Source organism: Mytilus trossulus, chromosome 1, assembly GCF_036588685.1.
Source record: "Mytilus trossulus isolate FHL-02 chromosome 1, PNRI_Mtr1.1.1.hap1, whole genome shotgun sequence".
NCBI classification, from domain to species: Eukaryota; Metazoa; Mollusca; class Bivalvia; order Mytilida; family Mytilidae; genus Mytilus; species Mytilus trossulus.
This window is the reverse complement of record NC_086373.1, coordinates 107,503,439-107,612,636: the sequence shown is the minus strand read 5'-3', so window position 1 is coordinate 107,612,636 and position 109,198 is coordinate 107,503,439. Positions and strand designations below refer to the sequence as shown.

Below are 109,198 nucleotides of genomic sequence, written 5' to 3'. Positions count from 1 at the left end.
ATAATCACGTTTTCATAAATTGAAGAATTGCGCAAGTGTAATCATTTTACAATGCACGTACTATTATTTGAAAATAAAGAAAATAGGAATATGTAAAAATCCAAATGATTATGCATTGTATTTGGTATAAATTTATTTTGTGGGCAGTACAATTACATATTACGACTAACAGAAATTTTACGTCGATACCAGAAACATGAACAAACCAAGAGGCCCACCTGCATCTTTAACACAGGGTTATAACGCTCTACAGAGTTAACTGACAATTTGTAGATCTCGTCTTACTGGTACTTTTTCTAAATTAAGTTACTTATAGATTATCGTTGATTATCTCAACGAAATTGATTTTCTCGTTTGAGCTGGTACAGCGAAAGTGAGAAAAGCAATCGAGTTGAGATGACCAATGATAATCTGTTTATCGCTATTTTACCTATGACGACGTTGTCAATGTCAATGTCAATTTCGTTGGCATCGCCACGTGGCCTCCTTAGTTTCTAGCGATAATTTTTCCATATCAAGCGAGAAGCATGATATGAAAATTATCACAAAAAAAGATTAAAGAAAAAATGCACAAAATAGCGATAATACAGTATATAGATATAAGAAGATGTGGTGTGAGTGCCAATGAGACAATTCTCCATCCAAGTCATAATTTGTAAAAGTTAACCATTATTGGTCAACGTACATGTAGTATATGTTTATTAAAGTGTTCATAATAATAAGCAAAAATGGAAACAAATAGAGCAATAATTTAAGTAAAGACTCGACTGATGATTTATTTGTAGATTTTGGACTTATTTGTCTTAAAAGTTTCTATATAACTATTATGAGGGCAGTCAATGGGAAATCCACAAAAAAGTCGAAAGATATAGACGTTATGCAACTTATGGTATTGAAAAATAAAAACTAAGTGTTGTAGTAAATACGATCTTATACCATAGCAATTTCCAATAAATTACAAGTTATGTCAGATATAAATACAACGGTAAACAACATGATAAAAAAAATTGCGTTTGAAATACCAAAGCCAGAAAGCCGAAAGTCGCATGCAAAATGCCGGAAATTTACACGTTTGAAAAAATATATATATTAGATGGATGGCCTGAAAAGAAAAAAACGTATTTGAATTGCATATATTGCAGAAGCTTTGGAATGCCAAATTATATATTTCAGATGAATTCGGGTTTTTTGTTTGATTTTTGTTTTTGAAAATTGTACCCGTTATTAATTAGTATAGTAAAATTGACGATTTAATACTCGGAACTATTGACGTCGCCGAACAAAAGTATAGGGATTTGCATTTTATAAAATTTAAATACTAGTACCCAGAAAAACCATGAAAAAATAGAATAACTTTTTTTTAAAGGAATTAAAATTACGAAAATATTCAGGCTACTTGTGACCAAAACAGGGTGTAGTATAAATTTTTATGGGAGGAAACCTAACTACATTCAAATGTATAGACATTTTACTAGACTTGAATAAGCTATGCATGCTACAAAAATATATTTTAGACGGACGGAAAAGGAACATTATTACCTTCTGCAGTTCGTTACTTGGGGTATAACTATAAGATTATATTGATGCATAGAAGTAATCGAGGCAGGTTTGTTAACGGTTATTGTCAAAGTCTTATTGCTTTTTGATTTTAAACAAATAGAGTCGTGATTTCCTGACACATTACTCTTCAATACATTATAGAAGTGCACTTGCTCATTTAATGTAATACTTTAGGCCGATAAATGGTTTGTCTCTAAACAGAAAAATGCTTAACCAGGTTTTTTACGTCGGTGTTAGATTAAACAGCAGTAAAGTGATGGAGCTAGAGTAATGTCACAAACAGTCGTCCACTTCAGCTACAACAAATCAATACGAAGAAAAGAATAATTATGAAATGTATCAACAATGAAACTGTGGTCCTCATGCTTATAATGGACGTGTTTAGTAGAATAATCTGTATAAAATAAAGACATGCATTCATACAAACATTAAACGTCTAAATTACAAGCAATCACATGCACACATGCAACACAACACATAAATACTATACCTGGGTATCTCTCTTTGATGCATTAATCAATGACTGACAATTTGTGTCTGTATTGATCCCACAAGAACGACAACTCTTGTACGTTAACAACTCGTATTATATTTTGTTTTATATTTTACAGCAAATCAGGGAGGGTTCATAAACGCATTCCGATTCTGCACTAAGTTTAACATAATAACATAGACATAATTGAAATTATTGAATTTTAACTGAATCGTTTTAACCTTGGTCTGTTTTTTGTTCTCTATAAAAATTCAGATAAATAAGATCTCGAGTTCATTTCTTCTATTCAATGATTTCATTCTGATATTTGCTTTTTATATGAATGAACAGCGGCGTTTCATCGGAAGTCCCGTAGCAATATACCATATATGATTAACGCAATGATCAAACTGGATCATTTTGGTCCTTTTGCCAATTAATTTGAATTTTACACATATATCTCTTCATTTCGTTCGGATTAAGTAGCTATCTTATATAAAATGTGAAATTTTGTCTTACGAATCAAGTTCAAATTGTTTGCTTCAAGATTATTGCCAAAAAAAGATTAGTCAGCATCTTCAAAATATCTATTCAATGTGAATGAATATTATATAAGTTAGACATTTTGTCATTTGGTAATAAAAGTAAAATAACTACAATAATGAAACGTTCTTTGCAGACGAAGCTAATTAAAAGAGAAATGTATATCTAAGAAGACGTTTCTAAGAGAGCTGAACTCTATACTTTGCAACAGTGTCTTAGAAAAAGCATAACGAAACCATGAAAATGTTTGTAAATTTAAGAAACAAATAGAACATTATGGTAATGAAAGTTGTACTGAAATGCGTCGTCTGAGTTACTCATTTATGAAAGATTTGTTTTCAAATTCAACATTTGTATAATCTGTCGTGAAATGAAGACCAACAGTTAAAATGTATTTAAAAGTAAATGGCCTTCCAAATACCGTTTCTATTCCTAATATCACTAAAGAGACAATAGTTGTGCAAATCCGGATATGGTGTACACTTTTTTTTGCACCTCATGTTTGCGGAATACCATCTTTTCCGAAAGTTTATTGTTTCCTCTAGGCATTAAATAAATAATTAAGATCCCATTTGTTAAATCTGGTGTCTGTTTGATTGGCAATCACCATGGCAGTCAGCAAGGCTGCTAGTCAAATGCGTTTTGTAAAAATATATTTTCCCCATTTTCGGTCTTTTGAAAAATATTGATTGTGCATGCACGCGTATAAAAAAATGTGTTTTTTATCCAACAAAATAATAGGTTTTAACGTTGTTTTCAATTTAAACTTATTCAAAAACTTATATATAAAAGTGTTATTTTTCTTTTTATTTGTACTATATTCCTGTCACGTAATGTTGTTATTTTATCGGTATTTTCAACGTTGCCATATAAGTGGGAGATTTGGCTAGCAATTAAAATATAGGTTCAACCCACCTGTTTTTTACCTTTAAAATTCCTGTACCAAGTCATGTAAGTTATTATCATTTGCCTGAACTATTGTTGGTAAGTATACGTGGGAGACAAACTGATTGTTAGTTAACAATATAATCACGGCGTAAATAGGTATTGTGTATCGGAATGCGCTTTATTTTGGAGATAAACACCATTGTATATTGAATAGTTTAAGGGAACAAAAACTTCCTACCAATGATTAGTTTAATCACAGATTACGAATCCATTGAAGCGAATTCGTAAAGCAATGAAATGTTTTCACCTGCATATAAAATATACATTTCCCAATTCATTAAGTATTCAAAACAAATTCATCATAGATACTAGGACTAAATTTAGTATATACGCCAGACGCGCGTTTCGTCTACAAATGATCCATAATTGACGCTCGAGTCAGAGCTTGCAGCTGCTTCTCAGACTTAATGAAATATAACCGATGTCTGAGCCAAAATTTGATAAATCAGATAATTGCAAAGACAGACCTTGTTACTTAATATTTTGTATAAATAGTACATATAATAAATGATATGCCATTTTGTTTTTATCTGTTGTCAAATTGTTGACATAGTTGTTTGTTTTTTAAGTGATTAATATTATAACACAATGTTGTCTGCTGCACCCAATTGTTAGTATCATTTACCTTTCATATCTGTTTGCTTTGCTCACACATTATTGCCAATGAAACTTTATGCGCGTGTCATACAAGTGAGAGGTTAAGCTAGCTATAACGAAGGTTCAATCTACCATTTTCTGCATATGGAAAGACGTGTACATAGCCAGGAACATGAGTTTTTTTTCAATTCGTTTTGTTGGATTAAAAATAATAATAATAAAAAAGAGTATTTTTTCAACTTTATATATAAATAGCAGTTTAATGTTCTTTCACCAATTGGCTTTAGCACTATTTTGATCTGAGCGTCACTAACAAGTGTTATATAGACGAAACGCGCGTCTATTTAACTTTCATTTCTATCTGAAAATTTCTGCTTTGATTTTTTCAGAGTTCGGTATGTTTGTTATTTTACTTTGTTCATCGATGCCTTAATCATTTGAATAGTAATCAAAGGTACCAGGATTATATTTTTTTTAAATACGCCAGACGCGCGTTTCGTCTACATTAGACTCATCAGTGACGCTCAGATCAAAATAGTTATAAAGCCAACAAGTACAAAGTTGAAGAGCGCTGAGGACCCATATTTAAAAAAAAAGTAATCAGTAATTCTTTAATAAAATGTTTAAAGGCACACTAATGCAAGAAGTTGAAGGGCATTGAGAACCAAAAAAATCAGAAAGGTTATGCCAAACACAGAAAATGTGCTCTTTTATGAGAATGGGAACTTATATACTATAAAGGAGCGATATGAATATTACCGGTACAGTGAAACTTGCAAACTAAATCTTTGTATCTATGAGCAAGTATTAATTAGTAATTGGAACAAGAGAGATCCTGCAGTAATTGACAACCATTTCAAAGCAAAAAAAAGAGATAAGGAAGACTGTAATAAACGAGGATTCACTTTGTTACATGATTTGGGATTAAGCATATGACACGCGTTACTTAATTTTACGGCAAACCACAATACACTTACCATATGAGGTTCTAGCATTGCTAGATTGGAATGAAAAGTGATCATCTGTCCTTTTTCTTTCATACATGTATTTTAAAAAACGCCTTTTACACTACCTTTGTCTATCGTGTAAAGTTACAGCGCAATACGTATGAGCCTTAATTACAATCGTTTCAATCAAAAGGACAAGTACTTAATGAGTATTAAAATAGATCGCTGTGAGGTCACGTTGTTTTCCTAGATGTTCTATTTTTAAGGTATGATTTAAACGGGTTAAGTCTGATTAATAAACACTTTGACTGCATCTCTATGTTCAAAATTCACGTTTTGAAAATTGAATTCGATCATTATCACTTATTTACACTGACTGGTTTAAACTTGTTTGTTTGTATTCAAAGATATAATATATTCTGTGTATAAACCACAAATCGGTCATATGAATATTTGATCAAATGATTCACATGTTCCCTCATAACAGAATGTCATGACTAACAGTGATTACCAGACAATTTCCTCCATTGGGAAAAAACAAAAGGACAAATACTGAATATGAAACCCTCTGGAGACCCAATTGCCAAACCACCAAATATGCAAATACAGATTAGACAACATTCCAGGTTTTCTTAACTAATATTTACGAGATGAATTATTTCGTAGATGTTGGCAACTAAGTGTCACCGTATGGCCTTCAGCCATGAGATGAACCCAAACTGTGAATTAGGTTCCTGATTTGGGACAGGCACACAAAGAATGATGCAGGATTGAACAATTTCTGAGAGCTCAACCCTCTCCATATCATATGACAATGGTATGCCAGACTAACATAAGAGCAAACTCAACTTATAAGCACATTTTGGCATTTCTTGTTAAAGCGAGTTCTGTCGACTTCTTTATCAATGCACCTAATTGCACTCCTAATCGTGGTAAAATCTCCTGATTGCTTTGTTTTTTTAATGATATTTCTGATTATGGCGATTTATACAAATGTATCGTCGAAAACATATGTTTTGGGTCGTAAAAACGAATGCATACTAAATATTTAACTATTATAATTAGCAACACTAACTATGCAGTGCATTAACGGTACCAGCATGTTCGCATTTCGTCAATCAATGTGTCTTTAGTGATGCTCGAGGTGTTAATATGTTAAAATAAAAAAAATGTTCTAGTATAAAGAAATTGGAGAGCTGATTAAGCTAAAAAGAACAAAAGGTAAGCTAAAGACAGGAAAGGAATCAAGTTTTAGCGCTAGAGAGTTATATTCTATACTTACTGGGCTTGTGATATCATCGAAGACTAAGGGTCCAAACCCAATGTTAGTAGTAACATTACAGGTACATTGACCAATTTTACTACACCAGATGCATTTTAATTTTAGGTGGTTTTTTTATTTGCCGCTTCTTCTTTCATTGAAGAGATATGAACATCAGTAAACTACTAATTGATAATTGATATTACAAGCTTGATACAAGTTAACGAATATATATATCATTCAATTATTTAAACGTTTGTTTAGATATACAGATGGAATCGAATTAGTAACTGTAGAAAGAAAAATTGCTTTACTAAATTGAAATCTGACTTATTGTGGTAAAAATTAGCACTGTTCAAATGACAGCTACTATTGATTGTAAAGTGCTCATGAGGATATTTCATTGAAAATATTATTCATATGCTGATACTACGAATTAACACTGATGACCTAGTTCAAATAAAAATAAAAAAAAAGTTCGCTAGGAATTTTGAATGAACAACTTGCCAATATATGACAGTTCTGAAATACAGTTGACGATTAGGTTTCGTGAATGGAAAAACAAATCTGCAAAGTTAAAAGTTAGATAGCAACACCGCGATTAATATATCAATTCATTCTAAACTTTTGTAGAAAAATATACTTCAATGCTATCTTTAACATAACTGTTTATGCCTGTAAAATTAAAAAAAAAGTTAATTGAAAAAGATATCTCATAGTCAAATGAATCTATATATCTCAGCTTTTGATTTTGCCATTTAATTAGTGACTTTCCGTTTTCAATTTATTGGAGTTCAGTATTTTTGTATTTTTTTCTTTTTTACCATGATTATCGATATCAATGAAACAAGAATTAACATAAAAGAAAATATCAATTTATAGTGGACTTAGTATATTTAGTTTGAGATAGTGAGATTGTAACACTACTCCTTCTTATTTCAGGTTTATCTATTACATGAATTCAGTATTTGCAATTGGTGCTATCAAAATCAATGTTGGTAAAAAAAAATGTCAAATAGTTAACTAAAATTTCAGTTCATTTAAGTGTAAAAACGGTCGTTATTTTCGTATTATTGGCTTGTAAAAACGATTATTACATCATTTGTTCCTTTGGGTTGAAAAAATCAGTTGTAATTCATATGATATGCTACAACTTGTTGTGTTATGACAGATTATTTGAAGTATTCGATATCTAAATCGGAATAAAAAAAAATCTTTTTATAATTTAACGTTTGTAATGAAACAAATAAATTGAAATTTCTTTCTGGGTTTTACAGGCAATAGCAGATTTACAAATGTATTTCCTGATATAAATTAACAAATTATTTAAGCATTTTAGTTAAGCAAATGGATTGTGTGCTAATTGAAATCTGTTTGAAAAGAAAAATGCAAATTTTCCTTATAATTTGTTTTCAAAATAGCTTTGAATGGTAAATATTATTATCAGATTAGAAATAAGGTGTACAACCTAATATCAAATGTATAACAAAGAAAACTTAAACACAAAATAAAAAAATATAATATCAGTTCCCCCTCCCCCTCTTAGTAACCATACACAAACTTCACCTACATATGGGACATACATTTCACCAACTCATTCGGTATTCAAGAGCTTGAAACTTATACCAAGACTATTTAAACATCAACAATGTCTGAGCAGAAAGTTCATGTTCAAAGGTCATGTCAAAGAACGTCTCGTCATTTTTATTAAAACAAATTTAATCGGAAGATACCAAGACCTTGTTGATAAATATTATGTTTCAAATTCCCAAATAATACATGATGGTCTTGAAGTATAGATAATATGTACTGATGTTATTAATCATTTTAAATATGTGTTTGTAGAAGGTTTGGTACCTACCATTTAAAAATTTAATTCCGCTGCAATTGTTTGCACCTCTTCTAAGTCAATAATATGATGGTCAGTTGTTTTCGTTTGTTGATGTGGTTCATTAGTTTCTAGCTTTCTCGTTTTTTATTTTGATTAGACCAGACCGTTGGTTTTCCCGTTTGAAAGGTTTAGCACTAATAATTTTTGGAGTCCTTTATAGCTTGCTGTTCGGTTTGATCCAAGGCTCCGTGTTGAAGACCGTACCTTGACCAATATTGGTCTACCTTTATAAATTGTGACTTGGATGTCTTATCACACCTTCCTATGTCTATATAGTATGTTTTCAAATAACTTACTTTTACTGTTAAGTCCATGGTTAGTAATATGTTTCGATGTGGCTGTGTAGTATGCATCTCGCCAATGTGGTGTTGTGCTCAGCTATTGTCATATTTTGTATTTATTTTGCTGACATTATTTATAGTGATAAAGATTATAACACCATGGTGTCTGTTGTTCACATATTTTTGACATTTGACATGTTTACCTATTTGTCTGTTTGTTTCGTCACACACTGTTGTCAATATTTTGGTATTTTGTACATCTGTCATACAATGAAAGGTTTAGCAGGCTATAAAACTAGGTAAAAAATGTGAACCAAACTCTATAAGCAAATAGCAAAATAAAAAGATCAAATATATATCGAACGAATTGACAACAACTGTCAGTTTCTTATGTAGAAAGGTGTGGTTTATAGCTAGCTAAACCTTTGTTAGTCTTTTGTTTTCTCCGTTTTGTCATTATTTGTTTGTTTGTCTTTTTTTTTGGCCATTGCGATGTCAGTTAATTTTCAATCTATGAGTTTAAATGTCCCTCTGGTATCTATCGTCCGCTTTCACTTGTATGACAGCTGCTATAATAATTCCCCATTTTCCACATAAGGAAATCCGTGTGCCAAGTCAGCAATATGACAGTAGTTTTCAATTCGTTTGACGTTCTTTTGCCCTTGATTTTGCCATTTCATAAGGGACTCACCGATTTGAATTCGCTTGGATTTCGGTTTTTCTGTTATATTTCTTATTATAATTGATTATATTCTATGACACATCACTTTTTTTGGAAGACTTGCTACATGATCCTCCTTGTTATTTGTTTTCAATTTTGTCCCTTTAGCAATTTTACTGCTATATCTAGGAGATTACCATTATACTACTCGAGTATATTCTAACATTTCATGACAAAGCTAGTATAATTTGTAAACGTTTCTAAATTTTCCTCAATTTATATAATCTTTTAAGTATATTTTGGACTTGGAAAGTATGCATAATTTTAGGATTTTTCATCATTTTAAAATTTCATAAGTTTCTCGTGTATTTCTTGTAACTGTTATTAAATTTGATAAAGAATTTGCACGGGTTCTTCATTAGAAAAAAAAACCTACGTAAAAAAGTACGCATTAACTGTCGAAACATAGTCCATAAAATACCAGGAGTGTCATACACGTCTGTATAAAATATATAAATTACATTTTGTCTAGCTATATAATTTGCATTAAGGATCGAAATTACATTAAGTTTTCCCCAATCTCAATACAAAAGTGCAAAATTGACTCTGGAAACCATGCAAAGTATCACATAAAACATACAGTTAAACAGTAATGTATAAAGCATGTCAGATCATGTTAATACATCTTTTTCGTTGCCAATATTTCACAAAAAGCATGTATTCTAGTTACAAATCGACATGTGATAGGTTATCGCTTGTCTGATTTACATCAGAGGTCCTTCATTTTTGCTCAAAATAAAGATAATCATTGTGCAACAAAATAAAAATATTCTGACGTTTATAATTTGTTTCCCATCTTGTTGTTTTAACCGTACTACGTGATTATTGAGATTCTAGATCTTTTTGCAATTTCTTCGTTCTTTTAAAATAAAAGAGAAAATTACTTTTAACTTTATCCAGAGCCCGTTGAAAATATTTTAAGCATGATCAAATGAAAAATGGCACTGTTGTATATACATAAGATTTTCCTAACTAATATTATCTGTTTATGAATATATTTTTTTTTAAGATTCATACAACGGTAAAAGACCTATGAGTTTGCTTCAAATGTAAAAAGAAGGAAGAATATTATAATGATAATTGTTTTCAAATTTTAAACGTGCTTTCAAATTTTCGACACCTATAAACCAAAATCTTTTATGTATCTTGAAATTTGGCAATTTGACTTTCAACGTGATTACTTATATTTTGTCAGAGCATAGCAAGAAATCAGAGCTTTGCATTAAATAGATAAACTCCATAATGTTGAATGTTTTTCTAACAGCAAATTTCAATAACACTATATTCATATTTTTAACGTGTTTCAAAATATTTATGCCAGTGCCGAAGACCTGGCAAATGGGCTCGTATTACCCTCGGAGACTAACAGTCTCTCAGCTAATGTGCATGATTGTCTCAGTAAATGATTCAAGTTTTAATTTCTATTTTACCCATAAAGTGTTGGTGTCTTAAAAATATATAAGATATAAGTATGGAAAAGTATGAATAAAATAAATACCGTTCATACATGATACAGTTGTCCTATTATCACACGATACCACACTATGATATTAAAAACGTCTGTGCGTTTTGAAAACACACAACAGGTCTTAACAACATGCAAAATGCAGTTATGGTATCAGCATCTGTAATCGATTTGATTTAAATGTTAAATAAGGTTAGTTCTATCAAAATCAACGTAAAAAGGAGATATTTACTTATAAGTTTGAAATCTTTAAAAATACAATATCATATCCCTATGAGTACCGTAATTAATTAATTCAAATTTTCTAGTACGCTCTTAACAAGTCCGAAAAGCGACAAACATTTAAAGAGATGCAAAAAATACTGAATAAAGGCAACAGTAGTATACCTCTGTTCGAAATTCATAAATCGATAGAGAAAAAACAAATCCGAGTTACAAACTAAAACCGAGTGAAACACATAAAAATAGAGAACCACGACACAACAGAAACACAACATTAAAATGTAACACACAGAGAAACGAACTATAATATAACAATGGCCATTTTCCTGACTTGTTACAGGATATTTTAATAAAAATATAATGGTGGGTTGAACCTGGTTTTGTGGCATGTCACCCCCCCCCCCCCCCCCCCCCCCACCCGTTTTTATGACAATATTAAATATAACAGTAAAATGACAACATTACATGATAGGACTACAAAACAAATAAATGGGAGTACATGTACGACAGAGACACACACGAATAATAGCTATCAAAAGGGGCCAGGTTAAAAAGTTAATACGCGAGAAGCGCGTTTCAATGCAATATTTAACTCCTAAGTCGAAAACGGACTAATATCGCTACATCAAAACCCGAAATATATCCAAACGTGTACACAGTACAAAACACAACGCATATAGAACATGTAACACGAACCACAGAAAATACCATAGGTGATTTGATGTGCTCTGGTTGGGTAAGTAGACCATACTTCACATGTGGCATCCGTCGTATTGCTCATAAAAATACAAATGGGGACAAGCCTTATTCCGTAGATCATATTTCAGGGAAGAGGACAGAATTGTGGTTAGGACAAATGGAATATATATCCATAGGCATCTGTGAAACAAATATTCCATAGTGGTCAGTTTTCATTTAGTAGCATGAACATGCCTTTCTTATTTTATTTTGGCGCGATCTCTTTTCATTAAAGTTTCATATACCTCGATACAGTTGTTTTTGCCTCGTTAAATATTGCCGAAGAAATGATCTGCTAATTTGACGCATCGTTATCTGATGATTAATCTAACATACATACTGCCATCTTCAAGGTAAGAAATATGATTTTAATCTAGATTCATTCATTTATTTTATTATTTATATTTAATTATTATCGAATCTAATCAAAATCAAAGCTAATTACGAGTTTTACGAAGTTTTAAATCTTTATAAAATGAACATTCATAAATAAATAACTACCCTCTGTACTACTAATGAAATATGCACTATTCAACACTTTAGTTTGTTTGTTTATTGGAATATGAAGCTGTCATTGAAACGTTAAAGTTTGTATTCACATCGTCATCAAGCTTCAAACCCCTCGCAGTTAATTTTAAATCTTTCAAAGATCACGGAAAATCGAAGAAAATCATGCACGAACTCCTTTATATCAGACGAAGATCTTGAAATTTTAATATTTCATTCAAACTTGAATAGCTATAATCTGAATGTTACGATGTATTCATTAGACAAAGGATAGCTTATATTTGAGTTTGACAATGTATATATATCAAGGATAGCTAAGATCTGAATATGTTGAGGTTTTTATTCAAAACGATGTATAGCTTATATCTGTAGTGACGATATATATATAGGACGATAATATATTAGACGAAGGATAGCTTGATCTGAGGTGGTAAAGTATGCATTAGACGAATATTAGCTAAAATCTTGGTGTGACGAAACTAGAATGGCGATGTATATAAAAGTTGAAGATAGCACAGAGCTGATTATGGCGATATTTAAATCAGACGAAGGATAGCCAAGATCTGATATGACAAATTTTATTTACGACAAATAATAGCTAGTATATAAGTGTCCCGTTCAATAAATTACTATGACCTGAATCTGACGATGAATATATCAGACGATATATAGCCAACATCTGGATGTAACGAGTTTAAAACAGATGAAGGAGGAATAAGATATGAGATGGAAATGTATATTTCGAAAAATATGAAAGATCTTTACGGCTTTATTATTCTTTTTTTGTTTTCATCATTTACGTTGTGCGCAATAGTCCCAAAATTTGCACGTAATATTATAGAAATCATAACGAAACAGACATCCTATATCCTGTTAGGGTGTCAAATATAACACTAGAATTTGTTTACCTTTGGTACGCTTCAGACTGTAATACAATTTACAAACAAAAATAAAATAAGTAGCTGAAAATGTGCGTGTTTGTATCTTATGAAAGAAATCACATATCGATGTTGGAAAACATTTGCATCCTTTTAACCTTTGAAAGTCACAAATGGCCTAAGATATAACCAATGGGAATGTCGCTATTGCATTTCATTGTGTTGTTTGCGCCAATCAAATTAATGCATTTTCGTATCACACTCCGATTCAGGCACTAACACTGACTGAATGATGTTTTCTAGTTGAGAAAAGACAGAGGAACTAAGTTTTCAATAGACAATTAGAATAAAAAGACGAACAGACAAACAGCAATAAGAAAACCTTAAACAGAAAAACAATTATTAAGAAACACGGACCCCACCAAAAAACTCAATTACTATTTAAGGGTTAATTGTTCCCGTTCCATCCAGTCTAGTAAAATACAGTTAATTGATTGTCTTTGAATTATTTTCGTTTCAAAAACTTCCACGGCATCCTTTTCTCTGACAAAAAAATTTCAATATTACAGTCTTTGACCACTAGTCAAAAAAAATCATAAAAGCTTTGTCTTAAACAAATTGATGCATATGCAATGTCAAATATTTAACCACCTGCTTTTAAGTTTTATGTAGACGAAACGCGTACTTAATTATAATGTTGATACCTTTGACAACTATTTACACCACTGGGTCGATGCCACTGCTGGTAGATGTTTCGTCCCCGAGGTTACCACCAGCCCAGTAGTCAACATTTCGGTGTTGACATGAATATTAATAATGTGGTCATTTTTTTTAAATTTCTTGTTTACAAAACTTTGATTTTTGTTGAAAAACTAAGGATTTTCTTATCCCAGGCAGAGATTACCTTTGTCGTATTTGGCACAACTTTTTGGAATTTTGGATCCTCAATACTCTTCAACTTTTTACTTGTAATGCTTTATAAATATTTTGATATGAGCGTCACTGATGAGTCTTATGGAAACGAAACACGCGTCTGGCGTACTAGATTATAATCCTGGTACCTTTGATAACTATTATGAATAGTAGCAAAAATAAGTCTACATTTTAATAGATTTATGAGAACTATGTAGACGATAAAATTTATCTGCGGTGCAATAAATTGTACATGTGTGGAAAGTTTAATCTTGATAACTCTAAGAAGGCGTCAATAACTGTAAACTTCATTAGAAGGAGTTTTTGTCATGTTGACGTCCTCAAACATAATAACAAAGAGACACGGAAACTCTCTGTTTGCCATAAACATAAATGGTGGACATGGTGAGTTGCCTTTAGTAATACAAAGTCAGTTTAGGTCAAGGCAAAAGTGTCGTTGATTCGACAAAGCCGTTGTGTACAGTAAGTTATTTTTGGCATTTTTTTGTATCTTTTGAATTATTTTAAATTTAAAATTTGTTTACAGTAACCTATTTTTAATTTATGTATTTGGAATATAAGGATCAGGACTTATTGTGTCATTAAAACGATATTTATTTCACACAAACATACACACAAATGAAAAAGCAAACTCCACTTTATTAAGGTAGAAATAGTAGGGAAATTTGGATGCCCTTCTTTTTTACTTTTATTATAATGTATTTATTATTAATGATCTCATTAACACATACTTTTCGTTGTTACTTTTATTTCAAATCTACAATTAATACGAATTTATTAATGTAGATCATGCTGCAATATTCTTGCTGACAAGCATACTGTTAAAAAACTGTTATTGATAGGGATGCAGTGGGTTTTATTTTTTTTAGCAAACTTAAATCTAATAAGATTCATTACCAGTATAATTTTAAAAAAGTTTTGTATTCTGGCAATATAATTATTTCACCTATTAACATAAATGATGTGCATGGTCAGAAAATTAAAGTGTATTTTCAATGGATTCCATATGATTAAATATCGATATTGATCAAATTAAAATGATGAATATATTTCTTGTCGGATTTTCTTCAGCTGATCACACTACAGACCTAGAATAGTGTTTTACATTTAATTTAATAAATGGGGGAAAAATAAAGAATAACATGAAAAAGGAATATCATATTAACAATAAACAAGTAAAAAGTCCACCTGATAATCTATCAAATGATAAGGTTATCATGTAAAGATGGCTTATAAGTTTGTTTTCTGCATTTTGAATTTGTTTTCACGTGTATAATTTGAATTGCAGCTTCGTTTAACAAACTTTAAAATCATTATCTTCTTGTTATCAAACATATGATTCCAATATCATATCCTATAATAGGGTGAGGCAGACTATACTCTGTTGATGATGCTTTCAATGTAATGGATTGCTTTTTGCAACATTTTTATTGCAAAGTCACCTTTCAAATATCGTAATAAACCGCGCGTAAATTTATTTGTAATACACCCTTTAAATCATATCAATACATAAATAAAGGCAACAGTATTATACCGCTGTTCGAAATCGATAGAGAGAAAACAAATCCGGGTTATAAACTAATACTGAGGTAAACACATCAACTAAAAAGTAAAACAACGGAACAACAGAAAAACACTGAAGTGCAACAAAAACAAACGACAATGCAACATACAAAGAAACGAACTATAAGATAACAATTGTCATTTTCCTGACTTGGTACAGGACATTTTAATAAAAATAAATAGTTGGATGAACCTGTTTTTGTGGCAGTCTAAACCTCTCGCTTTTATAGCATGGTAAAATATAACATTAAAATGATAACATTGCATGACAAGACTACAGTACAAATAAATGCAAGCACATTACGGACAGAGAAATACACAAATAAACATTACAATAGGACATTTCGACATGCTAACTGTTATCAAGGGTACCAGGCCTACAATATAATTCACCATACGCGCGCTTTGTCTTCATAAGACCCACCCATAAAACATACAAAAACAAGAAAATGTGTAATTGCAATTAACTGCGGACAATGAACTGGAATTTTTCGTGTGTTTACAACCATTTGAACTAAAGTAAAACCTTGAACAAAATTGGGCCTTTAATTTCATATATTGAAAGCAGTTATTCCCCAATGGTTCAAATAAGAATTGATTGTCTCTTCATCACAACCTCGTAAGAGGTGGTTGTGGCTTAAGTTTCAAACATCTTGGAAAGTCTGGGTCTTTCCGAACAAAAATCATGCAAAAACAAAATCTTCTATGTTGTTTGGGGGAGAGAGATAAAATAGGAATGTACAAACATCCCAAACTATACACAATATACAAAAATAAAACTATTATGGGACAAGAAGTTTAATAACTTTATCTTGATTCTGATTTCGTGTATTTTAAAACACGAAGATTTCCAAAAAACGTTTGGTCAAACTATTGCATGATTATAGCAACTGTTGTTAGGTCTTTACTTCTCAACCGGTAGTTTGTATAGAACTCAAAAGGATATCTCATTTGAATGAAATAGGAAAATACTTCTTAAAATATACACGGAGACTTCGCTGTATGAGTTACCTATATAGTACACAAATTGAAGGTACATAATGTCGTTCTGAAATATAATCGGAGACGTCGCATTAAGCATTACCCATATTGTACTGAGATTGAATGTATTTAATACGCGTATATCGTTGTCAGATATACACGGAGATGTCGCAGAATTCATTATATATATAGTGCTCATTTGGAGCGTACTGACGTTTTTGTATAGAAACATTAACCAAATAGTCCTCAGCTCAAATGTACCTAATAAGCAAGTGTTGTTTTTATAGATACATGAAGACGTCGCAGTATGTATTATCTATATAGAACTCAGCTCGAGCGTACCTAACGAGCACGTGTCGCTAGCACAGAAATATGCACCAGGCATTTATCTACATACCATCTTTTAAAAAGTCATTGAAATTGAAAGAAAAAAATCACTGCAACTCAGTTTGCATTTTAATCACTATGTAGTGTTGACAAATTATTTTCAAATGAATAACTTTAGAACACATAAAAATGAAAGCCGATCTGGCTTAGCGTATATGCCATATAACTGTTTAGTAACTGAAGAAACTTAGAATAATAATTTTATTCAAGTAAAATAAAAGTAACACAAATTGATAATCTAACAACAAAAAAAGATGTTTAAATAAATAATTACACTCTGACGAAAATGAAAGACAGAGAAATAATTGAATCATAGTTTAAATAAACAATCTGTCGCTGAAAGATAAAAGATTGTTATCACTAGGGTAGCACGTGGAATTATTACAAAAATACTAAGAACCTCCTATGATTTATATCGAAAATTATGATAAAAGTCAGAATATTCTCAAGAAAGGAGGAACACACAACGGATATAATTTAAAATTCAAAATTTTATTATCTTTATCAACAGAAATATCAGAATGACGACATCAAGATTAGCAGAAAAATAAGTTATAATTCATCTTTATATCAAAAATCTATAACAGAATATTTCTCCACCTATTTTTTGCAGATAATAATTACGATTTACAAACAATATATATTTCTGTACTGTACAGAAGCCGTACTATTGGCGAACGGTCGATATGCTTTCACGTACATTAGCTTATCAGAGAAATGATTGTCACACGATAAGCTAGAACAGTAGTGGAAACTGGATGTTAACGAGCTGTCAGGGGCGGTGATGTGACCTCACTGATGACATCGCTGTAGGGGTCGGCCTTGATGTAACAAAGCTGCTCTGTGTTTGCAAGTTTTACTACTTCTGGAAATCTTATCTAAACTCTGAATGCTACTTTCTGTCAATTCAATTTTGAGAAAAAAAATAAACAGTACATACATGCTCTGTCAAGATAAGTGATAATGAATTCGATGTCTCGAAACAAACTTAAAAGTAGATATTAAATTCTAATGTGATCTTACCGGGAGTTCTAGGATTGACAGATTTATAATGAGGGAACAAGTATATATTATGTAACACATACTAAGAGACTTCAGAAGACTTGGCACCATGGACAACTACGAAGACTATGATTATTATAACTATACGTTCTATAATTACACTTATGATTATGAAGAGGCAATAAGCCACTTACCATTGAAGGAGTTTATACCTGTAGTTACATTCTATGTTATAACTGGACTTGTTGGTCTCATTGGAAACCTGCTGGTTGTTTTCGCCATCGCTAACTTTCCTCGGATGAGAAGTATTACCAACTGGTTCCTTTTAAGTTTGGCTTGTGCTGATCTGTTACTGGTGCTAGTATGTGTCCCTGTCAAGGTAAGTTGATTTTGTGATTACAGGTATATTAGTAAAGGTAAACGAGGGACCGACACGTAGAAAACAATAAAAAATAACATAAATTCACAATAAAACAAATAACAAACAAACATAATAGCAAAATAACAAAAATAACATTTTTAAAATCCGCAATCACTGAAACTTGAGATATGCGTCATTCTTCAGGTTCTTTACAGCTAAATAGAATTTTGATAATCTGAGCATAAAATTTATAAGACACATTATGAGATTGACATCTTTCATGTCATCTTGGTGTTTCTGCAAGACGAATATAATGCACTGTTCAAACACCTGTACCCTGGGTTGACATGTGTTTTGCTTTTGTTTAATGACATGAGACGAACTACTTGTCTAGTTCTAAAGTTGTAAGGTAAAAAAATAATTGAAAACTTCTGAAAAATTAAATGTCATATTATTATCAACATCATTTCAATAGCTAAAGGAGCAGGTAAGGGCCGATTTTTGCCTCAAATTTCAAGATCACCTGAAAAAGATTTTGGACACTTTTTGAACATTTATAAGTGTCTATTTCTTTCGATTCATTTAGTTTATGTAAAAGTTTTTTTTTTTTATTAATTTAGTAATTGTAGACGCTCAAATTCAAGCTTAAATATGACAAATTTATCAAATATGCCATAAAATGACAGTTTTCAGATGGTTTTTGCCAAAAAATGAAAGTGGATGCATCCGTGTTCATCCCCAACCTTTACATATACTATGTAATATCATCAAATACAAATTACATTTAAATGTTAAGAATGAACACAAAAGCAGCCACTTCAATTGAAGACGGAAACCGTCTAAAATTTAACTGAAATGCTAAAATTGTGAAGATTTCAGTATTTAGCATGATTTAATGACCCGATATAAGGGCATTGTATTGTGAAAAACAGCCCATTTTAAAGTAACAAAAGTATTCTACTTTAGAATAAATAACTAACAGTTTACATTTTAACAATTTTGTAAAACTGCTATATTTTAAGGCCTCATTGGACCTACTCCGTGATATTGTTTTTTGTTGTTGTTCTTTTTCAAATAGAACTGATCAGAGAGAAGGCGAAACAATCTATTTTTTTAATTTCTTTTATAAAATTTAATGTTAATGTATTTAAAAAAAAAACAGGTTGCTTGTGTGAAACATAAACTCAATTCCTCACCTCAAAGTTTTATCGTCGTAATCATGCATTTTTTTTAGCAACTTATAAACGTATCAAAGTACTGAAAACTGCAATTGAGAACGTTTTTAAACAAAACATTCATTTTGTTAATAAATAATGCGAAATGAATACAAAGTACATTCTTTACAAAACTGAAAGTCAAGCGGCAGATTAAGTAAGTAACTGTCTTACAAACGTTTTCAGAAATCATATAAAATTAATACCTCCCTTCTCCATCCAAAAAATGTCTTTAACATTATTTGTAATCTGAAATACTGATAAACAATTAATATAAAAGATATACAGGATATAGGTTCATCAAGGATGAACGTTGTTAAATTTAGAATGCCACTAGAAAAAAAGGGGATAATAAATAGGAACTGAAACATTGCCTTACAAGCCACAGTAAGAAGACTATTGAAAGAGTTCATTCACATTGACAGAGCATGGCATTAACCTTCTTAATACGAGGCATCAGGTATCGGCTTTAAATGTCCCTTAACGACCCGACATGATTGTATACTTTATATACATCCCGCATAAAAAATTAAAAAGGGACGCCTTACTTTAGTAACGGTTTTATTGCCAGATATGAGAAGTCCAGGGGTAACCATATCTTCAGTCAATTCTTACCATTATATGTTATGGTGATATTTTGCTTGAGAAATCGTTTAAAACATATAGTAGCAACATTTGATATGTCTTTGCCACTAATAATCAAAATGACAATCTTTAATCTAATTCGAAATGTTTCGTTAAGCAATTATTGACATATTGAAATTATAGGGAAATCATAAAAGGTAATAATTATATCGTTTGTATTCCCGTTTAAATGTTTTTTTAGTAATTTTAAGGGCATTTAAAGCTTGATGTTGTGACTTGGATTGAGAGATGTCTCCTTGGAACTCATAACACATCTTTTTATATATAATTAGTGCATTGCTACATGTAGGAGAAACGCCAGAAAATGTATCAAATTAAAATTGTCGATGCTGTACTCATGCATTGGAGTTTTTAGTAATCTTGACAATTTTGTGACTGCATGTTTTAGATTCAAGTACAGACAGCGTCAAATCTGATTATATGAACATGAGTATAAATTGTTGAAAACTGCATTTTCGACAGAATTAACTGAGCAAGACACAGATAAAAATAAGTATTACTGATAGAGACATTAAAACCAAAAATATAAACACTGTTTTGTCTGATTGTCTTATCTCAAAATCATTTTTTACAAACCCATGCAAAAGAATAAAACATGATTACCTTAGTCGTAACGTATCTGCGTCCAAAATCATGAGAAAAGATATAATTCGTGAATCTAAGGTAAAGGGTCAAGGCAAAGTAAATCGTCCATGTCACATAAACTAGTAAACTTTTGGCTGAATAAAGGCATCAGTAGAATACAGCTGTTCTTTAAAACTTTTGAACATCGAACTATAACTTAAAATATTATATTATATAATAAAAAATACATTTGTTACTTATTTTTGTTCTAAAAAATGATGGAAAAAATTTCTTTCAAACTAAATGTAAATTTGTATAGAAAGAATAAAAAATACCGATTTTTTTTTAAAATAAAACAAGTTAAAGATAAACAAAAACCTTTTTATGGCGATGAAACATACATTTTCGTGCTAATGATCAAAACTAAAGTAGGGTCATAGACTTTTTATACACAAACACGGTATTAATCGATCAAAGTGCGATTATTTGGCTGAATAAAGGCATCAGTAGAATACAACTGTTCTAAATTCATAAATCGGCTGAGAAAAAAAAAACAAATCCGTGTTACAAACTAAAACTGAGTGAAACACATCAAATATAAGCGGAAAAATACGACACAACAGAACACAGCATTAGAATAAAACACACACAGAAACAAACTATAATATAACAATACACATTTTCCTAAATTTGTACAGGACAAAATAATCGAAATAAGTGTAAAAATGGTCACCTATTTTGAAAAAGTTCGTTAAGTAATTTTCCACAAACTTAAGGTGGTATGGGAGTCTAAAATAAAAATGATAGAATTTGTTCATACTTTGCCAAAATGTAGTATCTATTTATACATATTCAAAAATATTATAAAAATGATAGGTCACCATGCATTTTCTCAAGCTACAGGTTGTGACAAAATGACAGATTTTGTATGGATTATACAGGTTGTCTATTAATCTGTTGGTTATGCTATCTGTTATATAAAAAAGAAGATGTGGTAAAATTGCCAATCAGACAACTATCCACAAAAGACCAAAATGACACAAACATTATCAACTATAGGTCACCGCACGGCCTTCAACAATGAGCAAAGCCCATACCGCATATAGTCAGCTATAAAAGGCCCCGATAAGACAATGTAAAACAATTCAAGCGAGAAAACTAACGACCTTATTTATGTAAAAACATGAACGAAAAAAAAATATGTAACACATAAACAAACGACAACCACTCAATTAAAGGCTCCTGACTTGGGACAGGCACATACACAAATGATGTGGCGGGGCTAAAAATGTTAGCGGGATCCCAACCCTTCCCCTAACCTGGGACAGTGGTATAACAGTGTTGTCGGTTCTTCTAAGAATTAGAGTTTGTGTTGGCCTCTTGGAGTTATCTTTTTTATCTTATCAATTATCTTTATCTATCCTTTCATTTATTTATTTACCTTTTTATCTATTTGTATCTTTTTATTAGTTTATTAATTCATAAATATTGTTTTCATAAGCAATATTTTAGCTAAAATGCTAAAGCGGTTTTAAAGATATGTGTTAAAGTGATAAAAAGATTGAATATGATACGTCCTTCTTAATTCAAACAAAATTTTCCATACATATATTGACTAAATCAGTGAAACAAACACAATTAAGTGGTCATGATACCTCTCTTACTCTAAATAACACAGAAAGAGTTTGTCCGAAGTATACAGACCTTTTTATCTCATGAAAGGCGTGTTGATGACGTAAGTGAAAAACAACTAAGATAAAATAAAACTTTATCATCTGCGTGGTTGTTTTTTCTTCCGTTTTTCTTTCTTACATTTTCAAAGCTTCAAAGTAAAACGCGTTATAAGTTAAAGTGTTTAATGAAACTATTTTGACATTGTATTGTCCTTTGAACCATCTAATACATAGCGTTTGAATTCTTTTACAAATCGTAAGAATCAATATTAATGTTGGCTTAATGGGAAATGGCCAACTGAATGATCCCCTAAACGTTTTTACGAATGGGATGTTTTCAATAAAAGTAAATGTGGTTACGGAAATTGATTAAGAAAATTAATTGTCAATTTAAACAAAAATATCTAGACATTTTGCATTCAATATCATTGGTCATAAGAGTTGTGGGATGTTTTGATCAAAGAGTTTGATCAAGTTAAGTCGCAAAAGCTACATATATATAAATATATATATATATAAATTCTATTAAATCTTAAAGAGGAAAAACATTCGCTAGTGAAAAATCATTTCCAGTAACGCTATAACTGTGCTGTTCGATCGATATCTCTTTAACACTTTCCAAATTTGTATGTGTACAACTAGAATTTAAAATCTTCTAAAGAAGTTTTCATGTCTACTTATCCTTATTCTTTGTCATTTTCAAATATCTTAAAAGTAATGTTATTAATGAAACAAACCCATTTGTAAAAAATGTAATGTAAATATGTAATAACTGATCATGTCGTATTTTTGGTATTAGGTTGTTTTTAATATTTGATTTGTTTCTATATGTAACAGTTTGATCTTTTAGTGTTTGTCCAGAGAAAACTAGTTTTTCTTGTGTTATTTGAAGTTTTCATAGACGGCCAAGTTAAATGGTTTGTAAGTTTTGTTTAAAGGTTTGATAAAAGAAATATACAAATCTGATACATTTACTTTGTGTCACAATCACCAAATATTTTTTGAAACGGATTGTAGCGAAAGTATTACTTGACGTGTTTCACTAGTTTAGGAAGAATAGGTAACCATGGAGTTGGTAGAGTGTTCATGTTGCTTAAATTTAAGTTATGATTTAAAGTGTAAAATAAAATTTATCGTCTATTGTCGGAATTTGAAATGTGTTATACAATTTCAGAAGAACTCTTTATTACTAGTACATGTTATGTTATTTGGTTTTTCATCACGAATTTTTCGTCATAAGAAAACTAGTATCTGCAACTAGCATACACAAATTTTTAAATTACGGTTTGCGTAATGACAAGCTCGCAATAGAAACGCATGTTTAAACTCGTAATGATTTCCTTTTTGTTCTAAAAAGTAAAATAATAAAAATACCGAACTACTAGGAAATTTCAAAACGAAAAATCCGTAATCAAAAGGCAAAACCAAAAGCGTTAACACATCAGTCGAATGGATAACAACTGTCATATTCCTGACTTGGTACAGTCATTTCCTATGTAGAAATTGGTTGATTAAACCTGGTTTTATAGCTAGAAAAACCTCTTTAAGGGCTTCAGTTAAATTGAGAAGGAACAGAAGAAAGTGCTTTAGCGATCTTTTTTTTTTCGGATTTTTCATTACAAAATTGAGTAAAAAAGATCGAATGGTGAATTTTCAGCATGTTGCAGCATAACGTGAACAAATTAATATGGTCCAGCATCTTTTTGTAATTGAAATATGACATTCTTTAGGGGATTTTTTTCTATAATTCGAACTGCTTGATAATTTTATGACAAAGAACAGTTGCACGAATTAAACACAACATAAATCATTTTGAAACTTTTTAGCTTAATTCACACAAATAGATGTAGGCATGTATTCAGTTTTCTTTTCTAATAGGACAACAGAAAAAAATCTTCCATCTTTTATTTGGATGTGAAATCTAGGTAAGGAAATTCGTTCCTTTTTTTGCTTTCTTTTAACTTTAACTGATATTTCTTAAATCCTGTTGGTATTTACTAATATATGTGCTTCGATAAATTATTAACATTGCCAGTCGGGATTCGTGTTTGTATAATCAATTAAATAGTTGTAGTAGTCAATCTTGTTTTCGAGTTTTTAGACTTGTTAATAAACTATTGAGCTACAATGATGTTTTAGAGATAACATTTATCATCTGCCGTAAAACGAGTATCAGTCAATATTGATAAAATTCTCAAATCTTATTATGTATCATATGATTATCAGAATTAGACTGAATCTAATGCCTTTAGATATATTCCAGATATCCCAGTCCGAAAAATTAATTTAGCGTTTCGGGGTGTCTCAAATCCCCTTCGGAATCAAATATCATAATTAACAAAATATCTATACAAATAGATTAAGGACAAGAGCGGTGTATATTATGTATCATTTAATCGTTAATACAGTGATTGATTACATTTAATGAGTGAAAACAGAGAAAATATCAAACAGGGTATGTTTAAGGTCTGATTTTTCTCTTCTAAATAAGATATGCGATATTTATCAGATTGTCCTTCTCAACCAATCAGAATTTTCTAAGCTTAATTTTAGGTTGATTAGCTATATAATATGTCATTCTCTTTCTACCACGATTTTGTTTGGTATACTTTTCAACAAATAGTGAAATCGGTCACATTGTACCCTCCCCTCTTACAATATTTATGTTAGTGCCACAATATATTAGACTCTTTCTATCATGAAATCATTCAAATCTAGACTACCTCGATTTTGATAATGACTATTACAAGCTGAAAATTTAAAAAAGTTTAGATGAGGTTATAATATACTTCTCTGAATAATTTCTTTGACCTTTATCAAAGCTTTGTGAATAAGCAAAAATAAGACATATTTTATCTGCATTTAATTCGCACTAGGGTCATTATCAATAAATCTTTAAATCTTTACTAAGATTGTAAAGTATCACAGTCAAAGGTGTGTATTTTTTGGTTTTTAACAATATTATCATCAAATCATTTGTCAGATTTCCTTTGATAATCTTTTATTATTTCATGAATCCCAAACTGAAAAAGGACATCGTATAATAAAACCAAAAAAAAAAAAGTTTAAGCTAAGTTCTTGTATTCAACAAAATTATAACACTTTCACATAAACCTCTTTGTACACTAAAATTACTTAGCAAAGAAATATCTAACGAGACATCTAAAGAACGATTTCAACGTCTATAATAATTAACTTTATTTTTAGAAAAAATATTTTTATGAAATATTTTGATGTAATTTCGGTATGCATATTATCCTAAAATTACTTTTTCACTAACGCATAGTCGAAAATAATCTTCAGAAGTATAATTTTATGAATTAGTTAATTTGGTAATTTCGTACTCTCTGAAAGTAAAGCAAACGGAAATTCTTCTTCCTCTTTGGTTCAATAAGGCTTTAATACTGAAAAATACATGTTTCATACTACAAGACATGATGTCTTAAGAAATGACCATTTATAATTTCTAACACAACAATTTCATTGACAAAAAATGGAAGAGAAATAAGTTATTTACATGTATTTCAGTCTGTTAGTTTAACTTTGTATGACAGATGAATACTAAAAGTACTTCATTTGTGATTGAAAACTTTCGAAAATATCACAAATCAATATGTTTTACTCGATAAAAGGTCTGAGTCTTCTCGAATTCACCAATTAAACATCAATTTGTATCAAACTTGTTCTAATGGATACTAATTAAGCGTTAAAAAAGATATAAGTACGTTAATTGACTTCATATTTCTTTATTTGCTAAAATGTTTACCTACGTCTTTACTTGAATATACAGGAATATGGCATTTATTTTCCCTTCTTGAATGTTGATTGTGAATTTACCTTCGAGCTCAGTTTATTTGTAAATACACTTTTTTATTCTAATTTGACATTCTAACTTAGTAGTAACCGACATCTGGATTTATGTATAGAGATTTTCAAATCTCATAAATAAGTTTAGAGATTATCAAATCTCATAAATCTGTATAGAGATTTTCAAATCTCATAAATAAGTTTAGAGATTATCAAATCTCATAAATCAGTTAAGAGATTTTCAAGTCTCATAAATCATTTAAGAGATTTTCAAGTCTCATAAATCATTTGAGACTATACAAATCAAGGTAGCGGACTGAATTAGAGAATTGCACACAGTACCGAAGGAGAGTGGCAATGCTCGTTGACAAGGTAAACGTCTCATGACATGCAACTGCCATCTGAATCAATACGCAATCAAAAGTTCGTAATCGGAAATAAGACATAATCGGTAAGAATGCTAGTTCATCGCATTCGACTATTCTGGTATCCAAATATGTAAAACCCAAAGACATGTCTAGTAATTTGAGACACTTGCACATTATATCGACCATCAGTTTGTTATCTTTACTGTTAACCTTATATGTAGTGTCGATTTCAGTCCTTACTACTCATAACTCTGGATATTATCATTCGGAACCTCAGGTCCTAAATGCTCTTCAAATTCGTACTTTATTTGACCTTTAATTTGTTTCCATTGTCATTAATGAGTCTTTTGTTTACGAAACACTCGTTTGAGGTACAAAATATTTATCCCTGCTCCTATGATGAGTTTTAGGAGCAGTTTTTGTTTTGTTTTGTGAAGTTCATATCCCTGTAAACGATGTCTTTAAAGTGTTTGTTATTAATCATGATATGTAAACGGCATACGATGGGCAGAGATTATGTTTTTGATAAGAAATGGGAAGCATACTTTTAGAAAGTTAAAATATTTACGTTTATCATAAAATATAGTTTGTTGTCGAACATTTGTGTCATTAAAGTTGGAAAAAAGCTAAAAATATGGCGCAAACCTTCTTTTTACTGTACTATTCTTACTCTCAAGTTTACTGTGGTACTGTAGAGCACTAGCTGACATGTGTGTTATTGAGTGATAGTAGATCATCAATATAAATGAAAGTAAGATTATAAAATACTTTTTCTTTATCTCAATTAAGAGGTTCTGTAATTATTCTACTTAATAAGTTTACAATATCAAGTTGTTCAGTAGGGTGCACCATAAGTTCCCATTAGATTACCTACTTTCTGTTGAAAAATCAATCATAAAAGTCAACAAAATGTTCTCTATTAGAGAGTCGGTATTTTTAAAGTAATAATTTTCACATTCTTCAACAGGAAATTTGTATCTACGATTCTCATTTTCTTAAAAGCACCTGAACAACCAGTTTTTAGTTGGAATCGTGTAGCCCAGTCTTTAGTTTTCTATGTTGTGTTTTGTGTACTGTTGTTTGTGTTTTGTTCGCGTTCTTTATTTAATCACGGCATTGTCAGTTTATTTTCGTCTTATGAGTTTGAATATCCCTTTAGTATATTTCGCCTCTTTTTTTTTTTATAGTTCTGAGTTTTATAAAACAAGTAATGTTCATATGTCAGCATGTGTTGAAGTTACATAACTGTTTAAAGACAATGAGAATTTCTATTTATGAGGAATATACAAAACTATTTCTAGCTTATAATACGTCTATTGTGAATTGTGTTATTCATAATATCAATTTACTCTCTTTAAATCCAGCTTACCTATAGAGTTTATGTTCTCAGAGGATACATTAAACGAATTCCAAATATATCAGTCACGCTGAAACCAAATCACATTAGATAATATGTAGATTTCAGTTTAGAATTATGGTTATAATTGTACTTTCATAATTCGTAAATTTTGTCTATGCTTTTTTTCCTACGTATTCAAGAAAAGTATGGTGCCAAAACACGATTGACATGATACAACATACAAACAATAAAAGATATGACAAACCAAACCAGATATTCTTACAATATATGAAACTTTTTTTTAAAGCATTTAAGATGTTTTTACTCATTCAAAATGATAATTTGATGATCCCAATTACTGTTTTAAAATGGAAGGTGTTGATGCTTTAATATTATACATTTTATTCTTTGTCGAAACTGTTCATTACCGAACTTAACAACGAAATTACACGACGTCTGCCGTATACGGTGCAGGAAATGCTTACCCTTCCGGAGCACCTGATTTCACTCCCGGTTTTAATGGAGTTCGGGTTGTTTCTTATTTATTATTTATAACTGTTGATGTAAATGTCCTTTGGTTTTGTGAGTCTTTGTTTACTCCTTGGTTTTGATTGTTATTGTCTTTTTCATGTCGATGCGTTTTAATAGCTGTTATGTGGATGGGTTTTGTTTACTGTTTTATTTTGAACAGTGTCACGGTGGGTATGGTTGTCCTGCGAGAGAACGTACTGTGCTGGTGATTCGGTCCTGACGGGTGCTGGTGGGTCCTGATTCTGTGCTGGTGGGTTTGTTTACATTGTATCAGAACGGCAATAAAACGACTGTTTTGTTGCTTAATCTTTCTCTGATGCGTCACAAGTACCATGCAAAGTATATTACAACATTATTATATTGCAAAAGTCGTGCAAGTTCGTTTAACGGAATTGTCCTGACGCGGTGCTGGTGATAAGAAAAACGGTCCTGGTTCTGTGCTCCGATGTCCTGGTTCTGTGCCTTTATATTTTAGTTAAAAGTGGCATATATTCAAGATCATTGATGCTGTACTGTTATTGACTAATTAACTGTTGCCTGCTTTCTTGAAATTGATATTGTTTTGAATCCGTTTACTGTTATTATGCAAGAAAAAATACCCCTATTTTTTTTTTTTTTTTTAAATTAACTGTAATCTTATTTATTGGCCTGTTAATGGAACCCTTCTTGTCCCCTTTTAAGATAAGAAAATATGTTTACGATTTTCGGGATTACGATCATTTTGCAAGATCACCAAAATACGTTGTAATTTATACAATACTTATATAAAGTAGATGATGTGGTATGTTTGTTGTCAATGGACAAGTTTCCTTAAGAAACCAAAGGAAGTATGTGTTAATAACCATACGTCATCGTAATACCTTTAACAATAATCCATTAAATAAAAATGTAAAAGGTTACCGTTTTGCATAAAAATGGAGAGAAAAAATATAGAACAAAGAACTTTCTGAGCGTTTGAATCATATGTCTTTAGCAGCTTAAATCACATTTTTATGTGAACAATTGAGTGCTGACTATAAGAATGACGATAATATTGCGGGTTTGTTTGTTTGTGGTATTTTTTTTTGGGAAGGGGGGGGGGGGGGATAAGTAAGAGCGAGGTTGCAGTAAAAGTTTTAAGCTTGGGATAGTTTCCCGTAGGATTAAAAAGTTGTATTTAAAAGAAAAATGTATCTTATAGCCATTTAGAATCATTTGCTGTATCTGTAAGATTTTTTCAACATAACTTTTTTGTCTGAACGGTTATCAGGTTTTTTTTCGAAAGTTCGATAGAACACTAAAACAAATCACTATTTTATGAAAGGGCAGACTAGAGTATATCAGAGAATGAAGACGAGATAACCTAGAGACCACAATTAAGGGGGAGGAAGTGAACAATGTGTCCTACTTTACTATATTCAAATACTTTTATGAATAAAAGTCTCAAAACTTAAGTTCACATTTTAATGTTTGATGAAGCAGAACTTTAAAAGTGTGCAGTGAATATTGTGCCTACAACAGTTATTGTCATAATTATGTTTACATAAGACCTATAAAGGAATTAAGAAGGTACCAAGAAATGTTTTACAGTTCAATTTAATTATCATGAATGGAAGGTGAATGGAAACTGTGAGGGTAAAAACTAGAGCGCTGACAAACATGTCTATGCGGCATGGGCTTTGCTCATTGTTGAGGCATCAATGTTAGGGGCATTTAATATCTTAATAAAACTATTCTTATTTTAGATACTATATATTGTTCTCTGATATTGGACGAAAGATGTTGCCCTTTTATGTAATTATGTTATACAAGTTACGATCATTTGAAAACACATATTAAACAGCCAAATGGATGCACAAGAGCTAAATAGGAGTAATAGATCCTATTGACAACAATTAGCTGCCCAATTTTATTGATTTTGTAACATTTGTTTCAAATATGACCAACTTCTAATCCAAAATCACCAGCACCGTATCAGGACCCACCAGCACAATGACAGGACCCACCAGCACAGTATCAGGACATGAGTACATTGAGAAAATGCTAAATTTTCATAAACTGCAATGTTTTTTACAAAATAGTTTTGTCGTGTGGATTGCGACATAGAAAGCGGACTCAATGAGCATTTTTGTTTTATTTTTTCAGTTCGAGATTTTCTGAAAATGAGCATTTTGTGTTACGCTTACTGAAACAGTTCAGAGTGTCAACTTTTCAATTGTTTATATATGAACCCATAAGAAACAAAATTGAAAAAAAACTCAACTGTTTTCTTCCATTTTTTATTAGTGAAAACGTCAAAAATCATCATTTTCGTCTTTGTTTACATTTTTTCATTGATCACCAGCACCCGTCAGGACCGAATCACCAGCACAGTACGTTCTCTCGCAGGACAACCATACCCACCGTGAGTGTATGGCATCACATATATTAACTGTTATGACACAAAGTAAAGTTTCTAATGATACTAATTCTATAGCAACAAAACTTCATCTTGTTTGTAGACAAACAAGAAACAATTGTTCAATTCAAATAAAAAAAAAAAAAAAAAAAAAACTGTTAATTCCTCTTGGATTTTCACGCTTAGTATAAACTGACATGGTCTTGACAGAGATATAATTTTTTGTTTAAAGTAAATTGTTACATTTTAATGGTATAAATATAGTTACAAATTCCGGAATTTGGTAATAACCATGTCTGATTGCGGGTCATGGTGTTTAGAAGATATGTTGTAACTAAGATGTTTCTAACAGGGCTTCAGAAGGATCTGGAAAAATAACTTTGAATTGATATAAACACTAAAAAATAATCAAAGTTGTTGTATTTGATTGCTCTTGCTTTCACTTGAATCTTAAACACTTTTGAATGTAACATTGAACGTTTGTTCCTCATCGACAAACTTTCTAGGTTTTGTCACAAAGCCTTGATGACTGCAACATTTTCTCTTGGAATAGAAGCTTTTTGAACTTTCAGAAAAAATCAACCCTTCAATCCGTTTTTACGTCACACTTGGAATGACCTTGATGTAAAGATAAGCTTTCAGTTAATACAGGTAAAGTTAAACCATTGATGGTTTTAGCTGTTCCATGATTCAGGCCTTTGTTAACTTGTTTTAAACTCATAATCTTTTTAATGTAACTATTCTCTGGTTTGGTCAGAAGAATTTTTCGTAAAACTACATCACAAACGTGTAATTCACTTTATTACATTATTTTTTTTTAGAGATGTCAAAATGCCACCTACTATATAGCATAAAAGAGTCAGACGTACGAAAGGTTAAACTGGGGATACCAAAATCCTGATATAACTTTTAAAGTTTAAAAAGCGCATTTTGTAATTCCATTTCTAAAATTCCGTATCAGAAACTGGAAGGAACTAAAAGTTATAAAAAAATCAGTCCAACAAATGTTAAACATTCTAAATTAAAAAAAGAACACTGCACCAAACAGTTTTAAATATCTTTTATTCCAGCGTTACTGATGAGTCTTTTGTAGACAAAACGCGCGTCTGGCGCAACCACACAATTTCAATCCTGGTATCTATGATTAGTTTATTTTACAAATAGTATATTTTCTTTGACAATCATTTGCTATAAAAAGTACTGGTAACATGTTGTAAAGCGAACCCAATGATACATAAATAAAAACATTACATAATAGTTACATTGCTGCGTTCTAAAAGTTAACAGGTTATGTCACCGAAAATCAAGAATAAATTTAAAAGATCTGTCCATACAAATTGTAAATTAGATTAACAGAAGAGACTAACAAAATCTGTCAACAAAACTTTTGAATAACTTTAAGAGAGATTAACTAGATCTCTAACTTGGAACAGGCACGTCAACGTGTTGCAGGGTAAAAAAATTATCTATGATTCTTTTTTTAAATTATTAAAACTGCACCAGTTGCAGTTCTATTATCTTTTAGATCTATGGGTATAAACTATTTCTTATCACATAAACAAGGCACGTCTGATGTTTAGTTAGAGTTAAGCAAGTGTCAGGTTTCTGTAATGGTAGTCTTGTCTTGTTAATACACCTGGAGCTGTTGCTAATCAACTTATCAACTACATCTTGGCATTCCAACATAAAATATTGTAAGTTGGAATCAAGATACACCCTATTAAGTCACATGCTGATATGATATAAGACTAGTTTCAATAATTAAAGACAATTTGTTTTTAATATTTATTTGATAACTATCATGTACATGCACAATGGTCCTATTCTTTTCATTTTACTGCAATTGAAGTATCTAAACTCTTGGTACAAGCACATGGATGTCTTTATAATCTTATAGTATTGGTTTACATAACAAATTGATAAATATATTGGCTTGAAAAATTCATCCCACTTATGAAGTATTTCTTTATCGTGTATGGAGGACTTGGTCAATACATGATATGCCTAGATACTTCTACTGCAATACCTCGTCTCTCAAAATGATTTCATCAGAAAAAAATGGCTGTTTTGAATTTTTCGAAAAACTAAGTTTTTTCTTATCCCAGGCATAGATTACCCCAGCCGTATTTAGCACAACTTTTTGGAATTTTGGATCATCAATGCTCTTCAACTTTGTATTTGTTTGGCTTTATAAATATTTTGATATGAGCGCCACTGATGAGTCTTATGTAGACGAAACGCGCGTCTGGCGTACAAAATTATAATCCTGGTACCTTTGATAACCAATTAAAATGTTTTTTTATCTAGACTTCGTATTGAAAATGATGCTGTTTCCATGATTTAATGAATGAATGAGGAACTGAATAATCCCATGCTAAGGTAGTAATTAACTTTTGGATCCGAGCCTAGACTATTTTATGTGTTGGCATAAGAAGAATTCATGACGATGCCTTCGTATTTTACTTTGTAACAAAATCTTACACAGCCAGAGAAATTAATTTTGGATGATGTCAAGAACGAACGTAAAAAGGGGAATTCTATTAACTTAATGACCGTTCTTATTATTTAAACCTTCTTCTTTTCTCGAAAATCTAAACCGTTAAGTTGTTGTTTGTAATAAGGTTGAAATGTAATATTCAGAATTAGTAGAAAAATTACTTTAGAGCAGTTTCCCTGATACATCAGTGGTACAAAGATTATTTATTTTACCAATAAAAACAATTGAAGAGGGATAGAAACATATCAAGTTATCATTGATTCTATCTGTTATATTAAACTTTCCTCGTTTCGGTTGATTTTGACTGCAAATCAGGCCAACAACAAATAAATTACTGACAAATATAACGGAGCAAGTCAATGTTAATTAGTGAAAATTAGTAGCAAAAACTTGCACGGACCATACAGTTATCATCTAGAGGTCAGTGATCCTAAATTGCAATTTTATTACGAACACAATAGATAATACTACAACTCCATAAGTAATTCATTTCAACTTATATATATATAATACATTAAGAAAAGACCATTTTAAGCTTTATCGAATCACAAGAATGACTTATTATACCTATGTGGTGTTTTTTTCCTACATTTTGCTATTGATCTTACATGTAGTTAGTTATGTGTAAACTACTAAAAATAAGTCGGTAAAAAACATATGTATACAGGCTAAACGATAAAAACAAAATCTTTTATTTTAGGATTGCATCTTTTGAAGAATAGTTCTGGCAAATAGTTCACTATCTATTGTAACTTTTGTGTCAAAATTATAGCAAACAAATGTTTATTGTCCATATTGTAGGTAAGGAAACTAACACTTCTTGTAATTTACCTTCAACCTTGACCTACAAATCATTACGATCTTTTACGTTGTAATATTGTCCAAATTCAATTTGCAATTATTGCATAGTATATGTTATAAATATTTAATGAAAAAAATTGTCGATTTGAAAACCTGATAAAGAGTTTCTTTGCAATAGCAAGTTTTATTATGAAACTCATACAACTCTGATTGTCGCTATGATAATAAATATAAATAAAACTGAGTTCATATTAGAAACATGGGAAAATATAAAAAAAAAATACTGAGTCCTGAGGGTGACTGATTTTTTTCATTTGTTCCGTTATCTGATTTTAAAGTCTCAAGTTTGATTTTTTCAGTGTTTATGGATCCCCCTTTCGAATTTACCTTGTAGTTTGGTAGTTTTGTTATTCATTTTTTATATCAATTTGAAAACAATTAAAGAAAGCTCAAAGTGGAACTGCTAATGTTAAATCTGATAAAATGATTTAATAAGTTTTTTTTCTTTCGTGCATTGTATGATCAGAGAAGAAGATTTAATCTGTCCACCTTGTCTTACCTATATTATTAAAGATCGGTAATCGTTATCAAATGAATTGAAGGGGGAAAGTCAGTGCCTATCCAAAGTAATTACACGTTATTGGTGTTTCAAAGGAAGAAATCCGTATGTTGTAAGATCATGTTAAAGCTATTATTGTGTGTAATCATTTTATCCAAATCTTGTTTTATAATTAATAATTAAGAAATACTCAAATTTTCTGTCGAAATGTATAGTTAGCAGGTATCTGAGTGATTCTGGAAAAATAATTGACTGTCTATGGGTAAAGTGTTTAATCAAACATTAAGCAATGTAGGCGGTACCGCTGAATACGCAAAACATACTTTAACAACATAAAACTTCATTATCAGTAATATATTGTTACACAGTTTTGATAGTAGTAATTTATTCTTAAGTACTATACAAGTTAAGCTTTTCTTTATTTAAGACAATAATTTACTTTTTCTCATTTTCTTGTCATAATTATAAAATCGAATTAAAAAAATGCATTACTGCCGAATGCATGTTTTATTCAAATATCTTGATTATATCTTAATGTATGTATATTATAATACAATAAGTCTTATTCACATGCAAGCTTAAACTTAAACCAGACATATTTAATTTTCTATTGACATCCAAAACGAACACATGCAGCTAGGTGGAATTATATAAAATTGAGAAGGTGTGGGATTGTTACCATGAGAAAACAATACGTCAGCTCAGCACGTCAGGGACCTTACAAAAAGTCAAAACACAAAAATACTGAACTCCGAGGAAAATTCAAAAAGGAAAATCAAAAATCAAAAGGCAAAATCAAAAGTCCAAACACATCAAACGAATGGATAAAAGCTGTCATATTCCTGACTTGGTACCGGCATTTTCTAATGTAGAAAATGGTGGATTGAACCTGGTTTTATAGCTAGATAAACCTCTCACTTGTATGACAGTCGCATCAAAACAACATGACATTAAGCGTCTATAAGTAATTGATCGGCCTTCAAACATGAGAAAATCCATACGGCATTGTAAGTAATAAAAAGCTTGACCTGCTAAATGTAATCATGTTATTATTTTGATTTACCTGAGTATAACAGTACTATAAATGGCTAATAATTGTTCAAGCTTATTGTTGTTTTCTGAAATTGTTACACATTTCACAGCGGCATAATACTGCTACTTTAATTATTCATCCCTCACTTTGTTTTATTGATTTTGTATTTACATTGTCATGATTGTATCATAGATCAAACTTATTCGTTAAGTGTATGTTCACTACAAAATATTATAAAATATTTTAAATTAAGGAATGTATCTCCCTCATGCAAAGTTCTGATTCCTTTCACGAATTTGGCTATATCTTTTGGACCTTTTTTATTACAGCTCTTCATCTTTTATATAAGCTTTGGATTTTCAAATATTTTGACCACAAGCATCACTGAAGAGACATGTATTGTCGAAATGCGCATCTGGTGCAAGAAAATTGGTACCGTTAATTTCATTACTTGTGTTTATATGTCTTGATTGAGTTTAGCAATTTCAATTAATATTTAATAGTGGGTCTTTCTAGGTTGTAATGTTACACTATTGTTTCAGGTCAGGGCGAAGGATTTGTACCATTAAACCATTGCGATTGTTTGATTCTGTTATAAGTCAGGAATCCGATGTTGACACTAGTAATTGTGGGGCCCTTTATAGCTTGCTGTTCGGTGTGATCAAAGCTTTCATGTTGAAAACCGAACTTTGACCTATAATGGTTTAATTGTGACTTGGATGGAGAGTTGTCTCATTGACACTCATACCACATCTTTTAATATCTATGTAGTTATCCTGGCGAGTTAGGCTGCTTTAACTAGACTCACTAGGGAAATGTACAAAAAAGATATGTTGGTTGCATAGAATATCAATCAAATGACGTTATGTATACTAGTAATATAAATGTACTAATTAACGACCCAAACAGTTGTCTAGACGGGTTGTGTTAACTTTTCTAATTAGTTTATTGTTCAATGATATATATCTTGAGTCTCTAATGTGTCGATATGTTTTATTATAGGCTGCAGGATTGTACTCCTACACATGGAAAATGGGCGACTTTCTTTGCACCTTTGTGGCCTATATACAAAATGTGTCCATGATCTGTTCTGTGATGACATTAACAGTGATGAGTATTGAGAGGTAACAAATTTATATATTAATCCGCCATGACATTTCCAGGTTAATGTTTTACACTAGTAGCGTGTAGACCCTTTATAGCTTGCTTTTTCGGTGTGAGCCAATGTTCCGGATTGAAGACCGTACTTTGTCCTATAAAGAATTGCTTTTATAAATTGTGAATTGGATGGAGAGTTGTCTCACTGGCACTCATACCACATCTTCTGATAACTTATATGGAGGTATGACCTTAATCTTTGGAAAAATTTTCCTTTCAGTGTAATGATTACGGGAACAAGCAAGTTTATGATAAATTTAGAATGTGGATACATAGGTAAAATATTACTTGCAGGGACCGCTTTTACTTATTGATTGAGTAAGGTCATACTGGGTTTTTTCACGAAGATACACATACAAAAAACTTTTTAATAATCATCTGAAGTAATCGAAAATCGAATAATTATTTCAACTTGTTACACTGTGGACAAATTATTAAAAAATAACACTTTGTAAATTATAAGTTCAATATGTGTATGTAAAAAAATATTTGCCAGGCTATTAATGCTAGCGACAAATGCCACTCGAATATGTAATATCACATCGTTGATCATCATGGAAGGTAATATAATTGGAGATGATTTAGTATTATGGTATTATTGGTATTTGTTTAAATACGATAATATGATGCACAATGTACAATATACTGAAGAAGGGAATACTTGTATTTGTGTTTCATTATTAATGCATAAAAGATTCTCTAAATTTATGACAGATATATACGTCTCCAGACAGAATTAAATGTTAGCCCCAAAATGTACCAAAATGCCATAACGGATCAAATATTAGCTAAGATGGTCACATTTACAAAACCATCATGTTGTGGTTGTTTAACTTTGTATAATGTAACATATTGTAGCATGAAACTTCATATTTCACTCTCAAAATACAAAATGGCAAAAAATAGTTTCTGTTTTGTTTCTTCAATCAGATGCATAAAAAAAAGCTGCGTAATCCTTCAGAAAGTATCATGTTTGTAGGAGTTGCAATCTACATTCGATAAACCGTTAACTTCAAACGTTAATAAACAAGGATAAAAATATCTGTTGAAATATTACCAATTTGAAATTGAAATTACAAATATTCTTATCCCACTCGATATTGGCTGCAGCAGATTAATTCATTGTCTTTGGATTCGCTCTTACTCGTGTATTGAAGACAGTTGGAATCATGAAACTAAAACAAAATATTTTCCTCTTTGGTCTTAATAAACAAACCAAAATGCATATAATGCATATTTATGAACAGAAATATAGGGTTTTAGCAATCTCCTATTTTTAAGCCACATAGGTAAGACTAAGTATTCTTTGTACTGCTTAATTGTAAACTTTCTAACAGCACAATTAGATTATATTTCATTATATGCTGTTTGCAAACATTATCAATCGTATCCTGAACAAAAGAATTCGAATATTTATTGGCGATCATATGTATTAGATAAAATCTAAAGAACGAATTCGAATGAATAGATGTTTATGTTCAATTTTCTAACAAGTATGACACTTTAGTGTAATTTTTTATTTTGCATTTATGCAAAGAACCCAATTAATTTTTATAACATAGTTTCAGCTTTTATCAGTGAATTACCAAAATCATTAGATGTTCCTTTAATAAGACGAAGTATTTGATCATCCGACTGAACGTACAAAATTAAACATTGGAAATAGTTTGGTGTAATATAAATCCAATACCTAACGTGCTAATAAGTTCATTTCATTACGTAAATCACATCAGTTATATCCGTTCTGCTGTGATCACAGTGGTCACCCAACAATAAAAATAAGTACACTATCCTGTACTACACGTGAAATAACTGATAATTTGCATTAAAACAGTTATAATCAAGCACATGTTAGATTTTCTTCTGATTTATTTGAAATTTTCACTTGACACATAAAGCATTTAATGGTGATTAGTATCTGTGGTATGGTAAAACTGTCTATTGATAAAACCTGTAGAAATCAACATGCTTTACCATCAGTGTTTAACTCACAGGAGGTTTTAATAGCTACAATTATATTGCATGGAACGGATGTTTTTAACATTCCTGTGAATGGAACACATTCCTATCCCACGACTAGTACTTACAATACTTTATGGTATTTGTCTATTTCACTGCCTGAGCGGAAATATGCAACTTGATTTGAAACGTATATTATATACAAATAACAAACCTACATCAATTGATGCAGCCATTTTTTTAATTGGAAAGGAGACATAGTGTTAAAGGGACACTAGCTGTCAAATTCATGTTCACCGATTTGACTCCAAGTCTCATATTTGATTTATAACAATGTAAAGCATTTATCCAAATAATAAAAAGTCTAAAATAAACAATTTAAAGGGCATGGTCTCAATAATATGTACCATTTAGTGTTTTTTTAGTCTAGACGCCAACTAATAACTATCAAATGGACAAACTAAATGATCATATAAGCTAGAACACAATTTAGACTTGTTTGTAAACATTAACATATACATATATAGATAGATAGTGAACTCGTAAAATTGGATTTTCTAGGTCTGTTTAATATCATTTTATTGATTTATAATATATGGTAATCACCTATATAAGAATGTTTCCGGTCAAATGATTTACCTTTGTTTCACTTTCAATGTTAACATTCTGTTCCTTAAAATATCCGACCACGCGAAATTCGTGAGTAATCCAAATCTCATTGCCATTAGGGGTTAGATTGAAGTTCTCATGAATACGGATGAGGGTCGAATTATTCACTTGCAAATAAATATGACATCGCCAATGTTTGTTAAGCTTATTTTGACAACTAAAAAACATACTGGCTGCTAAAAGCGAATTATTTTTAAGAGCGCCAAAGCATAGGATACTTGAGCGCTGCAAATTTAGGACATTTGAGCGGAAATTAAAAAATGAGCTTAGGACGTTTGAGCAAAAAGTTAAAATCTCAACTCCGGTCATCAGTTGTTGTTTTGAAAATGATAAGGTATTACGTAAGAGTAATGACAAGTTTTGTAGGGGATTAATGACCGGTTTATTAAAAATATTTATAAAACATTGTGAGTCTCTACATTAGCTTGTTATTACTTTGGAACTTTCTAACCCCCCTCGACTGCTCTTGTAAGGATCTTTTGTCTTCATGGAGAACCAATTTACACGCACTGAATGTTGTATGCTTATGTTACATTTGTAAATCAATGATACATTTCTTTTCTAATTTATATTACTTTTTTTTAGTTAAGGGTTTATTTTGTCAGTAACAATTAGCGTTACTAGACATAACTTGTTATTAAAGGACAGTTAAGTCACACATTGACTAACTAACGGATTTCTTATTCAGACTTGCCGGTAATATTACTTACATTAAAACACTGACAAACGACTATATTTTATGTTCTAGCAACATTTTACCCATTAACGAGTAACAAACTAATTAGTTCTTCATTCATTGTAGGTTTCTTGCGATATTGTTCCCGTTAAAAGCCAGATATATTTGTACTATGAATCACACAAGGGTAGTCATTGTGGCCATTTGGCTTATGTCTTTTGTGATGGCAATACCCATAATATTTGGAAAGGTTAGTATATTTTAAAACACTATTAATAAGAAAAACCTGTCTTTTTGAACTTGCAATAAGAAATATTAAAACAGATACAAACAGGTCTGTTTTATGCCATGACTTACATCTAGAACATGACAATGAGGGTCAGTTGGGGACTAAAATTTACGACAAAAGATATTATATGGGTTATCCAGTTAAGAACTTTTCATTTCTATGCAGCAAGATTCTATCAGCACGCGTATATTTAAAGTATTTATAGCCTGTTTATATGATTAGCTTACCTTTCGTTTCTATTATGATTTCCTTGATAGAGGGTACCTGCTTACGAAGAAGTTCTTTCATCTAGGGTTCCGAATGGTTAAGCTGAAGTCATATCTTCGAACGTTTTAAGAACGCCATCATAATTTGGTAGATCGTGTTATAACACCCTTGATTGGTTCTACTTTTCTCAACTACAAGAACATCATCTTTTCATTGACATTGACATTACCAGATATGACTTAATTGTTTTGTAATGTTTACCGTGTGCAACAAGAAAGCAATAAATGGCTTACCATTCTGGAGTACATGAACACCCCTAGTTTTGTGTGTAAGGGATTCGTGCTGCTTGTGTATTTTTGCTAAGGTTTCGTTTATCCTTCGTCCTTGAAATCCTTCATTTTATTTCAAATTTTCACATTCGATGGAGTCATTTACATAACACGATGAGATGTTTTAATGTACTGACAGTAGACCGCTAACAATCTGCTACTGTAAGACACCCTTATGAAATATATAACGGTCCGCTATGGTACATATCCTCTGTCATAAAAGTAAATTATAAAAGAATTTACCACAAAGACGTTTGTCTCAATATCATTCCTGATCAACAAACGTGCAACAATTATTTACAGAAAACTTTAAAACGATGTTAAAAAAGGAAATATGGTTTGATTACAACTAAACATCACTTTCAGATAATCCTAACGCATATGTAAGTCACTACCATCAAGGAATTGTATATTTAAATTTAAATATACAATTCCTTGCTACCATACAGTAGTTTAAATAAATACAACAAAACAAATACTGCAAAGCGAACTTTAAAAGTCTGGAATGACAAAATAAGAACAGATACGAAAGTAAAAACAATAGTCTTATTAATATTATAGAGCAATAAATGTGACAAACACCAACGACAATCCCCAGATTAAAGACTCCCGCATGACTAGGGGTTGACATATGCAGAATATAGCGGAGCCATTATAAAAAAGGAGATGTGGTATGATTGCCAATGGGACAATTCTCCAGTAGGCACTAAATGACACAGAAATTAACAACGATATGTCATCGTACGGCCTTCGACAATGAACAAAGCCCATACCGCATAGTCAGGTATAAAAGGCCTCGAAATGACATATGTAAAAAAATTCAAACTAGAAAGCTAGCTTATGTACAAAATGAACGAAAAACAAATATGTTAACAGTCATTGAATTACAGGCTACATGTTAGTGAATGCTTAGCGACTCTCTCAAACTTATAAAACATGTTATGGTCTCAGTTTTTTATTATATTATACTGTTATCTATTGTGTTCCTAGATTACGAAGTCATGTGATATTCTTATATATTTGTAGTATATATACGTAGTTAAAGGAATAAATAGGACAGCATTATGGTGTAAAATCCAGTTTTCACCGCTTTACTTCAAAATTTATGAACTATATATGCTGGTGATTATGTTTATCATACCTGTAATGGTGATGGCGATCTGTTATACCATGATCTCTATAGAAATATGGCATATAGTCTCAAACAGAGCTATGATGCGTTCTGGCAGGTATGTTTATATTTTCTTCTTTACATTGCTCTGAATGCTTGTGTTTGAGAATTCCTGATGACGGTTAATCACTAAAAGAGCTTCGGATGCATTAACTTGTATTGTGTTATGTTCTGTGACATAAGAAATGCAACATGTATGTTGTTTTGCGATTGGGGTCCTCTCGATTTCTTTATTTCATAGGGTAGGGGGGTTACATCTGTCTTCAGTTTGTTCTTACTTGCCTCGTTCTTTCAAAAGTTTTTTGGAAACAATAAATATTTCAATGTTGTCCTGTCATCTTATGGCATTTTGTATTTCCCTTTTAAATGTTATTGCAGGAAAAGGAATGTAAGAAATATAGATTCCACTACTGCAACAGGTGTGTTACAATATTTCTCCAATCCAGAAAGTTAGATTTTGACCAATCATTTGGCGAGAACAGATATTTCACTAGTGGGGAGAAATGTTTTCTCAAACAATCACGAAATGTGAAAATAACACAAAAATTAAAAACAATCATATCAACGAAGCTTGTTTATTTTACTTTTACATTTTTCTTTTTTGAAGAAAAAGCAAGACAAAAAGGAAAACATAAAGTGTCAAGATCGATTTTAATAAAAAAAAATGTCTCAGAGGTTGGACAAGGAAGGCAGAATTTAAACGCGGTTTATTTTCTCACTTTTTGCCAAATTTTAGTTTTGCAGTTTTTCCTTGACTTTATCCAAATTGAGGTCAGATAAGTAACGAGTATATAAATTTGCAATCAATGGTGGGAATATCAGTCTAAAGTCAAAATATTTAGTTTACATCTGTCAAAATGTTTGTATAAAAGGTCTGTTATACTAACAAAAAGTACAGGGTGATTAATTAGCCACGGATCAGACATAAGACGTATGTTATTTTGTTCTATCATTACACAGTAGATCAGGTCAATATGACTAGTAGCACCAAAGTTGAACTGTTAATTGAAAAGCAAAGAAGCTTTTGATTGGATCAAAAGCAGTGTTTTTGGTTACTGTTGACCAGCTGTATCAGTACATGCGGTTGCTTTTTATTGTGATTTGTTATAATAATATGATACTATGATACACATCACTGAATGCAGATGAGTTTTTTCATCTGCAATGAATGATCAATATTTGTTTTTCTTAAATTGTTACTCGTTTTTAAAGTTTGTTTTGTATTTGTATATCCGATACAAAAATAACATGCATATTTGATTGCTAATCATTAAATTATGTTTTTCCTAACCTAACCTACAACCCTGGAAATTCTTATTAAAGTCATTCCAACCATGTCATATATATTATGTGTTATTCGGCAAGATTTTAAATTATCTCATTTTTTTGGTTTTATCTTCAAATGACATATGCAAATTAAAGCAAGTACTAATATTGTATTAACATGATAATGAAATCGCCACAATGCGACAATTACTATCACGAGTTGTATGACTGTTATGGAATATATGTTTCACAGATGATGATATGTTCCAATCGTCGTAATCAGAATAACGTCACCTCCCTTGATCCCCAATGTGACCAACCAAATTAAACTTTTCACCGGATGTGTACCGACGGTTGTCACACGTCGACTAGGATCTGCTTACTCTACCAGTGCCTGAGATCAGCCCCGGTTTTGGTGGGGTTTGGTCTTAATTTTCTGAGTAATGTTTTGGATACTGACGTTTATCTGTTTTGTTTTTATTGCTCATTTTAACATAGGTAGGCATTATATTTGTCGATATTTTACACAGAGCGTTAGCGAGGTGTAAAATGTGGTCAAATATAATGCCTACCCATGTTAAAATGAGCATAGAGCATAGAGCATAGAGCATGACATGAAGGAATTATTTCGATTCTAATAGGACAAATACAGTATTTTTAAGGTCGAAGCATGTGAAATTACCGTAAAAACGTTTTGGTGTTCCCGTTTCCTCCTCGAGGAGTCTTTGCATTGCAGTTCATATTTGATAAGTTTAAAAACTACGAGCAGGGTAAATATATGTTGTTTTATAAAAATATGTAATAAAAGTTATGTTAGCTGGTTTAATGTATATATTTTAAAGGATAACGATGGAAATAAAGTTAATATAAACAGTAAGTTCGTGCGCATGTGTCAAGCATATTTTGTGCTCATTAGAATACGGCTTTGTTTGCAAAGCGTAATAAGGACGTCATATTAGAATGACTAGCATCCAAAATTAACATAAAAACATTATTTGTTTTATTATTATTATTGAATATTCAAACAATTCTATTTATTGCTCTAATTTTAAAAGCTTTAGAGAAATATGTAATACATTTTTTGTTTACAGCGAATGTCAATATACATGTTCTGAACGCATAAAGTCTCCATCTTCAAATGGAGATAGTAACGGGAAAATAAAGGTTTCGACCAAAAAACCACCTGCAGCCAACGATGATGATGCAAGAACTAGAAAACAGGTGAGCATATGGGTGAGCACATTCATAAAACACGAACAACAACAATTAAGAACTAGAAAACAGGTGAGCATATGGATGAGCACATTAAAAATACACACACAACAGATCGGGCATGGAAGGATAACAGAACACGTCATCATATAGGAGATTTCACAGTGATTATGCACAGAGAAGATGGAGCTATCATAATACTATAGTCAATTAAAACTTTCAGTTTAAACATTATATTAATACAACTGTATTGGAGACTTAGTTTGACTAATAAATTAATACTTATACCAGGTGAAAAGAATCACCAAACAAATACTGAATCCAACTACACCCAACTACTCAGGGGGAAAAAACAGGCTAACCAATCAGGACCAACTTGGGGAAAAGGAGCAGATAAAAACATGAATGTGGTAGCTAACATATTTTTTTATCCGACTAACACAATTGGACATTTTGGAATACAGACAAATGAATATTTTATTGTTTTGAATTGAGGAAAATATTATTGAAATACTACCAAATTATATCTCTAATAACTTATGTCCCCTTAGTCGAGGCTTCTTCGCAATGGCTATGAGTCTTTAATCAACAATTGGTTATATTAGAAACATTTTTTATTTTCCAGGTCATCATGATGTTGAGTGTGGTAGTGTTTCTCTTTGCTGTTTGCTGGGGTCCAATTCTGATTAATAATGTACTTGTAGCTTTTGGTATCCTCAGTGACATTCATGACAAGGCATACTTGAAGCACATGAGGACTGCGTTCTCATTAATGTCGTATGCAAACAGTTGTATAAACCCTATTGTTTATGGGTTCATGTCGAAAAACTTCAGAGACACATTCAAACATGCAATAAATAACTGTCTAAAAAGAGGATCCTCTATGGCAAGACTTCCATATGTTACAGATATCACCAGAGGGTCCATACTAAAGTCCAGTAACAGCGCCGGAAGTGACGAAAAAGAAACAGGGTTCGTCCGCGTTGACAATAACAAAGGAAATCATACTGCAGTTGAGATGAAACCTATTCGATATGAATAGACATGACAAAAGATTTACATATCTCTCGTTGGTAGTTAGGTTGTCATTAGGCTCTGAAATGTATAAACTCTGTATACATGTTTAGCGTAAATTGTGATGCTATGTGTCAATTCAAAAGATATTAAATTGTTTAGTTTTTATAAGTTTCAAACCAGTTATTTTTTTGTTTTTCTCACAATTCCGACTCGTCATGTTAGTGTTAAGTTTCATATATTTGGAGAATTTTTCGTGATTTTTAAGTATTCAAATTTGTCGGCATTTGTGGATAGATATAAATGAATATAGCGTTTACCAGGACATCATCTGTTCAGATGTTTTTGGTGATGGTTTATAAAGGCACGCATGTGATTTGAATATAACCACAATGATGCAACCATTAAAACATTTTAAAGTAACTATGTCGAAATGGACCAACCCAGTATGTATTAAAACAATATGACTTTTTGTATGACTGAAGATGAAACTTATGAATGAAACTCTCAGGTTTTTCCAAAGCAAAGGAAGGATAATTCCAGAATGTTTTTTTTTGAAAAGAAGACCAAGGAAAGTGTTACACATATATTAATAGTTTAATTTTGAATTCCGATTGGTTGAAAGTTTTTTGTCAATCAGCCCAATGACGTAATTTTGTCACGTGACCACGACGTCTTCAACTGGTTTTGTTTTCGTTATTTACTCCTTAAAAATATAATTTAAAATTAAGATATAAGGAAAGACTGTAATACTATGTGTCTGTTCGGAAGAACCTAAAAAATTTGGTGCAAACTTCTAAATTATCAGCTATGCAGTTTATATATTGTGCAACTAGTTTTTGATGTTTTATCGTCAGAGATGAAAATTACAGAAGTCATTTCTTAAGGGGGGAATATAATCGAAATTTGCATAATACTTCCAGTTCTTATCTGTGCCCTTTCTTTACTTTCGTACGCGTTTTAAATATTTCAAAATCACAGTTTGGAGTCTCTGCATGGCCAAAATCAAAATAAGGGAGTTGTAATATGGTCACAGGCGATGTATCACTCTCTTATTTCGTAGTAGTGTAACACTTAGAGGTAATATGTGATGTAACAGGAGACAGATTTTTAAAAGCAAGTTGCTTTATTTTGAATCCTTAATATTTATTTCATTTGTATAACATCGCATAATGTTGATTTATCCGAATATAACTACAACGGCGAAATACCTGACGACATTGTATCAATGAATTTATCAACAATTAGAAACAGTTTTACGTTCGTAATATTAACATTTCTAAGAATTTCAATACTGATATTGTTAAATTCAAACTTGACGAATTACTACTAGAGGTAAGAATAATTTATATAAGAAGATCTATGGGCAATATTGATTGACCACTGGATATTAAAAGTAAGCTGCTTAGACAAAAAGAAACATTTGAACGTATACCTATGCATTTAATGTTAATTTTTTTTTTTAAATCGGAATATTTTAGAGGTAATGAAAATAAAACAATGCCATCCTTTAAGAGTTTTGTTTTAATTTTTAGTGTAGTTCAATGTATCAAACAGATGGTGGCGGATATATGAATTTGTGAAACAGAATGTGAAAGCAGGACATCCAATAAGATTGTTCACATAGAGTTCCTGCATATCATATAGTAGAATATAAATATAACGTTTGAAAGAAAGTTATTTGATGGATGGCTATACTTCCGGCGTCAAATATAACATGCATATTCAGGAAAATGTCATGTAAATTCAGTATAACATATTAAATCTTTTCTATTGCTTTTTGCTGTACGCATGACGATTGTTACACTAATCATGCAGACACTTTAATATGAATTTGAGGTTTACAGTCTCTGCGATAACTTTTTTGTTTATGATTATTTACGCTACCATATCTGTCATTTTTCTTTAGTTAACCGATGCAGGATTTCCAACCACTGTATTTAAATATGAGGATTTAACGAGTTAATCAAACAAATCGGTACAGAGAACAGAAAACGCCATATTAGAAAAGAAACAAAAACTAGTCAACAAACCACAACAACGAGCTATACATTACCATTCAAACCATGACACCGAGACAGAGAATTAATAGTCTACCTGACACAACACTGAGACAAACACTAGTCAACAAACCACAGCAACGAGCTATACATTACCATTCAAACCATGACACCGAGACAGAGAATTAATAGTCTACCTGACACAACACTGAGCTAAACACTAGTCAACAAACCACAGCAACGAGCTATACATTACCATTCAAACCATGACACCGAGACAGAGAATTAATAGTCTACCTGACACAACACTGAGACAAACACTAGTCAACAAACCACAGCAACGAGCTATACATTACCATTCAAACCATGACACCGAGACAGAGAATTAATAGTCTACCTGACACAACACTGAGACAAACACTAGTCAACAAACCACAACAACGAGCTATACATTACCATTCAAACCATGACACCGAGACAGAGAATTAATAGTCTACCTGACACAACACTGAGCTAAACACTAGTCAACAAACCACAGCAACGAGCTATACATTACCATTCAAACCATGACACCGAGACAGAGAATTAATAGTCTACCTGACACAACACTGAGCTAAACACTAGTCAACAAACCACAGCAACGAGCTATACATTACCATTCAAACCATGACACTGAGACAGAGAATTAATAGACTACCTAACACAACACTGAGACAAACACTAGTCAACAAACCACAACAACGAGCTATACATTACCATTCAAACCATGACACCGAGACAGAGAATTAATAGTCTACCTGACACAACACTGAGCTAAACACTAGTCAACAAACCACAGCAATGAGCTATACATTACCATTCAAACCATGACACCGAGACAGAGAATTAATAGTCTACCTGACACAACACTGAGATAAACACTAGTCAACAAACCACAACAACGAGCTATACATTACCATTCAAACCATGACACCGAGACAGAGAATTAATAGTCTACCTGACACAACACTGAGACAAACACTAGTCAACAAACCACAACAACGAGCTATACATTACCATTCAAACCATGACACCGAGACAGAGAATTAATAGTCTACCTGACACAACACTGAGCTAAACACTAGTCAACAAACCACAGCAACGAGCTATACATTACCATTCAAACCATGACACCGAGACAGAGAATTAATAGTCTACCTGACACAACACTGAGCTAAACACTAGTCAACAAACCACAGCAATGAGCTATACATTACCATTCAAACCATGACACCGGGACAGAGAATTAATAGTCTACCTGACACAACACTGAGCTAAACACTAGTCAACAAACCACAGCAACGAGCTATACATTACCATTCAAACCATGACACCGAGACAGAGAATTAATAGTCTAACTGACACAACACTGAGCTAAACACTAGTCAACAAACCACAGCAACGAGCTATACATTACCATTCAAACCATGACACCGAGACAGAGAATTAATAGTCTACCTGACACAACACTGAGCTAAACACTAGTCAACAAACCACAGCAACGAGCTATACATTACCATTCAAACCATGACACCGAGACAGAGAATTAATAGTCTACCTGACACAACACTGAGCTAAACACTAGTCAACAAACCACAGCAACGAGCTATACATTACCATTCAAACCATGACACCGAGACAGAGAATTAATAGTCTACCTAACACAACACTGAGACAAACAGTGGTCAACAAACCACAGCAACGAGCTATACATTACCATTCAAACCATGACAGCGAGACAGAGAATTAATAGTCTACCTAACACAACACTGAGACAAACAGTGGTCAACAAACCACAGCAACGAGCTATACATTACCATTCAAACCATGACACCGAGACAGAGAATGTAATAGTCTACCTAACACAACACTGAGACAAACAGTGGTCAACAAACCACAGCAACGAGCTATACATTACCATTCAAACCATGACACCGGGACAGAGAATTAATAGTCTACCTGACACAACACTGAGCTAAACACTAGTCAACAAACCACAGCAACGAGCTATACATTACCATTCAAACCATGACACCGGGACAGAGAATTAATAGTCTACCTGACACAACACTGAGCTAAACACTAGTCAACAAACCACAGCAATGAGCTATACATTACCATTCAAACCATGACACCGGGACAGAGAATTAATAGTCTACCTGACACAACACTGAGCTAAACACTAGTCAACAAACCACAGCAACGAGCTATACATTACCATTCAAACCATGACACCGAGACAGAGAATTAATAGTCTACCTAACACAACACTGAGCTAAACACTAGTCAACAAACCACAGCAACGAGCTATACATTACCATTCAAACCATGACACCGAGACAGAGAATTAATAGTCTACCTGACACAACACTGAGCTAAACACTAGTCAACAAACCACAGCAACGAGCTATACATTACCATTCAAACCATGACACCGAGACAGAGAATTAATAGTCTACCTGACACAACACTGAGCTAAACACTAGTCAACAAACCACAGCAACGAGCTATACATTACCATTCAAACCATGACACCGAGACAGAGAATTAATAGTCTACCTGACACAACACTGAGCTAAACACTAGTCAACAAACCACAGCAACGAGCTATACATTACCATTCAAACCATGACACCGAGACAGAGAATTAATAGTCTACCTAACACAACACTGAGACAAACAGTGGTCAACAAACCACAGCAACGAGATATACATTACCATTCAAACCGTGACACCGAGACAGAGAATTAATAGTCTACCTAACACAACACTGAGACAAACAGTGGTCAACAAACCACAGCAACGAGCTATACATTACCATTCAAACCATGACACCGAGACAGAGAATGTAATAGTCTACCTAACACAACACTGAGACAAACAGTGGTCAACAAACCACAGCAACGAGCTATACATTACCATTCAAACCATGACACCGGGACAGAGAATTAATAGTCTACCTGACACAACACTGAGCTAAACACTAGTCAACAAACCACAGCAACGAGCTATACATTACCATTCAAACCATGACACCGGGACAGAGAATTTATAGTCTACCTGACACAACACTGAGCTAAACACTAGTCAACAAACCACAGCAATGAGCTATACATTACCATTCAAACCATGACACCGGGACAGAGAATTAATAGTCTACCTGACACAACACTGAGCTAAAAACTAGTCAACAAACCACAGCAACGAGCTATACATTACCATTCAAACCATGACACCGAGACAGAGAATTAATAGTCTACCTAACACAACACTGAGATAAACACTAGTCAACAAACCACAGCAACGAGCTATACATTACCATTCAAACCATGACACTGAGACAGAGAATTAATAGTCTACCTGACACAACACTGAGCTAAACACTAGTCAACAAACCACAGCAACGAGCTATACATTACCATTCAAACCATGACACCGAGACAGAGAATTAATAGTCTACCTGACACAACACTGAGCTAAACACTAGTCAACAAACCACAGCAACGAGCTATACATTACCATTCAAACCATGACACCGAGACAGAGAATTAATAGTCTACCTGACACAACACTGAGCTAAACACTAGTCAACAAACCACAGCAACGAGCTATACATTACCATTCAAACCATGACACCGAGACAGAGAATTAATAGTCTACCTGACACAACACTGAGCTAAACACTAGTCAACAAACCACAGCAACGAGCTATACATTACCATTCAAACCATGACACCGAGACAGAGAATTAATAGTCTACCTGACACAACACTGAGCTAAACACTAGTCAACAAACCACAGCAACGAGCTATACATTACCATTCAAACCATGACACCGGGACAGAGAATTAATAGTCTACCTGACACAACACTGAGCTAAACACTAGTCAACAAACCACAGCAACGAGCTATACATTACCATTCAAACCATGACACCGAGACAGAGAATTAATAGTCTAACTGACACAACACTGAGCTAAACACTAGTCAACAAACCACAGCAACGAGCTATACATTACCATTCAAACCATGACACCGAGACAGAGAATTAATAGTCTACCTGACACAACACTGAGCTAAACACTAGTCAACAAACCACAGCAACGAGCTATACATTACCATTCAAACCATGACACCGAGACAGAGAATTAAAAGTCTACCTGACACATAACTGAGATAAACCATAGTCTACAAAACACAATACAACACGAAGACAAACGACAGTCTACAACACACAACACTGAGTCAAAAAATAGATTTCAAAACACAACGGTGAGACTAACAAAAGTCAACACAACACAAAGACTAACAATAGTCTACAAAACACATCATTGAGACGAACAACAGACTATAAAACATATCACAGAGACAAATAAAATGATCAATAAACAATGCTAAAGAAAAATCCATAGCTATTTTGATAATACTGAGCACCCTCTCTGGGCATTTAGACGATAAAAATATTAAAAGTATTGGTAGCTAGAATTTCTATTTAACAGAACGGTTTATCTTTATTGGGTTTTGTTGTTTTCACACATACCTCATTGTGATTCTTTGACGAGCTGATTTTCATTGCAAACTTTAGTGGTCAATAGAATTGGTCGCTAGCTTGATTGGGCGTTATAATTGGTTTCTAGTTTAATTGGTTACTAGCTTGAGTCCACTGCACAAAATTAATAAAACGAGAAAATTTCAAAATGAGTGATGTTGAATTAAACCCTTCGTAAAGTTTACGGACAGTATTACTAGTTGGTTGACCGTTATGGAATTGGAATAACCGTTTCATAGATGATATCGGATATGTTCCTAATGTCGTAACTTCAATACCCTTCTGTTTCACGAATGTAACCTACCGAACTAGACTATTTACCGGATTTGTAATAACATTAGCAACACAAAGGGTGCCACATGTGGAGCAGGACCTGCTCAACCTTCCAGAGCAGCCGAGATCACCCCAAGTTTTTGGTGGGGTTCGTGTTGCTTAGTCTTTAGTTTTGTATGTTGTGTCTTTTGTACTATTATTTGTCTGTCTGTCGGGTTTTTTTTAGCCATAGCGTTGTCAGATTTTTTTCTATCTATGAACTTGAATCTCCCTCTTATATTATTCATACACTTGAAAAAAAATTTAACAGTTTTATACGGAAGCCGATAGGGGCCATTCAAAAAAAATATTTTATGTCGTAATTACGACAAAGCATGTCGTAATTTCGACATAACATGTCGTTATTACGACATCGCTATGTCGTAATTTCGACATAACATGTCGTTAAAACGACATTACTATATCGTAATTTCGACATATCATGTCGTAATAACGACATCGCTATATATACAAGAATATGTATTATGATTGCCAAGTGACTAAATGACACAGAAATTAACAGCTATTCATCATCATAATGCCCCCAATAATTAGAAAAGCCCCCGTATAGTCAGCTATAAAAGAGGGAGGAAAGATACCAGAGGGAGAGTCACCGAAATGCTGTGTGGCAGACAGTGTTATTATTTAATTATTAGCTCCCTTGGTAAAACTCCAAATTTCATATTTAATGCATTTTATTGTTAAATAAATTACATGAAGCTTAATACATAAATATTTGTTAATTGCATAGCTGTTGCTATATGAATTCATTGGTTAAAGATATTTATTTATATTGTAAAGTTTAATATTTGCATCGTCGCAAAATATTTGGATACCTTCTTTGGATACCTTCAGTGAGACAATTATATATTTTATAAAAATCATTTGGGGTTAGAAAATTAACGTTTGAAAACGGTCTACAGACGAGATACCAACAATACCGAAGAGAACGGAGAAAATACGGCTCAACATACAGAGGAAATGATTACTCAGGAAGAACCGTTAATCACAGTACCCAATGATGGCAGAACACTATCCTGTAAACCACACGAGGATCCCGCCTGCACAACAGGTGCCGATGGTCAACTTTCAGCAAGTTATGCAGGAACGGAAAAATCCGAAAAAACTACAAGATACAGGATAGGAAAGATAACACTCGACCTCCCACAAAAGACCTTTCTGTTCGAAGTTGAAAAGGAAAACAGTTTTATCCTTGTTTATTCAGATAAGCTGTACCCCTATAAACTGATAGAAAAAGAAAAAGATCCGACTTTCTACAGCGCCATCAAAAGAAGTCATGACCACTGGTTAGATGTACGAGACAAGAAGAATTTCTTGTACTCAGAAGAACGTAAATTGAACATCGAAGAAGTGGCTAAGAAGAACAATTTGAAATTGAGAAAATTAGATAAAATAAAGGCTATATGAGCCCAACCCAAACCTGTTAAATACCCTTAACTGTTATATCTTTGTGTTATCGGGGCGAGATAAGCCCACCCTTTTCTTGCCCTAAGAAAAAAAAAAAAAAAAAAAAAAATAGTAAAAAAATAAAAAAAAAAAAAAAAAAAAAAAAAAAAAAAAAAAATCTACAGACGAGATAGCTAATATTATGCGAATAAGAATAAGAATAAGAATAAGAATACTTTATTAATCCAATTATGGACCCTTGCGGGTTTTAAATTTCATACAATGATTACAATGATTTGTTATAACAATGAAATAATAAAATGAAATACATGACAATAGAACTCTGAACAGTTATTGCATGCACATGGAATAGAAAGTAATATGGGAGACAATCAATCAATTTCTGTAAGGATTATTCCCCTTTAAACAGATATTGTGTTTTGAGTTGCATACAAATGATATGCAGCCCCAACTGATTAGATATAAGGGTATTTTTCTCCCATGTACACACAGCAACCAATTACTAGATATTTATGTATATAATTATATTTTTTGACAATTGCAGGAATATGATAAGCACCTTAGAGTTTTACTGCAGTTTGTTTATAAGCATTTACATATTAATAGAAGAAATATGCATACACATAGAGAAATGTGCACTTAAATTAAATTTTTGAATTTAAAATATATATATATGTAGATAAACTAAAAGAGATTTAGCCATAAACAGAATTTGTGGATCTCAATTGAAAACTCTGGATAAGAAAAATGCATAACTTTTTCAGTATATGTTGATCTTCAGTGGTCATTAACCATAAACATTTTGATTTGCAGTCCAAGTTATTGAAATTTTGACAGTGTTCATGAGCTTGTGCAAACAGTGATTCTCTACATTGATTATACAATGGACAGTTAATTACAATGAAATAATAAAATGAAATACATGACAATAGAACTCTGAACAGTTATTGCATGCACATGGAATAGAAAGTAATATGGGAGACAAGCAATCAATTTCTGTAAGGATTATTCCCCTTTAAACAGATATTGTGTTTTGAGTTGCATACAAATGATATGCAGCCCCAACTGATTAGATATAAGGGTATTTTTCTCCCATGTACACACAGCAACCAATTACTAGATATTTATGTATATAATTATATTTTTTGACAATTGCAGGAATATGATAAGCACCTTAGAGTTTTACTGCAGTTTGTTTATAAGCATTTACATATTAATAGAAGAAATATGCATACACATAGAGAAATGTGCACTTAAATTAAATTTTTGAATTTAAAATATATATATATGTAGATAAACTAAAAGAGATTTAGCCATTAACAGAATTTGTGGATCTCAATTGAAAACTCTGGATAAGAAAAATGCATAACTTTTTCAGTATATGTTGATCTTCAGTGGTCATTAACCATAAAAATTTTGATTTGCAGTCCAAGTTATTGAAATTTTGACAGTGTTCATGAGCTTGTGCAAACAGTGATTCTCTACATTGATTATACAATGGACAGTTAATTAAAAAATGAAACTCATCTTCAATATCATTATGAGAACAAAAATTACAAGTCCTCTGTGACCTTTCTATAGGTTTGTTCTTATGTCGCTCTTTTTCTACTCTTAATTGGTAAGCACTTATGCGAAATTTACATAAAATTTGTCTTGATTGAAAACTTTGAATATCAAGATATTTTTCCATTTGGAAATTACTTTTATGAGAAAAATATGTATCTAGCTTTCCATTAACGTAACTTTATCATTGAACCATGCTTTTAAAAATAATGTCTTTAACTTTTTCATAATAAGTTGTTTTAATCTATTAATTGAATAATCAATACAATATGTTTCTTTCAATTCAAGCTTTTGTAAAATAAATTTAACAGAGGAATACCATGTTATAGTGTTATTTTCATGCATATCTTTGTTACATAAAAACGCTTCTTTCAATAAATTTGAGTTACAATGATGTAATCTATGCAGATAGCTTATCATAGATATAACAATATTAAAATATATAGGAAATCTACCTAATTCTGATTGTACAGCAACATTTGTACTTTTATTATTTAAGCATAGAATATGCTTACAGAACTTTAAGTTCATTTTATCAGCAACATTAATCTGGTATATTTTTTCAAGCACATTTGTAGCATCTTTTTTACAGGAAGCAGAGTTGGTTTTAAACATTCCCCATATCTCTGAGCCATACAAAATAATAGGTTTAATGGTATGGTCAAACAGATGTAAATTTGTTTTAATACTAGCATCTGAGCCAGATAAACATCTATTAAGTTTATATGAAGCTTTTAAAGATTTATTAAATAAGTCTTCTTTTGCATAATTAAATAGGCCACTTGACTGGAATATAACTCCAAGGTATTTATATTTAAAAACAGTTTCAATTAATTCATTTTTAAAATAAAATGGTTCTTTTATGTGGCGTCCACTTTTATTAAAGATTAAGACTTTAGTTTTTTTTAAGTTTACATTAAGGCACCAGGTATCACAGTATGATTCCAATGCCTTCAAGCGCTTTTGAAGTCCATCTGCAGAATCAGAAAATACAATGACATCATCTGCATACATAAGACAGTCTATGCGACTAGTGCTGAGTTTTACACTATCAGGACAATTTAGTAAACAGTTAGGTAGATCATTTATGAATAGATTAAAAAGGTCAGGGCTTAAAACATCCCCTTGTCTAACCCCAATATAAGAGTTAAAACATGGACCTAGTTTGTTATCAACTTTTACTCTTAAATTATTAAGTGTATACATGTGTTTAATTAACTGGTAAAATTTTCCCCCAATGTCTGACTTGAGCATTTTGATAAGAATACCTGGGTGTATCACAGTATCATAAGCTCTTTTAAAGTCAATAAAACAAGCATAAAATTTACTTCCCTTACAGTTAGGGAGCTACCATTTGATTTTTATGGGGGGGGGGGGGGGGGGGCTAGGATGAAATTTGAAAAAAAAGGCAGGACAGGATTTTGAGTGAAAAAAAATAGGCAGGATGAGTAACTTGGCAAAAAAAATGGCAGGATGACAATTGTTGTAAAAAAGTCAGGATAAACTAAGAAAAAAAAAGGCAGGACCGAATAGACTGAAAAATAAAAAGACAGGACAGAGATTACAAATTAAAAAAAAGGCAGGACACAATTTTTCATCCTAGCCCCCCCCCCCCCCCCCTCCCCCATAAAAGTCAAATGGTAGCTCCCTTAGTATATTTATCAATTAAGCATTTGAGGATAAACATGTGATCTGTTGTCCTTGATTTATTTCTGAAGCCAGCTTGGCAATCAGTCAAAATATTTCTCTCATCTAAATGTTTAGAAAGTCTTGTATTTAACACAACATTAAATAACTTTCCAATACAAGAATTTATAGCTATACCTCTGTAATTTTCAGGGTTATTTATATCTCCTGATTTATGTATAGGTATACAGTATCCTTCACACCATAGCTTTGGATATGTACTATGAGCAAATATTAAATTAAAAAGTTTATCAATGCAGCCTATAAGGGCTGTTTGTCCAGCTTTAAGCATGTCGTTTAGTATCAGGTCCAGACCACATGCCTTTCCAGGTTTTAAGTTGGTAATTGCTTTAAATATTTCTTGATTAGTCACTTTATAGTCTAATACATTTGACATGTTCTCTTTTTCTAAATCAACAAGCATGTTATTTAATAGGTTTATTTTTGATTTATTGGTATCAGATAGAGAATTTAAATCTTGGAAGTATTTTGTCCATGTGGAGTTATTTACAGAAGTTTCTGGGGTGTCCCTAGATTCTTCTGTTTCCCCCTTTAGTTTATTTACAAGGTTCCAGTATTCCTTTGGATTCTTAGTTAGCAGATAATCAAGCTGTTTAACAATTTTTTATTTAAACTCCTTTCTTTTATATTTTTTTTAACTTTTTGAATTCTCTATAATGTTTAAAATAGTTATTTCTAATATTAATATTATATGGATTTTCAGACATATGCTTAGCCTTAATGTTTAATTCTCTCCTTTTATTGTAAAGATCTTGATCATACCATTTTTTCTTATTAATAGTTTTCTTTTTATATTTATTAGATTTGAATTTGAGTGACATTTTTGCTGCTTTAATAATAATATTCTGCAGGTCAGTAGCAGCAGAGTTTATGTTTGATTTATCTTGATAATTGTTAGTTAGAAAAGCATTAAGTTTACAAGATGGGTGACATAGAGCATCCTGAAATTTTTCCTTTGAGCAGTCGGCCCATTTAAATTTACCTGGAAAATTTTGAGTACTTTCATTCTTATTTATAAAAACAGGACAATATGAGGCAAGCAGCATACATGATACCTTACAATGGCAATCTGAAAAACAGGGAATAAAATTTGATACTTTACAATTCAAAGTATGTTGAATCAAATCTTCCGACATAATAATATAATCTACCACACTTGTGCCATTAGGTTTAAAACAAGTAAAATTACCATTTGAATCACCCAACATACGGCCATTCAGTATTCTGAGTTTTAAAGTAATACATAGTTGAAGTAATTGCTTGCCTCTAGCATCAACTTTATTATCACAACTATTCCTTTTCTGTAACCCAATATCATATTCATATTCTTCATCGTCCATTGCAAATGGATCATATGTATCATTTTCTATAAAATCCAATTCTGACCCAGTCCTTGCATTTAAGTCTCCACATAGAACTATGTGACCCCTCTCAGCATAATAATTTGTTATATCTTTTTCTATAGTTTCTAATGGGTCATCATCTGACTGAAATATATAACTAGATGATGCTGAGATAATGTATGCCAAACACAAGAAAATATTTTTGGCGAAATTAAAGAATTTTTTATCCAATTTGACCCATTGATAGTCTAAGCTTGTATTTTTCAATATCTCAACACCAGGTAAAATGGTATTTTTAACAAAAATGCCAAGACCACCAAATATCTATTGTTTGCTGATTTTGGTCTGCAAACAGGAAAATACTTATATCCTGGAAGGACTATATTTACACCTTTGCCAATATGTGTCTCAGTTAACAGGACTATATCATAAGCTGTTATATCATTTAAGAAATTAGAATCTGTTAATTTATTCAGATTTGCTGAGAATATGTGATAGTAACTGTCCAGCTAAGCATCCCATGTTTTCAAAAATAAGCGCATACTACATGGGTTCCTTTTTAAATAAGAGTGAATGAAAGTATCAATTGCTCTAATGTTACTTTCAAACGTTGGGCACGATGTTCCGACAACACGTTATACTTAAAATGCGGCGTCGAAAAGGGTTTTTGACTTCGATTAATTTTTGCAAGTTTTATTCAGTTTTTTATATTGTTGGTTGATTCTGGTTCTGTTCGGTTTTTTGTCATTTTATCAAAATTTACCTCGAGTTGTGGAAATCGATATAATAATGTTTACCCTTTAAGTTATTTCAACTAAAAATGCAGTACTGTCGCAAGTAATGTAGGAAGGAAAGATGGGACGGAAGTACATGTATACGGTTTTCATATTTTTTCTTATCATAGGATGTTTTACTTTCAAGGTGCATATCATCTGTCATTGTAAAACTTCTATATCTTAATTCATCCCCAATACAAGTATACCTGAAACTCTGCAAGTAAATCGAACATTTTTACCCTTGGTTAAATTTGAATAGAATTGTATTTTCCCTGGCACATAAGTTGTCGAAATACACCCCTTCAATTAATTGAACCTTGGATTGAGATTTTTTTCCCAAGTCATCTTCAGATATATACATTTTAAAATATAGTAATCTACTCCTGGATCGTCCGCGAAAACGGCAAATAAAAACATAATCCCGGTTTTTTTTTAATTCGATGAAACGGTTTTTGTCGCTGTTTGGGATTCGTCTTTCAATTACCTCCATTTCATGCACAAGTTTATATTGACTGAAAGTTCCGGCTTCGCTAGTACAGGAATTACTTTCATCATGACAGTTATAACATGAATAGCAGGACAAATCGCGAAGAAAAACATTCCGTGAACTGGTATTAAGTGTTTTGATATTGGTGATTGCGCCTAACTGAAGTGACGACTTTAAATTATTTCGGAGGACTTCCGTAACATATATTTCAATTTATTTCATATAATGGGATTTTCCCCCATTTCCAAATTCTTTTAAATAAATCGTTAAAAGCTATACAATTAATAAAAATTGCAAGATTTAAACTGTGTCGAACCTATGTCCCTGGGCGGAGTCTATAGCAACATGCACTATTCTTTTTTCCGGCAGCAATCATCAACATCTTTTTCCAAATTTCATAACACGATTTGTTTTAATTATCATAAACATTTAATTGAAACTTTAGCACATTTGACGTCAGAAAATAGCGTCTTTAGGATTTTAGACGTTTTCAGATGTTTGAAAAAATTGGCTACCGTTTTGTAATGTATGGACGCATTGTATTCCTTTAAGACCCAAATATGTAGTTAATAAGAAAAGAATCTTGGGCTTTTTTTACTCTGCGTATATCTAACTTTTGTTTTGATCAATTATAAAAAATACGCGTTAACTGCTTAGTTTGAAAAATAAAATATCAACTTGGACAAAATGGCTACCGTTTGAAAAACGACTGTGTAGAGAAGATTTTATTGAATCAGCAATATTTGAACTCACATGAGGCAAATATTTGTAATTTTGTTAGACATTATTATTGTCTTACTATTTTTATTCATTTTCTGCTATAATATGCAGTCGAGTCAAATGAAATTTGGTAAAATAACGGCTTTAACGCCACAAAGAACCGACACATGTCGCTGGTCCTGTCAAGAATCAAGAAGATCAGAGAATAAGAAATAGGATCACTATACATAAGAGTTAAAACAGTTTATCATAAATGTAACGTTGGACGGAACATCCGTTTTTTTCACATATCTTTCTTATCTCAATCCTCGAATATACTAGATATTACTTAGGAGATGATCAAGAGCTGTAAATACATAATTCAAAACATATATTGAATTTGCTTTAATATTGATTCGTGTTTTCTAACATTTTTATTTTGTTTTGCGAATGAAATTTCGAAGATTCTGTTTTAAATCCATGGGGTTGTAGGAACATCGCGCGTGCCCAACGTTTGAAAGTAGAAATAGAGCAATCAATACTTCAATACACCCTTATACCAAGAAGCCATGTAGTTTGCGCTTATTTAAAGGGAGATGGAAAGCTTGGCTTGACTTGGTTGTACAAATTCAGTTCTCTGATAATTCCACATTTCATTCTTCCAACATGTGTGACTGCATAGCTCTTCTACGACCGGTAACTTGTAAATCTATTAAATATGGAAGTTTTAAACGACTTTGTATGTGACTGTAAAGCCCTAGCACGATGGGCAATGTTAATCTAACAAATGGTAGTTTTTAACGACCTTGACTGGCTATACAGCCCTTGCACGGTCGGCTATGTGAATTTAAATAGGTATCTATAAAAATATATAAGTTTCTCACTGAAGGTATCCAAAGAAGGTAACCAAAGATTTTGCGACGATGCAAATATTAAACTTTACAATATAAATAAATATCTTTAACCAATGAATTCAAATAGCAAAAGCTATGCAATTAACAAATATATACTTATTAAGCTTCATGTAAATTATTTAACAAAAGAATACATTAAATATGAAATTTTGAGTTTTACCAAGGGAGCTAATAATTGAATAATAACACTGTCTGCCACATAGCATTTCGGGGACACTCCCTCTGGTACCTTTCCTCTCTCTTTTATAGCTGACTATGCGGGGGCTTTTCAAATTATCGGGGGCATTATGATATAGCTATGTCGTTTAAACGACATATTGATGTCGTTCTAACGACATGATATGTCAAAATTACGACATAGCGATGTCGTTATAACGACATGTTATGTCGAAATTACGACATAGCGATGTCGTAATAACGACATGTTATGTCGAAATTACGACATGCTATGTCGTAATAACGACATCAAATATTTTTTTTGAATGACCCTTATCGGCTTCCGTAGTTTTATACATTTTTGATCGCTGAGAACATTCCGTATATGTTAAGTATATCATAATTTTTTTTACATAAATAAGGCCGTCAGTTTTCTCGTTTGAATTGTTTTACATTGTCTTATCGGGGCCTTTTATAGATGACTATGCGGTATGGACTTTGCTCATTGTTAAAGGCCGTAAGATGACCTATAGTTGTTAATGTCTGTGTCATTTTGGTCTTTTGTGGATAGTTGTCTCATTGGCAATCATACTGGGCCACATCTTCTTTTTTTATATTATGACGTTGTCAGTTTATTATCTATCTATGAGTTTGACACTCCCTCTGGTATATTTCGTCCCTCTTTTATCGAAATTCTAATGGGGACTAACTGTGCACCACTTAATGCAGACCTGTATTGTTACGAGTTACACTTTACGATTTAAACAAGCAAAGACCCTTCGAAACAAAATCTGATACAAACATTTATCAACAAATTTAGATATTTGGATGATGTATTGGTATTTAATATTGACGATTCAGTATGTACGTTAAATTGATTTGTTTTACTTAAATAACTTAAAATAAAGTTAATAGCTTTGTTAGTATTAAATCGTTTTTAATTTTGGTTCATTTATATGATTTGAGTTGATTATGAAGTCCATTTTCACTGAAGTAGCCCACATTTTTGTTAATAGCCCAGATGAATCCCGACTCCGGATGGTGGATTTTCTCGCTGTTTTGAAGGCCAATTGCTGGACTTCGGCTGTTTCTGTTCTCTTGTTTTGTTTTTGTCTCTTCGAAACGTGCACATTATCAGTTTCATTCTCAATTAATATTGTATCTACAAGGAAGTGAGAGTCTTTCTTTGTTTCTTTTATCGCTTTAGTCACTCAACATGGTTTGTTCATTGCAGTAGTTTCCTTTTATAAAAGTATAGGTTTTGAATCACACTCTACACTCAGCTTCTGTGTCTTCTGTTACAGTGGTCCCAGTTAACTCTTTTAGTGTTAACGCTGTATCAACAGTAGATGAAACCTGAAAATATACATTTGTAAAAATAAACAAATGAATAAATGTGCAACTGTTTTATATAATTTTAGTTACAGTGAAAGGGAAAAAAGCACACATATTTCAATTCATTGGTAATGGCATCCAATTACAATGATTGAAAATTCACAAGTCGTAAAAAGCATTTAAATGTTGAATCCCTAAATATCTTCTGTAAAAGTGGCTATTAATCAGCTGCGATCATGTACACGAAATAAACGGATATTGGTAATCTATATTTTGGAAGATCTTTACTCCAAGTGTGATGTACAGAAAAAAAGTAAATGAACAAACCCCAGTTTTTTGGTGGGATTCCTGTTGCTTGTTCTTTAGTATTCTATTTTGTGTTTTGTGTACTATTCATCGTCTATTTATCTTTTTCTTTTTTTTGCCACGGCATTGTTAATTTATGTTCGAACCTATGAGTCTGAATGTCTATCTGGTATCTTACGTCCCTCTTTTGTGAAGTGTTAACTCAAACATGTCAGGTGGAAACGAGTACTTTACTTAATGTTTTAGAATAATACTTATTCAAATATAAAAATAAAGTTGTTGTAAGCTTCTAGTTATATTGTAAAACAATTATTAGCACAGTACGAAATATGTTAAAGACTAACCTCGGCTTTACGTTGAAATCTGCAAATAAGCTTTTTACAGTCTGTGAAAGATGATCCTCTGTAAAATATGATAACATACAGGATAACAAGAGCTACGACTGCCAATACCACGCCGGAAATTGTTATAGTAATATATGTTATTAACGGGTGGCAAGTTTTGCCACTTGTAACAGTCCATTGTGGACACACATTTATACAGCTTTTCTGAAATATGAAATATCCACTGTCGCATTCGAAATTCCAAATGCATTGCGTTCCTTTCGCCACAAAAAGAGATGGACACTCTTTACAACACGTAATTTCGGATTTGGTAAAATCGTTGTATCTAAGCGGTAATGAGGATGGGCAGGTATCTAAACATTCTTTACCTGCTGTAACTTTTTCACGAGGACATTCTTTCACGCAGTTAGATCCAGCAAGAAAAAAATTCTTTGAACATCTGTTTGTGCATCTTCTTCCAAGTAGTGAATGCTCTATGAATTTATGGAAGGGACATTTTTCTATATGCTTGCATATGTTATCGACTATCAACCCATTCGAACATTTATCTACACAACTATTACTTAAATCGTCAAGAAATAGGTGTGAAGGGCATTTGTCATGGCACTTTTTACCCTGAATTGTTGATTCAATAACTGCTTCATAACTTTTACAACGTTTGACACATCTTTGATTTTCTATGTATGTTGAACCATCAGGACACATACCTTCACAAGACTGGTTATCAACCAAAACTGTATTTTTTGTACATGCACTAACACATGTTTGCGATTGGACATCAGTGATTGGATGGGATTGAGGGCATATCTTAATGCATGAATATAAATGACCTTTCATTCCTCCAGGACACACATCAAAGCAAGTTTTATTATACATAAACTTTTCGTGGGAACATTCGTGTACACATTCATAAATGCCATAGCCTTTCTTGTTTCTGGTAAAATTCAGTGGATGAGAACCTGGACATAGTGACATACATTTTGAATCAAAACTAAATGTGGTCGACGGACATTTTTCCACACATGACGTATTTAAATAAAATGTATTCCGGGGACACTTTTGTTCACAATACCATTTTGAATCCTTCATGTATGTATATGGTCGACTATTTTTACATTCACTCACGCATGAATCATCATCGTGATATCTAGCAGTCTGTGGACAAACAAATACACAATCAGTTTCATTGAAGAGCCATGTATTCGACGGACAAGTTTCTACACATTTGTACTCATGAGGGTACATTTGGGTATTATAATAGGCATATGGTAGATCATTTTCACAGGTCTGAACACATGACCATTTGTATTGAAATTTTGCTTCAGATGGACAAACGGATACGCATGTAGTGTTTGAATGAAGTCTGCTACAGCTACCAACACAACGGTATGTGTTAGGGCTAATTAGTTCCTTAAATTGTTTTTCTTTTGGACAAGTCGCCACACATGATCCATTAACCTCGAACTTTGCTTCATTTGGACATTTCGTAAAGCATGTGTAGTTGTACGTTATTGGTGTTGAACAATTGTTTACACATGTAAAAATGTTGTCTTGTGGAATTTTATACATATGAGAAACAGGGCATCGTTCATGGCAGATACCATTAAATCCATTGTTTTTGTCCAAAGGGCATGACACAACACATTTCGAGTCGTTGTAAAGTAATGTTCTGTCTGGACATAAACCAACACAGTGATACCTATGTTTTTCCTTTATGATATATCTTCTGTCCCAAGCAAAGATGGTCGCCTTTGTCTTTATAAGTTCGTCGTACTCTAATGGGAGACCACTTTCACATTGGATTACACATGTTGAATTATACTTGAATTTTGCATTTGGTGGACAGGAAGATACACATTTATCTTTATAATGTAATAGTTCACAGTTTTGTGTGCACCTAGTACTATCCGTCGTAATTTCCTTAAATGGGTATTCATGAGGACATGAATCCACACAAGATCCATTGAATTGGTATGTCATCTTCGGACAATTGTTATAGCAGGTGTTTTTATACAGCAATTGTTTCTGTTTACACTTGTGAACACATCTTAATATGTGTTCTGATTCTATAAAAGGATTATCAGCTGGACATGCAGCTAAACAAGACCCATCCAATTCAAATTTGCCATTTAACGGGCAAGTCTGCATACAAGTTTTGTTAAACTCTAAATGTTTGCATCTATTAACACAGTTAACGCTGCTGTAACTTAGTTCCATAAATGAATGTTCCGAAGGACATGAATTTAAACAAACGTCGTTGAATACATGATTTGCCTCCGCCGGACAATAGAATACGCATGTCCAATTAAAATGCAGATGTGTGCATTTATCAACACATTTAACACCTCTGTTTGATCGTTCAATAAACGGGTGTTCATTTGGGCAATTTTTTAAACATGATGTATTAAATTCATGTTTAGCTATTTGTGGGCATCTATCTCTGCATAAGTTGTCAAATGCAACATACCTGGGATCGTTACTATGCTTTGTATTGTCAATTGTATTACAAACGTTAACACATGAAAACTCCGCCCGATCGGATTTTTTTTCATCAGCTTTAACGAAAGATTTTGGATACAAGTATTTATGGGTTAAAGGACATTCGGTAATACATGTATTATTAAACAAATGTTTTCCTTTAGGACAGAAATTAACACATCTGTCATAATCAACTACTGTGTCAATAGGGCACTCTTCTTCACATGTATATATTTCATTATATTTTGAATTTTTCAAAAACAGAAAAGATGCTTCGTCTGGACAACTACTGCAGCATGTTTTGTTAAATAAAAGAGGTTTTGAAGATGGACAATTCAGATTGCAACTTTTATTCTTTGATATTTCTTCAGTATATTCTGGACAGTATCTTACGCAACGCAAGAAAAATTCTGTTTGCAAAATGTAAGGGTGTGTTGTTGGACATGCAGTTGAACATACTTTTCTACCATTTGAACAAATTCCTTCACAATCATAAAATGTTACAAATGGCACATCAACTGGACATTCCATTAAACAGGTTTGATTATACTCAACTGTAAACTCGGGACATGTTTTAAGACAATTCATTCTGTAGCAAAGAGGATACTCGTCATTACAAGGTGTTGTATGACAGGATATCTCGTTTTTAAAATAGCAAAAATTAGCTAAATCTGTTTTGATTATCTTAGAAAAAAATGGGCAAGTTGATACGCATTTCTGATCATAGATGAATGTTCCTTGTGGACATAATTTTGTACATTTGTTTATTCCAGGAAAATTTAATTCTGTCGGTACACACACTATGGAAAATACCTACAAATAAGAAAGGAAAGTTAAAAACATGCATGATTATATCATTGTTAAAATATATATACAGTATATGTATGTTGTACTGTTACCTCTGTGAGTGCGTGTATGTACTATTTACTGTACTGTTGAAAATGATATGGAATAAGTTCATTGTAAACTCTTATAAGTTACATTTGGACCTGAACCAACGGAACAATCAATCATAGAGACTTTCATTAGAAAGATATGTTGTATACAAACCAACCACGTCAATACTACCTAAAACGCTGTTGGAAATACAGCCAGTTTACACCTTGCTAGTATTTGACCGGCTTACCAACTTTGATGACATGGTTGCATTATTCGTGAGGAGAACACGTCTACAATGATCCACAAGTTTCAAACTCAGAACAGCAGGTAGAAGAAAAATATGTATACATATGTAAATCCAAATATTATCCTGATTTAATCGATTTTAACAAAAAATATATACCATGATGTATCTAAGGATATCATTATCTTTAAATTTGATTTCAAGTAATTTGGGACACTGCTACAGAAGGTCAAACATGAATTGTGTCGGTTCATCTTTGGAATGTTATTTCACCATGCGTTTGCTATTGTTTTGATTTCAGTGAAATTACACTTTCATCAGTCTTGTGGACAAGCATATAAAGACAATTTATTGTAAAATTTACATTGAAAACATATTTCTAAACTGGTTTCACAATGTTTGATATGCATTGTCCTTACTTTTGATTCGTTCCCTACTTAACTATAATAGTTAACACCATCAAAGGAAAAGTGGTACCGTAACAAATAATGATTAAACGATTCAGCTAAGAATCAAGTTTACCAAAGATCTTACCTTAACATAGACACTCAAGTTATGTATTATAATATTATAAAGGAAGTTCTATTCAGAGACAGATCGAGTTCAAGGTGTAAATGTTCTTAACAGAGGCGTGTGTTTTTTGTGTCGGTAGCGCGCAAGAAGATGTTCATTTCTGTTTGTTTTTTTTTACATTTGGAAGATCTTCTGGTTCTCTTTTCCTCTTCCTTTTTATATGTACTTTAGACGTCAGAGGCACATAACAAACTTGCCATTACATTGTGATGACGTTAAAAGATTGATAAATGCAGATATAATAAATTGTGAGCTCTGTGATAAACATTTGTTGCAGCTGCTCTGATCCTTTCGGACAGTTAGGTCATTTAACGGATTTGCTGCCGACTTTATAATGATATATATTTAGTGTTTCTACTTATGACTTGGATTAAGGTAATATCGTAATAGCCTCTGTCTGCTCCAATAACGCTTATATTAATTTTGTCAAGTTGACGCTGCTGCTGTCACTACTCCAGCATTTGATGTTGGTGTTTGAAAATTGAATTAAGTTGTGTTTTGGTTGTTGGCTGCTCTTGCCATGTTCATTTTTACAACAAGATTTCATAAGCTCATAATCATCCCTTTTCCTGAGGTATCCTAGTTATGAATTGCTCGCTATATTTTTATGTGATAATATAAACGTCATCAAGTTCGTCACTTTTTGTGACGTTGATCCATTCATGTGACGCGCGGTTTATATTAAGTTTGTGGTGTCATAGTGTTGCGTAATTTCATGGGAGTTGTGCATTGTTATTTTGCGTTTAAAGTACTATCATATTATTAATTTTTATCGCACCACTGGTAAAATATCACGTTGTGATTGGTTAAGCACCGTCACGTGGTGACCCCTATATATCCGTAGGGGGGTTCATGACGTCACGTTCTCTACTGTTAATGATTACGTCGTCTACTGACCCCCAACGAATGCGTCAGTAGCAAACCATATAAATAATAATATGTATAGCTTTGCTGAGTGTTCTTGTGTTTGTTTGTACTATATTCCTTTCATGTAAAGTTGTCATAAAAACGATTTTCAAAGCATTGACTATTAGCGGGGGGGGAGGGGGTGCTTGGCTAGCCTTTAAACCAAGTTCAACTGACATTTGTTTCTTAAATGTCCATTTCACAAATCAGGAACAGGGCAGATGTAATCTACAGTTGGTTTATATGTATTTTGGCGTTTGCATTTGTTGTAGTTCAGTATTTCAGTTGTTCCATAGTTTTTTCATCAATGAAGCTCTATTTCATTTAGTCTCGATCATCCAGCCGCTTTATTTTTCAAAGTAGAGCGTCTGGATGACAAGTGATATAAAAATGGTAATTTATGACATTCGGAATAGTATCGGATTTTTTAGCTTGTATTAAAAGATAATGTCCAAGACGAATAACCAAGAAGTTGGTTATTGACTTCGGAAGAAATTATATTACGATAATACTATTGAAAAGCCCGAGTGTACCGATTGTTGTTTAAAGCTATTTATATTTTTCTGTGACGACATACAAGTCGTGGAAAACACCAGACAGCATGGCTTCCATCACCGCAAAGGAAAATAACAGCACATCAAACTTTGGTAAGATATAATCATGATATAACAACACAAACTGTTACATAAATTTTAATACAACCTGAAACACCGAGTAGTTATATTCTTTCTTGCATGTCCGTGCTACGCAAGCAAGTTAATAATATATATAATAAATGGCAATTTTTGTATTGACTGCATGGGACCACTCGAACAGTCGTGTGTACGATATAAATACATTTTGTGGTTGATTTGTATAACTTGAACTTTATAAATACTTTATTGAAAGTGCTATGAAATATGAACTTCATCCAGGATAAGTTTGTTGTATCTGTCTGCATTGTATAATGGAGTTCGCATTTTGATATGTGTAAAAAAAAGGGGGGAGGAATGATGCGCCATGTTGCATACATTTAAAAGAGGGAACGCATTCAAAAACCATTAACAGAAGAAAACCAAACAAAGAATATCTAGAAAATGCCAATTTGAACATACACCAAACGGTGTAAATGATTTGTGCTTGATTTTTTTTAAAAAACAAATGCATTCAGCTTATACAAACATAGAAGAAGTGGACACGTTGTTATAAAAAGTAATTTAAATATACTGTTAGTAAACAAAGTCTGGACTGGTCAACTGCATCGACAATACTTTTTTTGCACTTTTAAAAGGCATTTTTTCCACACTAAAAAAAAATCATAAAAGAATACATGCAATGTTGTCGGTGAATAATACCAATTGGCTTTCTAAACCTTAGAATAAAACCATGAGGAAAACACTGAAAATTCGATTTTATGCAAAATAATAGATCCAGCATCAATGAAAGGAGGTCTCAATGAGGCAACAACCGGTGACTGATCCCAATGATATACATTACTAAAAGTAGACATCAACATAATTAAGAGGACATACTGTTGACTGAAACAAAAATTGAGAATAAAAGTACAAAAAGGTCAACATCATACAAATAAGAAGATGTGGTATGAATACCAATGAAACAGTTATCCACCCCAAGTTCAAACAAGGTGGATGTGAGCACTTATAGGCAACGGTATGGCCTTCAATAATGATAAAAGTTCATGCATGATATTGATAGAGAATACAAACAGGGAATGTGTCAAAGAGACATCAACCCGACAAAAGAACAGGAAACAACCCAATGCCACCAATGGGTTGTGTCATCAACACAGCGAGATAATCTTGCATGCCGAAGCGGGATTCAGCTTGCAACAAGACATTTTAAAATGTATATTTATATATGATGTTTTTTCCAAACATTTTGTTTTTCATATATGCTATGCTGGTGACCAAAAATTAATATGATTTTAACATTTACTTTCTTTTGTAGACAAACCAATGAAGATTTCCGGACACAGATATTATGTGTAAAATGTGAAGAATTAAAAAAAATCTATAATACTTGAATTTTCATTGTATCATAAACATCTCCAATTTTATAAGAAAAAAAGATTCAAAGATTTGTTTTGAATTACTGAAGCTGCCAGTAATCATTATAATCACAGTATGAACATTATTCTGACAGCAACCATAAAGCGAAAAAAAGGTACACAGACATTCATTAGGTAAATAAAACAAAAATCAAGAATCACATTGTTGTCAGATATGTCAGAGAAATTAAACAAATCAAAAATCATATAAGAAATTTAACAGTTTTCACGTTTGAATTGATCTCATTTACATGTCTGGCCCTTCTCAGTTATTTTATGGTATGGAGTTTTCTTAATATTGAAGGCCCAGCAGTGATTATATTTGCGAACATCCATGTCATTTGAACTTTGCTTGGATGTTGCCTCATCAGCAATCATACCAATCTACTTATTTTATATAAAGGTTCACATGTACAGGAGAATTTTTGTGAAGCTGCCCTTTAATACAAAAAAGTAACATGATGGATATTGGAATCAAATTCGTATTACGTGTGAACTCAGCATAATAGTTTGTAGTAGGAGAATACACTTTTCAGTTATTTTTTATTACAAGTTATACAGTATGGGACAAATCCCATTCCATCTTTTCCATGTGATTGATTCAAACATGTATTCAAAGAGTATTAAATTGGGTTTCACGAATGACTGGTTAACTTATGTATTTCTTCATGGACACGGAGACTGACAAAGTGGTATTGTGTGAAGATTGGTCCCTAAATGTTTTCTTCCCAAAAGGATTAGGCGATATAGATTATTGTGAAACATTCAGACTATTCTGCCGCTTGTAATTTTAAGATCAGTTAATTTTGTAAATAAAAAGTTGGCTCATTGTATGATGTCACTGATCTGCCAATAATACGTTGTTATGGAGGATTTTCTACATTGAAATCTTAGTATTTGTATGAGTTGTTTTTCTTTCCATAAACGTAACTTGATGTGTGCTTTTCGAGTTAGGTAAGTGCGTCAGATATCTGAAAGATTATATAAAAAGGAAAGCATAAATTATAACAAGGATTTACAGAAATAAGAATAAAGAGATAAAATTAAGAAAAAAGGGGGAAAATAAAGAATACAGACTAATGTGGAACAATATAGATTAATATACCGACTGTTGGTTGCTTATAACGTCAAGTGGAAAATATTTCATAGAATAGAGAGTGTATGCTATAATACAAAAATATAGAAAAATGACATTTTATCGAGCATTTTATAGTATAAAGATAAGAGAATATTAAACGTGGTGTCACGTTATAATATACAATAAGATTGATTTTGGGTTGCTTGGTTATCGTCTTGTGGTAAATATTGGTATTAAATGTTCAGGACTGAAAAAATGACAATAAATATAAAGATGAGGTCTTAGATTATAGGCCGTTCGGAATACATGTCGGAGAAACTATAACTCACCAGAAAAAAAGGGTATATTGTATGGCTTCATGTACAACGGTCCCCCTATACGGATTCCTTGGCTCTCTTGGCGCATAGCGGAGCGTGATACCCCTATACATAAACAGTGGCTGATCCAACCCTTGTTATGATGAGGGCATTCTACAGTCATGCTACATTATTTCTTTATATAATCAACCAAATTTTTCCCACGAAAAAAAATTCTGTCTTAATTCTTAAATTTTTTTTTTACATGTGTCACAAAATTCAGGAAAAAAGACCACCGCTATTAATTTTGCCCATCTGCAAGTTGGACAAAATAGGGTCAACTACAAAATGTCAGTTTTAATAATCACATAACTTTTATACATGTAACGTCACACTGTTTACTGTTTGTATTAATTTCTTTTAAATAGAATGGGGATACCGGAAGTGCTATTTATAGATATGTTCTATATTTAATTATTTGTTGCGCCCCCTATAAATATTTGACCAGTCCGGTTAATCACCCCAGACGCTATATTTAAATATGCGTCTGGGTTATCGAGACTATATTTCATTGGCCATTTATATAAGAAACGTTCAAATTTGATTTAAAAATATGAAAAACTTGTCTGGAACAATATTTAGTCTAGAAATGATTTGCTCTAAGAACATGAAAACAATTTACATACAAGATAAAGAAAAGTGATACACCTAGACACTGTTTTATAACAAATGGAGACAGCCAGAGATTCAGTGCACACCAATACATGACATTTCAGGAACCTGAAGATAACGAACCATTAGAATACATTAATGCACTACCAAGGTTTTCCAAACATTTCGGTCAACTCCTACTGGGTCGGTCGATTCCACTGCTGGTGGACGTTTCGACCCCGAGGGTATCAATAGCCCAATAGTCAACGCTTCAGTGTTGACATAAATATCAATAACATGGTCATTTTTATGCCACTGCTGGTGGAGATTTATTTCTCGAAGGTATCACCAGCCCAGTATTCAGCACTTTTTGTGCTGACATGAATTATCATTAGTATGGTTATATTGATAAATTAACTGTTTATAAAATTTAAAATATTTTAAAAACTAAGGCTTTTCTACCTCCGGCATAGATTACTTTAGCTGTATTTGGCATAACTTTCAGGAATTTTGGTCCTTAATGCTCTTCAACTTTGTACTTTATTTGGCCTTTTTAACTTTTTGGATTCCAGCGTCACTGATGAGACTTTTGAAGTCAAAACGCGCGTCTGGCGTATATACAAAATTTGGTCCTGGTATCTATGATGAGTTTATTTTATAAATTTCCTGTTTGCAAAACTTTGAATTTTTCGAAAAACTAAGGATTTTCTTTATTCTTTTTAAAATTTCCTTTATTACCATCAGTTGCTTGTTACATTGTCTTCAACAAGTCAAATAATTCTAATTTTAATTCTATTATGTTAATAAATAAAACATCAATCTAATAAATGTTTCTTAACATTAACTAAAAATTTGTCTTCTTTGAATAATACATTCGCTTTTTTAAATTCTCTTATGAGTAGACAAAAAACACCAAGTACATAGTAGGATTTATAAATTGAAAACCCAATAATAGTAATAAGATAATTAAAGCCAAAGTAATATTAACCAGATATTTTATTGTCGAAAACAATATCTTTCTATGTGAAATGTTTTTCTATATTTACTTTTTGCAATAAATCCTGAATTTGCCTCCAAAAATCGTGTAAAAAAAATGACATATGATAATGTTGTTAATCTCCTTCAGTAAAGCATTTGTTACATAAATCATTGTCTGTTACCTTCCATCTAAATAATAACTCATTAGTAGGTAAAATGCTTTGTAAAAGTTTCCATCGATACATCTTCAATTTATTTTCTTCTAAATAGTAAAAAATAAAGTTGTACAATGGTTTCAAATGAAATTCTGTCTGTAATGGTAATACATTTAACCATGATACATTTATACCAAAAGGTATCACAATTTTGTTCTTTACTTATCTGTTATATAATAACTTATTTGACAAAAAAGAAATGTCAATATAAATACCACTTATTGACAGACATTGTCTTTTACATTGACTATACTTCTCGTTGATTTCTCTGATCTAAGACCTTGTAGCCAATCTTTTGGAATTACGTTTTTAGGAATGCCAACTCAACTATCCAGTTGGATTTACTTTCAAATATTTGCATCTTGTGAAATTTCCTTATTTTTATTCAAATTATCATTTATATAAATCAAAATACCTATTATCCAATTTTTGAAAAAAGATATGCGTTATTAAAATTAATGTAGAATATATACATCTATTCCCCCAAATTATTTGTTTTCTAATTTCGTAAGGATTTTTTTTTATCCCAGGCATAGATTATCTTAGTCGTATTAAGCACAATTTTTGGAATTTTGAATCCTAAATGCACCAGATCTTTGTATTTGTGTGGTTGGCTTTATACATATTTTGATCACTGATGAGTCTTATGTAGACGAAACGCGCGTACTAAATTATAATCCTGATACCTTTGATTACCATAATTTTATTCTAGCCGATATATTGATTTGTATTTTAATGGTCTGGAAGTTTTCGAGAGCCTCTTCAACATAAACCAATAGTCTCCCAGTAAATGTTTCGGGAATGAATGGTAAAAGTATGGAGACCTTAAACAATTCAAACAGGCAAGAAAAACGTGAAAATGGTTTCACGATCCCCTGTATGATTGGACTGAAATTTATGTTATTTTGAAAAGGCATAATCATATTGATCGATATCACGTCAAATGTCAATGTTTCTGGATGATAGGTTGAGTTCCATGAAACCTATATACAGATGTAAAATATATAGAATATGTCATTGTTACTTAAAGTAGAAAGTTAAGTCGAAAATCATTTCTAGTATATATTTATAACTCTTTTCCTTTCTATAACAAATTTACTAATTAGAAAACGTCGAAATCTGCATACATAATATTTCATTAAGCTATAACTGTATTACAGAGCACTGATTAACAGTGACATATGTATATTTTATATAATAAAACTAGGAGTATTAAATTTATTTCATATTGTTCATCCGTGTGTTCAAATGTTAAAAGTATAAATCAAAAAATTTGTTTGCATTGAGATTAGAAAAGATTTATTTGGATGAAGATTAAATCCAGTTATCGCAGGAAAGTGGGCCTAAGTTTAGGGAATTGTCGACCCGCTTTTTGCACATCGTGAAATTAATGTATTATAAGTGACGTTGGTTATTTTAACGTTGATAACTGTGACTTCATTGTTTCTTTCACACGCTGCAGCAGAGAGAAGACGTAAAAAATTGGGTTTCGTATGAATTAATATAGGATTGAACATAGATATAGGAAGATGTGGTGTGATTGCCAATGAGACAGCACTCCATCCAAATAACAAGAATTTATTGGTGTATAAACTCGATCATAAGTCCCAAGGACTTTCTAATAAGTTTGTTAGTGACTTGGTACAGTTTATACACCAATAAATTCCTTTAAAAAGGCGTCTACTCTCTATAATTTTTTTAAATTTGATATAAGGAATTTATTTTTCCTCATTCGTTATCTTTATCACATATGAATTGTATACTTATGTCGCGCATGAACATATTTGTTGGTTAATGCAAAAATATGTAAGCCTACTCCATAAAATTTGCAATCTGATTAAAAATAAAGTGAAAATAAGTTTAATTATATATAGTAGGGATTTGTCAATTATGTTTCTCGGCAGTCCCATTCTTTGCCATCCATGGATGTGCAATGTTGTACCTTTGCAAAATAAAATATTTCCTATTTTATGTGTGTATGTCATTTGACCCAACTTTGTCTCAGATAACGATATTTCATCTAAGTTTTTATCATAATTTTTTTTTGTCTGGCTACCAATGCGTGTTCAATATGTGTATATGCAACCGCTCTAAACTTGTCTGGTTTTTTGATCCGTCAAACGAACAAAAAAATAGCCAGCAAACAAACAATCAATCGTTATAAGTCGAATGATATCGAAAGTGAAACCCCTAAAAATTTGTAATTTTAGAGATAAATGTTTTATTCATACCTACCAGTTATAAATATAATGTAAAAGAAAATTTTACCTACCGTGACAATAATATTTGCGCACAAAAGTGGATAAAACGACGATGTTATTCGCATTTTCAAATACGTCATAAGTTACTATCAAACTATTTTAAAGACTATTATGTCATGCCTATTATTAAATACGCATTGTATTTATATATTCAAAATCAATACACCAGATAGGCTGAAGGTAAGAATGCTTACTGCAAAGTAAGCTCAAGATAGCCAGAAACAATTAGTCTGTGATTTTTTTTATTCGTATTGAGATCGATTGTTTTTAACTTATCTTAAAAATACTAAGACTTTTAATATTGAGGAGCAGGAAAATAAATATTGCATTTCTTATGTCAGGCTTCAAATCCGACAATGTACGTTGTACAAAACATATTAAAATAGCTTTTATTTATAATTCTTTCATATCAGTTAAGAATAAGTTCTCTCATTGGATAACAAGGAGTTACATGACATTCTTTATTCGTAAGTAAAACAAAACATTTCTGTCTTTGACAGAAAACAACCGGACCAAATAACCGGTCGTTAACGGACTTTTGCATGTAAATGACTCTGTTTATAGTGATTTTAATTTTATGTTGAAGTTGTTGAATTGTTTACCATATGTGTTCGATGATTATAGAATAACAGAAAACTTTATTTTTCATTTGTATTTATTTATATACTGAATAAACTCACTTAAATGATCTTGAATAAATGCCAGTGACTTAAATTAAATGGCAAAATCAGAAGCTCAAATACATCAACCGATCATAACAACTGCCATATTCCTGACTTGGTAAGTTCATTGTGTACTATTTACCATTATACTCTTTAGCATATCTGTTGTTTTGATTTGCATATGAAGTGACAAGACGTATTTATTAATAGTCATGACATATTTGTCTTTTAAATAGTTTGTTAGTGACTATTGACGTATTTGGAAATTGGAAAAACTTCAGTTTTAACTTTTGAGCGTATATATAATGGTCACGGTAAGTACACTTTTCATAAATTTGTAGTTTTAACTGACATATTTGAGTGAGTCTTATCGGGAATAAAACTTATGTTTGGGGGTTTCACTTTCGATTTCATTTGACGATTGTTTTTACTGTTTGGCGAATTAAGCTAAAAAGCTTGCATTTTTACAAATTGATCATAAATTTGTTCCCAAACAAAGAAAACTGTGTTTCAAACATTAACGTATGGACTGTATGTCCATTTTTTATTCAAATATAAGATCTTTTCTATGAAATTAAATACTTTTATTTAGTATTGCTACCAATATGAAATATGTAAACACACATTTAACATGGCACAATAACACAATGACAGGATGAAAGTACAGAGCTACGTCATATGAAGAAGAGAAACACAAAAAGGCATGTATACAAGGCATATTAGAGGTTTCCAGATTTGCTACGTATCAGGTACGATTGGTACGTAACAAAACCGTTGGTGTTGTTTGGGGGGTTTCATTTAATGCATGAGATTATTGTATGTATAATGATGAAAATAAAGAATCAAAATTGCATATCAGTGATAAAAATCTTAATCTTTTATTTTATTACGATTCCTCTGCTTCTAGAAAACCTTGCACGTGATTTTATACGATAAAATTTATTTTGTGCACAAGAGAATGAATCAAACAGTCCTTACTGGAACTGAGTTGCCTCGACCTTTATATTATAAAAATAGATTTGCGTTTCTGTATGGCTATGTTTTTGTTTTCTGTTTATATTAAGGTTTATGTACCCTTCTGTAGCCATTTTTGTACGAACTTTTTAAACTTCATTTGTATCAAAACTACAGATATAATGAATAATAGAGATAGACCATTGTGTACATATTCCAAGGGGAAACTTGATGAAAAGTATTATTTTTTACTGTTCCATTGCATTTAATAGAAAGAGGACTTTGTGGCAAATAAATCAAGATTTTTATAGAAAATCCACAGCCTTTATCCTTGAACTCTCATATTTGGCAATTTAATGACTGATAGATATAGGATTATTTCATGCAGTGCTAGCATTGAATTAAAAAACCAAAAACATAGCCATTGCATTTAATAGAAAGAGGACTTTGTGGCAAATAAATCAAGATTTTTATAGAAAATCCACAGCCTTTATCCTTGAACTCTCATATTTGGCAATTTAATGACTGATAGATATAGGATTATTTCATGCAGTGCTAGCATTGATTTCCTTAAAACAAGTTTATAAATGTAGTTATTGGTTAAAATTAATATAAATATGGCCAAAATCAAGTACACCTTTTAGGGTGCGCTCGACTTTAGTGACTCATCACGAGGTGTTTTGGAATTTACCGGTTACTTAGAACTTTTTGTAAAAAATAAACACTAGCACATCATAAAAAATCATGTGAGTAATTAATATTTCAAATTTAATAGCAAAAAATTCTGTATTAAAGGCGGTGGATTTTCTATAAAAATCTTGATTCATTTGCCACAAAGTCCTCTTTTTCTATCAAATGCAATGAAACAGTAAAAATAATGCTTTGTATCAAGTTTCCCCTTGGAATATGTACACAATGGCCTATCTCTATTATTCATTATAACTGTAGTTTTGATACAATTGAGGTTTGAAAAAAAATGGCTACAGAAGGGTACATAAACCTTAAGAAAAGGATTAGAATAAAGAATGTTTTCGAATACTCAAATATAAATTGGAATAATTAGAAATTACTTATTAATAATATCTTACTTGTCCCTTACTGGTGTCGTTAATGACTACATAGACGGATCCAGGGGGAGGGGGCTTGGGGCCCGTCCCTCCCTTTTCGTGGCTAAAATTTAGTTGATTATATTGGGAATCACTGAAGCATGGATGGAGCGCCCCCCCCCCCCCCCCCCTTTTATGAAAAGTTCTGGATGCGTCACTAAACTAGTACATGTGCCTCTGGCAAAAATGAGTTCAAAATTGTGTTGATTTCTCATTAAAATATTTTTTTATTAATTAAGCTATCTTTTCGATCATTGGAGCAACATTTTTTCATAAAACGCAACACACATCGATGATCTATCTTTTTCCTTATATTTTGTCACTGAGCATTTTGTTAAATTGTTGATTATATTAATTTAATTACTTAAAGAATAAATATAAATTTTATGCACTAACGAAAACCATTTTTTGAGTCGAAATATTTATCATCACGATGTTACTTCATCGTGTTCGCTTATTATCATTATGTCACTAGATATTGTTATTACATTAATATTTGTAAATATTGTCGCGAGTAAAATTGTGTATTGCACGTGCCGAGGAGTAGTATAATATAATCTACGAGGGGTAAATTAATGTTAAACCAATATCCATCCATTAATCCTTTTGTTGTACAGCATTGCCAAATAAACTTCATACAACACAGCGTATTTTGTTCACTGATAACGGCAATAATTTGACGCTATATTTACACTTAGTCTAATGCAATATGAAACTCTCTTTCTATTCTAACTCTTCGTAATGTTGTACGGAAAATACTATGTTGCTATATTATGTCTTTTGCACCATTTACAACTGATTTATGGACTCAAAATTAAGGATCATTTTCATCGGTTGGTAAATTTTTCTATGTTATTTGTTCAGGTTTATATGTACTAGTATCATGAATACGATACTACTTAAAATAGTTAACTCCCGTTTTTCTGAGTTTTCTCTCTCGGCTAACTGCGAAAAAGATATATGAACAGTTTTGTTAATAAAAAGGGCATGTTTCTAAATTTTATAGAGCATATTGATTTTATGAGGGGTTTTTTTTATAAAGAAAAACTATAAGCCCGACGGTAAAGATAATTGTTTTAGACCTCACGCGTACAGACTGAGCAACGATTTGGTTTTTTATCAGTTTTGCCATTTTTCTTTTGTTATTAAGGTCAATTTATTTTGTTCAAATTCATTTTATTTGAATATGTTTTCTAAAAACTTACCAAAATAAATACAAAACTTTAACATTTAACAATGAAACATAAAGTTATTACAAACAAAATTTATAAAGTTTCAAAAATGTTTTATAATTTAGCTTCTTTGTATCTATGTAGTTTCACGGGGAAATAACTCTTAACTATAAACCTTTCGTACCAACGGTTACTTGCAACGGTTGCTTGAAAGCATAATCGAGTGCACACACTATTGTTTCCTACGAATACAAAAAGAAACCACATGAAATTAGTCCCAAATTACAGCTAAAAATTCTCAAAACAGTTCTGCATATGATTCCTAAAACATGTGTTGATATTAAGTGTATGCATCAATAATTTTCAAAAGTTAAATGACGGCTCCCACTTCGTACTACGGTTGGTACGGTAGCAAATCTGGAAACCTCTATTAGCAAACATGAACGACGAGAATACAAAAAATATTTTAGAACAATAACACAATGACGGGATAATAAATACAGAGCCACGTCATATGCAATACAGAAAATTAAAAAAATGTCTATAGACAAATTTTATAAGCAAAAATGAAATACAGGAATACAAAAATTATAACAAATCAATAACACAATGACGGGATGTATACATAAAGTGCCACGTAAATCGAATGGATACCAACAAAACAAACTAAACAGTAAAAGAGGGACGAAAGATACCAAAGGGACAGTCAAACTCGTAAATCTAAAACAAACTGACAACGCCATGGCTAAAAATGAAAAATACAAACAGAAAAACAATAGTTCACATAACACAACATAGAAAACTAAAGAATAAACAACACGAACCCCACCAAAAACTAGGGGTGATCTCAGGTGCTCCGTAAGGGTAGGCAGATCCTGCTCCACATGCGGCACCCGTCGTGTTGCTTATGTGATTACAAATCCGGTAAATAGTCTAATTCGGTAGGTCAAATTCATGAAAGGGAAGGGGATTGTAGTAGGGAACATATCCGATATCATTTGTGAAACGGTTATTCCATAACGGTCAACCAACTCGTGATGGCGTCCGTAAAATTTACGAAGGGATGATTTCAACTTCACCATTTGGAACTCTTGTTTTAATAGCTTCCTTGTGAGCAGTAACCTTCTATCAAGAAAATCATGATAGGAAATGCAAGCACGGGAATATCGTATCAATTGGGAGATATATACCCCGTATGCAGGTGCTGCTAGAATGTTGCTACTTAGAAATGGAAAGTTCACAATTGGAAAGCTGAAATCATCTCTTTTGTCGTAAAGTTTTGTCTTCAACCGACAATATTTAATAGTTACATTTATAAAGGCAGATGACAGAGTAATTAAGAAATAGTTCATGAAAGCCATAGATTGTTGGAAATTTACACATGTTCTAGGCCATGATCTTCGAATTTTATCTTGAGCGTTAGCGAGGGATAAACTTAACAAATATCACGGCCTAGGCCATGTGAAATATTTCAACAATCTATGGCTTCCCTGAATTATTTTGATTCTAATAGGTCAAATATGGTCATTTTTAATTTACATGTTTTTCTCGTATTAAGATACGGTATCGTCAAATCCAAAGTTCTTCTTTTCTTCGACATTCCGTAACTAAGGAGCAAAATGTTCAAGTTGTCTTGCTGAAATCAGTAGTATGCGAATAATGCAAGGACGGCGTGCACAAAGTTTAAGCCCACTGTAAAATGCGCTTTTAAAGGTAGCTTTATACAACTGTGTTAAACATATATTTACTCAGCTTTGTGCACGCCGTCAATACAATAGAAAATTATACAAAACCTACCTCAAAAAATCAATTTAAATACAATGTTATACAAATGGATGGCTCACGTAACAGGAAACTTTCAGCTCTAGCGTTTTCATTTGTAGGACGTCATGTTTTGAAAAGACTTAAATGCGCCAAAATCAGTAATAGACTTTCTGGAATTTTATTTATTTTCATTGTTTTGATTTATTCGATCTCGTGTGCAATACTTCTTTTCATTATGCATCCGAAAAAGTTATATACAAGTTATTTTTCTTTTCTCAATCGGCAAAGGGTTTGCAAATAGGTTCCAATACACTTTATTAATATGATTAACAACGTCTTTACACGGAATCTACACTCGAAGACCATCGTGTATTATTTGTGAAATTGATACGGAATATTTATCAACAAGAATTTGAGACCTTCCGGTGAACTTTAAAAAAAAAAGGACGATATATACGCCTGGTTTATCAATTTTCTGCTTAGACACTGGTGACATAAAGCCTGAGTAGTTGCTGAATGTTCTTGAATACTGAATAAGTCAGGAAATGTATATCCTGTATGCAGGCGAAGTTAGTTTATTGCTTCTAAGGTGGGGGAATTTGATAATTCCAAAATTAAAATCGTCACGTGAGTCAAAGATTATTGTACTGAGATGAAAATGTATGTCTAATTCGTAGTATAAGTCTAAAAACGAAGCAGAGGAAACCGTTTCTGTTGTTTCTTTAATATCTAGTTCTGGGGATATATTTATGGAGCCCAATCAGAAGAGTTAGGATTGTTAAAAAAAGAACATTATCAATATATCTGAATTTGAAATTAAAAAGACATAGCTTAGCTTCTTTGGTCTTCTTTGTTTTGACAAGTGTCTGAAGGAACTCCGATTCATATGCAATTAAGAAGAGGTTGGCAAGGAGATGCGGACAGTTCGTTTCTTTAGGAATGCCGATAACTTGATGAGTCTACCTCTAAAATTTAACAAATATGATGTCAATTAGAAACTCTAGAATACTGATCACTTGTTTCGCTGTGTAACATATATTACCTTTTTCTTCACTATAAACGAAACATGTAGTATGGTATCCTAAAGTATAATTACAGCGAATGTCACTATTTGTATGTTAAAAACCATTGTGGCTTATTTCTCTTAGAAGAATTTGTGAATTACAAAATGGGAATGGTAGTATACAGGGTTGAAAAAATGAAAATTTGTGATAGAACCAATTTCAGAAAAAGATCGTGATTTGAGTTTTTTTTAAATCCACATTTGGGTAATACCATTACGCGGGTAAACAGTTTCACAGTTTTTCTGAAGACCTTCTTTAGCTGTAGACAGTTTTTTTTGTAAATGTCATCGGCAATTCTTTTGTCTCACATGCAGACGAGCCGGAAAAGAATCGTTGTTTGTGCGGAATGTTGTGAAGCTTAGATATCCAATACAAATAAGCTAAGTCTACCGATTGTTTTCTTTAATCCAATGTCCAATCAAGCCATGAAGAACTTATGATTCTCTTTAGAAAATAGGAGCAAAAGATACCAGAGAGACATTTAAACTCATAGATCGTAAAAAAACAACTAACACAGCCATGGCTTTTTTTTTTTTTTTTTTTTTTTTTTAAGACTTGAAATACATTTATTGAAAATCACCTGATTACATTTTCCTTGTATAACTCAGGGAAGAATACACAAGGGGCCCTGTGTTTACAATGATCCAACGTCCAGGGATAAACGGTGGACTTTATCATAAAAAAAAATCTATTTAATATTTTTTTCCATACATAAGTTATACATTCATATTAATTACACAGATTGAGTTTGCGTATAAAATGTTCACAATATTCTACAGTAAATAAAATACATTAATAAAAGTCCCCCAAAACGCACTACAATCTACACAATAATTTACCTTTACTTATATAATTGGCATTTAATTTTTTGTACTTTTAACACCTGGATTACATTGTTATGTGTCGGTCAGTGGTTTTATAGGTCACATGCTCGACCTTGTAAATGCGTGTATTGTATATTTCTATCGTTGGATGTATTATGTTCTAAAAAGGAAAAGAAAGTAAGTACAAATTATTTCGTCACTTAATAATGTATAAGATTTATTATAAGTTTTATTTCAGCTGCAAAATTTTCGTTTTTGGATGATAATGATTTGTCCATAGATTCAATTAAACTTCCCAGTTCCCGTTTTGCATATGCTATCAATTGGCTGGAAGTAAAACTTTTAGACTGATATTTGATTATATTCCTACATTTCCAAATAATCCATTTAACTGTATTCATAATCGTATTAGTTATGACATTGTACTTTTTTTTGTAATCGTACATTCCTAGCATGATAAGTTCTTCGCTCAATGGAATATATACTGTGTTATTTAGTACATTATATGTTTTAAGCGCATCAAAAATGTGTTCCCAAACAACCATTATAATGTTACAGTTGTGAAAAAGGTGTGTGAGAGTTTCGTTTTCTGTTTTACAAAAATGGCATTTGCCATTATTTGATTTGCCCATTCTAAATAGTTTTTGCTCCGTATAGATAATGTTATGAACAATTTTCCAGCTAATTTGATTTGCTTTCCTAGAGGACATACTTTTATTTAAATTTATCCAGATCTTTTTCCACGGTAATTCCGAATTATACTGAATAATCCATTTTATTTGACAGTTTGGAACTATATCTAAATTTAACGAATATTGGATTAATTTCAAAGATATCTCACTTGGGATTACTACTTTATTCTGTTTATCGTAAAATTCAAATGTATTTTTAATATAATAACCATTTTTGGGGGGTTCTGGATCAACGTGGACGTTTTTTAGTCTGTCCTTGAACAATTTAGGAATAGCTAATTTCAGCCTTGCCCATTCCGAGATCCAGTTTCTCTTATCTTTAAGAGTATTGTATATAAAGTTGTCGCTTTTGATGTTTTTCGTTTCTTCATCCCAAATATCTTTTATTGTATGAATTCCACTTTTTCCGAAGTTAGGGAAAAAAATAGGTTTTTTATTGTATTGAATTTTTATGTTTCCAAAAAGTTGTTGGTTTAGGATATCGTTTTTATTTATTGGACTTTGTATACTTAAAAATTTTGACCACGTTTTAATTAACTCAAGATAGTATTTTGGAAAATTTTCCATTTGCAATCCTCGTAAGTCCGAACACTTTGCTAAAAAATTATGACAATTATATTTGATATCAAACTTCTGTAGCCACCATTTGGCTATTGTGTTCCAGTTATCGGTTTTTATACGACCGCAAATTTTGAAAAAAATTTCGTCGTATATTGCTATCACGTTGGCGTCGTCGTCGTCGTCGTCGTCGTCGTCGTCGTCGGCGTCGTCGTCGTCGTCGTCGTCGTCGTCCGAATACTTTTAGTTTTCGCACTCTAACTTTAGTAAAAGTGAATATAAATCTATAAAATTTTATCACAAGGTTTATGACCACAAAAGGAAGGTTGGTATTGATTTTGGGAGTTTTGGTCCCAACATTTTAGGAATTAGGGGCCAAAAAGGGCCCAAATAAGCATTTTCTTGGTTTTCGCACTATAACTTTCGTTTTAGTTAATAGAAATCTATGAAATTTTGACACAAGGTTTATGACCACAAAAGAAAGGTTGGGATTGATTTTGGGAGTTTTGGTTTCAACAGTGTAGGAATTAGGGGCCACAAAAGGGTCCAAATAAGCATTATTCTTGGTTTTCGCACAATAACTTTAGTTTAAGTAAATAGAAAATAATGAAATTTAAACACAATGTTTATGACCACAAAAGGAAGGTTGGTATTGATTTTGGGAGTTTAGGTCACAACAGTTTAGGAATTAGGGGCCAAAAAGGGACCCAAATAAGCATTTTTCTTGGTTTTCGCACCATAACTTTAGTACAAGTAAATAGAAATCTATGAAATTTAAACACAAGGTTTATGACCATAAAAGGAAGGTTGGTAATGATTTTGGGAGTTTTGGTCCCAACAGTTTAGGAATAAGGAGCCCAAAGGGTCCAAAATTAAACTTTGTTTGATTTCATCAAAATTGAATAATTGGGGTTCTTTGATATGCCGAATCTAACTGTGTATATAGATTTTTAACTTTTGTCCCTTTTTCAAATTGGTCTACATTAAGGTCCAAAGGGTCCAAAATTAAACTTCGTTTGATTTTGACAAAAAATTAATCGTTTGGGTTCTTTGATATGCTGAATCTAAAAATGTACTTAGATTCTTGATTATCGGCCCAGTTTTCAAGTTGGTCCAAATCGGGGTCCAAAATTAAACTTTGTTTGATTTCATCAAAAATTGAATAAATGGGGTTCTTTGATATGCCAAATCTAACTGTGTATGTAGATTCCTCATTTTTGGTATTGTTTTCAAATTGGCCTGCATTAAAGTCCAAAGGGTCCAAAATTAAACTTAGTTTGATTTTAACAAAAATTGAAATCTTGGGGTTCTTTGATATGTTGAATCCAAACATGTACTTAGATTTTTGATTATGGGCCCAGTTTTCAAGTTGGTCCAAATCAGGATCTAAAATTATTATATTAAGTTTTGTGCAATAGCAAGTCTTTTCAATTGCACAGTATTGCGCAATGGCAAGAAATATCTTATTGCAAAATATTGTGAAATAGCAATTTTGTTTTTAATTAGAGTTATCTTTCTTTATCCAGAATAGTAAGCTAGAAATATCTAATTGTAAGAATTTTTTTTATTTGGAGTTATCTTTCTTTGTCCAGAATCAACTTAAATCTTTGTTATATATACAATATACAATGTATATTCACTTTTTACTACCAACTGATAAATTAAAATAATCTTTACCATTCAGTGATAACAAGCAGTTTTTTTACATCTTAATATTTTATGATGTATTTAAATGAGTAGTTATTGTTGCAAACTCCATTAGAAATTTTAATTGAGATTAGTTTTGGAATAAGGGAAAGGGGGATGTGATTAAAAAAATTGGGTTCAATTATCTCATTTGAAATTTCATAAATAAAAAGAAAATTTCTTCAAACATTTTTTTGAGAGGATTAATATTCAACAGCATAGTGAATTGCTCTAAGAGAAAACAAAAAAATTAAGTTCATTAGAACACATTCATTCTGTGTCAGAAACCTATGCTGTGTCAACTATTTAATCACAATCCAAATTTAGAGCTGAATCCAGCTTGAATGTTGTGTCCATACTTGCCCCAACCGTTCAGGGTTCAACATCTGCGGTCGTATAAAGCTTCGCCCTGCGGAGCATCTGGTTGATCTTAAAATCTTTTGCATACTTTTGATTTGTTTGGATTTAATGAACGAGTCTATATTGATCATACCAATCCCCCCTTCTTCTAACGGTAAGCAACACACGTCCCTTTTAATTAAATTTACTTTCCCCTCCCATATAAAATTCCACATGACATTGTTTATTTCTTTTTTATATTTTTCAGGTATACCTCGCATTTCGATTTCGAACCCTATTTTAGAAATGATCAATGATTTTAATATTAAGACTCTGCCCTTCAATGTTAGGTCACGAGATTTCCAAACCTCAAGACACGCCTTAATCTTCTTTATTTTTTCTAACCATATAGCTTCTATATCAACACTATATCCATGCATGACTCCCAATGCTTTAATTGGTTCGCTAGACCACCTAATTTTTTTATATTTTGGTGTTTTATTTTTCCAACGACCCAAATATACCCCTACAGTCTTTTCATAATTTATCTTAGCACCCGATGCTTTCTCATATATTTCTAAAACCTTGAATGTTTCCTCTATTGATTCCTCTGTTCTATTAAAAAATTGTGTATCGTCTGCAAACATGTTAATCTTAACCTCTTTCTTTTCATTTTCTATGTCAGGGTGGGGTAAATTTATTCCTTGAATTTTCGGATTAGCCCTAATTGTGGCTGCCATCGGCTCTGCTTGTAAAATGTAAAGCATCGGCGATATTGGACAGCCCTGACGGATTGATCTAGAAATTGGGACGTATCTTGATTGAAAACCGTTAGTCATTAAACAAGTTTTAGCATTTTTTAGTAACATTTTAACCCATTCCCGAAAATTTTCCCCAAATTGAAATTTTTCTAAACATGCATCTAACCATTCCCATTCTGCATAGTCAAAAGCTTTTGTTTGATCAAGAAAAAGGATTGATCCTTCCTCGTCTTCCATATCTATAAAATCGAAAATATCTTGCAGCATTCTATTAGAATCAAAAATATTTCTGCCCTTAACAAACCCTTTTTGATCTGTTTCTATAATTGATGGTAGAACTATTTTCAAACGTTCAGCCAGAATTTTTGAGCAAATTTTATAGTCTACATTTAATAATGTTATAGGTCGCCAGTTTTTAATATCCTCCCTCTCCCCACTTTTATATAATAGGCTTATCATTCCAAGTCTCTGCGATTCGGAAAGTGTTTTATCAAAAGCCATGGCTTTAAAGAAAAAAGACAAACAGAAAATAATAGTACACAAGACACGACATAGAAAACTAAAGACTAAGCAACACGAACCCCACCAAAAATGGGGGTTATCTCAGATGCTCCTGAAAGATAAGTCGGTCCTGCTCAACATGTGGTACCCGTCGTGTTGATCATGTTATTACAATCTGGTAAATAGTCTAATTCGGTAGATTACATGAAATCCCATCCTTGTCAAATAAGTTGTTTTGTAAGTGGGATTACCTGAGAAAACACATACATTTGAATATATATAAGCTCAACAAGCCTCGCCAATTATTTTTTTTGAAAATCAATCTATCACGAGAAGAAAAACAGTTTAAAACAGTGGTATTATTTATATTTATATTTTAGTTTATTTACTTTTACTGCATGCAAAACCGTGATATCTTTTCAATTTCGGACCCTTCCGTCTTCAATTGGTTACTTTATTTCTTACAGAAAAGGATCTTGTCGTGCACGATACTATCATAGTCCAACAAAATGGAGAGCAATATCATTGTTAATAACAAAATTAACCAGTTGAATAAAGAAGATGTTTCTATACTTCTCGAAGATGACGAAATATCGTCCTATAACGAACAAGCAAGTGCTAGTTTCATATCAGAAACAACTACCTTATTGTCATCTGAAGACAGTTACTTACATTTGCAACCATCTTTTACTGGACCAAATCCAACATTGAGTTCAGATTCAGAAATCCATTCACATTGTTCTCAATTTCCTCTTAAAAATAAAGCTTGTCTTAAATCGTCAGTAAACAAACGTTCTGATGGAACATTTCACAAACTGAACATTAATGAGGATTTCCGTGATCTTCCGGTTGGTAAAAAATATCATTTATTTGTGTCATATTCCTCTGAAGACGTTAAAGAAGTCTACAAGATTTGTGGACAACTCAAGAAAAGATTTTTCTTGAAATGTTTGAACTATGAAAGTGATTTTATTCAAGGGAAGAGGATAGATCAAAACATTTACGACACAATGATACAGAGTGTAGCTGTATTGATAGTTTTAAGTCCGAATTTCGTTGAGAGCTCAATGTGTATGACAGAGGCACAACATGCTTTAGAACTATCGTATAAGTCTAAGAACCATTTTAGGCTTATTCCTATTCTTATCCGTACTCCAGACGAAGAATTACCAACGTTATTGAAATCTCATCGCTACATAGATGCACGGAAAGCAGATGACATTCCAGCCAAAATATTTGATGTTTATTCCAACCCTGGTAAATATTGAATATAATATAATATTTTATATAGCAGTTGCCCTCATCAAAATCCCATCAAAAACGTGGGGTGATCTCAGGTGCTACGGAAGGATAAGCAGATCCTGCTCCACATGTGGCACCCGTCGTGTTGCTTTTGTTATTACAAATCCGGTAAATAGTCTAATTCGGTAGGTTACATTCGTGAAAAAGGAAAGGATATTGTAGTTACGGCATAAGGAATATATCAGATATCATCTGTGAAACGGTTATTCCATAACGGTCAACCAACTCGTGATGGCGTCCGTAAAATTTACGAAGGAATGATTTCAAATTCACCAATTGGAACTTTTGGTTTAATAGCTAGACATTTTTCAAAAAGACGCTTAGTAAACGATTTTGATAAATTCACTTTAAATATAGTTACTTTATATAATATATGAAAGCTTATTATTTGTACTGCTGTTTTCAAGTCGTCAATAATTTTTAAAGTGCAAATTTTTTTAAATTGAGGTCAAATATCAAAAATTTCGCAAGGTGGCCGGTTAAGTCAATTTCATGTTTTCTCGTTTTCGTCTTTCATATTCTATAGGACGAAAAGGCGAAATCGCGAAGTCGAAAACGCGAAAAGGCGAAGTCGAAAACGCGAAATCGATTTTGCGTTTTCGACTTCGCATTTTCGTGTTTTCGGCTTTTCGCTTATGGCGTTTTCGCCTTTTCTCGATTTCACCTTTTCGCCCTATAGAATATGAAAGACGAAAACGAGAAAACATGAAATGGACTTAACCGGCCACCATATGAAAGGTTCGTGTTGTTTATTCTTTAGTTTTCTATGTTGTGTCATGTGTACTATTGTTTTTCTGTTTGTCTTTTTCATTTTTAGCCATGGCGTTGTCAGTTTGTTTTAGATTTATGAGTTTGACTGTCCCTTTGGTATCTTTCGTCCCTCTTTTAAGCCTTTTCACAATTTTACGATTTACATTTTTATATAACATAACATTTTAAATGTAATTGGAGACAATAGATATAGGAAGATGTGGTGTGAGTGCCAATGAGACAACTCTCCATCCAAATAACAATTTAAAAATTAAACCATTATAGGTTAAAGTACGGCCTTCAACACGGAGCCTTGGCTCACACCGAACAACAAGCTATAAAGGGCCCCAAAATTACTAGTGTAAAACCATTCAAACGGGAAAACCAACGGACTACAAAGTATAAGTCATTCAAATGATTGTCATATAAATTTCATATCTATGGTTTACTTATATCCATATTTTAATATTTTCATAAATTAGGCAATTCCTTTAAGACCTTCTTTTGTTTCAAATACTCTAACAAGTCATTATCTTTTTAAAAGTGTCAGATTTATAAGTTAAGCCAAAATGTAAACTATAGGCGGTTTTTGTTGTTGAAATTATATTTTGTTTATATACATCTATTGTTTACATGTATATTGCATTCCAATGGGAACAAACTGTGCCCCTCAACTTGCCGACTTTTTTCTTTATCATTTTGAGGCTGACTTCATACAGGAACTTCTTTGGAAGAAAGATAAGAAGTTAGAAATATCCTTTAACTCTACTTTCCGCTATAAAGATGATGTTTTTTTTCACTAAATAATTCAAAATTTGTTGACTATGTGGAACGCATCTATCCCATCGAACTAGAGATAAAGGATACTACAGATACAGTTAAGTCGATCTCATATCTTGACTTACATCTAGAAATTGACAATTAGGGTCGGTTGAAAACAAAACTTTACGACAAAAGAGATGATTTCAGCTTTCCAATTGTGAACTTTCTATTTCTAAGTAGCAACATTCCAGCAGCACCTGCATACGGGGTATATATCTCCAAATATAAACGATATTCCTGTGCTTGCATTTCCTATCATGATTTTCTTGATAGAGGGTTGCTGCTCACAAAGAAGCTATTAAACCAAGATTTTCAAATGGTGAAGTTGAAATCATCCCTTCGTAAATTTTACGGACGCCATCACGAGTTGGTTGACCGTTATGGAATAACCGTTTGACAAATGATATCGAATATGTTTCTTACGTCGTAACTACAATCCCCTTCCCTTTTATGAATGTGACCTACCGAATTAGACTATTACCGGATTTGTTATCACATAAGCAACACGACGGGTGCCACATGTGGGGCAGGACCTGCTTACCCTTCTGGAGCTCCTAAGATCACCCCTAGTTTTTGGTTTAGTTTAAACATATTTATTTATAGTGGATTGGGAAACAAGTTTTGCAACTTATATTAATCCCTTTCCACTTTGCGGGTGCGAGTGCTGCCTTGTAGCGGCATTAGCCTACTCTTTTTCGATATCTACAAGGGTGTCTTTAACGTGCAAGAGATATGGCTCTCTCTTAACACGGGCCAGCCATTTATCGTCCCCGTCCGACGGACTATCATCGTTTCCTCGAGACCATACTCGCAAATGGTGTCAAGGGAGAGCCGAAAATTGTGTTCCTGAAATTTTCATCCCAAACGAGAATCGAACCAGGAACCTTTGTGTTAGTTTTTGGTGGGGTTCGTGTTGTTTATTCTTTAGTTTTCTATGTTGTGTCATGTAAACTGTTGTTCGTCTGTTTGTCTTTTTCATTTTTAGCCATGGCGTTGTCAGTTTGTTTTAGATTTATGAGTTTGACTGTCCCTTTGGTATCTTTTGTCCCTCCCTTTGTAGATTAATTATGTTTTAGTCATGTTGTTGATATTGCGTTTAGAGAGCCTTATTTAAAATTGTTTTAATCCAAATGAGTTACATTATTTAAATAAAGTTCTCTATTTGTTTTTGTTAATCTGGTTCTGACACGGTGAGGATTGTTGTTATTGTCTACCGTATTCAACAGTATATCCCTTGTCCATTGGTGTCTCTTGTAGATGAACAAATTTCCATCTTTGGAAATTTGAAATAATAATCAAGCGTTTTGTAATATATGGGAAACACATTCTTCATTTACATGAATTTTCAGTAAATCAAGGTTACTTTTAGTTTAAACTAAAAGAACGTGCGACAGGTTTAGGATATCTTTACTAAGATCAACCTACGGCAGTTTTTAGGCGAGGTCTAAGACAGTCTTAAGAGGATCACAAGACAGGTCATAATATGTAGAATGAACAGGTCTTATGAAACCGTCCCAAGTTTTATTTGACAAAAGATTTATATCCATAATGTATTAAATTTTTCAACTTTTTTCACACAAGCTATTTTAAATATTAAAATTTTTAGATTCACAGCATAAGCATTAAATGAAATATTATGTATTTTAAGTAACCATGGCGATAATAATTATCAATTTCATTCATTTTTAAATGTCCAAACTGTAACTTCCAGCAAATTGTATATTCAAAGGTATTTTATACAAATTCATCTGTTTTTAAATTTGTTCAGTAATTGTCAACAAAGAATGTAAAGAAATTGTCTAATTTATATTAAAATATTTGAAATACGTCACAGATATGAAATTTATATGACAATCACAATTATATTTAAGTTTTGTTATAATAACATGTATATCGTAAAAAGACGAAAAGGCGAAATCGCGAAATGGTGAAAACGCAAATCGCGAAAACGCAAAATCACGAAGTCGAAAACGCGAAAAACGCGAATTCGAAAAGGCGAAATCGATAATAGAAAGTCGCATCTATTGCTAATTAAGTTGTTTGATATGAAATGTTTAGTTCATGTTGGCTAGATACTTTTATAGACTAATTATATTTTTGGAACAGCCTATATAAAAGGGTAAACAAAATGCAATTTTCCGTTCTTTACAACTATAACAGATAGTTAAAACAACTCAAAATCATGCAAACTGATTATGTTAGTTTTACAGATTCTGTTAGAATTAGAGCAGGTTTATTCAAAGTATGATTTTACCTGCCTTAAACAAGGTTTAAGTATCTACCTTAGAGATTTGTTTTCATAAAAACGAAGTTTGACTTATTCTTTCAGTATCCTTTTAAGTTTGTAATGTGGAATGCAAGTGTAATGATAAGACGTTTTCAGATGATTTTTTATATTTTGCAAGGTGAAAGAGGTGCTGATTCTAAGTACACCTACATATCTTTGAAATATGACAATAGTGATTCATTAGCAGAAAAAACATGTTAAATATATATAAGGATAACTTTAAAGCAATGGAACATTGTTGGTTCCCTTGTTTATAAATTTTGCCGTATCATAGATAAATGTATAGGTCTTGTTGTTTTCCTCTTATAGATGGTGTTTTACCTCGGTTTTGGTTGTATACTACTGTTGGTTTAACTTTTTAGAAAAATTATGGTCTGTTGTATTTAATTTATTTAAAAAAATTATGTATAATACAAGACAAATTAACATTTGAATATAATATGAAGACTACCTTCTTCTTTTTTAGCGGTAAACAAACTTGAAAACATAGAGCAGACAGGTAAGGCAATTAGTATATAAGGTTTTATTTTTGATGGGAGAATGTTTAAACAATGGAGGTATAGTTCAGTGCGAATTTTATCAACCCTTGCATACCTGTTTGTGACCTTCTGTTGTTGTCTGTTCTATGATCGTGTTGTTGTCTCTTTGGCACATTCCCGATTTCCATTCTCAATTTTATCATTCAGAAGCTTTAGAATAAGTACACATTTACTGTGGATCTCGATATGTTTTGTTAACACCTTTTGACATATTATTAAGGTATTTATGACGGTGCATCTATGGAATTTGTTAAATGATAATAGACACTTTTGATAAAAATATGTGTAAGTGGCTGCACGATACCATGTCTCAAATTACAGTATTATTTTGAACATTTGAACGTCACTGATACAACATTTTTACTTGTGTTGCTTTTTAATTTTTTTGATCTGAGCGTCAATGATGAGTCTTATGTAGACAAAACGTGCTGCGTCTGGCGTATCAAATTATAAGCCTGGTACCTTTGATAAATATTTACAAGTGCAAACTAATATCTTTTAAACAAAAACCAAAAGCAATTTATAGATAAATTTTTAATTCGACTTTTACGATGTAGATACATCTATACCAACATATCTAATGATTTTTTATTTGCTGAATCAATTTTATCACCACAAAATTTGCATTTTAATATCATAATCATAATCATAATCTTTCAGTCAGTTTAATTGAAGTCTGGAGCTGGCATGTCAGTTAACTGCTAGTAGTCTGTTGTTATTTATGTTTTATTGTCATTTTGTTTATTTTCTTTGGTTACATCTTCTGACATCAAACTCGGACTTCTCTTGAACTGAATTTTAATGTGCGTATTGATATGCGTTTACTTTTCTACATTGGCTAGAGGCATTAGGGGAGGGTTGAGATCTCACAAACATGTTTAACCCCGCCGCATTTTCGCGCCTGTCCCAAGTCAGGAGCCTCTGGCCTTTTGTTAGTCTTGTATTATTTTAATTTAAGTTTCTCGTGTACAATTTGGAAATGAGTATGGCATTCATTATCACTGACTGAACTAGTATATATTTGTTTAGAGGCCAGCTGAAGGACGCTTCCCGGTGCGGGAATTTCTCGCTACATTGAAGACCTGTTGGTGACCTTCTGCTGTTGTTTTTCTACGGTCGGGTTGTTGTCTCTTTGACACATTCCCCATTTCCATTCTCAATTTTATTGTAAAGTCAAATTGTAATATAAAATGGATGAATAATGTAAATATCATTTTGATAAAATATACAAGAAGTTCGTATCGCTAAAGGTGAAATGTTTCGTTCTTACCATACATGGGATAATTTGTAACTTGTTTGAATTTGAACCACTTTCTATTGTAATTACTTTTCGTTAGCTAATAGTTCTTAACACCGTTTTCACATGCAGTAAATACACAACTTTAAGATCCTACGTGTAAAATTATATTATATTCTTCTATACCTACTATTTCATCCTCTTGAAATATGTCTTTATTGGGCTGTGTATTTTGGGTAAAACAAGCCTACTTCTGAAAAGTAAAGCAAACACATTTTTTTCTGATTGTTTACGCTTTTCACCAATCCTAAGGGCATTCGATACAGTTTTGATCCCATATTTGAATTTTGATGAACATTTGCATATAGGTTTTTATTTGCCTGGTTAAATCAAATATGTAGTAAAAAATATACTTTCATGTGCAACGGATTTGTGGACGTATTTTTCCTTTCGACAAAAATACATACTTTTGTTGTTTTAAAAGATAACCACAAGCTGTTTTTGTTAAATTATTTGTCAATTTTGTTTTACATAAATCTCCTTTAGTTTTGCGAACTATATTTTCACATTCAAATAACGAATGTTGAAAACATCTTACGATTTCTTATTTAAAGAAAAGTTGCATATACATATCCTCTTATGTTAAATATAAAAAAACGCATATTATTAGTTACATAGTGTTTTATGAATTTATTTCAATCTCCACCAATTTCTTCGCCTCTTGATACCTTTAAGATTTTCTCAGTACTGTTTTGTTTTTATAACGTAACACCAATACTAACCGTGTATTTAAATAAGCTCAGCCTCCATATTAATCTAATATTGAATTTACAAGGACTCCAAGCCGACGCTTTTAACCAATCATATTCCTAGAAATGTATAGAAGGTAAGATAAATATCAATAAAACCAGGAGTACATATAACACGGCGGAAGCTAATTGTTTTATTTTCTTAATAACGTTTTGAAGACAACTGCTTACAATTTCGTTTTTTTTAAAGTCTTTTGGAAGAAACAAAGCAACTTTTAAACCTGAGGGAGTTTAATCACATCGAAAAGGACCGAGAACGATGTCAGATGACTCTCAATGCCAATTCCTATCTACCTATTCGAATGTATGTTTTTAGGTCACAATTTAATATAAAACATATTATCCTATTAGAGAATAAAATTGAGAATGGAAATGGGGAATGTATCAAAGAGACAACAACCCGACCATAGAAAAAACAACAGCGGAAGGTCACCAACAGGTCTTCAATGTAACGAGAAATTTCGCCTTAAATATGTCTAGGTCAATTATTATACGTCAAATCCCATTAAAAATAATTCCTTGCCACAATCATAAAAAATAGACTAATCATTTGTCTTCGTTCCTCCAACAAATATGTGCAAGTAGGGTATATCAGTGTTCTAGTATGTTATTATCTCTAATAAGAACCAAATTAAACATGTTTACCTAGTTTGAAATAAGTGTATGCATATTAATTAATTGAAATCAGGTTAAGTAATGTACACAATTGGTATTAACATATTAATACAAGTGAATAATTATTAGGATCCAAAAACATGCTGTTAGCTTATATCAATCCGTTTCCTAATACAAATAAGAACATTTCACATTGTAATACTCAAGTTGTAGAATGTAAAAACAAAATAACAATGTTACACTAGATGGAAAACAAACAAAACATATAAATAGGGTAGAAAAACAACAGAGGGAAAAAATGTACATCGGAAATACAATGATATAAAAGTGTGTTTCTGAACGGACACAATTATTTAAGATATATTGTTGAAGAGGGACGAAAGATACCAAAGGGACAGTCAAACTCGTAAATCTAAAACAAACTGACAACGCCATGGCTAAAAATGAAAAGGACAAACAGAAAAACAATAGTACACATGACACAACATAGAAAACTAAAGAATAAACAACACGAACCCCACCAAAAACTAGGGGTGATCTTAGGTGCTCCGGTAGAAGATGTGTGTTATCATATGACAAATCTTTAGCTACTGAGTATGAATGTTCGAACTGCCAATAATATCTCAATGTTTTAAATAAAGGAAAGACTATTTTTTTTTTAACTAGTAAATAACTATGATGTGGCTATTAGCAGTATTGCTGTGTTGATACTTTTTGGCAATTTTTATATGCACAAGAAAAAATAAAGAAAACCAATGGACTTAAATCTTAATGTATTGCTTAATCGTATTTTAAGTCAAAGTTTCTGCACAGTGTATTGCATATCGTAACAAATTGTCAATTTCCTTCTTGATTTAGTCGATGAAAGTGGTCAGAATGGTGCAACTAATTGGTACCTCAGAGCCGATAGGCATTCACATCTATGTGACAAAGTGTATACTTATCAGTTTACTGAATTAACAGAAGCTAATGTTGAAAAAATAACAGCCTACAATCCTAATGTGAGTTAATTAATATAAATCAATATAGTCTTTATAAAAAAAACATGGCTGATTGCTTTGGTAAAAAAAGCCAATTTTAGCACTCTTTGGTAAAGCATGGTGGCCATTTTATGTTTGTGAAAACACATTCGTAGTACCAGGAGAGAAGAGGCGATTGATGATGATAATTGATGAATAAGGGTTACATCATAAACATCTCGTCCTTTTTTTCAAGAGGTTCATCGGAATATTCCAAGACCTTGGTATGATATATATTTCCTATCAACTATACAACTTATACATGCTGGTCTTGAAGTATAGATTCTAGGTATTGGCGTTGTGTACAATCTTAATAGCTAGTTGTATCCTGTTTCGGTATAGATTACCTTCGTCGTTATTGGCACAATCTTTGGAATTTATGGTCATCAATGCTCTTCAACTTTATACTTGTTTGGATTTCTAAAAATTTTGATCTAAGCATCACTGACGAATCTGATGTAGACGAAACGCGCGTTTTTACGTTTTTATACATCTTGCCATATGTAATTGTGCCATGGTCATTTTTTTCATCTTGTCTTTCATTTTTCGTATGTGCATTGTCTATTTGTTTTTGTCTTTGTATTTGTCTGTTTTGTTTTTCTTTATTGACATAGATCTTATTATATGTTGATCCAGATGCTGACTGCTGTACCCGAATTTTTGACATCGTAACCTATAATGTCTGGGTTTTTTACTTCCCGCTTCATATTTGACCGTATTTGAACGAGTGTGATGTTTAGCACTTCGGTGGTGACATGACTATGAGTAATGTAGTCATTTTTAAATTTTCGATAAACTAAGGATTTCTTATCCCAGAAATAGATTACCTTTGTCGTATTTGGCACAACTTTTTGGAATTTTGGAATCTTAATGCTCTTCAACTTTATACGTGTTTGGCTTAATAACTATTTTGATATGAGCGTCACCGATGAGTCTTATGTAGTTGAAATGGGCGACTGGCGTACTAAATTATAATCCTGGTACATTTGATTAACTATTTAGGAATCCAGTTGAAGAAGGAATGTTTTCATCACTCCAAATAAGTACTAAAGGGGAGAAGAAAATATTTTTAATATTCTAAAATCTTCTAATTACTGAGTAAAAAATGTAATACGTGAGAGTTCTATCCTTGCTGTGCATTCCAAAATCTTTTAAAATTTGGACATTGTAAGTAAAGCTTTTTTATATTAAATTAAACTGTCTTTGATGGCTTTTCTACATGGACAACAAATCGCGTTAACAGAGAGTAAGCATCGCATCATCAGCATTCTCCAAAGTGAAACGCAACTTGTGAAAGCAATATGCATGGTATATTTTCAAAGCACTTATGAATTCATGCTTGTGTTGCTTTGATCCATTCATCTGGTTAGTGTTTTAACATTTTCTTTCGTAGTTGTTTACTTCTACAAACAGTAACCTGAAGGTCTTCGTCAAGTTGATCAGCAGGTAATGTGAATTTTTCGCTTTTGATGAACAATTCATTCGTTTGTTTTTTTAATGTTGTTGGTTTGTTAATTATCCAGTTATAACATAACTGGCGGGCCATAATTCATTGGAACAAGAGTGTTCCAATTTCCAACCTTGAGAGTGACCGTTTGATATACCCTCTTTTAGTTAATATTTTTTAATATATAATATGTCAAATGTTGATTAATGAAATAATCGTGAAGTTCTTTTCTTTGATATAATTGGGCATTGTTTCCAGCACATACTGTTAAAAACAACTGTTAATGATAACAGCATTCAAACCCTTATTAAGTAATTATACTTCTAATCTCTGTAAGTGGTTGTTAAGTTTTGCAACAAATCTGTACTTTTTCTGCAGATATTGTATCAACAAAAGAAGTATTGAAATGGGAAATTGAACATTGATAATGGTGCGGAAAACAATTTAGCTCGAACATTATTAATTCCAAAATAGTTTTGAACATAGGTTTTTAAACCACTAAACGATACTCACCTTGCGGCGAAAAGATGAGATTGATTGATTGTTGGTTGCTTCACGCTGCATTATCACAAAAAGGCATTATCGCGACGATAGCTGATTCGAATATTTTGACTACTTAGTATTTGAAGTTAATTTTTAAAATCAGACAAAAGGTCCTTCAAAAAACTAAAATTCTAGACTAAAGAAAATTGGTTATTAACAAATAAAAATAAAACTAGATAAAATCGATGGTAATGGGATGAAGGGACATTAACTGCCAAACCCATTACCATCGAATAAGTAATTTTGGTTTTAAACATACTAAAATATTTAATAGACTTACAAAAGAAAATCATATTTCGACACTTTTCAAGGCCATAAGAGATATGATTTGTTTTATTAATTGTAATCGACTTTGAATCACATTTATTCGTGGAATAGTAGTTATCTTGGACTTCGTAGGACCAATGACCCAAGAATGGATACTTTCAACAGATAAAAAATACTCTATAGGCATGTAACCATACATTTGTAAAACTTCGAAAATATATTTGTTCCTAAATCCGCCCCAAAAAATGGCATCCACGAACCTTAATGAAACCACAATTGTCGTATGATTTGCCATCTTACGAATTGCGTCCCAATATCGATTGTTGCATTTTAACTGAGTTGTGCATTTGCATGGGTCGTGATATCACGCATTTTTGTTTTTGAAGTTGATTTGACTTTTTCTAATCGATTTACTAGATTTGAACTTCCTAAAAACTACTTGCCTTACACTTTTTAATAATTATTTTGCTTACCTTTTAGTGTGAAGAACAAGTTAGCGATGTGATATCATATGTTAACAATAGTACATTTATGAAGTACTACAGAATTCTTAACGGACAGAAGTGCTCGTGTTTAGCCTGTTGTTTAGTATGGGTGGTAGCAGCCTTAATTTCTCTAGCACTGGGCAGTTGTATAATAGTCATAAGGCGGAATACAGAAGGGTCGACTGGTTTGGTTTTGATGGCAGTTGGACCAATAGTTTCATCTATAGCATCATGTTGTGCATGGGGTTTTATTTTTTCTAAAGTTCAATCAAAAGTAAGTTTTACAGTAGCAGCTTAATTTTACAGTGACTGTCAATCACCATAACTTTGAATAAACGTTAATATTATCTAGGAGTTATACAACAAACCTTTGCTCTTTCTTAAATCTGAATCTTGAACCCATGTGCATTTCTTTGAATTATTTCCAAATGATTTTAATATTTGAAAATCGGTAAACTTCTATAGACTAAGTTTTTTCTTTACGGTAAATTTATATAGCCTAAGTTTACTCTTATCTCTAGCATTTAACATTAGGTAAATATATTCTATTATCGAAACTAACAGGCGAGTGACTTGAGACATAATAATTAATTTTTAATATACCTACCTAACAGACGGTTAATTATAAAACAATGGGAAGCTTAGAGTGTGTACTTTCCAAAAAACTCGATTGTCAAAAGAAATTATGATTAGCTTTTTATTAATCGGGTTCAAATGTCAGGTGTACAATTTCAAAAAAACGGAACCTTGCAATAGAAGAACAAATACGAAAAAAAAACAATCATATATGAATAATATAATTATTCTAGAAAAATGATATGTCTATCAAAGTGTTTATGAACTATGTCAATTTTGACGGTTGTGTTCGAAAAACAGTTATCAATTCGCATAAAGTTACTGACTTTTTTTAACACGTCAACACATTTTTAATAGTGTAATAGAGTTTCTTAGTCATATACGGTCCAAAATGGTATAATTTGTTGATCATTGGTTAAAAAAAATAATGAATTTGAATGGAGTTTCTTGATAAAGTCATTGAAACACCGATAATATGTATACATCGCTCTGGAGTTTTCTCAAGCAAAAATTTAAATTATTTTTAAACACATAGTTCGACTTTTTTTCTGTTAGGACATTGAAGCCGAATTAAGGATAAAAAAACCATTTCAGATTATACTGTATTTACTAGTAGGTAGTAAGCTCAACATTATTCATGGTTAATTTCCACAAGATATAAGAAGTTTACATATTTTTATATCTGTTATTACAGTTATTGGAAAGACTACAGACTGGGATTTGGAAAATTAACGAAAAATATCACGAAACCACCAAGTGTTTGATTGAGTTTGTAACTTACATTGATTATCCCTGCGTATCCTTTTGCATACATATTGAAAACACCTCCCCATGATAAGCATGAAGATTTGTATTAGCAGTTATACATAACTTAAGCTATATTTGTAAAAACCTTTCAGAAGTGTGACTTAAATGCTCTCCAATTTGAACTATATTAAACATTATTTCTGTCTATATACCACTGGTGCGAGTTTGGACCAAAACAAATGATAGAATGCAAACTTTATATAAAGCATTTGTTTCGAACTTTCCTTTCCTTGGACGTAATGTTTCGTTTTAAGGAATCCATAATTCACAACTGGTTTCATTTAAGAGTATTACATTATTCAAACGAACTTTATTCTTTAAACCCTATCAGCTAAATTCAGCTAAATAATATTGGGACAGGTAATTTCAAAACCCTTCTTCATTACTTTAATTGCATTGCATATTCGTTTTGTCTTGCTGACAATGATATATCCCATCTGCATTTAGAAATATAATGACTAATCTGTGTTTGTGTCTGTTTTAAAAGTCTCAAATATCATTCATTGTTATGTTCGATGTTCAGCTATTTTGTTAATACTGTGTTTGGCTATTTTTTTAAACTTCTTATAAAGTTGGTGAGCGTGTTGTGATACGTTGTAAGCTAATTAAGAGGCACCAGCGCAACATGCGTGTTCCTGAAATAGCATTCATAAAGTACGTTCGATACACTAACTGTGTTGCCTTATTATGAATGTAAATTAGGCCAACAAAAGTTTACCGATGTTTCAATTTTAAGATGCACTGAGAAAATACAAATCAAGGTAACAATCAAAAAGTGAAAGGATCGCAGGAACTCTTAAAGGAGCGTCAATAGGGTAAACATATTCTTCTATGCATGAATAACCCAAACATTACCAGCACTCATTTTTTTTCAATTTGAATAGTATATGTAAATCGGTTGTTTACAAATATATTTTATTTGGAATCAAATTGGCATTTAATTATTTAGACCTTAACGTTACGTAGCTGGAAGGAACTAGATATAACACATCAAAATGCAAGGTATTTACGTTTGTATTTGTATTTAGTATCTACACGTCTCAGTACTAAGTTCGTAATAGATTTTTCTGGTTTTGCTCACCTACCCCATATGGCCAAGTTAGGAGCTTTTCTCGTCACTTGGCGTCCGTCGTCGTCCGTCGTACTTTAACTTTTATAAAAAATCTTCTCCTTTAAAACTACTATGCCAATTTCAACTTACTTGTACCAAGTCAGAAAAATGGCCATCGTTATATTATAAGTTAATTTCTGTGTGTGTAACATTTTAACGTTGTGTTTCCGTTGTGTCGTTGGTTTTCTCTTTTATTTGAGTGTGAATTCACATTACTATAAGACGTGTCACGGTACTTTTCTATCCCAAATTCAAACATTTGGTTTTGATGTAATATTTGTTATTCTCATCGGATTTTGTCTAATGCTTAGTTGGTTTTTGTGTGTGTTACATTTAAATGTTGTATCGTTGTTTTCCTCTTATATCTAATGCGTTTCCCTCGGTTTTAGTTTGTTACCCCTATTTTGTGTTTTGTCCATAGATTTACGAATTTTGAACAGCGGTATACTACTGTTGCCTTTTTTGGCCACAATCATCATTAGGGAATCTATTTTAAAAAAATGTTTCTGATGACCCTGCCCGCCAACAAGGTGGACAACATGGCTAAACCTAAAATATAGGGGTAAAATACAGTTTTTGGCTAATATTTCTGAAACCAAATCATTTAGAGCAAATTTGACATGTTAATATAGGTTGAGATCTCTCAGCCCTGAAGTTTAAGGGGTTGTTGCCCCTGAATTGTTTTTTAAGGCCATTTTGCCTTTTTTTTTGTTATTATCCTGAATACCGTATAGCGGGTTATTTTCGCAGGGTGTAAATTTTTCCTAATTTTCGCGGATATAACAAAATCAGCACAATAAATTACGCCTCTTTAAATATGTCACATGCAAAGGTATTGATAGAGATTTTTAATCCGCCAAAATAATAACCGCAATAACAGTTCGTATACCTTATCCCACGAATTCGCGAAATTTAACATCCGCGTAAATAACCCGCTATATGGTTTTATTATAGATAGAGATAAACTGTAAACAGCAATAATGTTCAGTAAAAGAAGATCGACAAATAAGTAAACACGAAACACATTTTTGGTAAAAAAAAAATTTAATCTTTTACGAAAATCTTCTCCCCTGAAACTTCTGCGAAAATTTTTATCAAACCTCATCACAATCATCATGAGGGTATCTAGTTTGAAAAATGTGTCCGATGATCCCGCCCGCGAACCAATATGGCCAATATGGCTACGAATAGTACATAGGGGTAAAATGCAGTTTTTGCTCATATCTCTGAAACCAAAGCATTTAAAGCAAATCTGACGAGAGTAAAATTGTAAGACCAATCAGACAACCCTTTGTTGGGTTGCTATCCCTGAATTTGTATTTTGTATTATTTTTGTATTATCTTTAATAATATTATAGATAGAGATAAACTGTAAACAGCATTAACTTACCGCAAAGTAAGATCTACAAGTAAGTAAATATGACAAAAATGGTGAATTGACCCCATTAGGAGTTATTGCCCTTTATAGTAAACTTTTAAAGATTTTCATAAATTTTGTAAATTTTTTTAATTTTTACAAAATATTTTCCTCTGAAACTTTGGGGTCAAGTTCATTATAGATAGAGATAATTGTAAACAGCTAGCATGTTCAGTGAAGATCTACACACACATCACCATCAAGAAACACACAACTTTGTTATGAATCCATTTGTGTCCTTTGTTTAATATGCACAGAGACCTAGGTGAGCGACACATACTCTTTAGAGCCTCTAGTCATTGTCTTTTACCTATAACTATTAATGATTAACACGGATAAAATACTTATACAGAGGTCTCAAAAGAGATTCTAGGAATGAATTATCTGCTCCCATATTTCGCCAGAAGATTGGTGACAATTTAGACTGTTGTTGTACAAAATTTTAAAAAATTCAATTGTGCAGGATGGTTCATTTGATAAAAATAGAAATTGTTTTATTTTATAATCAATTTAAAATACTATTGACGATCTAAACGGATGTCAGCAACATTTACAGAGGAATAACGATAATGTTAAGTGAAAGAGCTGATGCGTTAGAAAAATAAGATTTTTCTTTATCTGCAGGAACATTTATGTTTATCTGTTGAGAATAACCTAGAGTTGAGTGAGGATGAAAGAAACAAAGTATGTAAATATTTATTTTTCTATTTCAAAAAGTGTTATGGTAAACCAAAAAAAATCCTATCGATACATGAAAATATCTAAAAAGATTTTTTTTCATTATTTAATTTTAGACGATATATAGATTATAATGGTTTACTTTTATTTTTGTGATTTTACTTTTATAAATTGTTATTTGGATGGAGAATTGTCTCATTGGCACTCACATCACATCTTCCTATATCTAAATTGTTATTTGGATGGAGAGTTGTCTCATTGGCACTCACACCACATCTTCCTATATCTATATCGCATAAAGAATGATCTGCAAAAACTAAAATGTTCCATTGTAACCTCATCTGACATTGCTGCCATTTAAATTACAAATAGGCAAAGTCACAGTACGAAAACGAAGATAACGGAAAATTATAGTAACCAATGTACAAATTGAAAAAAGGAACGTTCATAATTTTTTTTCATTCGAAGCTCTTTTTGGGATTTACCTTTATCAGAAACACTAGACCCAAATGATTGAAATGCATGGCAGCATGACACCAACAACAACTGTATTCGGACAAAAATAAGACACTAAAGCTGTATGAGTTAATGTGAAAAAGTGCTAGTTCGTTTCATTATTACACCTTATTTTCGGGATTTCAATTGATCGATTACTTAAAAAAAATCTGGTATGATCGACAATGAGAAACCCCTTCATCAGAGTTGTTGTATTTTTGCTTTAAAGTCCTATCTTCCGACAATTTAAGTGATAGTGTCAGTATCAAACGCTGACTGATGATTGCACATTTTACTCCTAGCATTTTGCAATAAGCAATATCAGCTGAGTGTTAAAAAGTGAAATACACATATTTTTGGTGCGTTTAAAAGAACTTTAGATCTTTAAGAACTACCAGATCATGTACATCCCTGTTTGAACAGAAAGTAGAAAAGATTATATTATCACAAAATGATATTGATGAAGCTCACTGAAGTTTGGTTCTATAGAATAAATTCAATTCCATTGAATTGTTTTTGGTGTTTTGTAGATTAATTGATCTGCATTTTAGATTTTGATGAACACTATAAATGAGTTCTTCTGCTTTAAATCCATCCACTTAAACAATTCACATGAAAGGGAAATTTTGAAATGAAACAAAGAAGTTTTATTTTTTTCGTTTGTTTTAGATAAATGTAAACACTTGCATCAAAGAAATGCTTAAAGCCTTACATCTCAGAGGATTCAAAAACTGGAGGTTATTTGAAGAATGCGAATTCAATATTCATAATACCTGGAAAAACAGAAAATGTGTTTGTCAACTGATAGAAAAAGAGCTTTTTGACATATTTAAAAAATGAACATGCAGGTTGTGTAAGGTTGTAAATAGATTCTTTATTTAGTAATTGGTCGCTGTGTGTACATGGGAAACATTATCAATTATCCAACCCTGAACATAATATCTTCAAAGATTATTAGATACTGTTCAAAAGGGAATATAATTTTTACCTATTTATTGATTGTATCATATATTCACTTTCTCTAACTATTCAGTGTTTTATTGTATTGTGTTGTATTTAGTTTTATCATTATTTCAATAGCATAACAAAAATCATTGTATGCATTGCTGCTATAGTTGCCAAAACAGGCAACAATATTTCATTAAAAGGAACAGTATTTTATTACAGAAACAAATATTTTACTCTCATAAATGTATCTTATAAGTTTTAAATATAGTGTTAAAATGTGTTTTAATGTATATATTATGTCTCTCGTTCATTTTTTAATGCTTTATGTTTATTTATGAAGTTATGCTTGTATGATTGCACTAAACAACACATAGAGATTTTTGCAGGTGCATATGCAGGTGCATATGGACTATTAGTCCCCCCTCCCCCCGAGGGTATCACCACCCCAGTAGCCAGTACTTCGATACTGGCATGAAAATACGGATTTTTTTGTGTTATTAAAATTAGCTGTTACAAAATGATAGAAATTATTATAAATTAAGGAATTATCTCCCTTATGCAAAGCTCTGATTCCTTTCACGGATTTGGCTATACTTTTTGGACCTTTTGAATTCTTCATCTTTTATATAAGCTTTGGATTTCAAATATTTTGGCTACGAGCATTATAGAAGAGACATGTATTGTCGAAATGCGCATCTGGTGCAAGAAAATTAGTACCGTTAATTTTGTTAATAGCTATGTAGAGCCAAGTCAATATATTTGCGACCTTCAAATCAAAAATTGACGGTAGAAACACTTAAAATATAGAACTGATATTTCTTAAATGTTAGTTAATATAAGTACGCTTAAATTTCAAATATCGAGTAAACATCGGCTTCTTTTGTGCAACGATGTCACTCAATCACAATTGCCTTCTTAGGTATTCAAACGCTTGCAGCTGTATGTCAACTGATTTCATTCCCGGATTTAAACGGAGTTCGTGTTGTTTCTTAATTATTATTTATAACTGTTGATAACTGTTGAGTTAAATGTTCTTAAGTTGGGTGAGTCTTTGTTTACTCCTTGGTTTTAATTTTTATTGTCTTTTATAAATTTCCTGTTTACAAAACTTTGAATTTTTCGAAAACTAAGGATTTTCTTATCTCAGGAATAGATTACCTTAGCCGTATCTGGCACAACTATTTGGAGTTTTGGATCCTCAATGCTCTTCAACTTTGTACTTATTTGGCGTTATGAATATTTGATATGAGCGTGACTGAAGAGTCTTTTGTAGACGAAACGTGCGCCAAGCGTACTAGATTATTATCCTCGTACGTTTGATAACTACTCAGACTTTTAAAACGTCACCAGTGTCTGAGCAGAAAGTTGATTGATCAGAGGGTGTCAAAGAACGTCTTTGTCACAAATAGATATAAGTAAATATCGGAACTCGTGGAATTGGAATCTTCTAGGTCTGTTTAATTTCATTTATAGATTAAAAATTAATGTTAAGCAAATATTTTGTCTGTGTGAGAATAATTTTTGTAGGATCAAATCAGTCAATCAAATGATTTACCTTTTGTTCACTTGCATTATCCATTTCTAACTAAGGGGTTAAATTAAAGTTCACATGAATACGGATTAAATGAGGTCGAACTATTCCCTTTCAAGTGAAAAATTCTTCATCAATAGTTCTTAGCTCATAGTTGGACCATACTGGCTGCTACACGGGAATTCTCATTCCACAATTTCACTTTTATTAATGTTTAAACAAAAATAAATCATATTATATATTTTTATTTATCTGGTAGTCCCTTTGATAATGGTGGACATTTATTAAACTGGCAAAAATTTCATAAACTATTGGTATCAATTCTAGAATTTCTGTTCAATTACAATTTTACTATATCTTTTAAAATATAAACAAGGACCAGAAGACATGATCAACCTTAACCATCCAAAAGTTATGCCTTTTTACAAATGAAAAAAATGCTGAATTTCCCGTGTTCTGTTATCTCATTTTAGTTTAGTTTAAACATATTGTATTGTCTAAATACACAATAGGATTGGATACAAGTTATAACAACTTAAGATAATCCTCTCAATATAAGTACAATATACAAAATTTCAAGATTACAGCAACTATATACTTCAGTACAATATGAAAAATATATACAATTTTATATTATGTTTAAACAGTATAGCAGTTGGATGGCGTATATAACTATGTACATTTCTGAATAACTCACTTTAGTTTTCCTTAACCAAATGGTATGATACTTTATACACAATGCTTTTTACATCAACATACAGAACAAGTTTAAGTTTCGTTGTAGTGTCATTTTAATCATTAAAAATCCTTCTGAAATGGACAAATGACTAAATTTTCGTTTCCGTTTTCTAACTTCCGTTTATTTAACGCATCATGTAAATGTAGCGGAATTTGATGAGACTGTTATTAAAGTGAGAGGGTTAGCGCTATAGAACCAGGTTTAATCCACCATTTTCTACATTTGAAAATGCCTGTACCAAGTCAGGAATATGACAGTTCTTGTCCATTCGTTTTTGATGCGTTTTGTTTTTTGATTTTGCCATGTGATTATGGACTTTCCAAATTGATTTTCCTCTGAGTTCAGTATTTTTGTGATTTTACTTTTTACCCTCAACTAAATATCATGCAACTTATACACAATGCTTATTACTATAAAATATAAATCAAGTGTGAATTTTGGTTGCGCCACGTTTACTGTTATTCTCATTTTGAACTGGTTATATTCTCTCACTTTTGTAACCTCAACCAAA

At 32.0% G+C, this 109,198-nt stretch overlaps 3 protein-coding genes across 3 annotated transcripts; 2 read left to right on the top strand and 1 right to left on the bottom strand.

Moving 5' to 3' along the window:
• Nucleotides 1-17,569: 17,569 nt before the first annotated feature.
• LOC134696587 (G-protein coupled receptor 54-like) lies at nucleotides 17,570-47,130 on the top strand. Its single transcript, XM_063558450.1, has 6 exons — nucleotides 17,570-18,276; nucleotides 36,669-36,790; nucleotides 40,255-40,378; nucleotides 41,980-42,182; nucleotides 44,482-44,611; nucleotides 45,228-47,130. Exons 1-6 carry the CDS (start codon nucleotides 18,007-18,009, stop codon nucleotides 45,642-45,644), a joined length of 1,266 nt encoding a protein of 421 aa, XP_063414520.1. The 5' UTR covers nucleotides 17,570-18,006; the 3' UTR covers nucleotides 45,645-47,130.
• A 15,384-nt stretch (nucleotides 47,131-62,514) lies between these two features.
• On the bottom strand, nucleotides 62,515-76,285 carry LOC134711628 (proprotein convertase subtilisin/kexin type 5-like). Its single transcript, XM_063572354.1, has 3 exons — nucleotides 76,192-76,285; nucleotides 63,575-66,865; nucleotides 62,515-62,945 (listed from the first exon to the last, which is right to left on the bottom strand). The coding sequence occupies exons 1-3, from the start codon at nucleotides 76,258-76,260 to the stop codon at nucleotides 62,856-62,858; spliced, it is 3,450 nt and encodes a 1,149-aa protein (XP_063428424.1). The 5' UTR covers nucleotides 76,261-76,285; the 3' UTR covers nucleotides 62,515-62,855.
• Nucleotides 76,286-76,338: 53 nt separating this feature from the next.
• On the top strand, nucleotides 76,339-106,615 carry LOC134696578 (uncharacterized). The gene is made up of 10 exons (XM_063558438.1): nucleotides 76,339-76,360; nucleotides 77,079-77,156; nucleotides 88,731-89,520; nucleotides 93,891-93,923; nucleotides 97,483-97,625; nucleotides 100,381-100,659; nucleotides 101,656-101,757; nucleotides 102,735-102,770; nucleotides 104,921-104,980; nucleotides 106,139-106,615. Exons 3-10 carry the CDS (start codon nucleotides 88,773-88,775, stop codon nucleotides 106,307-106,309), a joined length of 1,572 nt encoding a protein of 523 aa, XP_063414508.1. The 5' UTR covers nucleotides 76,339-76,360; nucleotides 77,079-77,156; nucleotides 88,731-88,772; the 3' UTR covers nucleotides 106,310-106,615.
• Nucleotides 106,616-109,198: the final 2,583 nt, after the last annotated feature.

Bases quoted from the DNA above. Each gene is read 5' to 3' on its own strand.
- LOC134696587 (XM_063558450.1), top strand. From the start codon at position 18,007: ATGGACAACTACGAAGACTATGATTATTATAACTATACGTTCTATAAT. The intron at 18,277-36,668 runs GTAAGTTGATTT...GTTTTATTATAG, and splicing joins TAGTATGTGTCCCTGTCAAG to GCTGCAGGATTGTACTCCTA. The intron at 40,379-41,979 runs GTTAGTATATTT...ATATATTTGTAG, and splicing joins TACCCATAATATTTGGAAAG to TATATATACGTAGTTAAAGG.
- LOC134711628 (XM_063572354.1), bottom strand. From the start codon at position 76,260: ATGACGTATTTGAAAATGCGAATAACATCGTCGTTTTATCCACTTTTG. The intron at 66,866-76,191 runs GTAGGTAAAATT...TCTTATTTGTAG, and splicing joins GCGCAAATATTATTGTCACG to GTATTTTCCATAGTGTGTGT. The intron at 62,946-63,574 runs GTTAGTCTTTAA...GTATATTTTCAG, and splicing joins GATTTCAACGTAAAGCCGAG to GTTTCATCTACTGTTGATAC.
- LOC134696578 (XM_063558438.1), top strand. From the start codon at position 88,773: ATGGAGAGCAATATCATTGTTAATAACAAAATTAACCAGTTGAATAAA. The intron at 93,924-97,482 runs GTAAGGCAATTA...TTCTTGATTTAG, and splicing joins TGAAAACATAGAGCAGACAG to TCGATGAAAGTGGTCAGAAT. The intron at 104,981-106,138 runs GTATGTAAATAT...CGTTTGTTTTAG, and splicing joins GTGAGGATGAAAGAAACAAA to ATAAATGTAAACACTTGCAT.